Source organism: Dendropsophus ebraccatus, chromosome 1 (assembly GCF_027789765.1).
Source record: "Dendropsophus ebraccatus isolate aDenEbr1 chromosome 1, aDenEbr1.pat, whole genome shotgun sequence".
Lineage (NCBI taxonomy): Eukaryota > Metazoa > Chordata > Amphibia > Anura > Hylidae > Dendropsophus > Dendropsophus ebraccatus.
The window spans coordinates 203,646,020-203,750,330 of NC_091454.1; the positions used below are offsets into that span (position 1 = coordinate 203,646,020).

At 45.1% G+C, this 104,311-nt stretch overlaps 1 protein-coding gene across 4 annotated transcripts; it reads left to right on the forward strand.

Moving 5' to 3' along the window:
* Nucleotides 1-15,992: 15,992 nt before the first annotated feature.
* On the forward strand, nucleotides 15,993-103,765 carry NSD3 (nuclear receptor binding SET domain protein 3). 4 transcript variants are annotated; one of them, XM_069945085.1, is made up of 23 exons: nucleotides 15,993-16,529; nucleotides 29,684-30,453; nucleotides 43,316-43,478; nucleotides 43,592-43,746; nucleotides 47,639-48,193; nucleotides 54,360-54,489; nucleotides 59,404-59,504; nucleotides 69,402-69,447; nucleotides 69,742-69,872; nucleotides 72,461-72,580; nucleotides 73,514-73,640; nucleotides 74,327-74,524; nucleotides 76,757-76,930; nucleotides 83,487-83,630; nucleotides 89,378-89,537; nucleotides 90,141-90,343; nucleotides 90,434-90,546; nucleotides 91,437-91,706; nucleotides 92,021-92,137; nucleotides 93,296-93,437; nucleotides 95,317-95,423; nucleotides 96,909-97,113; nucleotides 99,532-103,765. In XM_069945085.1, the coding sequence occupies exons 2-23, from the start codon at nucleotides 29,728-29,730 to the stop codon at nucleotides 99,771-99,773; spliced, it is 4,329 nt and encodes a 1,442-aa protein (XP_069801186.1). In that variant the 5' UTR covers nucleotides 15,993-16,529; nucleotides 29,684-29,727; the 3' UTR covers nucleotides 99,774-103,765. The 4 variants fall into 4 exon arrangements, with proteins under 4 accessions (XP_069801186.1, XP_069801195.1, XP_069801205.1 ...); XM_069945094.1 differs by having other exon boundaries at nucleotides 89,381-89,537; XM_069945104.1 differs by lacking the exon at nucleotides 83,487-83,630 and having other exon boundaries at nucleotides 15,995-16,529; nucleotides 89,381-89,537.
* The last annotated feature ends 546 nt before the right edge of the window (nucleotides 103,766-104,311 follow it).

Below are 104,311 nucleotides of genomic sequence, written 5' to 3' on the forward strand. Positions count from 1 at the left end.
GAACCCGCCCTAGGATCTGCTTCTTTGCATTGACATGTCAATTCTTTGGGCGGATTCTGCTAGAGGAATCCTATAGAGGTCAATGGGGGCTTGAATTCTGCTTGAATTCCGCTTGCATTCTCCTTAAATTCTGCTCAATTTCTGCTCTAATTCTGCCAGAGCTGAATAGGCGAGGAATTCCAAGCAGAAAACTTTCCTCTACAATTCCTCGAGAATTCCTCAGTGTGCACATACCCTTTGGCTTCAAATCTTTGGTAGATAATCTTTCTGTGTAAATGGACCCTTATTAGCGCCTATATAGGCCCTATTCCACGGGCCGACTTGAGGAGCAAACAAGCGCTCTCATCGCACGTTTGCTCCTCGTTCCCCACTCGCTGCCGCCGCTATTACACACAGCAGCAGCGAGCGGGTAAGTCAGGGGAGGGCCGTCGGGGAGCTGCGGAGGGGCTGCCCGGGTGATCGCTGATCGTCCGGGCAGCCCATAGCTACAGCAGCGTCTGCTGCCGATGCTCCTATTCAACGGAGCGATGGCAGCAGATCATTGCTGTATCAGTCGTTTGTTTTTTTAACATGTTGAAAAACAAACGACTGCAACGATCAGCAGACATAAACAATGTCGGCTGATCGTTGCCTTCTATTCCACAGGACGATTATCGGCCGAATACAGCCGATAATCGTTCCGTGGAATAGGGCCTTTAGTCATGCAGGAAATGTTCTTTTATTTTCAGTCTGAGGGTATGTGCAGACTGCTGAAAAGTGCCGGAAACTCTGTTGCGTAATCCACCGCTCTCGCCCGTGTCTCTGCCCGTGTCATAGACTCCATTCTATGCACGGGCAGATTCCTTCCTCCATCCAAAGAATAAACTTGATCATTCTTTGGACGGAGGAAGGAATCCGCCCGTGCGGATTAGGCGACGGAATTTCCGTCACTTTTCATCAATGTGCACACACCCTAACACAGCGCTCCCTGCTATCCACAGCAGCAGCAATTCCCCATAGAAAAACCTCTCCTGCTCGGGACAGTTCCTGTCTCGGCCAGAGATGTCAGCAGAGAGCACTGTGTCAGACTGAAAATAAAACATTACCTGCAGGACATATAGCAGCTGATAAGTATGGGAAGACTTGAGATTTTTAAATAAAAGTAAATTACAAATCTATATAACTTTCTGAAATCAGTTGATTGTAAAGAAAATGATTGTTACTGGAGAACCCCTTAAAGGGACTATGTATCAGGGTGGATTGGGGATCTCCCGCTGGGAGGCACCCCTTGGAAACAGGTTTCCTTCTCAGGAGGGATATCTGGCTGTGTTTTAAGACTAGCAACTGTGGTCCTACGGACCCTTTTTTTTACATATTTTTTTTATAGATCCCCGCCCCCAATTACTCCATCAAATTCACTTAGAGGCGCACGCCACTGGTGGAGAATTCCTAAATCTACCCCAGTGTGTTCACTTTTCACATGCATTTGTCACAAGGATAGTGGTGTGCTTATGGGATGTCCCTCCTGGAGGTCTAGGGGAGGTATGTATGGCCTTACCTCCCGGCAACCCTGTATCCCTGTATCCCCCCGCCAGGGGTAAGTTGGGCTTTCCCTGAGCTTAGGTGAAGGGCGGCCATCGGTCCAGGAATCTTACAGTTGCCTCTTGACCTGGAGGGGAAGAGAATCCTTGTGCACTTTTAGTCTTTGTTTACACAACATCTTTTTAGGTTTATCTCTTTGTTTGATAATAACGACCATAAATAATGTTTATAATCATTACTGACGGCTGTTACTTTAAAAAGACGTTGTGTGAATATAGACTGAGGGCTGTGTTACCAGGCCCCATTACTAATGTGAGTGCTCGCTTGAGCCTATTACACAGCTCGATAATTGTGCAGCAAGGGCTGTATATATATATATACAGTGGTACCTTGGTTTAAGAGTGACTTGGATTGAGAGCATTTTTCAAGAAGAGCTCACAGTTTTTCAAAATTGTAACTTGGTGTAAGAGCATTGCTTTGCTTTAAGAGCTCTCTGTACTGGGTGGCAGCGCGAGTGGGGGAGGGGAATGGTCTGCATAGCGGGGTCTACAGCCCTATACTCTGACCCAGGAAGTCTCCCTCACCTTCCAGATCATAGCAGATCCACTTCAGGCTGGGGCTTGCATCAGGGGACAGGACTGTGGAGGTAATCTCTTCAAAGCTGTAATCTCTTTCTGCCTGGACAGAGAGTTCTGCTATACTGTGCCCACATCTGCCCTGCTAATTCCTTCATGCTCTCTGCAGTCTCTGTCAGTGCTTGGGTTTCCTATCGTATCTATTCCTGCTATAATGTGCCTGCCTGCACTCACACTCAGCTACACACACTGCTACTATAATGTGCCTGCACTTACATTCTCACTGATTGGTCCATGCTGAACACACTCCCCTCCCTATTGCTGTCATGTGACCACACAGACCTCTGACAGCAGCCCTGCTTCTCTATTCTAGCCTGTTGTACTACACTACTGCATTATGGGGATCTGCAGCTCCATCCTGTATCTAAAAAACGCTGCTGTATTTTTAGGTTTATGCACTTACTATACATTATACTCCACATGCTGATTGTTATACTGTACGGTAACTTATAATATCACATATTCTGCTGTTTCTAAATGTTTGTATCATTTGTTTTACATGTTATTCAGAATTAAAAAAATCATTAGTTTTGGGGGTGTGGAACCAATTGTCTGCATTTCTATGATTTATTATGGGAAAATTTGCTTTGGTTTAAGAGTAGATTTGGATTACAAGCGCGGTCCCGGAACTAATTATGCTCGTAATCCAAGGCACCACTGTATATATATATCATTAGCGATGTCCATGCAGCCCTTGTTTTAAAGTGTAAAATAATAAACTGAATACATACCTTTCCACTCCCGGTGTTCTCCTCACTTCTGCCCAGTCCCTGTAGCCCTGTCCCGCTGAAACTTCAGAGCTGGTCCCTGAAGTGACAGGCCGCTCATCCAATCGCGGCCGCGTCATCAGCCGCTCAGCCGCGATTGGCTGAGCATAACTGTGCTGAGCACAGTTATGACGCGGCGGAGCGGGGACGGCAGCAGCGATTCGGCCGTGCATCCGAAGATGACGTTTGGCACAAGCTGGCGGAAGGCCTCGACACGGATCAGGTAATGTATAATGCACCACACACTTCCGGGTACACGGGCGGGGGTGGTGGGACACGGGGAAGGGGGCGATTCCCAGACATAACATACATTACAAAGTTGTATAAGTTTGTAATGTTATTCTGTGAATAATTTTTTAGCGCCGCACTACCCCTTTAAGCCCATCTCACACATAGGGTGAATCTTTGAAAGACTGTTTACGCGAAGCAATCTGCGAATTTTCAGCGAACGACCAACGACGATTTGAGAACATGTTGAATGATCAAAATGAACGATTTCTCGCTTGTCGCTTGATCTGTTCGCTGTGTTTACACGGAACGATTATCATTAAACTGCCATTATTGTGAAAATTCGAACGGTAATCGTTCCGTGTAAAAGCAGCATTACAAAACCTGCACCCAAACTGGAGACAAGAGTGGGGCTGTCTCTAGAAGGAAGGGGCCATGTTTTTGTAGCACTGGATAACCCCTTTAACCCCTTATTGACCAGGGATGTACATTTACGCAGCCTGGGCCTTGGCGCAGCAGCTGGGCCCTCACTCTCAATGGCAAGCTGCCACTTCAATGAAATACAATTAGCTCAGAAAACAAACAATCCTCATACTCAGGACACTCTTTTATTTAAGAAGTGGAAGAGAATAGGACATATCTGAATACCCCAGCAAGTCAGGAACATGGCCACCATCTTCAAAGAAAACATACAAGATCAAGGGCAAGTTTCTCAAGTAGGAAGATGGTGATGTGGCGTGATATGTCAAAGAAGACCAGAAATGTCTCCAAAATAGAATGTCACAATCAGATTTGCTATCAACACAACAACAACCAGAACCCTTCCTTGTGATGTACAGTTATTTGACATGTTTAATGTGTTGTCCATGGTGCTGAACATAGAGCTGAAGCTGAGTAGCAGAGGGGCTGCCCGGTCATCTAGCTCAGTGCTTCCCAACCTTTTCCACCTCGGGGCACACCTTGGAAAAAAAAATTAACTCGGGGCGCCCCTACTAAATAATGTTCTACAAAATAAGAAAACCGTCACAGGTGACTCACAGGTGACGTCTTCTTTGATCTGAGAAGTCACTTTCCCTTTTCCTCTCCATCCGGCCCAGACCTCCATGATGATTTCTTCCAACTACTTTTCATCTCTTCAGAACCTGCGACACAAACAATTTAGGCTCCGCACATTTCTAGCAACTTCCTTTCCTTTCTCCCTCCTGTCGGCTCCCATAGTAACTGCACTGTTTGGTGTAATGTGCAGTAAAGCGAGTAGGAATGTGGGATGCCCCCTGTATGTAGGATCCCCTGCTGTGATGAACTAATAATGCCCCCAGAGGTGCCCCTATGAGCTAATAATGCCCCCAGAGGTGCCCCCATGAGCTAATAATGCCCCCTGAGGTGCCCCCATGAGCTAATAATGCCCCCAGAGGTGCCCCCATAAGCTAATAATGCCCCCAGAGGTGCCCCCATATACTAATAATGCCCCCGAGGTGCCCCCCATGAACTAATAATGCCCCTGAGGTGCCCCCCATGAACTAATAATGCCCCCTGCTCTGCCCCTAAAAAAAACAAACATCCTACTCACCTAATCCGCGCTGTGGCTGCAGGCAGCAGCTCTTCTCCTCTTCGGGCTCCATCTTGCGAGTCGCAGGGACGGGACGTCCGGCAGGCGTGATGACGTCACATCATCACGCCTGCCGGAGAGGTCATGTCCCGGCCTCCCATAGGCTGCTGGCATGAAGTGCGGGCAGCCTATGGGAGTTAATGTAGGAGCAGGACGCTGACACTTCCTGCTCCTACATTATGCTCACTTTAATGTTCCGCCCGCTCACTGGGATGCTTAAAGTGACAGCGCACATTTCCCACCGGGATCCCGCGGCACCCCTGGTGGGTTCTCCCGGCACCCCAGTTGGGAAACGCTGGTCTAGCTGACCCATAGAAGAGAGCAGTGGTCTGCAGACCGTCACTGTCGTTATCGGGATTTCAGAATATGCTGAAAGACTACGATCAGCTGACATTGTGCATTGTTGACTGATCGTTGCATTACATCTATTATAGCTATTACATCGAACAATTAACGGCCTTAACAGCTGATAATCGGCCAAGTATGGTGTAATCGGGCATTTGGTGTAAAAGGACCCTTAGAGTGTTATTACAAAGGGCGATGGGGGCCCAATAATAACTGTAAACGAGCGATGATCTGCAAAATTGTCACTCGTTTACTGGGCCTATTACACGACCCGATAATCATTTAACAAGGGCTGCAGGGACCTCGTTACCGATGTCCTTGCAGCCCTTGTTTAAACTTTATACATTACCTATCCAGGCTGCAGGGCTCTTCTTGTGGTCTTCTTCTCCCCGTGTCCCACGTGCTCCAGCTTCCAAGCGGCCTGTCTCAGCTGACAGGCTGCTCAGACAATCACTGGCCGCGGAGGTCCCAGACAGTGATTGGCTGAGCGGCCTATCAGCTGAGACAGGCCGCTCTGGAGCACGTGGGACCCGGGGAGAAGAAGACTGCAAGAGGAGCCCTGCAGCCTAGATAGGTAATGTAAATCGTCAGCCACCGGTCGCGCACCGCTATTACACGTAGCGATGCACGGTCGGCCAACAATTTAAACCTATATCAACGATCAGCCGATGATCGTTGTCATCGGCTGATCGTTATATTTATTATACAGAGCGATAAACGGCCGAATCAGGCCAATTCGGACAATTATCACTCCGTGGAATAGGCCCCTTAGGCACATTGTGGAGGGCAATGCTTTTCGCTCACTGGCGACTTTTCAAAAGTGAATGTCTTGGGGCGCTTGGATGCAATACTCTAGTCTGTCTAGTTATTTATATAAGTTTGGTCCCCGACCTTCTACTCTTTAGGCAACTTAAGTCGCTTTTACACGGGCCGATAATCGCTAAGAAGCGTCCCTAGGAACACTCACACACCCGATAATCAGCCGTGTAAAAGTGCCAGAGATCAACCAATGAATGAAGAAACAGTTGTCGGCTGATTTCATCTTTTGTAAAGTCACAGCTATCAGCCGCATATATGTCTGTGTGAACGGTGGATGTGCAGCTGATAATAATGTATATAAATAATACAGCGTCTTTCTAGCTGCTGCCATTCCTGAGTTACAAGTTTTTCTAAAAGCCGATCTGTATCCAAGATGGCGCCGGCCAGGAAACCACATTTCCCATCATGCATCTCCCTGATTGGTCTGTTTGCACACTCTCCCCCTTAGCTCTTTTTCCTGCCCATTGCTGTCATTACTAGGACAGTTTTTTCACTGATTTTGCATCACATCACCCCAATATATATTCCATACTAGCTGGTGATGTAGCAGAGCTGACACACACACATGGTGAAGCTGTGTGCTGCATAACGGGCATCTGTTTACCGGGAGGTGGGGGGTGTAGTGCAGGTTCAGATCTCTGCTTGCTGACTGTGAATGAAAATATTTTAGTTCCATCCAGACTCTAAGAACATCTATAATACTTACAATATACAGAGCTGTGACACAAAGTATGGCATAGGTATGGCAAGGGCAGTCAAACAGATATAGACAGACAGTGAGCCCTGGCTGTTCCCACCCTCTGTCCCTGCCTACTTGCCTCGAGCAGCCCTAAGCATCTGCGGACAACCACGAAGACGGTCCCTGCACTGGTGTAAGTGGAACACAGAACACAGACAGACAAACAAACACAATAAATCGGGGTGAACAGTCTGGGTCAGTTACAAAGGTACGAAAACGGAGGCAGTCGGATGGTCAAGGCAATACGATTAAGGCAGGCGCTGAAACTGGGAAGTCATAAAACGGGCAAAAGGTTAGAGTACTATAAGTCACAGCAAGCTAGCCTAGCAAAGAACACTATTTATGGAGGATCAGGAACTCAGTCCAGCAGCTGATTGGACCGGCCCCTGATCCTCCACACAGCTCACCTGCACAGCAGCAGGTTAATCCTGAAGCTGCCAAGGCATAACAAGCAAGACGGGTGGGACTGAACAAACCTAAAATAAACCTGTGTACAGACAGGGTCCTGAAACTGCACCAACTCAGTGTCTTCTCGGCCGCACAGCCATAACCGAGGAACGCCAGTGCACAGTCCTGACAGAAAGGGTGCAAGATAGGTTATACATGTATATTAGACATAGGGTGGTATTAGGAAGGGGGATGTTTTAGAATATTGTTTTTGTTACCCGGAAAACCCCATTAAAAGTACATTGTCCAGTGTATGTGCATATACTCACCCTGGAGAACAGATATGGACCTTCCACCGTGTTAAATGAGAACTGTATTGGTACACTGAGGGTGATAGCCCTGTCCACAATGCACCAAACCGCCCTATTTCCATATTGAACAAAGTGGAGATTTAAAGTATCACTGTTGTTTTATTTTTTTTGCAGAAATCAATAGTCCAGCCAATTTTAAGAAACTTTGTAATTGGGTTTATTAGGCAAATATGCCATTATCTGCATTCAAAAAGATTTTCCCCAGGTCCCTCCCTCCCTCTCTCATTCACTGCTCATTAGGAAATCTCGACTCTTTTACACAGTTGGATCCTGTCTGTTCTATGAAGAGGGGAGGAGGGAGATTAGTCGCCAGAAGAGAGCAGAGAACAAAGAATTACACAATGAGAGCTGTATGAAAGGCGGCATTCAGAGGTCAGAGAGGTCAGTGCTGACTGTCAGAGGAGATAGCCGGTGATGTAGCTGTAAATTAACTCTTTGCTGTCCTGTTTTGGTGCCTCATCTCCCTTCACCCCTCCCCATAGAGAACAAACTGCTTTTCCATGATAAAAATGCATTTTTCAGCTAATGAACCCAATTACAAAGTTTCTCAAACTTGCCTGTACTATTGATTTTTGCGAAAAAAAATTTAAACGACAGTGACACTTTAAGGCTATGTTCACACAGCGTAAAAGTACGGCTGTTGTTGCCATCAGCAACAACGGCCGTACTTTGCACGCCTAGGCAAGCTGCCATATCTTCTATGGGATCCCGGACGGAGCGTAAAGACATTATATACGTTCTGGTCGGGATCCCTCGCAGCGGAGCAAAGAACTGACATGTCAGTTTTCTGCGGCCGTAATCAATTGCGGCCGTAGAAAACCCTGTCGGTTCACAAAATAAAGCAAGCGGCTCCAGCCGCTTGCTTCATTGTGTGCTATGGGGAGTTCTGATGCGGGCGCGCAGGGATGCGCCCGCATCAGAACTCTGCGGCCGGAATGATCATCCGGCCGGTACTGGGATGGTCTTTGTAGAGACCGGCCGTTCCGTGACCCAGCTGGGTCACCGAACGGCCGGTCTCTCACGACGTGTGAACATAGCCTAAGGATGTATACTTTTCATGAAGAGAATCCGCTACATTGATGATAATCTTATTATTATATGGCGGTCACATGTGCTAGCCTAAATGGGGTAGCTTAATAATAATCCTTTAGGTTTACAACCTATCCAATGTGTCACCAAAGATGCAATACATTTCTTTGACTTCCTGGGAAATACCGCATACGGTACAATCAGTATACCAGAAGAGATCCCGGACTGTCAGATATGCCTCCTGTGGGCTGGATCCGCGCACACAGTTTGGATACCATATTGGAAGTATGGTCAGTCCCCAAAAGGCCCCTGCCTTTTGTTCTCCCAGCTCCCTGGGAGAATAAAGGAATGCGGGGGTACTGCGCCAGGCCAGGTGAGTATGTGTATGGTGAGTACAGGATTCATGGGGCATCGTACAGTTTTTTTCCACAGCCAATCCATACCAAAAGCTGCAGCATAAGTGGACAGGTTGTGGACTTTTTAACAGGATAATGTTACACAGAGGTTACAGCTGGGCCTGTAGATCCTGCACACATGTAGGTTGCAGTAGCTTCCATCTAGCTTGTCCCATTATGGCTGTAGTACACTGTATTATGGCTGTAGTACGCTAAGTTATGGCTGTAGCGCACTGTGTTATGGCTGTACTGCACTGTATTATGGCTGTAGTACAATTCATTATGGCTGTAGTACGCTGTGGTATGGCTGTAGTATGCTGTATTATGGCTGTAGTACGCTGCTTTATGGCTGTAGTACACTCCGTTACGGCTGTAGTGCACTGTATTATGGCTGTAGTACACTGTATTATGGCTGTAGTGCACTGTGTTATGGCTGTAGTACGCTGTATTATAGCTGTAGTACGCTGTATTATGGTTGTAGAACACTGTGTTATGGCTGTAGTATGCTGCGTTATGGCTGTAGTATGCTGCGTTATGGCTGTAGTACGCTGTATTATGGCTGTAGTACACTGTTATCTTTGTAGTGTACTGTATTCTGGCTGTAGTACGCTCCGTTATGGCTGTAGTGCACTGTATTATGGCTGTAGTGCACTGTATTATGGTGGTAGTATGCTGTATTATGGCTGTAGGACGCTGTGTTATGGCTGTAGTGCACTGTATTATGGCTGTAGTGCATTGTATTATGGCTGTAGTGCACTGTATTATGGCTGTAGCGCACTGTATTATGGTTGTAGTACACTGTATTATGGCTGTAGTGCACTGTATTATGGTTGTAGTACGCTGTATTATGGCTGTAGTGCACTGTATTTTGGCTGTAGCGCACTGTATTATGGTTGAAGTACACTGCATTATGGCTGTAGTGCACTTAATAATGGCTGTAGTGCACTGTATTATGGCTGTAGTACACTGTATTATGGCTGTAGTGCGCTTTATTATGGCTGTAGTGCACTATTATGGCTGTAGTATGCTGTTTTATGGCTGTAGTACACTGTATTATGGCTGTAGTGCACTGTATTATGGCTGTAGTACACTGTATTATGGTTGTAGTACGCTGTATTATGGCTGTAGTATGCTGCGTTATGGCTGTAGTGCACTGTATTATAGCTGTAGTACAGTGTATTATGGCTGTAGTACACTCCGTTACAGCTGTAGTACGCTGCGTTATGGCTGTAGTGCACTGTATTATGGCTGTAGTACACTGTATTATGGCTGTAGTGCACTGTGTTATGGCTGTAGAACACTCCGTTATTGCTGTAGTACAGTGTATTATGTCTGTAGTACGCTGCGTTATGGCTGTAGTATGCTGCGTAATGGCTGTAGTACAGTGTATTATGGCTACAGTACGCTGTATTTTGGCTGTAGTTCACTGTATTATGGCTGTAGTAAGCTGTGTTATGGCTGTAGTACACTGTGTTATAGCTGTAGTGCACTGTATTATGGCTGGAATATGCTGCCTTGTGGCTGTAGTACACTGTATTATGGCTGTAGTACACTCCGTTACGGCTGTAGTACGCTGCGTTATGGCTGTAGTGCACTGTATTATGGCTGTAGTACACTGTATTATGGCTGTAGTGCACTGTATTATGGCTGTAGTACACTGTATAATGGCTGTAGTGCACTATGTTATGGCTGTAGTACGCTGTATTATGGCTGTAGTACACTGTATTATGGCTGTAGTACGCTGCGTTATGGCTGTAGTACACTGTATTATGGCTGTAGTACACTGTATTATGGCTGTAGTGCACTGTATTATGGCTGTAGTACACTGTATAATGGCTGTAGTGCACTATGTTATGGCTGTAGTACGCTGTATTATGGCTGTAGTTCACTGTATTATGGCTGTAGTGCACTGCGTTATGGCTGTAGTACACTGTATTATGGCTGTAGTACACTGTATTATGGCTGTAGTACACTCCGTTACGGCTGTAGTACGCTGCGTTATGGCTGTAGTGCACTGTGTTATGGCTGTAGTGCACTGTATTATGGCTGTAGTAAACTGTATTATGGCTGTAGTACACTCCGTTACAGCTGTAGTACGCTGCGTTATGGCTGTAGTGCACTGTATTATGGCTGTAGTACACTGTATTATGGTTGTAGTACACTGTATTATGGCTGTAGTGCACTGTGTTATGGCTGTAGAACACTCCGTTATCGCTATAGTACAGTGTATTATGGCTGTAGTACGCTGCGTTATGGCTGTAGTACACTCCGTTACGGCTGTAGTATGCTGTGTTATGGCTGTAGTATGCTGCGTTATGGCTGTAGTACACTCCGTTACGGCTGTAGTACGGTGTGTTATGGCTGTAGTATGCTGCGTTATGGCTGTAGTACAGTGTATTATGGCTACAGTACGCTGTATTTTGGCTGTAGTTCACTGTATTATGGCTGTAGTAAGCTGTGTTATGGCTGTAGTACACTGTGTTATAGCTGTAGTGCACTGTATTATGGCTGGAATATGCTGCCTTGTGGCTGTAGTACACTGTATTATGGCTGTAGTACACTCCGTTACGGCTGTAGTACGCTGCGTTATGGCTGTAGTGCACTGTATTATGGCTGTAGTACACTGTATTATGGCTGTAGTACACTGTATTATGGCTGTAGTGCACTATGTTATGGCTGTAGTACGCTGTATTATGGCGGTAGTACACTGTATTATGGCTGTAGTGCACTGCGTTATGGCTGTAGTACACTGTATTATGGCTGTAGTACACTGTATTATGGCTGTAGTACACTCCGTTACGGCTGTAGTACGCTGCGTTATGGCTGTAGTGCACTGTATTATGGCTGTAGTGCACTGTATTATGGCTGTAGTAAACTGTATTATGGCTGTAGTACATTCCGTTACAGCTGTAGTACGCTGCGTTATGGCTGTAGTGCACTGTATTATGGCTGTAGTACACTGTATTATGGTTGTAGTACACTGTATTATGGCTGTAGTGCACTGTGTTATGGCTGTAGAACACTCCGTTATCGCTGTAGTACAGTGTATTATGGCTGTAGTACGCTGCGTTATGGCTGTAGTACACTCCGTTACGGCTGTAGTACGCTGTGTTATGGCTGTAGTATGCTGCGTTATGGCTGTAGTACAGTGTATTATGGCTACAGTACGCTGTATTTTGGCTGTAGTTCACTGTATTATGGCTGTAGTAAGCTGTGTTATGGCTGTAGTACACTGTGTTATAGCTGTAGTGCACTGTATTATGGCTGGAATATGCTGCCTTGTGGCTGTAGTACACTGAATTATGGCTGTAGTACACTCCGTTACGGCTGTAGTACGCTGCGTTATGGCTGTAGTGCACTGTATTATGGCTGTAGTACACTGTATTATGGCTGTAGTACGCTGCGTTATGGCTGTAGTACACTGTATTATGGCTGTAGTACACTGTATTATGGCTGTAGTGCACTGTGTTATGGCTGTAGTACACTGTATTATGGCTGTAGTACACTGTATTATGGCTGTAGTGCACTATGTTATGGCTGTAGTACACTGTATTATGGCTGTAGTACACTGTATTATGGCTGTAGTGCACTGCGTTATGGCTGTAGTACACTGTATTATGGCTGTAGTACACTGTATTATGGCTGTAGTACACTCCGTTACGGCTGTAGTACGCTGCGTTATGGCTGTAGTGCACTGTATAATGGCTGTAGTGCACTGTATTATGGCTGTAGTAAACTGTATTATGGCTGTAGTACACTCCGTTACAGCTGTAGTACGCTGCGTTATGGCTGTAGTGCACTGTATTATGGCTGTAGTACACTGTATTATGGTTGTAGTACACTGTATTATGGCTGTAGTGCACTGTGTTATGGCTGTAGAACACTCCGTTATCGCTGTAGTACAGTGTATTATGGCTGTAGTACGCTGCGTTATGGCTGTAGTACACTCCGTTACGGCTGTAGTACGCTGTGTTATGGCTGTAGTATGCTGCGTTATGGCTGTAGTACAGTGTATTATGGCTACAGTACGCTGTATTTTGGCTGTAGTTCACTGTATTATGGCTGTAGTAAGCTGTGTTATGGCTGTAGTACACTGTGTTATAGCTGTAGTGCACTGTATTATGGCTGGAATATGCTGCCTTGTGGCTGTAGTACACTGTATTATGGCTGTAGTACACTCCGTTACGGCTGTAGTATGCTGCGTTATGGCTGTAGTGCACTGTATTATGGCTGTAGTACACTGTATTATGGCTGTAGTACGCTGCGTTATGGCTGTAGTACACTGTATTATGGCTGTAGTACACTGTATTATGGCTGTAGTGCACTGTGTTATGGCTGTAGTACACTGTATTATGGCTGTAGTACACTGTATTATGGCTGTAGTGCACTATGTTATGGCTGTAGTACACTGTATTATGGCTGTAGTACACTGTATTATGGCTGTAGTGCACTGCGTTATGGCTGTAGTACACTGTATTATGGCTGTAGTACACTCCGTTACGGCTGTAGTACGCTGCGTTATGGCTGTAGTGCACTGTATTATGGCTGTAGTGCACTGTATTATGGCTGGAATATGCTGCCTTGTGACTGTAGTACACTGTATTATGGCTGTAGTACACTCCGTTACGGCTGTAGTACGCTGCGTTATGGCTGTAGTGCACTGTATTATAGCTGTAGTACGCTGCGTTATGGCTGTAGTACACTGTATTATGGCTGTAGTAAACTGTATTATGGCTGTAGTACACTCCGTTACAGCTGTAGTACGCTGCGTTATGGCTGTAGTGCACTGTATTATGGCTGTTGTACACTGTATTATGGTTGTAGTACACTGTATTATGGCTGTAGTGCACTGTGTTATGGCTGTAGAACACTCCGTTATCGCTGTAGTACAGTGTATTATATCTGTAGTACGCTGCGTTATGGCTGTAGTACACTCCGTTACGGCTGTAGTACGCTGTGTTATGGCTGTAGTATGCTGCGTTATGGCTGTAGTACAGTGTATTATGGCTACAGTACGCTGTATTTTGGCTGTAGTTCACTGTATTATGGCTGTAGTAAGCTGTGTTATGGCTGTAGTACACTGTGTTATAGCTGTAGTGCACTGTATTATGGCTGGAATATGCTGCCTTGTGGCTGTAGTACACTGTATTATGGCTGTAGTACACTCCGTTACGGCTGTAGTACGCTGCGTTATGGCTGTAGTGCACTGTATTATGGCTGTAGTACACTGTATTATGGCTGTAGTACGCTGCGTTATGGCTGTAGTACACTGTATTATGGCTGTAGTACACTGTATTATGGCTGTAGTGCACTGTGTTATGGCTGTAGTACACTGTATTATGGCTGTAGTACACTGTATTATGGCTGTAGTGCACTATGTTATGGCTGTAGTACACTGTATTATGGCTGTAGTACACTGTATTATGGCTGTAGTGCACTCCGTTATGGCTGTAGTACACTGTATTATGGCTGTAGTACACTGTATTATGGCTGTAGTACACTCCGTTACGGCTGTAGTACGCTGCGTTATGGCTGTAGTGCACTGTATTATGGCTGTAGTGCACTGTATTATGGCTGTAGTAAACTGTATTATAGCTGTAGTACACTCCGTTACAGCTGTAGTACGCTGCGTTATGGCTGTAGTGCACTGTATTATGGCTGTAGTACACTGTATTATGGTTGTAGTACACTGTATTATGGCTGTAGTGCACTGTGTTATGGCTGTAGAACACTCCGTTATCGCTGTAGTACAGTGTATTATGGCTGTAGTACGCTGCGTTATGGCTGTAGTACACTCCGTTATGGCTGTAGTACGCTGTGTTATGGCTGTAGTATGCTGCGTTATGGCTGTAGTACAGTGTATTATGGCTACAGTACGCTGTATTTTGGCTGTAGTTCACTGTATTATGGCTGTAGTAAGCTGTGTTATGGCTGTAGTACACTGTGTTATAGCTGTAGTGCACTGTATTATGGCTGGAATATGCTGCCTTGTGACTGTAGTACACTGTATTATGGCTGTAGTACACTCCGTTACGGCTGTAGTACGCTGCGTTATGGCTGTAGTGCACTGTATTATAGCTGTAGTACGCTGCGTTATGGCTGTAGTACACTGTATTATGGCTGTAGTACACTGTATTATGGCTGTAGTGCACTGTGTTATGGCTGTAGTACACTGTATTATGGCTGTAGTACACTGTATTATGGCTGTAGTGCACTGCGTTATGGCTGTAGTACACTGTATTATGGCTGTAGTACACTGTATTATGGCTGTAGTACGCTGTATTATGGCTGTAGTACACTCCATTACGGCTGTAGTATGCTGCGTTATGGCTGTAGTGCACTGTATTATGGCTGTAGTACACTGTATTATGGCTGTAGTACGCTGCGTTATGGCTGTAGTACACTGTATTATGGCTGTAGTAGGCTGTATTATGACTGTAGTACAGTGTATTATGGCTGTAGTACACTGTATTATGCCTGTAGTACACTGTATTATGGCTGTAGTAGGCTGTATTTTGACTGTAGTACAGTGTATTATGGCTGTAGTATGCTGTGTTATGGCTGTAGTGCACTGTATTATGGCTGTAGTACACTGCGTTATGGCTGTAGTGCACTGTATTATGCCTGTAGTACACTGTATTATGGCTGTAGTATGCTGTGTTATGGCTGTAGTACACTGTGTTATAGCTGTAGTGCACTGTATTATGGCTGGAATATGCTGCCTTGTGGCTGTAGTAGGGTACAAACACACACACCGTATATGCAGCAGATACACAGCAAATACGCAGCAGATTTGCAGCAGATTTGATGGTGCAGATTTGATGCTGTGTTCAGTTATTTAGATCTAATCTGCTGCGTATCGCAGCAGTAAATACGCTGCGTATACGGTGTGTGTGTTTGTACCCGTACGCTGTATTATGGCTGTAATATGCTGCGTTGTGGCTGTAGTACGCTGTATTATGGCTGTAGTACACTCCGTTACGGCTATAGTACGCTGCGTTATGGCTGTAGTGCACTTCATCCTCCAGACGCTAGATGTCGCACTAAACCTCCGCCTTTACCTCATCTCCGTTTTCAAGCTTTAATGACAGCAATTCTTCCTGACACCTTAAAGGGAAACTACACTTCCCGGCATCCTCCGCGAGAATTTCCAGCCAATCGGTGCATAAGGATTTTTTTTTTCACTGGCGCTGCCGGGGCGCGCGGGCGGCTTTTGTGTGAGGAGGAAGCGGGCGGTGGTGACCCGGACACACCCGGAAAAAAACTGAAACGTACCGGGGGGGAGGGAGGGGGTATCTAGTCACCCGGGAGCCGACATCCGGAAGCCTCACACGACGCCAGGGAGCTCCCTGGGCAATAAAACACCCGTCACCCCCCCCGCAACGCCCGAAACTGAGGCCCCGCTTAGTCAGCGCGCACACGCCCCCTACCGGGCGTCCCCCTGCCAGGAGCGGCACCGCCGGGAGGCCCACACCGCAGGGACACCCGGAGAAAAGAACAGACGCCATTTTATGTCGCCCCTCCAGACACCGCTCACCCGAAAAATCCCCCCCGGAGCCGCATAGACGCCCGGATTCTTCTTCTCCTCCGCCCGGATATTACGTCAGACACCCGCTTCACCTCCTCCTCCTTACGGTCATCCGCGAGTCCGAGACACCGGGATCTAGAATGGAACAAACTGAAGGTGATGGCGGCTGGGCCGAGGAGCTGACACTCTAACGGGGGAGGGGCGGGGGGCACCGGGCACAGGAGCTGACACTCTAACGGGGGAGGGGCGGGGGGCACCGGGCACAGGAGCTGACACTCTAACGGGGGGAGGGGCACACAATGGCCCTGCTGTATATACTGTATTTCTGTGTGTACATATGCAGAGCTGACACTCCAGGGGGATGGTCCTGTATACAGGGGGAGTATATGGGTATAAGGTCCTGTATACAGGGGGACTATATGGGTATAAGGTCCTGTTTACAGGGGGGAGTATATGGGTATAAGGTCCTGTATACAGGGGGACTATATGGGTATAAGGTCCTGTATACAGGGGGAGTATATGGGTATAAGGTCCTGTATACAGGGGGGAGTATATGGGTATAAGGTCCTGTATACAGGGGGGAGTATATGGGTATAAGGTCCTGTATACAGGGGGGAGTATATGGGTATAAGGTCCTGTATACAGGGGGAGTATATGGGTATAAGGTCCTGTATACAGGGGGAGTATATGGGTATAAGGTCCTGTATACAGGGGGGACTATATGGGTATAAGGTCCTGTATACAGGGGGGACTATATGGGTATAAGGTCCTGTATACAGGGGGAGTATATGGGTATAAGGTCCTGTATACAGGGGGAGTATATGGGTATAAGGTCCTGTATACAGGGGGAGTATATGGGTATAAGGTCCTGTATACAGGGGGAGTATATGGGTATAAGGTCCTGTATACAGGGGGGACTATATGGGTATAAGGTCCTGTATACAGGGGGAGTATATGGGTATAAGGTCCTGTATACAGGGGGAGTATATGGGTATAAGGTCCTGTATACAGGGGGACTATATGGGTATAAGGTCCTGTATACAGGGGGACTATATGGGTATAAGGTCCTGTATACAGGGGGACTATATGGGTATAAGGTCCTGTATACAGGGGGACTATATGGGTATAAGGTCCTGTATACAGGGGGACTATATGGGTATAAGGTCCTGTATACAGGGGGGAGTATATGGACTGTAAATAGGGGGATTATATGGGTCTGTGTATAGTGGATCATATGGACTGTATATATGGGGATGATATAGATATAAGGTCCTGTATGTAGGTTGATAATATGGATATAAGGTCCTGTATGTAGGTTGATAATATGGGTATATGATCCTGTATATAGGGGGACCATATAGACCAGGGATGTCAAACTCAGGCCCTCCAGCTGTTGAAAAACTAAAAGTCCCATCATGCCTGGAAAGCCAAAGCTTTAGCTGCTGTCCAGGCATGATGGGAATTGTAGTTTTAAAACAGCGTGAGGGCCTGAGTTTGACACGTCTGATATAGACTGTATAAGGTCCTGTATATAGGGGATCATATGGACTGTATATGCTCCTGTATATAGGGGATCATATGGGCTGTATATGCTCCTGTATATAGGGGGATCATATGGACTGTATATGCTCCTGTAAATAGGGGATCATATGGACTGTATATGCTCCTGTATATAGGGGGATCATATGGACTGTATATGCTCCTGTATATAGGGGGATCATATGGACTGTATATGCTCCTGTATATAGGGGATCATATGGACTGTATATGCTCCTGTATATAGGGGATCATATGGACTGTATATGCTCCTGTATGTAGGGGATCATATGGACTGTATATGCTCCTGTATATAGGGGATCATATGGACTGTATATGCTCCTGTATATAGGGGGATCACATGGACTGTATATGCTCCTGTATATAGGGGATCATATGGACTGTATATGCTCCTGTATATAGGGGATCATATGGACTGTATATGCTCCTGTATATAGGGGATCATATGGGCTGTATATGCTCCTGTATATAGGGGGATCATATGGACTGTATATGCTCCTGTATATAGGGGGATCATATGGACTGTATATGCTCCTGTATATAGGGGGATCATATGGACTGTATATGCTCCTGTATATAGGGGATCATATGGACTGTATATGCTCCTGTATATAGGGGGATCATATGGACTGTATATGCTCCTGTATATAGGGGATCATATGGACTGTATATGCTCCTGTATGTAGGGGATCATATGGACTGTATATGCTCCTGTATATAGGGGATCATATGGACTGTATATGCTCCTGTATATAGGGGGATCACATGGACTGTATATGCTCCTGTATATAGGGGATCATATGGACTGTATATGCTCCTGTATATAGGGGATCATATGGACTGTATATGCTCCTGTATATAGGGGATCATATGGACTGTATATGCTCCTGTATATAGGGGGATCATATGGACTGTATATGCTCCTGTATATAGGGGGATCATATGGGATGTATATGCTCCTGCATATAGGGGGATCATATGGACTGTATATGGTCTGTGTATACCAGTGATTGGGGGAGGGGAGATCAGCATTCTGCTCCTTGTCATAGGAGCTTACAATCTATTTGGTGCTAGGGGGAAGAGCACACAGTGGTTCTGTATAGATAGCTGGTATACACATATATACACTAAACAATCTGTGCACAAAACTCCAGGGGGTGGGTGGGATATATGGATATATATATATATATATATATATATATATATATATATATATATATATATATATATTATATTAGAGCTGAGCCAGTGTGGCATGTGATGTGTGGGGGAGGGGAGGTGTTGATGTCTGGTCCCGGTTACAGGAGCTGATACTCTACTAGATGGGGGAGAGGCCACACAATGAGCCTGTATAGGGGGATGTATACTGAGGATGGGGTTATTACTATAAGGTCTGATTACTATGGATGCTTGTCTGAGGAGCTGACACTCTACTAGATGCACACAATGAGTATGTATACATAGGGGGTGTGTATGTGTATATATGTGTATGTTTATGATGTTTCCATCTGGAAGGGGTTAATAATATAACGTCTGATTACTATAGACAGGCATGGACTCTTGTCTGAGGAGCTTGCACTCTGCTGGGTGGGGGGCATGTATGAGTGGGGTGGTATATATTGTATACTGGGATGTTTACATGTGGATGGGGTTAATGGTAAGAAGACAATCTGATTGGATGAGCAGCTGGTGGGGGATGGGGCAGTATTGTAGACCAGGTGAAGGTATATAAAGTTCTTTACGCTGGTATATAGATGTGAGCCGGTGTGTCTGGGGGAGACATTATATAAGATTGTATAGATAGGGGAATAGTTACATATAACAATAATCTGGTTACTATGCATGCTGCTCTGTGGAGCTAACACTCCAGTGGGGGATGGGGGAGGTCTGTATATCGTGTGTGTGTGTGTGTGTGTGTATATATTATGGTAATGCTCTCTTGCACAGTCCTTGTCCTCAGAGCTGACACTCTCCCTGCTTGGTGGTGATGGGGGTTGTAGTACACAATGAGCATGTATATCTCTATAAGGGTGTGTGTATATGTATATAATACTGGCAGAGATGACACTGGTGGGGGATGGGGTCGGCCTGTATGAAGGGTAGTGGTGTGTGTGCCATTCTGGTTCTTGTCCCGGGAGCTGACGCTCTACTAGATGGAGGAGAACTATGTATAGATGGGAGTGTATAGATGTGTACCGGGATGTTTACATACAGAGGCTGCTGATCAGATGCTTTTCCATTGCCGTCTGTGGGATCTACTATTGTTTATGTGTTTACTGTCTGGTTGGCGTCGTAGCTGTCTCTGAGCAGTACAATGCTTCCGTATGTCACCTGCCGCCTGGCTGTACCGCTGATGTGTCCTTACTCTGTATGTAGCATCATGTGCTTGGCTCTAGTGTATAGATACAGAAGCTCCTGGCCTTGTGTTATAGAGGTGGCAAGCTCTCCCCCTCCCCCCTCCTCATTTATCATCTCATCTGGATCTGGCCATAGGAATGGGGAACCTTGGCCTTCCAGCTGTTGCAAAACTAAAACTCCCATCATGCCTGGACAGCCAAAGCTTTAGCTTTGGCTGTCCATGCATGATGTGAGTTGTAGTTTTGCAACAGCTGAAAAGCCAAGTTTCCCTCCCCCTGCTATAGATCATAGTGTCGGGGAGCAGATGAATGAGGAGGGGTGACATGATGCTACCTCCCTCCCCCTTCCCTATGTGTGCTCCCTACGGCTCTTTAGCTGTTGCAGAACTACAACTCCCATCATGCAGTGCTCTTCCCCAGCCTATGGCTTTGCAGCTATTGCGGGAGGTATCATTAGAGATACAGCAACATTGTGGGGGGTGGGGCAGCTCCTTTTTTTTCCCCCATGGAGCATTGCTTTCTTCAGTACTTGTCCAGGATGTAAACAATAATCTAATAGGAATGAGTTTGGTGGATGTTTATTACTCAATTACCAGGTGTAATTGTGACTACTGTGACCTCCATAGTGACACTAGTGAGAAGAGTGGGTTGTTTATTAGGAGACAAGGAGTGGGCATGCTCTGTTGCTCTCAGGTGGCAGTTGTGGGCATGCTTTATAACCCCTCCCCACTCTGCCTGAGTAGTATACAGATCTACAGTCTAAGCAGGAGATGAAGCAATGTTCCTTATTGCGGCTGCATGGGATGACCCATTGGGGGAGTGGGATAAGTAGTGGGCATGCTGTGTTGTTTCCAGGCTGTGGGCATGCCCCTATCTCACAGTATGAGGACTGGGCGCTCTTGCAGCAGCGGGGCCTTCCTCTGTGTGTTTTCCAGTGACCGTGAACCTGCGAGAACCTGATAAGTGCGGAGGTGGATGTTGTAACACTGAGCAGTGCAGGCAGGCCTCTGTTAAAGGGAAACTCCAGGGAGAATCTCTCCCTGTCCTCGCTGGTTGCCTAGTAACTGGCTCAGTGGGGTTGGGTGACACCTTGGTCTCTGTGATGATCAGGGGGGCTACGACTGCTTTACCATCCAGACCAGGGGGGTTTCTTTAACCCCTTAGTGACTGTGATAGCCTAGTGTGTAGTAGTGGTCTCCAACTACAACCCCCAGTATGCCGCCGTACATGGGAGCTGTAGTTTTGCCACAGCAGGGAAGCCTCAGGTTTCAGGTGATCACATGACAGGTCACATGGTCATTAGCCCAGTGCCTGATCAGTCTCATTAGGCCGTGACTGTGATTGTTCCCATGTCTGTCCGGTCTATGGCAGCCACAGAAAAGAAGTCTATAGGGGAGGGCCGGGCTCCTTACTAACCGTGTGGGATAGAAATCCCTCCCCCCGTGCACAATAACCCCCCCCCCAGCTTCTTTGTCTGTCACTCAGAACACCCCCACAGTGAGAATAGTCTGGTCTAGACAATGATGTGTGAGCTCCAATATGTTAGAGTGTTACAATGTGTATGATGTATCCAGCTTACAGGGCGTTCCACAGATGGGATACAAATGTGTCTGCTTCTCAGGGGTATATAGGATGTACATAGTGCTGCTGCTGTATCCAGCTCAGGGGTATATAATATATACACAGTGCTGCTGCTGTATCCAGCTCAGGGGTATATAGTATATACACAGTGCTGCTGCTGTATCCAGCTCAGGGGTATATAGTATATACACAGTGCTGCTGTATCCAGCTCAGGGGTATATAGTATATACACAGTGCTGCTGTATCCAGATCAGGGGTATATAGTATATATACAGTGCTGCCGCTGTATCCAGATCAGGGGTATATAGTATATACACAGTGCTGTCTCTGAATCTAGCTCAGGGGTATATAGTATATACACAGTGCTGCTGTATACAGATCAGGGGTATATGGTATATATACAGTGCTGCCGCTGTATCCAGCTCAGGGGTATATAGTATATACACAGTGCTGCTCCTGTATCCAGCTCAGGGGTATATAGTATATATATATATACACAGTGCTGCTGTTGTATCGAGCTCAGGGGTATATAGTGTATATATACTACAATAAAATGAAGCAGGTAGACGGCACTCCAGTAAAGTAAATAGGTGCAGGTTTATTCACCCGTGTACGTATACGGGTGAATAAACCTGCACCTATTTACTTTACTGGAGTGCCGTCTACCTGCTTCATTTTATTGTATTATCTGTGGAGTCGGGGGTCGACTGCCAAGGACGTGCACCCATCGGCTGGAAGCCATTTGACTTTAAGTCTGAACAGTGCCGTTCAACCCAATTATTTTTTCTAGTGTATATATACAGTGCTGCCGCTGTATCTAGCTCAGGGGTATATAGTGTATATATAGTGCTGCCGCTGTATCTAGCTCAGGGGTATATAGTATATATACAGTGCTGCTGTATCCAGCTCAGGGGTATATAGTATATATACACAGTGCTGCTGCTGTATCCAGCTCAGGGGTATATAGTATATACACAGTGCTGCCGCTGTATCCAGCTCAGGGGTATATAGTATATACACAGTGCTGCCGCTGTATCTAGCTCAGGGGTATATAGTATATATACAGTGCTGCTGTATCCAGCTCAGGGGTATATAGTATATATACACAGTGCTGCTGCTGTATCCAGCTTAGGGGTATATAGTATATATACAGTGCTGCTGTATCCAGCTCAGGGGTATATAGTATATACACAGTGCTGCTGCTGTATCCAGCTCAGGGGTATATAGTATATATACACAGTGCTGCTGCTGTATCCAGCTCAGGGGTATATAGTATATATACACAGTGCTGCTGCTGTATCCAGCTCAGGGGTATATAGTATATACACAGTGCTGCTGCTGTATCCAGCTCAGGGGTATATAGTATATACACAGTGCTGCTGCTGTATCCAGCTCAGGGGTATATAGTATATACACAGTGCTGCTGCTGTATACAGATCAGGGGTATATAGTATATACACAGTGCTGCTGCTGTATCCAGCTCAGATGTATATAGTATATACACAGTGCTGCTGCTGTATCCAGCTCAGGGGTATATAGTGTATACACAGTGCTGCTCATGTATCCAGCTCAGGGGTATATAGTGTATACACAGTGCTGCTCCTGTATCCAGCTCAGGGGTATATAGTATATACACTGTGCTGCTGTTGTATCCAGCTTAGGGGTATATAGTATATACACAGTGCTGCTCCTGTATCCAGATCAGGGGTATATAGTATATACACAGTGCTGCTGTTGTATCCAGCTTAGGGGTATATAGTATATACACAGTGCTGCTCCTGTATCCAGATCAGGGGTATATAGTATATACACAGTGCTGCTGCTGTATCCAGCTCAGGGGTATATAGTGTATACACAGTGCTGCTCCTGTATCCAGCTCAGGGGTATATAGTGTATACACAGTGCTGCTGCTGTATCCAGCTCAGGGGTATATAGTGTATACACAGTGCTGCTGTATCCAGATCAGGGGTATATAGTATATACACAGTGCTGCTGCTGTATCCAGCTCAGGGGTATATAGTGTATACACAGTGCTGCTGCTGTATCCAGCTCAGGGGTATATAGTGTATACACAGTGCTGCTCCTGTATCCAGCTCAGGGATATATAGGATGAACACACATTAGATGACTCCATCACTAGGGGGTCTGACTCCTGGAATAGAAGGGGCTGCTGTGCCCTGTGGCCTCTTCATCTGCGACAAGCTGTCGGCTCTACCTGATTTTTTCGTTTTTCTCTTTCACTTCAATGAGATGACGGCAATAGCAGGTAGAGCGGCCTCACTACTGTGCCTGGTAGGAAGGGATGAGGCCTTGGGCTGTCCAGGCATGATGGGATTTGTAGTTTGTAGCAGCTGGGGGGTTTCCCATCCCTGGTGTATACTGCACAGCACTACTTCTTACTGGATGCCTCTGTAGAGTAGTGACGTCTACTGTGCAATTGAGAGGAAGGCAGGATGTGTAGGAAGCCGTAACACTGTGTCAGATAGTGGGGGGTATGGATATGTTTAGCGTATACCCCAGGAGCCGCCTTACCATATGGGGTTAACTTATATTGCACACTTGGGGTGAATTCATACATTGGTGGTGGAGTAAAAACCGCTCCGTGTATGACAGAAAATATATACTGTGGACCCCCCAAGTATATAGATGTAACAGACAGCAGATCCTGCGGATTCAGCCATTGAGGTTTCCATTCACTGTCAGCAATCGAAGGTTCACATGACTGAGGTGCAATATACATCATCATACCTGGCCTTACATGACTTGTCCTGCAGTGATGTCTTATCGGCATCAGGCATTGCAGCATTCAGTGACATGAGGAGTTTTCTATGTATTCGGACAGATGCCGCCCTCACATTTGTTTGTCCCTGTACTGGGCAGAGCTGGGACTTATGTTAGTAAAGGACTGGGGAAGTTTGGACTATAAGTCATATCCAGGGGAATTTCTTCTAGATGGTCAGGATGACTGATCAGGGGGGAGTCCCACACACCACCCAGTCATCCCTCCATAGAAGTGACTCAGTACAGGGGGGCTAGGCTCCTGACACTGATCTGGTGTCCCTAGTATTATCTGTATCATATCTAATAATAATAGTAATAGTAATAATAGTAATAATAATGAAAGTAATAATAATAATTTGAAATAATAGAAAATAATTTAAAATAATTAATAATAAAAAGTTTTTAACAATAATAATAAAAATAAAAAAGAAAATCCTACTAAACCCTAGACATCTGGGACAATGAATACCGCCCTGTACCTTAAGGCCATGTTCACACAACGTAAGGGAAATTATTAATCCCAGCCGTTGTTAATTTGCAACACAGCCGTGATTAATCCTTTACCCACATTGTGCTGCAGCTAGAGGGAATCCTGGCTGGAGTGTATACACATAGGGGGACATGTATCAAGCAGTGTACCTTGTGCTCCTTAGTATTTTTTGGCGTAAGTGTAATGTGCACAGACCTTCGTCAGATTTACTAAACAGTGTAGCTCGGTGTATGTGTGAATATGACAGCTTACTCCAGTTTTTTGCCTTCTTGACATTTGTGGGCGTGGTTATCCGTAAGAATATTCTCAGCCGGGATTTATCATGTGAGAATTTTGAAATTTTCGCATTTTCGTTCGCATCTGTACTCCAGTCCCAGGGTAGCGGAACTTTTTTAACCAGGGTCAATTCATGAATACCTGCAGTAAAATGCACAGTGCCAGGGAAGCTATAGCAGGTGATTTATGAACCAACATGTGAATGTTCATAAATACCTTACTAGGCTGCAAACATATAAGCCAGTGCACAGTGCTAAAAATATTCGCAAAAAAAGGTGCAAATGATAAATGTCACCCATAGTATATGGGACCACCAGCAGCGCTGCAAAAAACTGACAATGAATAGCGGACGCAGAAAACTTGTCACTGCACACAATGGAGCGAGCGGGAGGCGCCCGCATCCGTATTCAGCTGCAGTGAAGATCATCCGGCCGGTACTGCAGGGAAGATCACGGCCATTTTGTGACCTGACCGGGTCACGGAACTGCCGGTGTTTTACAGAATGTGAACATGGCCTAACACAATATTGCTTGAGGGTTTTTGTGTTCGCAAAGAAAAAATTGCCTAAAAATTTGATCTGAGTTTGGCTAAAAGTTGAATCCAAGTAGAAAAGTCATGGTGAAAAGGCAGCAGCGTTATTATGTATCACTTATGTCCTTGTCCGCATATGTTCATAAAAACTCCACCAAAAGTCTGGAAATAAAGTAAGAATTTAGAGGAGAAAAATCATGTTTACCTTCACAAACAGGAATTATTGTTAAAAAAAAAAAAAAAAAAAGCTATTAAATCTTACATTTGCAAATAAAGCTGGGGCAAAAGGAAAGGATTCAGCATAAAAACCTTCTAAAGATAAAAGCTCCAGGTGTGCACATCCCTCCCAGGCTTCTCCATCAGCGGGGGCTATATACAATACATAAGAGAAACAGCTCGCTGATCTCAGGGAGACCAGCCAAACGATCACACTGCCGGCTGCTAGAGAAGGCGCTCAATGCAGTGATATCCTAGGTGCATTGCCCCCTGGGAAACACAGGACTAGCCAGATATCCCCCCCCGGGAAGGACCCAGCAAAGGGGTGGCTCCTTAGCTGGCTCCTGGGTCCTTCCTGGAGGGATATCTGGCTAGTCCTTTGTTTCAAGACTCTTCAATGAGGCTCCACGGGCTCCTCTTTTGCATACACAATACATGGCCTTCATTGTGGCCTCGGTATATAGACTGCTGCATGGCACAGACCAGCATGCCGCATAGAGAAATACAAGTTAAAGGGACACTCCAGCCAAAAGCTTTTCCCCTCCTGGTAGTTAGTCTGAGGGGATATAGCTGCCCTGCTCCCCTCCTTATGGCAGCATCACACTGTTATAGCAGAATATCACTGGCCAGGAAAGGTGTATACAGTCATGTACCTCAGCAGTGTGAGTGCAGGCGTCTAGTGACAGTGTTTGGGCTGATTCCCTTTAATTTATAGTGTAATATACTACGCTATTGTTACCTTGGCATATAGCAGGCACTGGCAGGAACCTAGTCACTTGGTGACTGTTCACACCATTGAAATGAATGCAGTACGCCACAGCTTATGTCAGATGCCTGAGACGTACTCCTATATTACTCCTATAACGCAGTTTGTTTCTAGCCATTTCTGTTTTTATTAAAGGGCACCCCTTCCCGTGTGACCAGTCGCTTCACAACCCCTTTAAGGCCTCTTTATCCCACTTTGTTTGCTGTATGTACTTGGAAAGCTCCTGCCGTATACGTCACATGTATCCATAGGCCCCCATTCCTCCACAGAGCCCCCTTTGTTCTCTGTCAGACGTGTATACATCAGTATATGTTTTTCCCCTGTCTGGAGTAGTGGATACTGTACTTCTGTGCTATACAGCTGAATAGTTACTGATAATGGGAGCATATGGGTGATGTATGCCACTACATGCCTGTCTATATCCTGATGTATACCATGGACCTGCGCTGTAGGCTAGACACTAGTGTGAATGAGGCCGCCATTCATGTTCCCCAGTAGCGTCTGTTGGTTCTGCCGTATACTCACAGGATATCGGCCCGCTGCGGTTTGGAGATCTATCCACAGGATAGGTGGTAAGAACCCCAAACAGAGCAGGGGTCTCTTGCCTCCCACCATTTGAATGGAAGCAGGGTCAGACATGTACGCCGCCATTCCTTTTTATTCTATAGTCCTGGCGGAGATGGTTGAGTCTTATGTATACATTACCTATGTATTATGGTGACCAGATATTGAATAGGTTACAATTTGGTGGCCAATTACTTAACAGTATTCCTAGGGCTATGCTATGGCCCCGCGGAGTCCACCATCGATAAGTGACATGTCTATAAAGGCCTATAGACCAGGTGGTGGCCTCCCTGCAGCATCCTGGGCTGGGTGTGTATACAGTGTAGGGTTATGTCACTGTATAGGAAACCACAGCTGCTTAGGCTTCCTGCAGAGCGTTTCATAATGCACAAGGCTGTCCGGGCATGCTGGGAGATGTAGTTTTGCAACTGCTGGTGTATATTAGTGTACAGTAGTAATGCCCGCACTTTATATTTATGTAGCACAGTGGTGAAGTGGTGTCAGCTATGCCCTACAGCGGACACCCTGCTTCTATGGCCAGGATGAGAACTGTATTGCAGATGCCAGCACTTATAGTTAACCCTTAGAGGACCGGACCAATTTAAATTTTTGCGTTTTCGGTTTTTCCTCCTTGTGCTTAAAAGGCCATAGCACTTGCATTTTTTCACCTAGAAACCCACGTGAGCCATTATTTTTTGCGTCACTAATTGTACTTTGCAATGACAGGCTGAATTTTTTCATAAAGTACACTGCGAAACCAGAAAAAATTATATGTGTGGTGAAATTGGAAAAAAACGCATTTTGTTTATTTGGGGGGTATTTGTTTTTACGCCATTCGCCCTGGGGTAAAACTGACTTGTTATATATGTTCCACAAGTCGTTACGATTACAACGATATGTAACATGTATAACTTATATTGTATCGGATGGCCTGTAAAAAATTCAAATCATTAACAAATATATGTTCCTTAAAATCGCTCCATTCCCAGGCTTATAGCGCTTTTATCCTTTGGTCTATGGCGCTGTGTGAGGTGTCATATTTTGCGCCATGATGTGTTCTTTCTATCGGTACCTTGATTGCGCATATGCGACTTTTTGATCGCTTTTTATTACAATTTTTCTGGATTTGATGCGTCCAAAAATACGTAATTTTGCAATTTGGGATTTTTTGGCGCTTACGCCGTTTACCGTGCGAGATCAGGAATGTGATTAATTAATAGATTGGGCGATTACTGTGGGGTGACACAGATAAAGGGATATATCTTTGAATATATATATATATATATATATATATATATATATATATATATATATATATATACCCGTAGCTGTGGGTTGCTCTATGGGTGACAGATAAAGGGATATACCTTCTTTGTATATATACCCGAGGGTTGCTGTATGGGTGACACAGATAAAGGGCTATACCCCCTCTGTATATACCCGTTGAGTATGGGTCACACAGATAAAGGGCTTGTTGCTGCCAGAAGTGATAACACAGCCCGAGAACAGAAGAGAAGTAACAGCGCACATGGTCACATGGCTCCTGGTTCCATCATATGAGGCCGTGCTGTGGATGATGCGGTCATGTGACATCACTCAGGACTAATAATAATTGTCTCTTTATTAGCATGGACTGTGAGGATCTGTCCGCTCTCCTCTGCTCTAGTAATCTCTCTCCTTACTGTATTTCCCATGTGGTTTCTGGTAACGGACAACTGGGTGTTACCATTCCTGCTCATCAAAGTTGTATCCCTACACAACACTGGCTGCTCCGATTTGGTCAATTTACTGTCAGCTGTGTAGCGCTGCCCCCTGTACACCCATAACACACACATGTGGTGACTAGTGGGGGAGTGGAGGGAGCCCTGTGGTGACTAGTGGGGGGGGGGGGGCGGCTGTGGTGATTTGCGGGGACAAGTAGAAAAGGGGAAGATATGACTTCTCTTGGAATCGCAGGGCTGCATGCTGATCTGGGAAGGTGGGGGGAGAAAGACATGGGTAACTGCTATGTAAGTTTCTTTCTCTGTGGTTCTCTTATACACCAGACACTGCTGTCCTCATGAAATAGTCAGGTATCCCCCCCATAGTAATCTCCCCCTATAGTAGACATAACCTAATAGTATCTTATGCATAAATGACACCCTTAATAGAAAATGATGAATTGTACATTAATGTCTCCTTTCATTTTCAGGCCCTATGAGAGAAAGGGAAAGCTGATGATGCCTGAGCACGACAATGGATTTCTCCTTCTCTTTCATGCAAGGGATCATGGGAAACACAATCCAGCAACCCCCTCAACTCATCGACTCCGCCAACAACCGGCAGGATGATGCCAATAGCAGTGATCAGGCCGATGAGGGTGGGCATACACCCTACGATTCTGGCCTCCAGACGGACTTCCAGTACCCCACTCCCACCACCGAGGACCTGCCGCCTCTCACTAATGGCTATCAGTCCTCGCTGGGGTATGACTCACAGGTCAAATACGCAGCATTTTCGCAGTATCCCAATGGCTCTGCCAATGGGTACGGCACAAGGAGCTACAGCACTCTGGAGTATTACCACCACCTGGAAACGGCAGCCATGCGCCCTCACGAGGGAGTGCTGAAGTCCTCGCCCCCTCAACCCACATCACCGCCCAACCTTCTCCAACCGCCCCCATCCTCCACAATCATTACCCAAAAGAAGACCGGTTCCCCCGAGATCAAGTTAAGAATCACAAAGACTATTCAGAACGGTCGGGAGATGTTTGAGTCCTCGCTGTGTGGGGATCTCCTTCATGAAGTCCAGGCCAACGAGTTTAGGAGAAAGCACGAGAGGAGGAAAGAGAGAAAGGAGAAAAGAAAGAAGAGCCGGCATCACCACCACCACCATCACCACCACCACCATCGGGAAGAGCTGAAGGCGGACGAGCCACCGCCACACGACATACAAAAGTTGGAACCTCCCGAGGAGGAAATTGTGAGTTCTGCTGCACTTCTACTTTAAGGGGGAATCCACATGGGACAGGACGGCTGCCGATTTTACCTGCACATTTGTGTAGGTAAAGTCCGCAGCGCATCAGGCAAGGGGGATGAGAGGTTACAGATCCCCCTCCTCATGCTGTACATGCTTTCTGCCCCCAAATATGAGCTGTGTTACAACTCTTTATGTTACTCCTCAGCAAAATCTGTGTAGTTTTTTTTTTTTTTTTTTTTGCTCCTTGTAGATTTGCATAGAAATGTGTGGACCCGACCTAAGTATTAAAAGACTAGTCTGATTTTGCCAGCCCGTTTCCATATGGACCTGTAGGCACATGGATTCTGTAGCGAGGGGGTCTAGGATTCTTCCATACATTGCATGGTGGCCATTCATTTGTGTGGGTGTTGCAGAGGGGGGATCTGTGAAGGGACAGATCCTTCAGCTATAGATAGGAAGTTATGGCGGTGACCTGTGTTTTGGATTATATACCTATTCCTGTGATGCTTGTGATATGGAAGTTCAGACTCTGTTGTATTACTCGATGTTAATTTTTATTTTCCACTTTTTTTTTTTTCCTATCTTTTAAATAAAGCCAAGCTAGACGCTTCTTCTGTCTTTTTGATTTGCACTTCCTTTATTTTGTGTTTTATTCTCCTTTGTTTGATTTGGCTCTGACCTACCTGTCATGGCTCCTTCTTGAACGGATACCATCAAGGTAGCCTGAGCAAAGCCTATGGCTGTGTTCACATAACGTGACCCCAAGACGGAAAGCCAGTGGGACCCTGTTAGGGAAGTTTATCCTATTAAAACGTGAATTCAAATATCCCAATCCTCAGTGGGAAGAATCCTTCCTGCATCAAGAATGACGTGGGGTTTTATTCTTTTTCCCACTGACATCAATTTCATGTAGATTTTGACTGTGACCCAGGTCAGCAGCAGTCATTGGGGTCCTACTGGTGCCATTGGCTTCAGTCACGTGGCAGATCTATCTCCGCCATCGGTTTCCTTGTTCAGCTTTTATAATGGAGCAGAGCAACGAGATTGAACAGTGCAGATGTGAACATAGCCTATAGGAACCAAACATGCATGACTTAGATCCTAGTCTCCCGCTACGTTCTTTGTCAAAATTCTAAACTATATATATCACGCTTAGCTGTTCCTTGTAAACAGTGGAGGACACACAGTGCTGATGGGTGGGGGTGCTGGGAGTCAGACCCCCACCGATCCTATTCCTCACAGCCTCTCCTAAGGATGCTTTACAGAATTGGATAAACCAGTCCTTGTGTGAACACGGCCTTATTAAACGCTCCCTGACTAACCTTCATCCATTGTTGTCTGGTGTCCTTTTCTGTTTCTTGCTTTGCCCCTTGTGTTCTGCTTTTTTATTTCTCCTATGTACGGCATGTTTGTACTTATCATTGCATCTAAGATTATTATATACGTCAAAGCAATATACAGTCCAGGGGCGGATAGGAACATTCTATTGTATACTTCAAATAAGCCGCATGCATGAAGCTGACAATCGCTTTAACATAGCCCCACTTCACGACCAACAATTTTGACCACTTATAAAGAAACTATGTCTTAAGTTCTGTCCTCAGGGTGGGTTTCCTTAAAGCAGGGATGGGGAACCTTGGTCCTACAATTCCCATCATGCCTGGACAGCTAAAGCATTGGCTCTCCATACATGCTCACCATCATGCTTCACAAATTTTTATTGTAGAAAAAAGTCCATCACAAAAATATATAACTGCAACAGGACGTTTCGGCGTCAAGCCTTCCTCAACAGTTGAGGAAGGCTTGACGCCGAAACGTCCATTTTTGTGATGGACTTTTTTCTACAATAAAAATTTGTGAAGCATGATGGTGAGTGCCGAGAAGGAACTTTTATAATGCTACTGGATTTTTTTCTTACTGCGAGCACCACCCTAGACACTTTTTTCTGCTTTAAAGGGTTTATCCTGGCTTAAAAAAAACATGTCCGCTTTCAGTTTTTTTGCAGCTCGGTTCCATTGAAGTGAATGGAGCTGAATTGTAATACCACAAGCAACCTGAGGACAGGGGCAGCACTGTCCTTTTTTTTTTTGCAAGCAAGCTGTGCTTTTCCTAATCCTAGATATCCCCTTTAAAATGTCCTGCTCATTAGAAAAACTTTTGACATGTTGCTGAGACATGACAAAAGTTTTGATGATTCTGGGTCTAAGAATTTCCTACAGCATCTAAAATGAGCGGAAGAAGCATCCGGTTATGTGCTCCAACCCTGGCTTAGGCTGGGTTCACACTACGTTTTTGCAATCTGTTTTTTTCTTCCGTTTTGAAAAACGGATGCATATTTGTGCATCCGTTTTGATCCATTTTTCCATTATTTAAAAAAGCGGATCAAAACGGTTCAATTTTTTTTTACATTAAGTTTTTGTGTTCGTAAAAAAAAAAAGGATCCGTTTTGATGAAATTTAATGGAAAAACGGATGCACACACGCATCTGTTTTTTCCATCCGTTTTTTTCAAAAAATGGATGAAAAAAATGGATGGAAAAAACGTAGTGTGAACCCAACCTTACTGCATGAGATGAACTCCGTAGACTTATAGTAGACATTGCAGCGAGCCAGGTAGTAAAGCGCATAACGAAATCCGATGAGGCCTTAATACCCACAACCCAAATAATCAAAAGTTTTCGAAGGTCTCTGCAACATGTCATGTTTTTTTTCTCTCTCTAATGACAGAGACACTTTAAAAAGGACCAATAAGCTTTCATGGTGTGTTTGAGTAAATACATGCTTCATGTATAGAGGGCACTTAAGGTGCCTTTACACAGAGATTTATCTGACCGCTTTTTGAAGCCAAAGCCAGCAATGGATTTGAAAAGAGGAGATATCTCAGTCTTTCCTTTATGACCTGTTCTCTGTTGATAGTCTGTTCCTGGCTTTGGTTGCAAAGATCTGTCAGATAAATCTCTGTGTAAAGGCACCCTTAAACATTTATTTTCTTAGAACAACGCAACTCTTAGAGGGCATTCACATGTTCTGTGATTATAGTCTGTGCATGGGCAAAGCTTTGGCTGTTTAGGCATGATGGGAGTTGTAGTTTTGCAACAGTTGTCGAGCCATGGAGGAACGGCACAAAATATTAGAAAAGAACCATTCAACGTAAAAGAAAAACATGTTCATTGAATCTGATCAGACACATCAGGAGAACTGGTGGGTTACCATTAGAGATGAGCGAACCTGGAGCATACTCGAGTCCAGCCGAACCTGAACGATCGGCATTTGATTAGCGGTGGCTGCTGAACTTGGATAAAGCCCTAAGGCTATGTGGAAATCATGGATATAGTCATTGGCTGTATCCATGTTTACCAGACAACCTTAGAGCTTTATCCAAGTTCAGCAACCCCAGCTAATCAAATACCGAACGTTCAGGTTCGGCTGGACTCGGAACCCGAACCCGGTTCGCTCATCTCTAGTTACCATCATAGAGACATCTCAAAAGTTAACTTTTTGGTTTAGGGTGTTCAGACCCCAACGGATTGGTTGAACAAGCCGTGGAAAGTGTGCGGCCGAGCACTAGGTCTATGGACTTACCATGGCGCTCTTACACAATGATGCAGCCGCAGGCTTTTTTAGGCTTGTTCAAGCAATCGGCGGGGACTGAACACTTAGGGGGACACCTAGCATTATGCGCCCCTGGTGTACACCACGGAAAAGGGGATTCGCCTCTTTCGTGGCGCACACCAGCCGTATCCCCCGCCTGTCTCCTGCCACGCCTGATTTATCATGATTTCTGCCTGGGATGTGCGACAGATAGTGACGAGTTTGAACGCACAAATGATTACGTAATTTGTGCTGATTGATTCACTGAGCCATCCAAGGTTTTTTTTTTTGTTTTTTTTTTTTTATTATGAATTTTTGCCACAATTTTGGTGCCATTTTTTCTGTGAGGCCCCAATTGCTGTAGAATATCGCCATGTTTGCTGCAATTTTGACAGAAAAGAAGCATCAAAATAGTGACAAAAACGCATCATTAAAGCGTATGTGTTATTACAGGCACAATCCAGAGGTTCAGATATCAATGGATACAGAGACTCAGTCCGTAATGCGTGCAACCCCCTTTAAATCCAATGGAAGTTGTGTGTATTATTGGCTGTTTGCCTCTCCGTATCCAATGAAACCCAAACTTCTGGATTAGCAGAGGATTTGACTGTTAATCCAGAAGCGCCTGTCTTGACAGGTACACCTTGACCCACAATAAACACCATGGGGGACGTCTACTAAGGAGTCTTGGGGTCCATTTACACAGAACGATTATCTGCCAGAGATTTGAAGCCAAACCCTATGTGTGAGATGGGTTTAAGTGATCTTAAACGATCGCAATAACGATTTTTCGAATGATTTATTCGTCTAAACGCTGATCGTTATAAAAACCTATTGAATCGTTAAACGATCGAATGGGCGAATTATCGCTCTATGTAAATGTAGCATAAGGCCAAAAATGGGTGAAAAATCCCATTATTCACCCGTAAAAAATTGCAAAACCCTTAATAAATTTCCCCCCATGTGTGAACATAGTCTAAAAGCTCATTAAACGAGGGCCAATCACAGCGCTTGTTAGCGGGAGGTTATTGCCTTGTGTAAAAGAGCCTTAAGGGTAGCTTCACACGTACCGTATCGCAGCTGATTTTCTGCTGCAGATGCGCAGCAGATTTTACAGTGCGGATTTAATGCTGTGTTCATTCATATAGTTGTGTGTAGTATTAAAATTAGAGATGAGCGAAACGGGTTTGGGTTCGAGTCGATCCGAACCCGAACGTTCGGTATTTGATTAGCGGGGGCTGCTGAACTTTGATAAAGCTCTAAGGTTGTCTGGAAAACATGGATACAGCCAATGACTATATCCATGATTTCCACATAGCCTTAGGGCTTTATCCAAGTTCAGCAGCCACCGCTAATCAAATGCCGAACGATCGGGTTCGGATGGGGTCGAGCATGCTCCAGGTTCGCTCATCTCTTAATTAAAATGAATCTCAGTGGAACTGAGCTGCAAAACTGAAACTGAGGACAATAGTGGCGTTTCTGGAAGAAAGCAGCCATGTTTTTCTAAGCCCTGATAACCTTTTTTAAGGTAGCTTCACACATAACGTATCCACAGTGGATTTCTTGCTGCCGATACTTGCCCATTTACTTCAAGGGGCTGACAAACTCAGTGCCATTAACCCCCGCGGCCCGGGAACATACTATAACGGGTCCCTGCTCTGGCTTGCTTCAGGGGCCCTGGCGTCTTCCGGTGGTCAGCCAATAGGTGCGCAGGGGTTAATGGCGCTGAGTTTGACGTACTTGCAGCAGATTGACAATCCTGCTGCAAGTATTTCAGCCCATTGAAGTAAATGGGCAAGTATCCACTGCAAATTTGCTGGACAGCCCCTGAGGGTGACTTGGTGCTGAAATTTCTTTTGAGTGAAACCTCCATGGACAATCGAAGGAAATTCTGCAAGAGTTCACTGTGAGGCTGTGTGCACATAGTGTGTGTGTGTGTGTGTGTGTGTATATATATATATATATATATATATATATATATATATATATATATATATATATATATATATATATAAAAATTTAGTTATAGATATTAGGCTGACCTGGATAGCCAGCTGTCTGTGTTCTTTCAACCTGAGTGTTTGGTGCCTTCTCGTAGTTGTCGGTGTGAATGTGCGCAGTGGTGTCCACTGAATTGTGGCTCATATTTTTTTTTTATTGCTTCCTTCTTCACATACACAGGAATAATGCTGCGTTTACACTGAATAATTATCGTTCAAATTTTCGCAATAACTATCGCATTTGAGCGATAATCGTTCCGTGTAAACACAGCGAACGATCAAGCGACAAATCGATCATTTTGATCTTTCAACATGTTCTCAAATAGTCGTTGGTCGTTCGCTAAAAATTCGCAGATGGCTTAGTGTAAACAGTCTTTCAAAGATTCTCCCTATGTGTAAGATGGGCTTAAGCGATCTTAAAACGATCGCAATAACGATTTTTCTTACAAATTTTCTAACAATTTTTCTAACTTTTTATTCGTCTAAACGCTGATCGTTATAAAAACCAAATTGTTGCTTCAAAATCGTTAAACGATCGATTGGGCGAATTATCGCTTTGTGTAAAGGCAGCATAAGAGATGTCGCCTATTGGGAGTGTATCAGTAGGGGGATGTCCAGCAGGAATTCAGGTTGTAGGTTGACCCCCAGACAAATGAGGATCGTGTGTGTCAAAATACATTGCAATAATTGGAGGCTACCCTCTCCATTTTTGTATTTTGCAGCACATGCTGTAGGGCAGGGCCCTCCAGCTGTTGCAGAACTACAATTCCCACCATGTCTGGACAGCCAAAGCTTTAACTTTAGCTGTCCAGGCTTGATGGGAATTGTAGTTTTGCAACAGCTGAAGGGTCACAGGCTATTAGTGGCCTCTCTGCCTGTCAATCATCCTAGCACAGCGCCCTGATAGGCAGAGAGTAATGACTAGCTATGGACAGCTCTCCACCCACATGGCTAGTTGTCATCCCTCTCCCGGCCTTATGCGCCGGAATAAACTCTTTTTTTTTTTTTTTTTTTTTTTTTTTTTTTTTTGCTGCAAGCTGTGCTGATATGGTAGGGGAGCTGCTATAGCGATCTATTATATGCAGCTGGGAGCTATATCAGCTCACTTGCGCGGATTGGGTCCCTTTTAAAGTGTCACTGTCGTTTACATTTTTTTGCAGAAATCGATAGTTTTGTAATTGGGTTTATTAGCTGAAAAATGCATTTTTATCATGAAAAATCAGTTTGAAGCTCTCCCCCTGTCTTCATGGTTGTCTATGGAGAAGGGAGGGGTGGAGGGAGATGAGGCACCAAAACAGGACAACAAAGAGTTAATTTACAGCTACATCACCAGGCTATTTCCTCTGAAGTCAGCAATGACCTCGCTGACCTCTGAATAGCGGCTTTCACTCAGCTCCCATTGTGTAATCCTTTGTTCTCAGCTGGTGACTAATCTCCCCCCTCCCTCTCCATAGATTACACAGGCCCCGACTGATGTAAAAGAGTCGAGATTTCCTGATAATGAGCAGTGAATGAGAGGGGGGGGGGGGGCTGGGGAAAGTCTTTTTGAATGCAGATAATGGCATATTTGCCTAATAAACCAAATTACAAACTTTCTTAAAATCGCCTGGACTATTGATCTGTGCAAAAAAAATAATAAAATACGACAGTGACACTTTAAATCAGCCCCCAGCCACACATTCCCACATATTACGCAGGAAGATGTGAATGAATTTTTAAACATGTCTCAATTGCACGATCATCCATCGAGCGAACTGATCGCTGGCCCTAATACCCAGGGAGACGACGACCTGATTTGACGTATAATCTGCCCATCTAATCTTAACCCATCTAATAAATTGGCTGACAATTCATTCCGTCTTATAAAAGTCTTCTGATTCCATGGAGAAGCAATGACACGGTCCTAGGAGACTTCAGTCTATTACCAGACTTCTCCAGGGAATCGGAAAGCTGAATGACTTGTGCCAGACTAAATCAATCAATGGCCGATTCATTAGATTTGGGTTTGGAGAGTCTTAGGGCCCTATTCCACCGGACGATTATCGTTAGCATAATCGTTAACGATTAACGATCTCAAACGACCGCTATTGCGAAAGACCTGAAAACGTTCACTCATTTCCATGGAACGATAATCGTTACTTATGATCGTAATTGCGATCGTTTCTTCTTCCGTATTTCTTCGCTATTGCGTTCGTATCTATTGCGAACGACCGAACGATGTCTTATTCAATGCGAACGATTTGCGAACGTTTTGCGAACGAGCAACGATAAAAATAGGTCCAGGTCTTATAAAGCGATCAACGATTTCTCGTTCGGTCGTTAATCGTTAACTGCATTTCAACCGAACGATTATCGTTTAGATTCGAACGATTTAACGATAATCTGAACGATAATCGTCCGGTGGAATAGGGCCCTTACTGTAGCTAGACTTCTGTAGGGCAGGATATCTGGGCACACTTATAATGTCAGTGTGCAGCTACCTGATCTGTGAGGTATAGCATAGAGCCATGCTGTATACACAGTGTAATAGATGAGATGTCGCAGTGACGCGCCTGTCCCGCCAATAGTCGCCCAACTTGTTTTGTCTTTCATTGATCGAGCCGCACTTGCGTGACTCAATGTGTGTAGGCCCAGAATAAACAATGAAAGTAAAGGAAACTTTCTATTAAGACATTGCTGAAAAGGTGAAGGGATGAGGGAACAGGGTTTGACAGGATCCTCAGGGAATTAAAGGGTTATTCCACCCAAACATAAATTTTGATATGTTGCTGCCCATGATGAGACTAACAATTCATTACTTAATAGAGATGAGCGAACCTTGAGCATGCTTGAGTACATCCGAACCCGAACGTTCGGCATTTGATTAGCGGTGGCTGCTGAAGTTGGATAAAGCCCTAAGGCTATGTGGAAAACATGGATATAGTCATTGGCTGTATCCATGTTTTCCAGACAACCTTAGAGCTTTATCCAAGTTCAGCAGCCCCAGCTAATCAAATGCCGATCGTTTGGGTTCGAATGAACCCGAACCCGGTTCGCTCATCTCTATTACTTATGTATCTGTTCAGACTCCTTCCCCCAGTTCTAAGCTGCTGCTTTCTACTCAAGACACAAAAATCTGTGTGTGAGCTCTTCTCTCTGTCTCCCCCTCCCCCCCTCCCTTCTGAGACAGATGATGTAAACAAGTCCCTGGGTGGCTGTACCTGCAGCATTGTAGCTTCTTTGTAATGCTGGGGGGGGGGGATAATCACAGCGAGTTCAGTAGCAACTTGACTTGAGATTAACCCTCCCAGCATTACAAAGAAGCCACAGTATTGCAGATACAGCCACCCAGAGACTTGTTTACATCAGCTGTCTCAGAAGGGAGGGGGAGACAGAGAAGAGCTCACACACAGATTTTTATGTCTTTAGCAGAAAGCAGCAGCTAAAAACTGGGGGAAGGAGACTGAATAGATTACAATTATAGAAGAAATTGTTAGTGTCACCATGGGCAGCAACATATCAAAACTTATGTGTGAGCGGAATACCCCTTTAAGGTGTTCATACACATTAGATAGACTATTCCTCTCTGGCATCCCCATACACCTGCATGCTTTGGAGAATGAGTGGCTGGCCAGACACCTCTGGTGGCAGCTTATTTCTTCTTTATCTCCAGCATTGCTGATCTCTTTCCTAACATCTTCTGTCAGTAGTGAAGCAGCCCCATACACGCAAGATCAGTGGTGTCAAACCCATGCTGTTCCAGCAGTTGCAGAACTACAACCCCCATTGTGGGTGGACAACCAAAGCAGCTAGAAGGCCGCAGGTTTGACGCTTGTGCACTAGATGGTCAGCAGCTCCGTTAATAAATTTGGCCTTTTGTGGTCTTTTGCTGGTATGATATGACGGATCTGACCTTCAGCCCCCCCATCATACATCATGATGGGAATTGTAGTTTTGCTGCAGTTTGACACCCATGAAGTAGAAGGAAAAAGCTGCAGTACCTGGCACAGCCACCCATAGAGAAGAGGCAGTCATGGCAATCCCCTTCTTTACTGAAACATGCATGGTGCCTCTTCTCAGTGGGTGGCTGTGCCAGGTACTGCAGCTTTTTCCCTCTTCTATATGGGTGTCAAACTGCGGCCCTCCAGCTGTTGCAAAACTACAATTCCCATCATGCCTGGACTGCTGAAGCTTTAGCATCACGACACTCATCCTCTTCATAGATTGAACACTGTGCTTTATCCTGGCTCCTGAATTGTTGTGTTTTAAAGGAGTTATCCAGCTCTACAAAAACATGGCCACTTTCCCCCCCCCCTCTCTTGTCTCCAGATTGGGTGGGGTTTCAAACCAAGCTCCATTGAAGTAAATGGAGCTTAATTGCAAACCCCACCTGATCTGGAGACACGAGGGGGGAAAGTGGCCATGTTTTTGTAGCGCTGGATAACTCCTTTAACACCTCACGCTTTGTCAGTGATCTTGTTTTTTACCTTTCCTCGGACTCCTCCTTAAAAGTTTAACCCATAAAAATCTTCTCCTGCTCGGACACGTTTGTCTCAACATTTCATCATAGTTAACAAAAAGTTGGGCTTTCTGCCCGTAATCCGGCATGACTCTACGTGTAGATTACTGCTGACCCATCACTTCTAAGAAGCAAGCCAGCCAGTCAGCCAAGTCTGTGCCGATGCCACATAAAGTATCCTCTCCCCGTACAGCTCCTGCTATTCCTCATCACCTGGCTTTTTCTTTTCTACTCTTTGTATAGTGCTGTAAATACATATGTAATAGTTCTTGTTCATGTATGGGTTGTCTGTAGAGATGAGCGAACCTGGAGCATGCTGGAGTCAATCCGAACCTGAACTTTCGGCATTTGATTAGCGGCGGCTGCTGAAGTTGGATAAAGCCCTAAGGGCCCTATTCCACCGGACGATTATCGTTTGCATAATCGTTAACGATTAACGATCTCAAACGACCGCTATTGCGAAAGACCTGAAAACGTTCGGTCATTTCCATGGAACGATAATCGTTACTTATGATCGTAATTGCGATCGTTTCTCTTCGCTATTTATTCGCTATTGCGTTCGTATCTATTGCGAACGACCGAACGATGTCTTATTCAATGCGAACGATTTGCGAACGAGCAACGATAAAAATAGGTCCAGGTCTTATAAAGCGATCAACGATTTCTCGTTCGGTCGTTAATCGTTAACTGCATTTTAACCGAACGATTATCGTTCAGATTCGAACGATTTAACGATAATCTGAACGATAATCGTCCGGTGGAATAGGGCCCTAAGGCTATGTGGAAATCATGGATATAGTCATTGGCTGTATCCATGTTTTCCAGACAACCTTAGAGCTTTATCCAAGTTCTGCAGCCCCAGCTAATCAAATGCCGAACATTCGGGTTCAGATCGACTCGAACCCGAACCCAGTTCGCTCATCTCTAGTTGTCTGACATCTTGATTCTTTCTTCCCCTTGGATATAATTTCCTAATGCAGCCTACATTCCCCATAGGCATAGGATCTCATCACTGCGCATCCTCTAAGCCACGGATGGGGAACCTTTGGCCCCACAGCTGTTGCAAAACTACAATTCCCATAATGACAGCCGACTGTCCAGGCATGATGGGAATTGTAGTTTTGCAACAGCTGGAGGGCCGAAGGTTCCTCATCCCTTCTCTAAGCCCTTACACGTGCCAGCAGCGCGGGGTGGGGTGGGGGGGAGAGCCCATAGTAGATAGTGGCGGTCTGCTGCTGCTGCTGTTATTACACAGTGTGATGGCAGCAGGTCGCTTCTCTTTTAACATGTGGAAAGAAAACAATCCGCCGACGTCGTGCATGTCAGCTGATTGTTGTCTTCTAACACACAGCGATTATCGTCCGTAACCGCCGATTAATCGATTTGTGTAACAGGGCCTTAACTCCATTCCTTAAGGACCACCAAGTCATTATGTTTGGATATTCCATACAAAGGGCAACTGTGCCTATACATGATGTACCGACTATAATGTTATCACCTGTGGAATACCAAGGAGATCCTTAAAACACAACCTGTTGGTGGTCCTTAAAGGGGTTATCCAGTGCTACAAAAACATGACCACTTTTTTTTAAAAAAAAAACAACACGACTCTTGTCTCCAGTTCAGGTGCGTTTGCAATTAAGCTCCATTCACTTCAATGAAACTAAGCAGCAAAACCCAGAGTGGGGCTGTCTCTGGAGGAAAGTGGCCATGTTTTTGTAGCGCTGGATAACTCCTTTAAGGACTGGTGTTTTTTGGGAACACTGCCCTAACAAAATAGGGTATTACATGAGATGCAGCTTCAGTCTGCCTGTCATCTCTTACACACAGGAGAGCAGCCCCAGGCTGTATTACACAGGACACACTACAGCAGTGTTTCTCAACTCCAGTCCTCAAGTTTCCCCAGCAGGTCATGTTTTGAGGATTTCCTTAGTATTTCACAGGTAATGTAACTATACTCATCAGGTATTATCACAGGTGTTCTTTTTTATATGGGATATCCTCAAAACATGACCTGTTGGGGAAGACTGCACTAGAGAATCTGCACGTTGAAGAGACAGGCAGTGCGAGTCGGGAAAGGTGTATAATTATGTATAATCCGTGTATAGACTCATCTACTATATCACCACTGTCCTGGTCTCTGAGATAGGGCAGACATATTGAGGAACATAGAGCTGTAAGGGAGGGATCTGTCTGGTGACCACATGACCCTGCTGAATTAATGTATGGGTGCAACTATGCTGGGATGAAACAGATGGGCATGGGGGTGGATAACATTATGATGTCACTTCCTGGATAACATGGTGATGTCACTTCCTGGATAACATGGTGATGTCACGCCCCGACTCCCAGAGCTGTGCGGGCTCTGGCTGCTGGAGAGGATGATGGCAGAGGGACACAGGGCACTGGAGGGACACTGAGCATCCCTCTGCCATCATCCTCTCCAGCAGCCACAGCCCGCACAGCTCTGGGAGTCGGGGCGTGACATCACCATGTTATCCAGGAAGTGACATCACCATGTTATCCAGGAAGTGAAGCCTTGGTGCAGTGGTCGGTGCAGGGAAAAAAGCACTTTATAAGCATTTCCCGTAATAATTGTATATTGGGGATTTGTATAACTTTTTTTTTGGGGGGGGGGGGGTAATACAATACTTAAATAAAAATTTTTGCTGGACTTCTCCTTTAAGCTTACTATCTACACGTACTAATGTCAGACGAAGTTTCTTATAATCTAATAGATATGGTGTTCACCTATCTCACTGTGTTCTCTTCTCTAGGCTCAGCACTTGCCCATCTCTCCGCTCCCCTCAGAGGTCAGAACTGGTGTTTGGTTCCATGTGGGTGATCTGGTTTGGTCTAAAGTAGGGACGTACCCCTGGTGGCCCTGTATGGTGTCCTGCGACCCACAGCTTCATGTACACAGCAAGATCAACACCAGAGGTAAGAGAATGCCTGGGGGAACTCTGACATACAGGGGTAACCCCTTGCACTATGTATTGTGGTGGACCTCGGAGTGACCTGTACTGCAGACACAACCATCTCCTCCCCTCCAGGTGCTCGGGAATACCACGTACAGTTTTTCAGCAATGAACCGGAGCGAGCCTGGGTACACGAGAAACGGATGCGGGAATATCGGGGCCAGAAGCAGTACGAGCAGCTGGTGGCTGAAGACTCCGCTAAGGTTGTCAACCAGTCCGAGAGACTTAAGGTGCTTCTACTAATCTCTTCTAAAGACATCAGAAAAGAAATATTAATGTTTTTGTTATATTATGTCACAGTGCCATTATAGAGATTCCTCATGACAGCAGTATTGTGGCCGTATGCTAATTTAAAGGGGTAAATCCAGGCTTAGAAAAACATGGCCGCTTTCTTCCAGAAACAGCAGATCTCCTGTCCTTAGTTTAGGTGTGGGGTTTTGTAGCTCAGTTCTATTAAAGTGAATGGAGCTGGTGTGTAATACCACACACAACCTGAGGACAGGGGTGGCGCTGTTTTTGGACCCCCTTTACCCCTTTAAAGGGATACGGGGCGCCACGATCCGGTACCCGGCGCTGGAACCGGGGAGGTAAGTGACCTCCGGCATCCATAACCACCCCCTCCCTGGCCAGGCTGGAGAACCCATTTAAGGATGTGTTATCTCTAGAGATGAGCGCAATGGAAGCATGCTCGAGTCCGATTGTTCGGCATTTGATTACTGGTGGCTGAAGAAGTTGGATGCAGCTCCTAAAAACATGGATATGGCCTATGGCTAATGGTCCATTTACACAGAAAGATTATCTGACAGATTATCTGCCAAAGATTTGAAGCCAAAGCCAGGAATTGACTATAAGCAGAGATCTGGTCATAAAGGAAAGACTGAGATTTCTCCTCTTTTCAAATCCATTCCTGACTTTGGCTATGTGCACACTGAGGAAAAGGCGAGGAATTCAGCTTGAAATTCAGCTCGAAATTCAGCTTGAAATTCCTTCCGTAAAAAATGTGCAGAGCAAAGTCCCATTGTGTTCAATGGGTTTTCTGCTCTGTTGTTCACACTGCAGAATTTCCGAGCAGAATTTTCTGCTGTAGATCTGCTAGAGGAATCCTATAGAAGTCAATGGGGAGCTTAAATTCTGCTTGAATTCTGCCTGAAAACTTTCAGCTACAATTCCTCGAGAATTGCTCAGTGTGCACATAGCCTTTGGCTTCACATCTTTGGCAGATAATCTGTCAGCTAATCTTTCTGTGTAAATGGACCCTAGAGCTGCATTTACACATTACGCATTTGGCAAATGAAAGGTGGAATCTGATTGGTTGCTAGGGGCAACTGAGCCAGTTTGATAAATCTCCCCCATTTTGTCTTCTCTCCTGTGCTCTGCAGTTTACTGGGAAGCTGCGGAGCACAGGAGAGAACTCCGGGAGTGGGGAGAGGTAAAGTGTCAGGTGTTTGGGCAATCATCAGCCGTCAGTCACGCATCGCTATTACACTTAGCGATGTGCGGTCGGCGCCTGATGATTTTAGGTCCAAACCTAAACCAACAATCAGCCGATAAAATTTTGTCATCTGCTGACCGTTGTCTCTATAAGGGTCCATTTACACAGAAAGATTATCTGACTGATTATCTGCCAAAGATTTGAAGCCAAAGCCAGAAACAGACTATAAACAGAGATCAGCTCATAAAGGAAAGCCTGAGATGTCTCCTCTTTTCATATCTATTCCTGGCTTTGGCTTCAAATCTTTGGCAGATAATCTGTCAGCTAATCTTTCTGTGTAAATGGACCCATAATCCTTGTTTTCCCAAACTCCCAAGGGCTGCATGCAGATGTCCCACCATATTTATTAAGGGTTTTCCTACAAATTTTGGTGCTTTTACTTAGCACTTTTCTGGCCGACTCACATTAAATGTAGGTTCACACTATGGAACCCGAGCTGAAAATTTCTGTCGGATTCTGTAGCTCGTACCCGTTCACGGCCGCACACTTCTCCGCCCGTGCCATAGACACCATTCTATGGGTGGCCCGATTCCGCTATCCGCCGAAAGAATTGACATGTCCATTCTGTCGTCGGAATGCAGAATCCGCCCGTGCATAGAATGGTGTCTATGGCACGGGCGGAGAAGTGTGCGGCCGTGAACGGGTACGAGCTACAGAATCCGACGGAAATTCTCAGCTCGTGTTCCGTAGTGTGAACCTACCCTAACACCATGAGTGGCGTAGTTTTGTGCAAAATAGTGCACAGAGTCACATGCAAAAAAACACTGATGAAATCCTAACAATCTTAGTAAATCTTAGGCCAATGTCTGCATTGCCATTTTTTTTCCATTAAACTAATAACGTACAGTGCTGTGAGTTTAGGTTAAAGGGGTTATCTGGAGCTACAAAAAGCATGGCTACTTTCTTGCAAAACCAGCACCACCCCTGTCCTCAGGTTGTGTGTGGTACTACAATTCAGCTCCATTTACTTCACTAGAATGGAGCTGCGAAATCCCCACCCTAACTGGGGACAGGAGTGGTGCTGTTAGGCCCTCTTTACACGTCTGTGGCCGTTTTTACTGTCGGGGAACACTGATCAGGAAGCCTTTCAGGAGGCTTCAGAAAACCATCAGTGTTTCCAAACCGTGAAAACGGAGCATTTAACTATATGCACTTACAATTAAAGGGCTAGAGTCAGCCCCCGGAGGCCTTCATCTGGGTCCTGGGAACAAGCTGCCATGCAGGACATCAGGTACTCCGGACAGTTTCCAGATGAGCATCCAGAGCTCTCCGGAATTATGCACAGGTTCTATGGGGCATCTGTGCTGGGATTCTGAACTATTATAGGACTGGGCCTATGTTCCAGCACGGACACCCTTCAGGAAATGGATCAGAATTTTTTTTTAATTTTTTAAATTATGAAAGGGGCCTGGATACCCCCATGCTACTTGTCTATTTCATAGAGGAAGTGTTGGCTTAGTGACGTCCAACCAATGATCCTCCTTGATTTGTTATAAAAGGGCACTCTCCTGCTGCATGACCGTGGTGGCCTGGAGGAGCTGGAGTCATGTATGCACGCTGCTGCACCATTATTACTCTGGGAGTGTCAGGCACAGCTGAGCGCAAATTCAGCATTTTTCTTTTGCATTGGATTTTTATTTTGTCCCGGTACCTTATGGTTGCCTCAGAAACTGTATCGCCCAAAGTGCAGTTGCGTTCCTCCACACCCGGAACAGTATGCCCGGAGGGACACCTTATGCTCATTCCATTGCTATGAATACCTACAATTATGTGACTAATTCCATAAATATAAAATAGCAGTAAGTAAAGGCCTCTGTATACATCTAGGGCGTGTTCACACGGACAGCTAGCGTGCAAAACCACATGGGATTTACTATGAATTATCACCGATTCGCAGTGCAGTTTTTTACTTTATTCACTTCATTGTGTGTTACCTGTTTAACTTGTTCAGTCCATGAGTATGTCACCTAACAGCGCCACCTAGTGGTCATCAATGGAACTTCTGTTGATTTACATTGATGACACATCGAAAGTTTTGAATAATTTTATTACTTTTTTTTAAGTCCCTCTAGGGTACTTGACTATGTGGTTGCCTGATAACTTGTGCTGTACACTGCAATACATATATATTGCAGTAAACTGTCACAATGTCTCCTATTACAATCATCACAGGTGGGGATTAGTATGCAGAGACATAACAGGAGCAGCACCAGTCGTCTAACTACCTAGATGCTGCAGTTACTATTGACTGCAGCATCCGTGGGGTTAAAATGGTTATCCAGGATTAGAAAAACACGGCCAATTTGTTTTACAACTCAGTTCCATTGAAGTGAATGGAGCTTAATTGCTAAATTACACCCAAACTGGAGACAAGAGTTTCTGGAAGAAAGCGGCCATGTTTTTCTAATCCTGGATAACCCCTTTAATTGACCACACCTAGGTATGAATCCTGCCCCATACTTTATTTACCCCTGACATAAAAACGTGTGGTTTTGACTGGGCTTATCAATATTCAATACAAATATTGAATATTGATATTCATTAATCAATTAAATCGATATAAAAGTCTATAAAATGAAAAGAGGAGTGCATGAGTTCCTGGAGGTCTCACTGTCATTTCTGTTCCTTAGATGCGGAAACCTCGCCCTCAGAAGGAGCGGATCCAGTGGGATATCGGCATTGCCCATGCGGAGAAAGCCCTGCGGATGACCCGGGAGGAGAGGATAGAACAGTACACCTTCATTTATGTAGACCCAGAGACATCTCCCGAACCCAAAAAAGCAGCAGCAGCGGCCAGTAACAAAAGGAGTCGGAGGTCGACGTCTAGTAGTGAGGCAGAGCCCGCCCGTCCTAAAGAAGTCTCCTCTCCTCCTTCCAAGCACTCTGCCCCTGTACAGTCCCCTCCATCCAAGACAGACAATAAAGACTCAGTACCTGAAACTCGCAGGCAGAGCCAGAGGAAACAGGTTCAAGAAGAGGAGCCAACGCCGCCCCAGCCCCCTCCAGCAAAGATACCATGGAAGACGGCAGCCGCCCGCAAGTCTCTTCCTGCCTCAGTCCTATTACACAAGGGCACAATCGACCTTCAGAAGTGCAACATGTCACCCGTGGTGAAAATCGAAAACGTCCTCGCTCTCCACAATGCATCTCCTGATGGTTTTGAACAGTTCATATACACAACCAAGGTAAAGGATCACATCTCGGTTATCCTTAATGGTTAAGACAGGATGTACGGACTGAGCACAATAGGGGTTCTAGCTTTTGTTCTGTTAAGGTCCTCATACACTTTATACTTTTATCATCTCTCTGTTGGTTTGGCTGTCAGTATAAGGTGCATAGGCTCTCTTGACTGTCCACTGACATCAGATGTGATGGAAAGCCATTGCCCGACCCCTTCGTTTTCTGAGAGATAAGCCTCAGTCAGAGTTCTCTGGCTGAGGCTTAGGGTACAAACACACACACCGTATACGTAGCGTATTTACTGCTGCGATACGCAGCAGATTAGATCTAAATAACTGGACACAGCATCAAGTCTTCACCATCAAATCTGCTGCAGATCTGCTGCGTATCTGCTGCATATATACGGTGTGTGTGTTTGTACCCTTAAAGCAAATGTACCATCAGTTACATCGCTTTGTTTTCTTTTACATTAACAGACCGACGTCTGCGGGGGGTTGCTGGTGGCTTGGTCCTCTTTTTGAACCGCCGCACGATACTCATGCACGGCATCGGTCTATTCCCAAGCACCGGCTTGGTATGGAGCACTGACAGTCTCCCCTCCATTAGAATCAATGGAGTGGCATCACAGAGGAAAGGGGGCTTCATCACTCAGGGGACCAGCGGGACTGACCCCAGTGCTTCATGCCCAGCTGATGATCGGGAATAGACTGGTGTGCACGAGAACTGGGCGGTGGTTCAAAAAGAGGACCGAGACACTGGCATCCCCGCCCTGGCGCTGATCCATTCATGTAAAAAACCTAAAGTGATGTGCCTGAGGGTACATCCACTTTAACCCTTCCCTCACCATAGAAAACACAGGAACACTCAGCCATGCTTAATGTTTCTGTGTATGGGAAAGTCAGGAGGAGGACTGCAGTGATAGCTGATGGCGTAATGGTTGTTCTGCCGTCAGGTATCGAAGGTGTATGGCCAGCTTAAGTGTCTTGTAGTTAGCTTTATCTTTATTGTTTGCAAAGTTAAAAGTGGTTTTCCAAACATAGAAAAACCCTTTCAGAAAGGGTGCCACCCATGTCCACAGGTTGCGTCTGGTATTGCATCTTGGCTCGATTGAATAGGGCTGAGCAGCCGTACTATACACTGTACTTTTTACAGGAGAAAGTAGGCAAGTTTTCCTATTCTTGCACAACACCTTTAAAGGGGTTATCCTGGATTAGAAAGGCACAGCTACTTCCTTGCAAGAACAGCTCCATCCCTGTCCTCAGGTTGTGTGTGGTATTACAATTCAGCTCCATTCACTTCAATCGAACTGAGCTGCAAAACCCACACCCAAACTAAGGACAAAAGTGGTGCTGTTTCTTGAAGAAAGCGGACATGTTTTTCTAATCCTGGATAACCCCTTTAAGTGTATGTTCACACATCATAGAAATATGTGTGAAATATACTACTTATTGTACGACTCCCTTGGACGTACCCCGGCAGGAGCTGCGGTGTTCATTCTACTATGCCTGATATAGAGTTGTGCCTATAATCTAGCACAACTCTTCTAGGTGAGTGCTACACATTCCCCTCTGTGTTAGATACTCTTGCCATCTTTTATTGCACCAGGAGGCGCCCCCGCTCTCTTCTTTTTTTCTCTCTTTTACATCATAGAAATGTGTCATGCATTTCTAAAGAGGTCACGTAGCAGAAATCGGAAGTTGTTGCAGATGAGCATGAGGTTTAGCTCTGTAAAGTGACGCTAATCTGCCACTGCGACAATGTTGGTGTGGACCACCAGAGGTTTTTTATGTTTTTTTTATGGCTTTTTGTCAAACTTTATATGTAACAAATATATTTCTAAACACATATATAAGAAGAAAAAAGTACACATGCGGCCGGCTTTGAGGCCCAATAAATTCAATAAATAACGTCCGTTGTTGCACTTTGCATTAACAAACGCTTTTTATTGAAAGTGTCAAATGACATTGTTTTCTATGGAATCCCAGCCGCATTGTAGACACTCTGTATACACTCCGGCTGGGATTACATGCCACCGCGCAGAAAACTGACATGTCATTAAATAGCGGCTGCACAAAGTGACAGTGCAGACAATGTAAAGTGCGGCTCCGGACGTAGTTTACATTGTCTCCTATGGGTAATTAGAAATGCGGGCACATTTGGGTCCAATTCCAAAAAGTGATGTTCATTCGGCTGGTACTGGGGTTAACTTCACAGACAGTGGCCATTCTGTGACACGGCCGTGTCACAGAACGGCCTCTGAGATACAAAGTGTGAACGGGGTCTTAATCCGTTTTTGCCAGAAAAATTGAAGCGTTTGTGTGCATCCATTTTGTTCCATTTTTCCATTGACTTCCATTATAAAAAAGGGATCAAAACGCATCTTTTTTTTTTTTTTTTTTTTAACTTACCCTAAAACGTGGTCGACCACGTTTTTGTGTGCGCCTAAAAAAACAAAAAAAACTTTTGCTCCATTTTTTTATTATGGAAAAATGAATCAAAAAGTATGCACACAAATGCATGTTTTTTTCATCCGTTTATTTTTTGCAAAAACGGAAGAAAAAACTTATCGTGAACAGAAATTAAACGTCCATGCCATGTAAATCGCGTATCAAAAAGCATGAAACAGAATTGTAATGGCCCAGTTAATACTTAGGGTAGTATTACACGGAACGATTATCGTTTGAAAATTTTTTAAATCGTTCGGATTTGAATGATAATCGTTTAGTGTAATAGCAGACAACGATTAAACGACCAACCTTAAATCTTTGGTCGTTTAATAGAATTTAGACCTATTTTTATTGTTGATTGTTTGCAAATCGTTCGCACATAATAAGACGACGTTCGGTCGTTCGCAGTAGCAACGACAGGACGACCGCCATAACGATCATAAGTAACGATCATCGTTCTGTGTAATTGGGTGAACGATTTCAGGTCGTTTGAGTTTGTTTATCGTTAATCGTTGATGAATCGCTTTGTGTAATAGTACCCTTAGAATTATTATGGCAGCCCAAGAAATAAAAAAAAAAAAAGAAGTTAGGGCTGTTAAACCATCTCTGTATCTAAACTTGCTGACAAGAGTCTGGATGTTTAGAACCATAGGGGGTTAACAAACTGCTGGGCCCATGACATCACAACAGGACTTGCACGCCTCAGGAGACATCTGCAGATCCTGGTCATCCTGTGCCAAGAAGAGTTGTCACTGGGATCCTCCCGGCAGCTTCCTGTCTCCTGTACATAACATACGGCCATTATCATATACTGATCTATTTCCCTAGCTGAAGGCGGCCGTCCCTCCCTGCCCTCACACTGTGGCTGGTGATAAGTAATGGCCCCTCTGTCTGTTTAGATGACCTTTGTCTTGTGTTTATGTAGGACAGGCGTGTAGGCCTTATGGCAGTGTGTTATGGTGCGTTTCATTGCACAGCTGCTGTATGCCTGTGCCCTTTACATACCATTACATTGTGCTATAAAAGTGAGTTCCCTAAAAAGACAAAAAAAAATAATTAATTACTTAATCATCATTTTAATAGTGGGAAAAAAGTCAGAAAACTTTTTTTTTTTCACCCCCACCCATATAAATATTTTTTATACAAATATGTTTCTATATAAATAATTCTTCTATGAAAACAAAGACTGAAATGAAATAAATGACGGCTGATGAGGTTGACAAAAATTAAAGGAATTTTCTCGGCCCTTATGGACATAATTTCCCCGGAATTGAAGCAAATTGAAAACCCCCGAGGCTCTTATACACAGGCCGCTTATCGGAAATGAGTCTTTCTAGGAACGTTCGTGTTTGTTCACACATTCAGAGTTTTTTTTAATTACAATTTGTCTTTGGTTTCAATATTTGCAATTAAAAACATGACAGTGTGAACAAAGCCTTAAAGAGAAGCTGTCACTAAGACAATGCTTTGTAATCTATCACCATCATGTTATAGGGCAGTAAGAACTGAGCAGATTGATATATAATAGGGATGGTCCAAACGTGCCGAAGATCGGGTTAGTACGAACCTGGACTCTCGGCAATGATTCCCGCTGTCGTAAACCTTCGTGGAGAGGGTGGATACAGCGGGAGGACCACCTGGAAAGCCGGGATACAGCCACAGCCATAGGCTGTATCCCAGTTTTCCAGGCGGTCCTCCCGCTGTATCCACCCTCTCCACGGAGGTGGAAGACAGTGGGAATCATCGCCGAGAGTCCGGGTTCGTACGAACCCAAACCTCGGCAGGTTCGGACAATCGCTAATATATAACTTTGTGGGGAAAGAGTCAGTATAACTTGTAATTTATTGATTGAAATCCCTAATCATTCTGTGATAAGGAGTCCAGTGGGCGGAGTCACTCAATGGACTGGACTCTTTAGCATGGAAACATTAGATTTCAATCAATAAATTGAGGGTATACTGAATCTTTTCCCATAAAGTTATACATCAATCTGCTCAGCTTCTCCTGCTCTTTAACATGATGCCGCTAGATTAGAAATCATTTTCATGGTGACAGGCTCCCTTTAAAGGGCCAGCGATTTTTCGGCTGATTTGAATCTTTTGTGTGGCCCTATAGATTATTGTTAGAAGGTGCACGTCTCCTTGTCTTAACAACCTTGAGCGCTGATTTAGAGTTATGGTCATGTTAGACGGCCGGATGTACAGTGCAAGGGAGCGCCGATCATTGGCGCTCACTTACTGGCTCAGTAATAAAGCAGCCTTTTCTTAAACCAGCCGTCCAGCCTGCTTCACCTGATATGCGACCTATGATTTTTTTGACATGTTCACCTGATTTGGCAGATAATCGCTCCGTGTAATAGGACCTTTACCCTAGGGCTATTGTATCTCTCTCTGGCGTCTTCCATTATTGTTATAACATTTGTCTCAGACTCCAATCACTAATCCTCTGTCAGTGGACACATCAGCAAAGTGAACAGGTGAGAAAGAGGGCGAAACCGTCTCCTTTTTTTTTTCTTTACAAGTACAGCTTCCTCCAACACTGACCTGTAATGAGCTCTAAGAGGAGTAATGATAATGCCGACCAAGGGGGATTATGTCTCTAAATTCAGGTGGACATTGAAGGGGTATTTCACTCAAACTTAACTTTTGATATGTTGCTAGCCATGGTGAGACAATTCTTTCCATACTTGTTGCAGATAAAGCCTGTCAGGGACTTGTTTACATAATCTGTCTCAGAAAGGAGGGGGAGAAGGGGGAGACAGAGAAAAAAGCTCACACACAGATTTTTGTGTCTTCAGCAGACAGCAGCTGTTCAGAACTGGGGAAAGGAGACAGAATAGATAATAACAAGTATGAAAAGAATTGTTAGCCTCACCATGGGCAGCAACATGTTATGTTTGAGTGGAACACCCCTTTAAGTTCATTGATTCTAATGGATTGTAGGTGATGTAATTGGTCAGCACATTGTAACTGGAGCTGGACTCGTATGACATTTATTGTGAAAGACCTAGGCCAGGGCTGGAGCAGGATTGGTGGGGCCCCTATCACAGTGACCTATAGATGACCGCACGTGCACCTGGTGATTACTTACCAGTGACATGTATGGGAGCTATGGAGACAGCCAAGCCAGCAAGTCCCGTAGACTATGAAAGATCAAGCCATATGCATGCATGGCCACTTCACATCCTTCTGGACAGATAGGATCATTGAATTACTATTGGGAATTCCTCTAAACCTTAAAGGGGAACTCCAGAGAAAAAATATGTTTTAAATGAACTGGTGTCAGAAGGTTATATAGATTTGTAAATTACTTACATTTATAAATCTCAAGTACTATCAGCTGCTGTATGTCCTGCAGGAAGTGGTGTATTCCTTCCAGTATGACACAGTGCTCTCTGCTGCCACCTCTGTCTATGTCAGGAACGGTCCAGAGCTGTAGCAAATCCCCACAGAAAACCTCTCCTGCTATGGAAAGTTCCTGACATGGACAGAGATGGCAGCAGAGAGCACTGTGTTAGACTGGAAAAAATATGGCAGGACATACAGCAGCTGATAAGTACTGGAAGACTGGGGATTTTTAAATAGAAGCATTTCACAAGTCTGTATAACTTTCTGACACCAGTTTTTGTTTTTCTGGAGTACCCCTTTAAGCGTCCCACCCAGTCAGCTAGAGATGCGGTGGTATGTCGGCTTCTATTCTAATCTCATATATGTTTGTTTTCAAGGGTGTTGGTAACAAGACAGAAATCACAGTCAAAGCTCCGGAAAAGACGTCTGTACCCTCCCCCAATTTGAAGGCGGAGAAAATGTCAGCACAACACACGCCTGCTCCTGAAACCTCATCGGGGGCCACAGGTAGGCAAACTGCACGTGTCTGCCCCTAACACTCACCTCCCTACTGCCAAAGTGAAAGGGGGAGGGGGGAAGAGACTGTTGAGCCCGCCGCCAAGATCTATAAACGTAATTATACGGAGAGAGGACATCCCCCCAGAATCAGTATTCTCTCAGAACTGCGCTGTCACCCCTTTCATATTTTTTGTTATATGCTGCTTTTTGTGCAATAAACGATACAAAGATAACATGACGTCTGCATTGTTCAGTGGGTTTTCTGTTGTAAGTGTTTTACTTTGTGCAGATGAGATGGGGCTGGCTTGCAGGGCTTTTCCACGCTGCTATGCTAGGCCTGGCTGACAACAGCTGACTCCATAGCAATAGCTTGTATAGCAGGGATGGAATATATCTGCATCACAGCTTTGTATAGAAAGATTTTTAGACAACACTATGGGAGCCAGAGATATTGATCAGAGAAACATCAACGTGATCCCCCTACCGTATCAAAAGAGATGGTTCTATGTTTTTGTCAGTCTGCTTAAAGGGATTATCCAGGCTTAGAAAAACATGGCCGCCTTCACCCAGAAACATCACCTCTGCTGTCCTCCGTGTCGGTGTGGTATTGCAGCTCAGTTCCCTTAAAGTGTATCTGTCGTTTACATTTTTTTTTTTTTTTTGCAGAAAACGATAGTACAGATGATTTTAAGAAACTTTGTAATTGGGTTTATTAGCCGAAAAATGCATTTTTATCATGAAAAGGCAGTTTAAAGCTCTCCCCCCTGTTTTCATGGTTGTCTATAGAGAGGGGAGGGGGGGATGGGTGGAGGGAGATGAGGCATCAGGACGACAAAGAGTTAATTTACAGCTACATCACCGGCTATCTGCTCTGAAGTCAGCACTGGCCTCTCTGGCATCTGAACACCGGCTTTCACACAGGTCCCACTGTGTAATCCTTTATTCTCTGCTGGTGACTAGTCTCCCTCCTCCCCCCTCCCCTCTCCATAGATTACACAGGGCTCGTCTGATGTAAAAGAGTCGAGATTTCCTGATAATGAGCAGTGGATGAGAGAGAGGGGGGGGTGGCCTGGGGAAAGGCTTTTTGAATGCAGATAATGGCATATTTGCCTAATAAACCCAATTACAACTTTTTTCGAAATCACCTGGACTATTGATTTTTGCAAAAGAAAAAACAAAAAAAACAACACGACACTGACACTTTTTAATGTTTCCAATAAATATTACAGAACATGTCCAGAACATGAGCCCCTTTAATTGTTGATCTTAGTATAACCTCCATCCATTACTGCTGCCCATTGAGACATTAACATTAGCGTTCAGAGATCCTATGGTTAGACACCTCGCACATTTATGAACGTGAACCATGTATACATTAGTGTTACAGTTTTTGCTAATATAATTAAAATAAAGTGTGATCCATACCTGAAGCTGCCTCTCCCCCCCCCCCCCCCCCCCCCCCAAGCGACTACAACTGAGCTTGTGTTCACACATTGCACTTACCTCTTATCCCTCTTACCACTGTAGATACTGCTTGCATAACATAGTGCAGAGGCTGCTGTGATCACATGGCTCTCTTAGGTAACTCCCTTTGCAGACACATACAGCTTGCAGTTCCCGGTCTGTTATGTTCAAACAAGTTCATGTGTATGAGGAGGACAGGAGATAACCTTTCGTCTGAAAGTTATGGAATGTGTATAAACACCTTAAAGTGTCACTGTAGTATTTTTTGTTTTTATTTTTTTCAGTAATCAATAGTCCAGGTCATTTTAAGAAACTTTGCAATTGGGTTTATCAGGCAAATATGCCATTATCTGCATTCAAAAAGCCTTTCCCAAGGTCCCCCCTCCCTCCTCTCTCTCATTCACTGCTCATTATCAGGAAATCTCGACTCTTTTACATCAGTCCCCCCCATAGATCAGTAATCTATGGAGAGGGGAGGGGGGAGGAGGGAGATTAGTCGCCAGCAGAGAACAAAGGATTACACAGCAGGAGCTGTGTAAAAGCCGGTATTCAGAGGTCAGTGCTTGACTGTCAGAGGAGATAGCTGGTGATGTAGCTGTAAATTAACTCTTTGTTGTCCTGTTTGGTGCCTCATCTCCCTACACCCCTCCACTCTCCATAGAGAACAATGAAGACAGGGGGGAGAGCTTCAAACTGCTTTTTCATGATAAAAATGCATTTTTCGGCTAATAAACCTAATTACAAAGTTTCTTAAAATCGCCTGTACTATTGATTTCTGTAAGAAAAAAAAAAAGTAACAACACTTAAAGGCACACAGGACTTTGATACTTATGGATTTCATAGAGAGTATCCGCAACTCAAGACATCTATATGCCAGAACGGGGCTTTGTATCACATGAATTGGAGATCTCCCTCCTGGCTAAGTGCAAAGGTTCCTAATGGCTGAGAGCTGAAACCTGTGAAGGAGGGACCTGAAAGGCTGACAAGCAGAAAGAGACCATCCCTCCCCATGTTTCCTATACCTGGTATGAAAGGTTACTACAGTGCAATAGTAAGGAAGGTTTCACACTTCGCTGTTTTTAGAAAAAGTCCTTGCAGTTCTGAACTGGCAGGATATTTCTCTGGCTTTTTTTTTATCCCCAAAAATGGCAATGTGTGAATCCACCCTAAAGAATACGTCCTGACGTGTTCCACTGACATCACACATTACAAGTGCCACATCTACCATGGACCCCTGGCCTACTGCATCTATTCTGTGTCATTCACCATATAGGACTGTATGTATCCATTGCCCTCAGGACAGGCTTCTCTATGGTAACAGCAGAGGTATACTTATTGCTACAACACACATTGACTTTTTCCCACTTTTTTTTAGTTCATCCTGGTAAGTTCCTAGTTAGGTGGTCATCTGTAAGGTGTAAGCTGCGCTTGCCAATAGTGCCCCCTTCAGGGATGGTTGATATTTGGAGGGGTTGCAGATTTGGCAAAATGTGACAAAAAGTCTTGTGGAAAACATGTCACGCTTCTTATAGCCCCATGACAGTATTTGGGATATGTCACCAATATAGCAGCCATTCATATACCTCCTTATACCTTCAATATCAAAGCATTTATTCAGGTGAGGCTAGAATGCTTTAAGGCAGCACATAGAGTTCCTACAGGTCCATATCACAGTCCATACACCATATTATGGGTCTTATTGTGGGAGTCTAAAGCTTTTTATACTTCAGCAGTATCTCCCATTGGCAGAATCCAGGATCAGCTATCATATGCAGGATTCTGCTTAAAGTGTCACTGTCGTTTATATTTTTTATTTTTTTTTGCAGAAATCAATAGTACAGGCGATTTCAAGAAACTTTGTAATTGAGTTTATTAGCCAAAAAATGCATTTTTTTCATGAAAAAACCAGTTTGAAGCTCTCCCCCTTTTTCATGGTTCTCACCAAAACAGGACAACAAAGAGTTAATTTACAGCTACATCACCGGGCTATCTCCTCTGAAGTCAGCACTGACCTTTCTGACCACTGAATACTGGATTTTACACAGGTCCCGCTGTGTAATCCTTTGTTCCCTGCTCTCCGCTGGTGACTAATCCCCCTCCTCCCCTCTCCAAAGGTTACACAGGGCCCGACTGATGTAAAAGAGTCAAGATTTCCTGATAATGAGCAGTGGATGAGAGAGAGGAGGGGGAGCCTGGGAAAAGGCTTTTTGAATGCAGATAATGGCATATTTGCCTAATAAACCCAATTACAACGTTTCTTAAAATCGCCTGAACTATTGATTTCTGCAAAAAAATGAAAAATAAATAAATGACAGTGACACTTAAAAGAATAAAGCATTACTGTCGTTACCAGTATTTTTTGACAAGTCTGATACTGAAGTTACTGGTGGCTCTGGGTCTCACTCCTAAGATCCACTGTGATCCTGAGGTATATCTGGGAGAAGTGCTCGGCAGCACGCTTCACCCCCCAGCTGTTAATCAAAACCGGCTCGTTTGCTCCACTAGAATGTATGGAGTGAGGGGGTTGGAAGTTTCTGCTGGTGGGGGAATGGACAGTCTTGCCGGCTGGATCTCTGGATTTTGGTATTGGGACCCAGTGTGATCAGTATTTTTTAACATGTCTGGAGAAATAGGAAAATTTAATGAAAATGCCAGTAATGCTGTAAAGCGTACCAGTTGCAGACATTTTTTAAAAAAGAAATCAACAGGGGTTGTGACCACGAGCAGTTTTGCAATATACTTTTTTCTATGTTTAAAACAATGTTATACTATTTGGCCAAACTGTGCTGCATGCTTCCTCCGTGCCGATATTTGGTCTTTTCTATGTTCAGAAAGAGAGACCAAACACAGGACGTTCCCCGTCCTTTTCCGCTCACACAAGGAAAGACACTTCCTTATCATGCTGGGCAATTAAAGAGGTACGTACTCTGGGCTGCTGCTTCCTGGTCTGAGCTGCGACTTGAGATGTGAGGCGGGACTCCGCTACGACCTGAATGTCTCATGCCGCAGCTCAGACCAGGAAACGGCAGCCGGACGGGAGAATGGGGTGGCGCGATCCAGGACCCGGCACTTGATCCGGGGAGGTAAGTGAATGGCAGCTTCTATATCCACCCCCTCCCCAGCCGGGAACATGGGAACCCACAAAATAAGCATTAAGGCTCATAAAAGGGGCAGGCTGTATTTTAACCACACAAGCCAATGCTGTAAGGACACCCACCATCGTCTATTTTTAGAGCACCATTCCCAGAACACATGGCTATAGCATATGAATCGTAGACATCTTGAAGATCAGGATGTTCTGGGTAGGGCGAGTTCTGGTTAGTCCTCAGCAATAAGGGGAAGGTTCTAGGTAACAGTTACCGCTTCTTGGTTCTCTCTACCAAAGGTGGGTCCTTTTACAGTCCTTACAGGCACTGACCCAATGATGGATTAATGCACAACACAGTTTCTTTTTACTAGGAACCTCTGAGAAGAAACACCAGAGAAGGTCCAATCGGACTCGTTCAGAATCTGAGAAGTCCTTGGACTCCGTGCCAAAGAAGAAGGTGAAAAAAGAGCAGGTGGGTTGCATGAGCCGTTTGCTTTCTCTTCTCATCCGGTTGTAAGATCAGTGGTGTCCATGGATTGTGGTTACTTGTCACATTAACCTTACAGCTCATCCCTGCCTAAATGTGTGCCGCCATGACTTGTATCTAATCTGTACTATTAAAGCCTACAACACATCTGCCTTGCATTTTTTTTCTTTATTATTTTCTATTGTTTTGTCATGATGTACCGATTCTATTCAGACAGCCAGTCATGGCTTCTCGTATAGGAGTTTATGGGGCAATGCACACAGGTGGGAACCAGAATCTATAGGGAAATCCATTCATGCAGAATTGTTTGTGGATTTCTCCATTTATTTGCTGGTTTAGTTTTACACCAAAAGAAAAAAAAAAATCGACAAAAATTTAAAAGGGACTTGTCACCACTCCTGACCTGTCTGCGATGTCTATGAAACAACAGTTCTGGATCAGCTATTTTTTATAGGTCTGTGTTGTGTTGTTGCTAAAACACAGGCAGGAGTGGTGACAGGTCCCCTTTAAGTCCGGCCCCTTTCCTGTGAAATCACACCTGCCTTCCGGTAAGTCACACTCTTTGTCTAAAACATATTGGGGAAGATTTATTATGTTCTTTGCTGTTCATTTCTGTAATTCTCATTTTTTTGGTGCACTCTTTTTGTGCCCTTTTTGTTTGCACCAAAAAATACATTTGATTGTGCCTTGCCCACCCCATTAGTTGTTGTGAAAATGCCTATGGATTTGTCTAGCCAAGTTAAGTCCTGCAAACATTTTATTAAAGTATTGTATTACCCCCAAAAAGTTATACACTTACCAATGCATCAAGGCTTCACTTCCTGGATAAAATGGTGATGTCACTTCCTGCATAACATGGTGATGTCACTTCCTGCATAACATGGTGATGTCACTTCCTGCATAACATGGTGATGTCACTTCCTGCATAACGTGGTGATGTCACTTCCTGGATAACGTGGTGATGTCACTTCCTGGATAACGTGGTGATGTCACTTCCTGGATAACGTGGTGATGTCACTTCCTGGATAACATGGTGATGTCACGCCCGACTCCCAAAGCTGTGCGGGCTGTGGCTGCTGGAGAGGATGATGGCAGGGGGACACTGAGGGACACAGGGAACTGGAGGGACACTGAGCATCCCTCCGCCATCATCCTCTCCAGCAGCCACAGCCCGCACAGCTCTGGGAGTCGGGCGTGACATCACCATGTTATCCAGGAAGTGACATCACCACGTTATCCAGGAAGTGACATCACCACGTTATCCAGGAAGTGACATCACCATGTTATCCAGGAAGTGAAGCCTTGACGCAGTAGTAAGTGCAGGGAAAAAAAGCACTTTATAAGCATTTCCTGTAAGAAGTCTATATTGGGGATTTGTATAACTTTTTCACCGGATTTCTCCTTTAATTGATAAATTCCATTCTCTATAGCAGCTCACATGCCATATAAACTTGTACGGGGCTATGTATCATTAGCGCAGGGTCTGACTGGAGTAGTACTAAAGAATATTTTTGGCGCAAAATAAAAAAAAATTGCATATGATTAATCAGGCTAAAAAAGTATCTAATATAAACTATGCCTCCTCTGAGGCCTTATATTAGGCATTAACGCCGATACAAACCGCTCAAATATAGCTCAAAAAGCTTGATAAATGCTGCACAAAAATATAAGCTGTGTGCAAGAGCACCCTTTTCCGCTAAAATAATGGCGCAAAAAGAATGATACATATGCCCCTTAGTCTGAAAGTTCTTTGTTTTGCATGCATAGTGGAACAGATTGAAACAAGGCAGGCACACACACGTATCTATCTCTATCTCTCATATATATATATATATATATATATATATATATATATATATACCAGAACCCACTTCCCAGGCACCCCTTGCAGAGCATACAGAAAAGAGTGAGGTATTACAGACATACAAAGCATGTGCACTTCTCGTTCCATGTTTCTCCGAAACCCCATAAATAAGACCTAGCTTTATTTTCCAGGCTTTTTGGAGTAGGATTGAAATAATCTGCACAGTTACAGTCAGCTGACCAGATCCCTCAGGGTACTATTACACAAAACAATTATCGCCCGGACGTGGATGATTACCGGCCGTTCCGGCCAATAATCGTTTTGTATAATAGGTCATACTTAAGGCCCTATTCCACGGGCCGACAGTGAGGAGCAAACGAGCGCTATTAGTGCTTGTTTGCTCCTCGTTCGCGACTCACTGCCGCCGCTATTCCGCGGGGAGGTGCGGGGGGGGGGGGGGGGGCTGCCCATGTAATCACTAGATCCTCCGGGCAGCCCATAGAGGATAGCAGCGATCTGCTGCCACCGCTCCTATTCCACGGAGCGACGGCAGCAGATCGCTGCTATCACAGTCATTTGTCTTTCAACATGGTTGAAAGACAAACGACGCAACGATCGTTGCCTTCTATTCCACGGGACGATTATCGGCCGCATCGAATAGGGCCTTTAGGGTCCATTTACACAGAAAGATTATTTGACAGATTATCTGCCAAAGATTTGAAGCCAAAGCCAGAAATGGATTTGAAAAATGGAGAAATCTCAGGCTTTCCTTTATGATCTTTGTTTTTAAAGATCATAAAGGAAAGCCTGAGATTTCTCCATTTTTCAAATCCATTTCTGGCTTTGGCTTCAAATCTTTGGCAGATAATCTGTCAAATAATCTATCTGTGTAAATAGATCCTGAAAGACAACAATCAGCCAACATGAACAATATTGGCTGATCGTTGTCGTTCAGCAAGAATACGACAACAATGGCAACTGCCGCCAGGGAGAAAAAAAAATCCTGGACTAAGATCAAGTGGAATCATATGAGCAGGGGCCCCACACAGACTCCTAGATACTTTACATTGATCATATATATACTACGCTCCGGAGACATAGTCTGGAGAAAGCAACTTGGTATATGATAGAGCTGTCCGGATCTTATTCCAGTTGCGTCGTGACATATACATAGGGCGTTTATGAAGTACAAATAATAAACATCACTGTCAGTGAAGAGTTGGGAGGCCTCCCTTGGACTATTTGCCACTTTTTCCAATTTGGTTAGCTAAAGATTGGGGACATAGAACTGCTATTCCTACTTGGTATTCTCAGTGTATTCCTATGAGATGCAGCTTCAGCATACTTAGCCCTGTCAGTTCTTACAAACACGAGGAAGGTAAGAACATTGTGAAACTTTATCTCATAGGTCACACTAGGAATACTGCAGATAGCGGTGATGCATGGTGTAAGTATGGTCTAACTCTGCAGGTAATCATGGTTGGGACTCACCCTCTATATCACTGCTCTCCTGGTCTCCATACATAGGGTACAAATTATATCTTCAGCAGCACTCTATGCATAGGGGGGCATAAAGATGAACAAAGAAGGCAAGGCTTTGTGGTGAGAGGAGGTATGTCAGGAGGAAGGACGTCAGCCACACAGGGAAGACTGACATCCTGTCTATACAGTACAGCATGCACTGAACTGGTGGTCTGAGAGGTGATCACATGACCCAGATATAATAATTGTGTATGGATGCACCTGAGCTGGATGAAACAAGTGACACTGCAGGAATATGCTGCTGAATTACTATTACATGTACAGGGTATTGAAACGTACCTACCTGGCCCCTTGCAGCCCCCGTTCCATGGACTTCTAGTCCCCCCCCCCAGCTCATCCGTTGGAGGGGAACGGAAGGGGCAGATCAGTGCCAGTAATATATAACCAAACAGAATCCCGGAATACCACATAAAGGCCTAAGGTAACAACAACAACTTGTCTAAAGCCCCTTGAAGGAGAAAATACAAACTATTAAACAGGTTTTTTCCAACCCACATGATAGGGGATAATGGGGATGGGTGGGACCCCCACCAGGAAAATTGTCCCCTAAGGTAAATAGGGAATAACTTTTGCTGTTGGGGGAAAAAAATAAGTAAAAGTACAGTATACCAGTAAAAGAGTAGTGTACATATAGTGTGCATGTGTAGTACATAGAGGCTGTGGACCTCTATGTAAGAGTTAGGCCCCTTCACACGTCCGTGTCAGTTCTTACCGTCAGGAGACTTCAGGAAACAATAAGTAGTCCTCTCCATTATGAGCCCAGTAGTCCTGGATATTCATGAGCTCCAGCAAACTCTTCCCTCAAGCTGCTGATTGGCAGTTATCTATCCATGCTGTGTATAGGCAGCCAACTGTCAATTAGCAGGTGTTAGGGAGGGGTGTGGCAAGAATGCTATTCTCCTGCATATTAGGAGAACGGCTGAACAGAATCATGTAAACAATACATTGTTCTGTCTTTTCTGGCACTAGTTTATTCTGCCCTCATTTACTGACAGATTCCCTTTAAATGTGTGTGCTTCTGCTCAATACGAGCACATACAGGCAGGGCCAGGCAGAATTCCTGTTGTTTCCATAGGGTTCTATGGGGCATCTCTGCTGGAATTCCTGATGAAGATAGGACAGGATCTATCATTTCCTGACCTATTTTCAGGCAGGGACACCCTTTAGTAAAAAATCCTCACGTGTGCCCATGTCTAATACAACCCTATGGGTTCAGAAATCTATCCTATTTCCTGACAAGAAATCTGGATATATTTTCCTGACATATGCACTAGACCTTAAAACACAGTTGCTGGCAAAGAAACAAAAAAAACGGCCAAATAGTAGCGTCGGATTGCTGCAAAGTCCGTCCTGCATTTATATCTCAGGCAGACATGTAATGATTATAGGTGAGACACTGGGTCTTACCACAAGAGGGCGTAAAAGTGCCTCTCCTACTGCCCTAAAAAAGGCTCTCAAAGGCTACTTTTGGACAGTGTACATCTTGACTGGTATAAATGCATCTACGGTATGCTCAGAAACATTTTGCCCAGTTGACAGACTATGGGAGGAGACATCACTGGACTGAGATAAACACTATTGTATTTGATCCCCTGGTACAAGCAGCTCCTACAGTTTCCCCTGTCCACCATCCAGGCATAGGTGGCTCCTTCATTACCACTTCACCCCATCTCTACCCTACTACTAGGTGCTTAGCTGATCTGATGTGATAGTTTGGTTCTAGTTTGGAGGCCTCACGGTGAGTGCTAGAGATTAGTGCGACTTGAGGGGACAGTGTCCTCCCCACATCATCACACCAGCAGGCGACAGTGTGTCCTCCCCACATCATCACACCAGCAGGGGGCAGTGTGTCCTCCCCACATCATCACACCAGCAGGGGACAGTGTGTCCTCCCCACATCATCACACCAGCAAGGAGCAGTGTGTCCTCCCCACATCATCACACCAGCAGGGGGCAGTGTGTCCTCCCCACATCATCACACCAGCAGGGAGCAGTGTGTCCTCCCGACATCATCACACCAGCAGGGGGCAGTGTGTCCTCCCCACATCATCACACCAGCAGGGGGCAGTGTGTCCTTCCCGCATCATCACACCAGCAGGGGACAGTGTGTCCTCCCCACATCATCACACCAGCAGAGGGAAGTGTCCTCAACATCATCACACCAACAGGGGCAGTGTGTCCTCCTCACATCATCATACCAGCAGGGGGAAGTGTGTCCTTCCCACATCATTACACCAGCAGGGGGAAGTGTCCTCCACATCATCACACCAGCAGGGGGCAGTGTGTCCTCCCCACATCATCACACCAGCAAGGAGCAGTGTGTCCTCCCGACATCATCACACCAGCAGGGGGCAGTGTGTCCTCCCCACATCATCACACCAGCAGGGAGCAGTGTGTCCTTCCAACATCATCACACCAGCAGGGGGCAGTGTGTCCTCCCCACATCATCACACCAGCAGGGGGCAGTGTGTCCTTCCCACATCATCACACCAGCAGGGGACAGTGTGTCCTCCCCACATCATCACACCAGCAGGGGACAGTGTGTCCTCCCCACATCATCACACCAGCAGGGGGAAGTGTCCTCAACATCATCACACCAACAGGGGCAGTGTGTCCTCCTCACATCATCATACCAGCAGGGGGAAGTGTGTCCTTCCCACATCATTACACCAGCAGGGGGAAGTGTCCTCCACATCATCACACCAACGGGGGCAGTGTGTCCTCCCAACATCATACCAGCAGGGGGAAGTGTCCTCCATATCATCACACCAGCAAGGGGCAGTGTGTCCTCCCCACATCATCACATCAACAGGGGGCCATGTGGCGCTTCACAGTACAGTCAGGATTGAAGCGATCACTAGAGATTAGCGCAACTTGTGCATGCTTGAGTCTGATCACTCAGCATTTGAATACCGGTGGATGAAGAAGTTGGATGCAGCACTAGGAATTCCTGGAAAACATGGAAAAATCCATATGAAATGTATCCATGTTTTCCAGGACTCCCTAGGGCTGCCTCCAATTTCTTCAGCCACCAATAATTAAATGGCGAGCGATCCGAGTTGAACTCCTCTCTAGTGATTGCTTCAATCTTGACTGTACTGTAAAGCGACAAACTTCCCCCTTGCTGGTGTGATGATATGGGGAGGACACACTGCCCCCTGCTGGTGTGATGATGTGGAGGACATTTCCCCCTGCTGGTGTGATGATGGAGTCTATGGCACAGGTGGAGAGTGAAGCAGGAGCACGTGGGGACGAGTGGTGGAGTCCGCCGCAAGTCCTCCACGTGTTTTCCTCAGTGTGCACATACCCTAAGCAAGCGCCATAAATCTTTCCCATAATACACTGCAGAACACTGAGCTTTTCTGATTGCACACCCCTTTAAGTTGGTTTTATGTATACCGCATGGTCTGTTTTTTTTTTTCTACACTGGATCCAGCTCAGTGGAATAGTGTAGAGGTCCGCACTCTTCCATCCAGCAAACTCTGCCGCACATGCTCCAAATGGAGGCCATAGGCTTTATCCATAATTTCCAGGACTCCCTAAGAGGGCATCTAACTTCTCCAGAAGGCAGGAGTCAAATGCTGAACATTTGGGTTCCGAGAACGTTGCTGAACCCGAAATTTTTGACCGGTCCACTTGACACAACTACGCGTCTGTGTAACATGGGCTCCGGGACCGAATGTGGACCTGTTGTTTTCTATGCGGCTAGTGTCACATCTGTAGCAAAAAAAAATAGGACCGCTCAATATACATCCTGTATTTGCAGGACAGATAGGCCAATACAAATCAATGGGTATGTGCTAGAACCCCGATGAGAGCTCCTCCTGGCAGATCTACAAAGTACGGATGCAATGCGGAAGATGGATGAAAAAATTGTGTACAGCGAACCTGGACAGAAGACTGGAAAGAAGATTCCTACTATAAGACTGCTTGATAAATCTCCTCCATAGTCTTTATTTTCTCCTGTACATAGAATAAGCCATTAATATCTGATCAGTGGGAACTAGCCATTGTCTGTATGCTCCTATATATAGAGCAGACAGCGCCATACATTGTGTAGTGGCCATGCTGGGTTACTGCAGCGAGGCATCCATTCACTACCATAGGATTTGAGCTGCAGTATCCCAGCACTGCCACTACACAATGTATGGCGCTGTTTGCTGTGGCTCTGTATATGGGAGCACATTGATATATTGGTATCTACCCCCATTTATCAGATTTTAGTGGCCTGGAAAGTCCCCTGGTTGGCATGCCAATCCTGTGCCCAGTCCTTATGCCAGTTATAGCCTCCATGCTAACACACCTACTGCCTATGGAGGATCCCCAAGCTTCCTGCTCCCCTTTACAATTGCATGAAAATTGGTGAATGCAAGAAACCACCACTAGGGGGAGCACACACTGTACTGAACTGAATCCCAGCTGTAGAAATATAAAATGCAAGGTGCTCCCCCTAGAGGTGGCTGCTGCAAATGCCTGACAGGAAGTAGCCCCACCCTGTGCTGCACCACACACTGCCTGTAGGGGGCCCTGTCACAGTCCTGGCTGGGGTTAAGCAGGAGCTTCTATGATGGTGAGTACAGCTGGGTAAGCTGCCATGGGAGGGAGGAATAAGTAAATAAAACTGGTTGTTCATAGTAACCAATCACAGCACAGCTTTCATTTTCAATCAGCTGTATATAAACTGAAAGCTGTGCAGTGATTGGTTGCTATGGACCACCTGATCCATCCAGTCTGCCCTTATAGTATTTCCATTCTTATTATCCTAGGATAGATATATCTTTATCCCAGATAGGTTTACATTCACTTACTATAGATTTACCTACCACCTCTGCTGGAAGGTTGTTCCAAGCATCTACTACTCTTTCAGTAAAGTAGTACTTTCTCATGTTGCTTCCGATCTTTCCCCCAATAACCTCAGATTGATCCGCAACGAATTTCCATGAGGTTTCAGAGTGAAACTCCGTCTCCCATTGACTTTAATGGGAGTGTATACACAATGCTGACTGTATATATAATGCTGACAAACATCCACATGATTTTTAACCCATTAATGTCCTTACAGGAGCCATAACCCTATTACTTTTCTGCCTACTAAGAGTAGTCTTGATTCTTCAGGTCACTACAATTACAATAATACCCAATTCATATTTTTATATATTTTTAAAGTTAGATGTTTTCTGTTGAAGCAAATGTACCACCGGTTTGTGTGATCAAAACGGATCCGTTTTTTTTTTGACGGACACAAAAAACGTTGCTGACACTATTTTTTTTGTCCGTTAAAAAAAATGGATCCGTTAAACGTATGCTAAAAACGCAGTGTGAACCCAGCCTTAGGGGGCATTCACCTGTCTATAGAATGTGGTCGGTACATAATAGGATGTAGGATACAGCTGGCACCCACCATACACTGACCGGACGCAGCTCCTGCAGTGACCACCCAGCTGCACGGCATCTTCATGTGCTGGAAAGAAGAAAAAAAACACGCCACAAAAAACTGCAAGCAGCTCGGCGTTTTCTGCCAGTTTTGGCATTTTCTCATTTTAGTGTCAATTATTATAGGTGTATTAGGCCGTGTACAGGTGGGCAGGGGAGTAGTTGCCTATAGCAACCCATCAGAGTGCAGCTTTCACTCTCACTCGAAGAAGAAAGCTGCAATCTGATTGGTTGCTATAAACAACTGCTCCTCTGCACAGGGTTTGATATCTCTCCTCCCATATGTTAATTCTTGTGTGGAGTCCATCATACATCATACTATTCATGTGTAATCTACGCCAAATTCACATGTATCATATATGGATCTTGCCATTCAACAGCAGAGGTGTTCAGTTGTGTACCTCATCTTTCCCGCATCCATTCTTCTTTCCTTAGTCTCTCCTGATGGTTTTGATATTTTTATATCGGGACCGACTTACGAAAGAAGACCAGTGCCGGAAAGATGAGGTATGGGACTGCAGGTGCACAAACTTGCTGACTTGCCTTAAAGTAGAGCAGCATAAACCACTGACAGAAATGCTGATCAGATCGGTGTATTACCTACATCATTCTGTTTAGCAGTTCTCCTAATATGCAGGTGAATAGGATTACGGTCACATCCCTCCCCCACCATCCAGATGCTGATTGACAGGTGACTTCCTATACCCAGCATGGATAGATAACTGCCAATTGGCAGCTGGTGGGTGGAGTTTTCTGCTTCTCATGAATATCCAGCACTACTGAGCACATGCACATAATGTAGAGGACTACTTATTGTCCATGTTATTTAGGAGGATATCTCCAAATCAGCTGCACAGAGCACTGTAAGTGATACATCATTCTGTTCAGCTTCTCTGTCACTAGTTTATGCTGCCCTGAGATAAGACAGCCTAACCCTACTGACAGAGTCTTTTTAAAAACAAACAAAAGTTTTTCTATGTCACATGTCAAGAGCCAATATTTAATAACTTTTCCATCGGTGTAGTTATATGGGGGATGGTTTTTTGCAGGATGAGGCCTCGTCTTATTGTTTCCATTGATTCTGTTCTTCTGTCCTCCTGCAGGTGGATGTCACTCCATTAACAGCAGTGCAGACTGGATTGCAGAAGGGTGAGTGTTTTTGACTGGTAAAGGACGGGTGTCCGAGCCTGTACACTTATATTACACTGGAGACTTCTCATTTCCAAGCTCTTCAGATTCCTTTGACCATTTTGTTTGTTGGGCATCCACATTACAAACCAAGTCCTGTTCTGGGCACGGCATACGCCTTGGCTTGGCCACGTCTGTATTAGACGCAGTAACTTCATATCTTAACCGTTACCCCACATCCACGTTCGTTTTCATTGAAACTAATGGAAGTTACCACATGGTGTGTTAGTGAATCCTGACGCTCCTTGTTTCAAGGGGCCAGTGAGATATCAGACGCATGCAAGCCCTTGAAGAAGAGAAGCCGGGCCTCTACTGACGTGGAACTTGCCAACTCCTCTTACCGGGATGCTTCTGACTCTGACTCACGGGGCCTGAATGATGCACAGGTGGGATTGGCATGCTGCATGTTACCTTTAAGTTACATATGTGTAAGCGAGTGTGAGTTAAAGGAGGCTGTGGGCAAGATGGACACTGTACTGTATGTATTACAACCATCAGAAGGAGGACCCTGACATGGGAATTATCTTTGGTGGTCACAGTAAGGGTTCGCTCACACGTACCGGATCCGCAGCCGATTTCTCGTGGCGTATTTCCAGCGAGATCCACTGTGGATCCCTGCCCTGTACACTCAGAGCAGTGGGATGGATGTCCCGCTGTAAGTATGTCAGCAGCCTGCCCTGTTAACCCTCCCACTACCGCAGCCTATACGTCACCTGGTCCCTACTCCGGCTTGTTTCGGGCTCCCGACACGTCCCGCTCGGCCAATCAGTGCACTGCCCTGCCGCAGTGCACTGATTGGCTGACCGGGACGTGAAGACGCCAGGAGCCCCGAAGCAAGCCGGAGCGGGGAGCAGGTGAAGTATACGCTCCGGTGGCGGGGGGGTAATGAGGTGGGCTGCTGACATACTTACAGCGGGATATCCATCCCACTGCGAGTTTGTCTGCCCATAGAGTGTACAGGGCAGGAATCCGCAGTGGATCTCGCTGCGAATTCGCAGTGTGAAATCCACTGCGGATCCGTTACGTGTGATAGCACCCTAAAGAAGATTCTTTGGGAGAATTTTATCAAACATGGTGTAAAGTGAAACTGGCTCAGTTGCCCCTAGCAACCAATCAGATTCCACCTTTCATTTTCCAAAGAGTCTGTAAGGAATGAAAGGTGGAATCTGATTGGTTGCTAGGGGCAACTGAGCCAGTTTCACTTTACACCATGTTTGATAAATCTCCCCCAATACATCAACCGTCTCAGAGCTACTGACTGGATGAAAGGGATAATACTCCATTCTCTCTTACTTTTCCAACTTTACTTCCCCCCCCGATTCCCTTCTACACCAGTTTGATAAATCTCCCCCACACACTGTTTAAATTGAATGGATGGCCGTCATTTAATGACAAATAATTGCTGTTATTTCAAAACAACGGCCATTGTTTTAAAGCAATGATAGTTATTTGCTGTTAAATGGCGGCCATCCACTCAATTTCAATGGTGTGTGAACATAGACTTTCTGTGTTTTCAGTCCACTCCTGGTTTTGGTTACAAAATACTGACCAGAATACTGAGCAAAGATACTGTGTAGGAACAAAGCCTGAGGCTGGGTTCACGCTGCGTTTTTGCTGTCTTTTTAATGTATCCGTTTTTAAATGGTTACTTTTAATTTACATAGAAACATGGTCAACCGTGTTTTTGTGTATGCTAAAAAAAGGAAAAAAAAAATGCATCCGTTTTGATCATATTTTTTTTTTAACAATGGAAAAACGGATCGAAACAGATTGCACATGATTGCATCCATTTCTTTTACCATTAAACGTATATGTTAAACAGAACCCATCCTTATTCCCTTTTAACCTCCACTGTATGTTTCACCCTGCCCACTTCATCCAGAGTTAGGTGGAGGCAAAGCAAACCCTATATAGATCCCAAAATAAGACACATCTGTCGGTCAAAACAAATCAAGTGAATAATACCTGATGACCTGTATGTAGTATATGTTTTTTTCAGAAGCCTAATGATCTCAATATGTTAAAGGGGTATTCCTCCCAAACATAACTGTTGGTGACGCTAACAATTCATTCCATCTTTAATCTGAGGTAAAGTTTCTGATGAACTCACTGTGATTTACCATTACAAAGAAGCTACAACATTGCAGATACAGCTGGCCAGGAACATGTTTACATCAGCTGTCTCAGAAGGGAGGGGGAGGAGGGGGAGACGAGGAGAAAAACTCACACACAGATTTTTGTGTCTTCAGCAGAAAGCAGCACCTCAAAACTGGGGGAAGGAGACTGAATAGATAATAACAAATATGGAATGACCCGTTAGTCTCACCATTGGCAGCAACATATCAAAAGTTATGTTTGAGCGGAATACCCCTTAAATTATTATTATTATGCCTCGTGTGGTACCTCTATACAGGGTTTACAGTGTCATCCACCCTCTTTTCCTATTCACTTTTCAACCTACCCTCCCCAATCTGTCCTTATGTACTCCCTAAGCGTATATTCACACTGAGGAAAACAGCCGGAAATTCTAAACGGAATGCCTGCCGCGGACTCTGCAAGGAATACCGCCTGCCTCACTGTCTATATGTTATGTATAAGGTGCCTATACATAACATTGAGCCAGTGAGGCAGGCGGTATTCCAAGAAGAGTCCACGGCAGGGATTCCGTTTAGAATTTCCGGCTGTTTTCCTCAGTGTGAACGGGCCTTTATTCCTTTCACATTCTCCCTTGCTCTTCCAACTTCTGACTTCACTTTGTCCCTGACTCTCTTCCATCTTCTACAATCTCTCTCACTCCCTTCCACTGTCCCCATCACTCCTTTCCTCCTTTACCTTCTCATTCATTTATCTTTATTGGGCATTTGTGAGATTCACAGCTATTATATAGAATAAGAGAAATGTCTTTTTTTTTCTTGGTGATTTGCATGTTATTATACTGGAGTGTGTGACCTGGAACCTTTAATTTTCACCACAGATTAGCTTCGAGAAGCAGGCGGACAGTCCATCTGCCGCTGGTGATGCTGACGCTTCTGACGTCCAGTCTGTGGATTCCAGTGTGTCTCGGAAATCAAACAAGAGAGACACTGTGTGTCAGGTAAGTGAGCATTAAACAGAGTGTTCCCATCCCATAGTTATGGCATATCGCTAGCATTTGCCATCATTTCATGATTGGTGGATCCGACCTCTGAAATTCTGTGATAGCTGAGGCCACAGCGCTGATATACTCCTCTGTCTTCTTCGCCTTTATTTCTCTGTGCAGGAAAAACATGAAAACACAGGATTTTATCAGTCTTGTAGTCCTATCATTCCCAGGATCCACCATTCATAAAGTGAGGGTGTATCCTAACCATATTCCATAACACAGGAATAGCCTTCTAAACTAGTTGCACCATGTATGCATGCAAAAAGCAGTTTCAAGCAAGGAGCTTAAGCTGACGTTAAAGGGGTATTCCACTTAAACGTAACTTTTGATATGTTGCTGCCCATGGTGAGACTAACAATTAATTTCATACTTGTTATTATCTATTCAGTCTCCTTCTCCTAGTTCTCAGCTGCTGCTTTCTGCTAAAGACACGCAAATCTGTGTGTGAGCGTTTCTCTCTGTCTCCTCCTCCTCCCCCCTCCTTTCTGAGACTGCTGATGTAAACAAGTCCCTGACAGGCTTTATCTGTAACATTGTAGCTTCTTTGTAATGCTGGAAGGGATAATCACAGTGAGTTTATTAGCAACTTAACCTCAGAATAACCCTCCCGACATTACAAAGAAGCTACAATGTTGCAGGTAAAGCCTGTCAGGGACTTGTTTACATCAGCTGTCTCAGAAGGGAGGGGGAGGAGGGGAGACAGGGAAAAGTTCACACACAGATTTTTGTGTCTTCAGCAGAAAGCAGCAGCGGGGAACTGGGGGAAGGAGACTGAGTAGATAATATGGAATGACCTGTTAGTCTCATCATGGGCAGCAACATAGTGATGTTTGAGCGGAATACCCCTTTAAGCTAATATCACTTTTATGAAACATTTCTTTTTAGATCTGTGAAAATTTTGGGGAGACGCTGGTGTCCTGTGATGGAGATTGCTCTCGACTCTTCCATCTTGAATGTCTTGGGATGGATGCACTACCAGAAGGAAAATTTATCTGCATGGAGTGTAAAACCGGTACGTTTTTATACTTCCTTAAATGAATGCAGCATAAACTAGTGACAGAAATGCTGAACAGATCAGTGTATTACTTACACCATTCCCTTCAGTCGTTCTCCTGATATGCTTGAGAATTGTCTTTGTGCTGCACCCTCCGGCTGATTGACAGCTGTCTGCCTATACACTGTATACATATTTATATATATATATATATATATATATATATATATACACAGTATAGATAGACAACTGCCAATCAACAGCCGGTGGACAGAGGAAGCTGGTGCTCATGAATATCGAGGACTACCGATCACACGCACATAATGGAGAGGACTAGTGTGCTGTGCTCAGATACTGGCAGCGGAATGAAAATTCTGCTGTGGGTATGTGACCTATTCAACTTCACACTACCAGGATCCGCACCGGATTTCGCTGCAAACTCGCAGAGTGAAATCAGCTGCGAATCCAGTACGCGTGAAGCTACCCAAAGTGTGGAAACAAATGCAGAACCAGCGTAGGAAGCGTGTATAGGGCTATTGTGCTAGTTGTAGATCTAGTATTTGTAGCTAGTTGGGGGGAACACTCCTACAATCATTCGTATACCTTGTGTTTTCCCTCTGTACAGGGTTTGTAGTGTGATACACAATCCATGATTCTTGGTTAGAAATAAAGAATGGCTCTATAACTTTTATTGTTTTTTATAGGACTTCACACCTGCTTCTCCTGCAAAATCCCCAGCACCAGTGTAAAGCGCTGCGTTGTCCCTTCCTGTGGCAAGTTCTACCACGAGGCCTGTGCCCGGCAGTATGGGGCCACCATCTTAGATTCCAGGGGCTTCCGCTGCCCTCACCACTGCTGTAGCTCTTGCACCGCTGAAAAGGACATATACAGATCCTGCAAAGGTGATTCATGTGGCAAATGGGGGTCATAGGAGAGAACTGGAAGTGTTGAGGCTCAGACATAACTATAAAAATGAAGACAAAAATATGTTCGATGCTCTTTTGCCCTAGTTCACTCCTCTACTCTTAGGGCCCTATTACACGGAGCGATAATCCGAAAAATAAGACCAATTTGGCAGATTATCGCCCCGTGTAATAAAGACAACAATCAGATAATGAAACAACGTTTATTCCAACCTAAAAATCATTGTCCACTGGGCGTGCATCACTAAGTAATAGCAATGTGCAGCTGAGGGCTGATGAGTGTAAAAAAAAAAAAATTATACATACAGTACCTGTCCACGATCCGCGGTGTCTTCAGAATCTCAGAGCCGGTCTTAGAAGTGACAGGCCGCTCAGCCAATCACTGGCCGAGACGGGACTGCAGCGCCCAGTGATTGGCTGAGCGTCCTGTCACTTCACAGACTGGCTCAAAAGTTCCACCAGCGGCTGCGATGAGAAGCCAGGAAGATACCGGCTAGCGGACAGAAGCATGAGAACATCAGGAGCTATGTATAAACTTTATTATTTTACACTTTTAAAGCAAGGGCTGCATGAGTGAGCCGTGTAATAGGCTCAGGAAGCGAGCGCAGATCTAGCAGATCAGTGATTGGGTCGTCCAATACAGGCCCTATTACACGGGATGATTATGGACAGAACAGGCTGATTTTGCCCGGAGCAGTAGGGCCAACAAACAGCCAATGAGTGAGTGGACCCACATTCATAAACTGATGTAATCATTGGCTGCACATTCTCCATGTAATAGGGGATGGCAGCTAAGGGTCACACAAACAATGCAGCGATTGTTCATGCAGCCCTTCATGCCTGATGCTAGAGCTGTGTAACTAAGCACCAATCTATAAGATCAGCACCCATTTGTATAGAGCATTGGGCGGTGTAATAGGGCTCTTTGAAACCAAGGCCACGTACTTAAATCCGTAGCCACGGACACCCACAACTGTTCGTAGCCTGTACACGGTTGCATAGACCCCCTTCATTCACTATAGGTGATTTGTGCAAATACAGGCTGCACCATAGGAATGAATGGGTCCATATTCTATCCATATTCACTGATCTGCAAATATGGACAGTTATTGGTGATGTGTAAACAGGGCCTTAGGGGAGTTGTGCGGCTGATGGCCATAGATTTTACTGCCCACACAAAAGATCCAATCAGGAGGTTTTCACACTCCCAGGCTGATCTCTGATACCTGTGCCCGATTATTAGAAAGGAGCTTTAGGCAAGAGACCTCAGTGCTTGCTTGTTGGTGACTGATAAGAGGGGAAGCCTCACCACATAAGATAAGAGGATGAAGCAACCTGGGCTGGGCCACATCTCTCTGGGGGCCCCATAGGAGCTGCACAGGCCGCCTCTATATTACTTAATGGTTTGTTTTTCATTTTACCCCAGAACATCTCCAGTAGTATATAATATCAGAACACTGCCTGTTGTGGGAGGGTGGTTTTCAAAACTTTAAATTGTCACTGTCGTTTAAAAAAATTTTTTTGGCAGAAATGAATAGTACAGGCAAATTTAAGAAACTTTGTAATTGGGTTTATTAGCCAAAAAATGCATTTTATCATTAAAAAGCAGTTTGAAGCTCTCCCCCCTGTCTTCAAGGTTTTCTATGGAGCGGTGGAGGGAGATGAGGCACCAAAACAGGACAACAAAAAGTTAATTTACAGCTACATCATAGGGCTATCTCCTCTGAAGTCAGCACTGACCTCTCTGACCTCTGAATAGCGGCTTTCACACAGGTCCAGCTGTGCAATCCTTTGTTCTGTGCTCTCTGCTGACGACTAATCTCCCTCCTCCCCCATCCCTCCTCCCCTCTCCATAGGTTAGACAGGGCCGACTGATGTAAAAGAGTAGAGATTTCCTAATAATGAGCGGTGAATGAGAGAGAGGGGGGGGGCTGACCTGGGGAAAATCTTTTTGAATGCAGATAGTGGCAGATTTGCCTAATAACCCCAATTACAAAGTTTCTTAAAATCGCCTGGACTATTGATTTCTGCAAAAAAAAAAAAAAAAGAAATGACAGTGACACTTTAAGGATAGGACCATTATGCTGTGAGGACCACATGAATGATCAGCCAATAAACCCCCCTATGTAATCCGGCCCTTTGTAGCTTGCCATGTATACTGGTGTAGTGATCTTTCCTTTGTTACTTAGGAGCTGGTCTTCTCTTTTGCAGGTCGCATGTTACGCTGCGTGCGGTGCCCTGTGGCGTATCACAGCGTGGACGGCTGTGTGGCTGCAGGCAGCCTTATCCTGTCTCCAGGCCTCATGATTTGCAGCAACCATTCCAAGCGCAGCAGTCATTCGTCCTGTGCAGTCAACGTGAGCTTCTGCTTCGTGTGTGCACGAGGTAAGTGAGGGGACCATGGGCCATCTGTGTTGGAGGGTAGATGACTATAGTGCAGCGCCCATCACTCCTATGGGAGGTAGTGTGTGCTCATACCCCACAGGCTTGTCCACTTACACTCAAGGTAGAGAAACTAATAAAAGGGAAGCAGTCGTGAATGGAGAAAGCCTGAGACTTACAATAAGAGGGATTTTACCATGTTTCTTTTGGGTATAGAATAGACTTGTTTTACCTTTGGCATATGGGACTGACCAGGAGTAGCCCATTTATTTCCTCCTTTTATTCTTTATGAGTAATAGAAGTGCATTGATGTCACTATTGTGGAGTCTGAGACAGTCTGGTTGCTTGGGGCTTGATGCCTCTTAACATCTATTAGAGGGGTTGTCCAGCGAAAATCTTTTTCTTTCAAATCAACTGGTGTCAAAAAGTTATATAGATTTGTAATTTACTTGTAATAAAAAATCTCAAGTCTTCCCATACTTATTAGCTGCTGTATGTCATGCAGGAAATGTTTTATTTTCAGTCTGACACAGTGCTCTCTGCTGACATCTCTGGCCGAGACAGGAACTTTGTCTCGGTTTTCTATAGGTTTTCCATAGAAAACCTCTGCCGCTCTGGACAGTTCCTGTCTCGGCCAGAGATGTCAGTAGAGAGCACTTTGTCAGACTGAAAATAAAACACTTCCTGCAGGACATACAGCAGCTAATAAGTATGGGAAGACTTGAGATTTTTTAATAGAAGTAAATTACAAATCTATATAACTTTCTGACACCAGTTGATTTGAAAGAAAAAGATTTTCGCTGGACAACCCCTTTAAAGGGACACTTTTCATATGCTGTAGTGTCCCTACAAACTTATCTGTCTCAAAGAGTTACATTGTGTTACTTTGGAGTTATGCATCAGGGGTCTTCCTTGACGTATACCTTCAACGTATGGCAGTGAATGACCATACACAATGGAGTGACTTCAGCAATCCACAAGATGTCTTACATTGCTTTTACCGATTAAAGGGGTTATCCAGCCCTACAAAAACATGGTCACTTTCTTCCAAGGACAGCACCACTCTTGTCTACTGTTCAGATGGGGTTTGTAATTAAGCTCCATTCACTTCAATGGAATTGAAACTGGAGACAAGAGGGGTGCTGTCTCTGGGAGAAAGTGGCCATGTTTTTCTAATGCTGGAGAATCCCTTTAAGCCACAGAAGAGAGCACAGTATGAAACTTGTGGGGTGCAGTGCTCGACGGCAGGGGGGGATGAGGTTGTCTGTGGTTTCCTATACTGAGCTATGGTATACAGCGCTATCATACTGTGCATGTAAGCTATGATCACAGATGAAGATGATGTTTATGTGTTATGTATCCAGCCCTCCTATTGGTTAGACTACCATAGACCCCACAACTGTATGAAAGCCCCTGACCAGATGAAGCCTGTAGAGTCTTTTATTCTTATTTATTCACATTTCCTCTGTTCTTTTGGTTTTTATCTTCATTTATATATATATTTTGTTTTCCCTCATTGTTCATAACCTGCTTTACTAATGGCAACTACACTTGGTAACTGCGGGATCAGCCTGGCCTACGTGTAATTTAAGTGTGAGGTGAGACTGCTCTTGTCTCTTAGAGGAAGCAATGGGGCCATTCATCATTATGGGCCCCCGGTGTAGGTCATGGCAAAGGCGCGTCAAGGCAAAGAGGAGATGGCCTCCTCCCGCTCCTAAGTTATCTGGGTTTAGTTCCTGCAAACAAGTGTAAACCATATACAAATGTTCTGGAGCAGGTGTAGATTTCTGGATTTTCTGGCTCAGGTCCTGCTCCAAGCCCTTTGATACGTTCAGGCCCTGCTGCAAGCCCTGTGATTGGCTCAGGTCCTGCTCCAAGCCCTGGGATAGGCTCAGGCCCTGCTCCAAGCCCTGTGATAGGCTCAGGTCCTGCTCCAAGCCCTGTGATACGTTCAGGCCCTGCTGCAAGCCCTGTGATAGGCTCAGGCCCTGCTCCAAGCCCTGTGATAGGCTCAGGTCCTGCTCCAAGCCCTGTGATAGGCTCAGGCCCTGCTCCAAGCCCTGTGATAGGTTCAGGCCCTGCTCCAAGCCCTGTGATAGGCTCAGGCCCTGCTCCAAGCCCTGTGATAGGCTCAGGTCCTGCTCCAAGCCCTGTGATAGGCTCAGGCCCTGCTCCAAGCCCTGTGATAGGCTCAGGCCCTGCTCCAAGCCCTGTGATAGGCTCAGGTCCTGCTCCAAGCCCTGTGATAGGCTCAGGTCCTGCTCCAAGCCCTGTGATAGGCTCAGGCCCTGCTCCAAGCCCTGTGATAGGCTCAGGCCCTGCTCCAAGCCCTGTGATAGGCTCAGGCCCTGCTCCAAGCCCTGTGATAGGCTCGGGTCCTGCTCCAAGCCCTGTGATAGGTTTGGGTCCTGCTCTAAGCCCTGTGATAGGCTCAGGCCCTGCTCCAAGCCCTGTGATAGGCTCGGGTCCTGCTCCAAGCCCTGTGATAGGTTTGGGTCCTGCTCTAAGCCCTGTGATAGGCTCAGGCCCTGCTCCAAGCCCTGTGATAGGCTCAGGCCCTGCTCCAAGCCCTGTGATAGGCTCAGGTCCTGCTCCAAGCCCTGTGATAGGCTCAGGCCCTGCTCCAAGCCCTGTGATAGGCTCAGCTCCCTCTGCAAGCCCTGTGATAGGTTCAGGTCCCGCTCCAAGCCCTGTGATAGGCTCAGGTCCTGCTCCAAGCCCTGTGATAGGCTCAGGTCCTGCTCCAAGCCCTGTGATAGGCTCAGGCCCTGCTCCAAGCCCTGTGATAGGCTCAGGCCCTGCTCCAAGCCCTGTTATAGGCTCAGGTCCCGCTGGTGCAGCAGTGGTTCACTGTACACTTTGCTGTAAAATCTAGATCCGCTGGGGGATACCAGAAGGGCATTATTGTGGCATCCATTGCATCTATGGGAAGCCGTGCAAGCTCTACTGCACAAATACCAAGGTGGTATTAGAGAGGTCGGGGGGCTTCCTCCGCACTCCATTGCCACCCCCTTGACATAGAATTCTGATGGTTTGTATAACCTGTTCCTCCAAAAAAGTTTGGGATCTAGTAATACGTAACATTTCCATAGAAGTTTGGTGCCACCTTAAGTCACAAGTCAATCAGCTAAGAGGGTGAGTCCATGGTCGGAATGGTATATGCTGTAGTCGTATCAGGGAAGCTAATACAATCAATGGCTCCTGCAGCTTCCAGATCTGGTAGATCTGCTCCATGTGGCTGTAGACAATAAGGGAAGGGTCAGGACCGCTCCTCTACTAGCTCAGGATCTGGTGTAATCCTGAGGATGGTGTTATCAAGTGTATCGCCTGGTTTACTGTGATGGCAAATCTATTGGTTATCCTTCAGCATGTCCACGTGGCTCTCAGTTACCCCCTACAGCAGGCGCAGTGTACGCCATATGGCAGAATAGCCACTACTGTAGACTAAAGCCCATATCCTTGAATTCATATAATAGACTGACTTATCATCGGGGAAGAAACTCATATTCTTGTAGCTTCTTTATAACAGTGTCACATATTGTGTATGGAATATAGTTATATATGTTGCAGTGAAATGATAGAATTAAGGATTTCCCTAGGGAATTGATCAAATCACTGATCCTTTTTAGGAAAATGATGGAACGAACTCTATCTTTTCCCTTGTTACACGCCTCCTGCTCCCCCGGCCGCTCCTCGTACGGCCCCGCTGCCATGCGCCTGGCGGGAGGTGTGCCGTCTGACTCTGGTCCCGTCCGCCCCAGCCTGCGACATTCCTCCTGCTCCCCGGCCTGTCCGCTCTGCTCCCCGGCCTCCCAAATGCTGCATGCCGGCTTGGCGGTGTGTCGCTCAGCTCCCCGTCCGCCTCCTGTCCCGCCCACCCCGCCCTGCGACATGCCTCCTGCTCCCCGGCCTGTCCACTCTACTCCCCGACCGCCCCAACGCCGTATGCCTGCCGGGAGGTGTGCTGCTCTGCTCCCCATCCGCCCCTGGTCCCATCTGCCCTACCGCCATATGCCTGCCGGGGAGGTGTGCCGCTCTGCTCCCCTCGTCCGCCTCTGCCGCCATATGCCTGCTGGGGAGGTGTGGCGCTCTGCTCCCTCTGTCCGCTGCCGTTTGCCTACCGGGAGTTTCCGTCCGCCCCCCCGCCACCATATGCCTTCCGGGAGGTGTGCCGCTCTGCTCCCCGTCTGCCTTGCCCCAATATACCTGCCGGGGAGGTGTGCCGCTCTGCTCCCCATCTGCCCTGCCCCAATATGCCTGCCGGGGAGGTGTGCCGCTCTGCTCCCCGTCTGCCCTGCCCCAATATGCCTGCCGGGGAGGTGTGCTGCTCTGCTCCCCGTCTGCCCCGCCCCAATATGCCTGCCGGGAGGTGTGCTGCTCCTCTCGCCATCCGCCCCTGGTCCCATCCACCATATGCCTGCTGGCGAGGTGTGCCGCTCTGCTCCCCTCGTCCGCCTCTGCCTCCATATGCCTGCCAGGAGGCGTGCTGCTCTGCTCCTCCGTCCGCCCCACCGCCATATGCCTGCCGGGGAGGTGTGCCGCTCTGTCCCCCGTCTGCCCCCACCGCCAAACATAGAGTCGGGCAACTCCTTGATCGTTCATTCCATCATTTCCCTGAAAGGTGTCAGGCATTTGATCAAATCCCTAAGGAAATGATGAAACGGCGCGTTCATTCCATCATTTCCTGGGATTTGATCAAATCCCTGGATTCTATCATTTCACTGCAACGTATACACTGATGAGCCATAACATTAAAACACTGATCGACGCCATGTCTGTAATGTTCATGTAGGCAACCTTACATTAAATGGAGAGATGTAAGATGGGATGACATAGCGGGTGACATGTGCTCACATAACAGAGAAGCCTTGTCATCCTGTATAACAGACACAATGGCCTGGATAATATCACACAGTCTCCATTTATTTACTGGGTACCAATACATGTTATAGTAAAGCCTGTTTTATAGCGCTGAATCTTGGCCAAAAGGACACTTCTGTCCAGTGGGATCTATAGATTCCCATGACGCTGGGAAAGCTGCTGGCACAGACATCACAAAGGTCAGTAAGATGCCTTAGGTAAATGGTGGGGTCAGGGCCAAGGCCGCCATTGACTGCCCCTGTGTTAGTTACATCACTACTAATGGGGTCATATACATATGATATACATCACCTGCCAGTTCCCCCCATACTTGTGCACACTCCTCTTTGGTATCCGGTCTCATTCGCTGATATATGGATGACCTGAAGAAGGGATTCACAGTATATCTATGAATTTCACTCATTGAACCAGAAAACACTTCTGGTGTTTTTCTCTTTCTTCTATCTTTTTTATCTTTACTGGGTCAGGATCTTGAGGTGACCCATCACTAACCCCTCTATGGCTCACCGTTCTTTTCCATTGTTATCTGGCCCATCCTGGTGTTGTGGGGCTTAATGGGGTATTCTGGCAAAAATACTTTACTTTCAAATCCATTGGTGTCGGAAAGTTATATAGATTTGTAAATTTACATCTATTTAAAAATGTCAAGACTTCCAGTACTTATCAGCTGCTGTAGGAAGTGATGCATTCTTTCCAGTTTGACACAGTGCACTCTGCTGACACCTCTGTCCATGATAGGAACTTCCAGAGCAATATAGGTTTCCTAAAGGGATTTTACGGCTTTGGGCAGTTCCAGACATGGGCAGACTGGAAAGAATACACCACTTCCTGCAGGACATACAGCAGCTGATAAGTACTGGAAGACTTGAGATTTTTAAACAGAATTACAAATTAGCTTTCTGAAACTGGTTGATGTGAAATAATTGTTTTTCCCCCTGGAGTACCCCTTTAAGGCCTTATTACACAGAGTGTTTATCTGCTGAGTCAGGCAGATAATTGCCCCGCCAGCTGAGGAGTAAGCAATTGTTTGCTTGTCAGCTGATCACTGCCTTCCAAGTATAAAAATCATCGGCCACCTGCCGCGCATTGCTCTGTGTAATAGGTAATGCGCGGTCGACGGCTGATTGAGGGGGTACTTGGCGTCAGTATATAGAAAATGATAAAGAAGCTATGCTTACCTCCCCACACTCCCCTATTCTCCTGCACATTAGGAGAACGGCTGATCAGAATGAAGTAAGTAATACACCGACCTGTTCAGCATTTTTGTCACTAGTTTATGCTGCGCTCATTTAAGGCGGCATAAACCTAGTGACAGATTCCCTTTAAGTTTCCCCTGCACAATGGTAAGGGCTCAACAGGCACTGTAGCCCCTTCATTTTTCAGGATAGACTGGGGTCACAGAGGCTGGAATCCTGTCCGACCCTTATAACCGTCCTGTCTTAGTATAATCCAGAGCCACGTGCTTATGCTGATATCATCATTTTCTTCATGTCATTCTTTTGAGTCATGTTTTCTTTCCATTTGCTCATTGTCTTTTTTTTTTATTTTTGTTTCCCCCTCCTCCTCCCCCTCCTCTCCCCCGAGCCTCTTCCACCCTCCTCCTCCTTCCACCCTGTGTTGATCCTTGTGGAATCATGGGTGCTTTCATTGACCGCATCTCTCTGTTTGTTTTGTATAGGGCTGATAGTTCAGGATTATACCCTGGTCAGTTCTATGTCCTTTAAGTCCCACTATCTTCTGAATGACTCAAAGCGTGCAGAGTTGATGAAAATACCTATGATTCCTTCCTCCTCGCCAGCTTTCCTAAAGAAATCTGAGAAAGGTAACTGTAAAATAGCTTTTGCCCCCCTATTGAATCCCCTTATATCTGCATTTCATCTTTTACGTTCTAAAAGCCATTAAAACTCTCTCCCTGCCTGGCACTCGGCTGTGCCCGCTCTGCCTCTCTGCTTTGCACGCCACGTGAACCTGTAATGAATGGCGTTACGTTTTGGGTGTGTTGTGTGTGTGGGTTTTTTTTCCCCCTTTTTGCGTAAATCTTGAACAGCTTTAAAGGGCTTAAAATAATCCAATAATCCTACCCGGTCCATCCCAAATCTTAGTGCGACATCATCTTTTCTAAATTTCCACACAGTTTTTACAGATTTACTTAAAGGACAGCTGTATTAGTGTTCTCCATGTTTAGACATTGATGAACGGAAATAGCTTAGGGTAAGGAGTGTGTGTATGTGTATATATATATATATATATATATATATATATATATATATATATATATATATATATATATACATATGGGAATAGAAAAATGCATTAAAGGGGTTGTCCAGGTTTAAAAAAAAACAACAATATTTTTTTTATATTTTATTTTATTTGTATAGCAAATAATGGTCACAGAATGGTCACAGAAACAGCACCTCCCCCCTCCCCAGTTTGGATGTGGTATTGCAGCTCAGTTCTATTGAAGTGAATGGAGCTAAATTGTTATACCATACACAACCTGAGGACAGGGGTGGTGCTGTTTTTGCAAGAAAGTAGCTGTGCTTTTTCCTGTATTACCCCTTTAATATATACATATTTATGTGGGTGCAAGTATACATTGGTGCATACATGCATAGGCATGTACTTGGATATATGTATATATTTGCACTTAGACTGATCAATATATATATATACATTGTCGCAAACACAGACATGTATATTCTTGCTTTAGAGGGAACCTGTCTCCACTTTTATACCGCCTAACCAGGAGTCATTGTGGCGGTTCTTGGCAGCGTCTCCCTTCCCCACCAGCCTGGATTGACAGATCTCTTGTTGTTTGGTTATAGTTAGAGATCTATCAGCCTAGGCGGGCAGAAGCCGCAGCGGATTGCCTCATTGACTTGTGGATCAGGCAGTATGAAAGGTTGACAGGTTCCTTTAAATAAATCTATGCATGCATAGACAGATATGTACCTGTACACATATATTTTTGTGGGTATGTGCATTGGTATAAATGGGTGGAGGGGGAGAGAGAAAAGAGAGGAAGAGAAATAAGTTGGGGAGGGTGAAGAGGGGTCAAGAGAGAGAGAAAAGAAGGGAGATCTGGAGTGGGAAAGAAAGGAAGAAGAGAGGTGGAGAGAGAGGAAGAAGAGGAGTGGAGTGAGAGAATAGAGAGAGAAGCCAGGGAGATTGATGAGGGGTTGAGAGAGAGAGAGAGAGAGAGAGAGAGAGCGGAAAGAAGGGAGCTCTGGAGTGGGAAAGAAACGAAAAGGGGTGGAGTGAGAGGAAGAGGGGTGGAGGGAGAGAGAGGAAGAAAAGGGGTAGCTAGAAAAAGGGAGCTCAGGAGTGGGAAGAATGGAAAAAGAAGGGTGATGAGAGAGAGAGAGAGAGAGAGAAGAAGAAGGGAGCTTTTGAGTGAAAAAGAAACAAAGAGGGGTGGAGTGAGAGGAAAAAGAGGGGTGGAGGGAGAGAGAGAGAGAGAGAGAGAGGAAGAAAAGGGGTAGAGAGAACAGGGAGCTCTGGAGTGGGAAGGAAGAAAGGAAGAAGAGGGGGGGAGGGTTAGAGAGGAAGAAGAGGGGTGATGGGAGAAAGAGGAAGAAGGGAGCTCTGGAGTGGGAAAGAAAGGAAGAAGAGTGGTGAAGGGAGATAGAGGAAGAAGAGGAGTGGAGAGAGAGAGAGAGAGAGAGAAGAGGGGTGGAAAGAGAGAAGAAGGGAGCACTGGAGTGGGATACAAAGCAAGAAGAAGGGTGCAGGGAGAGGAAGAAGAGGGACAGAGGTAGGGAGAGAGGAAGAAGAGCGGTTGAGAAAAGGAGAGGAAGAAGAGGGGTGGAGAGAGAGAGAGAGAGAGAGAGAGAGAGAGAGAGAAGAGGGGCAGAGAGAAAAAGGGAGCTCTGGAGTGGGAAGAAAGAAAGAAGAGGGGCGAAGGGTGAGAGAGGAAGAAGAGGGGTGGAGGGAGAGAGAGAGGAAGAAGAGGGGTGGAGGGGGAGAGAGAGAGGAAGAAGAGGGGTGGAGGGGGAGAGAGAGAGAGAGAGGAAGAAGAGGGGTGGAAGAAGAGAGAAAGGGATGAAGACATAGAAAAGTTGGGGCAAAGAGGGGAGGGTGGGCGGACAAATGGATGGAGAAAAAAAGAAAAAGAGGGGGAGGAAGGGGGAAAGAGAACGGTGGAGGGGAAGGAAGGGGGAGAGAAAGTAGTGAATAAAATAAGAGCGAGAGAGAGTAGAGTGGTGAAGGAAGAGAGTAGGGATGCAGGAGTGAGGAAGAAAAGGTTTGGAGCGTGGGAGAAAAAGAAGTGGAGTGGAGTGAAACGGGTGAAGGACAAGGAGGGTTGAAGAGGAAATGTGAGAAAGGGTAGTGGGTAGAGATGAGCGAACCGGGTTTGGGTACGAGTCCATCCGAACCCGATCGTTCGGCATTTGATTAGTGGCGGCTGCTGAACTTGGATAAAGCTCTAAGGTTGTCTGGAAAACATGGATACAGCCAATGACTATATCCATGATTTCCACATAGCCTTAGGGCTTTATCCAAGTTCAGCAGCCACCGCTAATCAAATGCCGAAGGTTCGGGTTCGGATGGACTCGAGCATGCTCGAAGTTCGCTCATCTCTAGTAGTGGGTGGGGAGAAAGAGGAAGGGAAGAAGGCAGAGAGAGAGAGGGGGGAAAGGTTGAAGGGGGAGAGGAGGAGGGGGAAAACAGGTGGGGAAGAGAGCGAGCAGGTGTGTGTGTGGGGGGGGGAGGGGTGAGAGAGAGAATTTTTTTTGACAATTGACTATGAGGGTGTACTAAACAGTATGTGGGGTAGGTGCAAACAGTACATGCTACTTATTACAGAGTCCTCATATATAATACATAAATGTAAAATATTTCCAGATGTCTAACTACAGCTTCCCCTTATCCCAGTCCATTCACTCCAAGGCTGGCCTATTCCTACATTAGTCAGGCATTAGTAGCCATTGCTTCCTTCCAGTTTAGTGATGGGGAAGTCTCCCCTGTAGATTACAGCAGTATTATGTGATCACTCAGTATTCCTATACTGTTCCCCTATCGCCATCCTGGCATGTTGGCAGACCCAGTTATTATTTTCAGCCCTCTGCTTGCGCTCCCTGCACCCGGCTTGGCGCTGTAATCGGTGTGATGTTCATTATATGGCTTAATCTCTATATTTCCTCTGGATTACGCGGTTGCGTGGGTGGAGAACCTGTATCATCCGAAAGCATTGAGAGGAAATATAAGATGGCTGGTTTTGGATGTTTGCATTTGCTTATAAAGTTATTGGAGATTTTATATCTGTGTGTCGGGGGAGGTGGTGACGGCATCTGATGTGGTGTGGCACCCCGTGATGGTGGTCAGATGGCCGAGTGAAGCGTACCAATATGATGCCTGGTGAGGAGATGGTATTACACTATACAAGTCAATCACAACAAAGATAGATAAAGGGGTTATCAAGGATTAGAATTGCAAGAGTAGCGCCACACCTATCATCAGGTTGTGTGTGGTATTACAAGTCAGCTCCATTCACTCCAATGGAACTGAGCTGCAATATGACACTAAGACTGAGAACTGGGTTGGCGCTGTTTCTTGAAGAAAGCAGCCATGTTTTTCTAAGCCTGGATAACCCCTTTAATCCCTAGTCATATGGTATGTCTATGGCAGGGTGGCCAGCCTGAAAAAAGTGATGGCCTATCCTATTGGTGGTGTAAGGAACCACAGCATTGCCTCATTTACTTAAATGGGACATGCCCACCACCAGTGGTCTAACATTTATCTGGAGGGTAGACGGTCAGTTTTTACAGACTGGATAATCCCTTTAATCCACAGTTACTATTCACAGACATCCTCAACTTTTTATTATAGATGGCAGAATGCTTCTTAAAGGTGAATTCACACGCAGCTATTCTCTCCGCAGAAATACCCCATTCAACTGAATGGAACTCTGAAGTAACTCTTCAGCCTATTTTTTTTTTTTTTTTTTACATATCCTTGAAAAATTGCAATGCTTCACTACTCACGCCATGGCATCATATAATGTTAAAGGGGTGTTCCGATCTCACGCAGTGATGACATATGTGACGGATATGCCATGGTTTATGATCAGTGGGGATCTGATCTCTGGGATCCGGAGTGTGCAGGCACCCTAGTCGGCTGCCGTTCCCCTGTATGGCCAGGTATCTAGAATCGGCACTAAAGTCTTTAGATCTCAGGATCGATGCCGGTGCCAGAGGTCGGACCTCCTCCGATCATAAGGCATTTGTGTATCCTAGCGCCATGCCGTCACCTTATAAGATGGGAACAATCCTTTAACATCCCATTTGTTGTCACAGCTCTTCCGAATTGGCTTCCTGTTTAGTGCAGGTGTTTTTTTTTTTTTGCTTGTGTGTATTTTATCGTTGTGTTAGTCTTGTATCCTCCAATAAAAGGCAAAAATACTTATTTATCAATGTCGCAATCTCATCCGCGTCTGTGACGGGCAGCCAGATGCTCCTCACAAATGCCTATGGGTTTGCGGCTAAACTCGTCTCCCTTTAACACCATTTTACTGTACAAATATCAACTGCATTAAAGCTCAAGTAGGTTTCTGAATTCTGTACTAACCTCCACCGATCCCGTGTTCATTCTCAGTACTGAGCTCACACGCCCCTGCTGGTTCAGTGTCTGCTCGGTGAAATTGCATTCTGTGTTTTATGAATGTCCCAGGATGCAGAGGACAATGACCTATCCATACAATTGCAACCAAAGAGCACAGTACGAGCCAAGTAATTTATCCATTCTGGGCTATAGAGGATATAACTCGGTATCAGTACTAAAGTCAAGCTAAGAATTTGCAGAGTTACTTGACTTTTGATGCAGATTTGTAACTAGATGTCAGGTGTAAAATGATGTTAGAGGTGAGCCCCCTACTCTGACCACAGCATAAAACACCTGTAGGAACAGGTGGGAAGAAAAAAAAATCCAGAACACTATACGCAGGAGATCTGAGATGTTCTCCGGGCGGCCGTTACTGAATCATTTTGAAATTTAGCAGTAAACTTAAAGGGGTACTCTGGAGGGAAAAAAATATCAAATCAACTGGTGTCAAAGAGTTATACAGATTTATAATTTACTTCTATTTTTAAAAAAAACCTCAAGTCTTCCAGTACTTATCAGCTGCTATATGTTGTGCAGGAAGTGGTGTATTCTCTCCAGTTTGACACAGTGCTCTCTGCTGCCACCTCTGTCCATGTCAGGAACTGTCCAGAGCAATATCGAATACGGTAGAAAATCTTTCCTGCTCAAGACAGTTCCTGACATGGACAGAGGTGGCAGCAGAGAGCACTGTGTCAGACTGGAAAGAATACACCACTTCCTGCAGGACATACAGCAGCTGATAAGTATTGGAAGACTGGAGATTTTTAAATAGAAGTAATTTACAAATCTCTATAACTTTTTGACCAGTTCAATTAAAGAAAAGAAAAAAAACTGTCTGGACAGAGTACCCCTTTAATCTTTATTCTGTGCAATTCTTTTGCTTGCACCAAAAGAATTTGCCGTTGCAAAAGAGGTTGCCGTTGCACCTCGCTCAGAGGTCTTAATAAAGTTGTCTGTTTATCCGAGGAGGCGGCAAACTCCTGTGCTGCGAGTCATGTCCAGCCGCCTTCCACCCATCCTGTCTCAACATGGAGATGCCACAAGGGTCCTGGAGCTGCAACGACTGCAGGACTGGGAAGAAGCTGCACTACAAGCAGATCGTATGGGTTAAGCTGGGAAATTACAGGTGAGTGCTGAGTATATGAAGACAACGAGCTGACCACTGAGCTCACATCTGTCACAAGCCCTGCTGGTTCAGTGTCTGCTTTGCTGATCAGCAGTGTGATGGTCAGTGGCTGCTTGCATGACACCTCCAAATATTGGGGGAGATTTATCAAACATGGTGTAAGGTGAAACTGGCTCAGTTGCCCCTAGCAACCAATCAGATTCCACCTTTCATTTTCCAAAGAGTCTGTGAGGAATGAAAAGTGGAATCTGATTGGTTGCTAGGGGCAACTGAGCCAGTTTCACTTTAGACCTTGTTTGATAAATCTCCCCCACCGTGTGTCTCTCGAATAAAGACAGTTCCTTATATTCATTTTTGCTCCTTAAGAGGCACATAGGGGGAGATTTATCAAACATGGTGTAAAGTGAAACTGGCTCAGTTGCCCCTAGCAACCAATCAGATTCCACTTTTCATTCCTCACAGACTCTTTGGAAAATGAAAGGTGGAATCTGATTGGTTGCTAGGGGCAACTGGGACAATTTCACTTGACACCATGTTTGATAAATCTCCGCCATTGTTTCCTTCATATCTTTCCATGTTAAATACTTCTTCTACTACTCCCAGGTGGTGGCCAGCGGAGATCTGCAATCCAAAGACTGTTCCACCGAATATCCAGGGACTGAAGCATGTCATAGGAGACTTCCCAGTTTTCTTCTTTGGCTCCCATGATTACTACTGGGTGCACCAGGGTCGTGTTTTTCCCTACGTAGAAGGGGATAAAAGCTTTGCCGAGGGCCAGACCAGTATTAACAAAACTTTCAAGAAAGGTGAGCACGGGAGCTGTGTGAGTCCGCAACATCGGCGTCATCCTCTCCTCCTGTTCTTTTACATGCCCCATTCTTTCTGTTCTTCCTTAGCTCTTGAAGAAGCTGCTAAAAGATTCCAGGAGTTGAAGGCACAGCGAGAGAGTAAGGAAGCTCTGGAGATAGAACGCAACTCCAGAAAACCTCCTCCTTACAAGCACATAAAGGTGGGCCCTCACTTTATATTGTGTTATAGGGGTTATCCAGGAGTAGAAAAACATGGCTGCTTTCTTCCAGAAATGGCACCACTCTCGTCCTCAGTTTAGGGGTTGATATTGCAGCTCAGTTCCATTGAAGTGAATAGAGCTGAGTTGTAATACCACACACAACCTGAGGACAGGAGTAACTCTGTTTTCGAAGAAATTGTCCAGATTGAGAATACCCATTTAAAGGGGTCATCCGGGTTCATAAAATTTTCTACATTCTACATCTAAAATAGAAAATAAGGGTACATTTACACAGAACAATAATCTGCCAAATCGGTCCTACCCGGCCGATTATCGTTCCGTGTAATAAATCGGCTGATCGTTGATATAGGTTCTGACCTATAAACGTCGGGCGCCGACCGCTACATATAATAGCGCTGTGCGTCCGGCGCTGCTTGATATGCAAAGAGGAATACATTACCTATCCAGGCTGCAGTTCTTCTCTTCCTCTGTGCTTCTCCCTGGGTCCCGCGCGCTGCAGCTTCAGAGCGTCTCAGCTGGCAGGCCGCTCAGCCAATCACAGGCCGGGACCGCCGCGGCCAGTGATTGGCTAAGCGGCCTTTCAGCTAAGACAGGCCACTCTTAAGCTGGAGCACGCAGACCAGGGGAGAAGCACAGAGGAAGAGGAGCCCTGCCACCTGGACAGGTAATGTATACAGTTTAAACAAGGGTAACGATGTCCCTGCAGCCCTTGTTAAACGATTATCGGGCCGTGTAATAGGCCCAGTAAACAAGCGCCGATCTAGCAGGTATTATCAGGCCCCCATGGGCCCGTGTAATACCACCCTTAGTTATACTTTCTCTGTGAGGGTAATAGTCTTATAGTGTCTTCTATTGTGTCCTTTCCACAGACCAATAAAGCTGTAGGAAAAGTTCAGATCCAGGTGGCCGATATCTCTGAAATACCTCGTTGTAATTGTCGTCCCAATGATGAAGCCCCTTGTGGCCTGGACTCCCAGTGTCTGAACCGCATGTTGCTGTACGAGTGTCATCCTCAGGTGTGCCCGGCTGGTGAATACTGCCAGAATCAGGGATTTACCAAACGGCTCTACCCAGAAACTGAGATCTTCCGTACAGAAAGGAGAGGCTGGGGTCTAAGGTGCAAAAGAGACATCCGCAAGGTATAGTCATGTAAAGAAAAGTAAATTAAACTGTGTTGTTGTTTTTTGTTTTTTTTTTTGTCCTATTTGATGTAATTAATTTAAACTCAAAGGGGCGTTTATCACTTATCCACACAATACAGTAGATGAATGTCTGGTCCCTGGGGCCCTACTGATAACTAAAACTGGGGTCCCGACTCCCATTGTCCTTATAGCATAACCACAGTGTGGAGGAGTTTGAGTAGAGCCCTGCCGTTTTATGCCTCTGGGGTAACCGTTTTACTTAGAAATGTTCCTAAAGTCTACTAGAAACCGAACTCATCTGTTGTTTATAGGGTGAACTAGTCAATGAGTACGTTGGGGAGCTGATCGATGAGGAGGAGTGCAGACTACGCCTGAAACGAGCCCACGAAAACGGAGTCACCAACTTCTACCTGTTGACAGTCACAAAGGTGAGAGCATAAGATATAGCCTGAAGTGAAAGGAATAGTTCCCATGTAGAGTTGATCCAGCACTTAAAGAGACTCTGTCAGTAGGTTTAGGCTGTCCTATGCAGCATAAACCAGTGACTGAAAAGATGAACAGAATGATGTATCACTTACATTGTTCTGTGCAGCTGATCCAGAGATATCCTCCTGAATAACATGGACAATGAGTAGTCCTCTCCATTATGTGCGTGAGCCCAGTAGTCCTGGATATTCATGAGAAGCAGAAAACTCCGCCCACCAGCTGCTGATTGTCAGTTATCTATCCATGCAGTATAGGCAGTCAACTGTCAATCAGCAGCTGGAGGGCTGGGGGAGGGGTGTGGCAAGAATTCTATTCTCCTGCATATTAGGAGAACGGCTGAACAGAATGATGTAAGTAATACACCGATCTGTTCAGCATTTCTGTCACTAATTTATGCTGCCCTCATTTAAGGCGTGCTTGTTACTTGTCGAGCCAAGGATTTTTCAGTGGTTGAGTGCTCGACTCGAGTAACAAGCCCCATTGAAAACAATAGGGGATTTGAGTATTTAACCAGGTGACCCCCACTCAGTAGCCTTTCTACAAACTTTTTGTAGCCTGAGCACCACGAGTAAAGCACACTGATGTTTGATCCAGTACCATGCTCAACCGAGCGCGCTCATTCATCTCTTTTCCTTTGCACATTTAATAGCTATTGATGTCCAGCTGTCTCACCCGATCCCTCCCTAAACATGAACAAATGCTCAGCCAAGGGTTTATTTCTTCTAACTGGAGAGATGATGGGTACACCGCTGCTATCTCTTCAAAAACATGTGATCAGGCAGTCGAAATCTCACATGCCCGATCGTTCTCTTCCTCAGCAATCATGAGGGTTCTAGTGAAAGTCTTTGAGCTCTTGAGAGGAGAGAGATGAGGATAGACATGACTGAGCGCTTCTCCCTATTAGTGTTAACAGTCGATGGTGGCTTCAGCACCCAGACCCCCACCAATCCACATTTTGACATGTTTCTATGACGTGCCAGAGTTTTTTTTTTATATGACATTAACATCCAGACGTACAGAGAACCTTTATCTGGATTTATTGCCATTCACTGTGTGGAAATCTTTTCTAACAAGATATTAATATGATTTTGTCATCTCAGGATCGCATCATAGATGCCGGCCCTAAAGGGAATTACTCGCGGTTTATGAACCACAGCTGTAACCCAAACTGTGAAACACAGAAGTGGACGGTTAACGGGGACATCCGAGTCGGCTTGTTTGCCCTCTGTGACATACCTCAAGGTACAATCCTGATACTGATAGCCAATATGTGTCATGTATTCTCGTAACCTTTATAGATGTTCAAACAATCCACTTATAGTATTAGCAGTCTGTAAGTGTCATTTTCTGTTTATTTGTTTCACTCACAATTGTTTTTAGTTTGGGGCAGAGAAGGAGAGGATTAAATTACTGCAGCCCATATTTCCTCCTTAAGGCTGGGTTCACACTATGTATATTTGAGGCTGTATTTGGTCCTCATGTCAGGTCCTCATAGCAACCAAAACCAGGAGTGGATTGAAAACACAGAAAGGATCTGTTCACACAATGTTGAAATTGAGTGGATGGCCGCCATATAACAGTAAATAACGGCCATTATTTCAATACCACAGCCGTTGTTTTAAAATAACAGCAAATATTTGCCATTAAATGGCGGCCATCCACTCAATTACAACATTATGTGAACAGAGCCTTTCTGTGTTTTCAATCCACTCCTGGTTTTGGTTGCTATACAGCCTCACAAATACAGCCTCAAATATACATAGTGTGAACCCAGCCTAATGGTGCGTTCACACCTACAGGATCTGCAGCTGATTTTCTGCAGCAGATTTCATTTAAATAACTGAACACAGCATCAAATCTGCTGCAGATCTGCTGCAGATCCTGTAGGTGTGAACGCACCCTAAAGGAGAACTATCATCAGGTTAGATGAATCTAACCTGCTGTTAGCCCGCTATTGCACAAGAGTTGCTGAGGAGGAAGGTATGTCTCCTACCTTCCTCCTCAACGATGTTCCGGTCAGTGCAGTGCTCCTAACGCTCACACACACACACACCCCCTTCAGTGCTCCTCAATGTCGAGAAGAAGTAGAACTAGAGAAATAGCTACAATATCTTATACATACTGGGAACTATAGGCTGTCTATGTTTAGGGAATTTGACAATCAGTAGAGCCATGTGATTACAGCAGCCTCTGCATGCTTGTAGACAAAGTGGGGCTGATTTACTAAGATTCCCATTAAAGCTTGCTTTTCGTTCATTCGTGATTTTAGTAGTTTGTATGGGCACTGGACTTTTTGGTTAATGTTTAAGTTCAGACTTAGGGTACTATTACACGGAAAGATAATCGTCCGAATCGCGCCAATTCGGCCGATTATCGTTCCATGTAATAAATATAACGATCAGCCGATGACAACAATCATCGGCTGATCGTTGATATACGTTTGGACCTATTTTCGTTGGGCGCCGACCGCGCACCGCTACGTGTAATAGCGGTGCGCGGCCGGCGACTGACGATATACATTACCTATCCCCGCTCCAGGGCTGCTCCTGCGGTCTTCTCCCCAGGTCCCGCGCGCTCTAGCTTCAGAGTGGCCTGTCAGCTGACTGGCCGCCTGGCCAATCACAGGCCGCGGCGGTCCTGGCCTGTGATTGGCTGAGGGACCTGTCAGCTGACTGGCCACTCTGAAGTTAGAGTGCGCGGGACCTGGGGAGAAGAAGACCTCAGCAGCAGCCCTGGAACGTGGATAGGTATTGTATATAGTTAAGCAAGGTAACGATGTCTCTGCAGCCCTCGTTTGACGATTATCGGGCCGTGTAATAGGTCCAGTAAACGAGCGACGATCTTGCAGATCGCTGCTCGTTTACAGGTATTATCGGGCCCCCATCGGCCTGTGTAATACCACCCTTATAGCCATAGAAAGGTATAGTGTGTTTTTTCCATTATAAAAGGTTTTATTTATACATAGAAAAAGTGTGAACATTGCCCTGACCACCAGATGTGCAATGTATACAGAAACTTCTGGCAATAAACAAATGGCCACCCTCTGGGACTGTCATGTGCTTTCCTTATGTCCCTGATCTCTTGGTGTAACTGGATATTCTTTCTCATGTAACCTCTCTAGGAACGGAGTTAACATTTAACTACAACCTTGACTGTTTGGGGAATGGCCGGACGGAGTGTCACTGTGGGGCCGATAACTGCAGCGGCTTCTTGGGGGTACGACCTAAAGTAAGTGAATTAATCTGTTCTGATTAATTACGCGATGGTCGTTATGGACACTTCAGGACTGTATGGTTTTAGTTTTGACCAGAGAAAATCTGGTGGCACCTTCTCTTAGAAGGAATGTTTTTTTTTTTTTGTTTCTTATTTGCTGCTAAGAGCTGCCCCCTTTGGATAGATGTTAGGGTATGAACCTGTAGCGTCCATGGGGCTGATGGTGGTCAGCAAACTTATAAAATTGCCTTTATATTTCTTGGCCTAGTGTCATGGAGGAGGAGCTGACCTGCTCGAGTGCCACAGATTGGCTTAACTCAGCACTCACACACAACACAACACAGCCTCCACCTCCAGGACCCTCCTTCATTGACATACAGATCTCAGTATGTTAGTCATAAAAATGCTAGGAGATGAGTGGACAGGTGTGCCAGGCTGTGGCACTTAAAGGGGAACTATCAGCAGGTAAGACAAATCTAACCTGCTGATATGTCTCTATTGCACAGGAGAGGCAGAGGAGGAAGGTATGTCTCTTACCTTTCTCCTCGGCGCCATTCCGGTGCGGTTAGTCTTTTGCTCTACTGTCTGTGGAGACGGTCTGTGTGGTCTGCCCCATAGCACCGATCCTCCCTGGCCGCTTTAGGGGCGGGCACTGCTCCTAATGGTCTTACTGAACCATGGAGCACACGACTAACTGCACAGGAACGGCACTGAGGAGGAAGGTAAGAGACATACCTTCCTCCTTAGTGTCTCCTGTGCAGCAGGACATATCAGCAGGTTAAATTCGTTTAACTTGCTGATAGTTCCCCTTTAAGCAGCTTGACATTTTTTTTATAAATTTGGCAACCACCACCAAAGATACAGCTTGCTACTATGCCCCAACAGTTTTCCAACGGGGTCCGCAGCAACAAGTAGACCTAACAGGTTCCCTAGCAGCACAGAATACTGTTAGCATAGCGCCACCTGCTGTTTTATTTCAATAGCTTTACTGTGTCCACCTCAGTAAATATCAAAAGATATGCCATGTTAGGAAATGCTAAGGAATATTGCCGTCACCTCCTCTGCCAAGCAGAGATGATGCTGCTACTTCATACATATCTAACGTCCGTCCAATTTTGCTGGCAACCTCAGCAGCGTTGTCCTGCCTTTGGCCACCCTGGTTTAATTCACATCTAGTAGCCATGTTAGAACGTCTGTGTCACTGTAATGCACTAGTAATGTGCATTAACTGCATAGCAGCCGCAACACAATAGTGTTACGCTGGGAAGGGGTTAAGCCAGGCCAGCCGTCAGAAGCCAAGTTTCTATATACACTGTAAAGAATCCAGGATCACCACCACCCCTCCCCCACTGTATAGGATATTGGAGGAGGATACATGACGCACTTGCAGAAGGTGAATACACACCTGTACATTGTGCACTGTTTGTTTTTCCACGATGATCCTAAAATGCTGCGGTCGAGAGTTCATTGGGTTTCCTCACTCTTCTGTTGACGTTGCAGACAGCTTGTGCGACAGCAAATGAAGAAAAGGCCAAAAACGCTCGTCTGAAAGCAAAGAAGCGGAAGATCAAAACCGAGCAGAAGCAGATGCATGAAGATTTCTGTTTCCGCTGTGGAGATGGAGGAGAACTGGTGATGTGTGATAAGAGAGACTGTCCAAAAGCTTATCACCTCCTCTGCCTTAACCTGACACAGCCTCCCTATGGTAATGTATCACTTCCCGTGCATTGGGAGAACACCGTGGAGGCTTAGGGCCCTATTCCACGGGACGATTATCGTTCGCATAATCGATAACGATAAACGACCCAAACGACCGCTATTACGAAAGACCTGAAATCGTCCACCCATTTGCATGGAAAGATAATCGTTACTTATGATCGTTCTTGCGGTCGTCTTGTCGTCGCTATTGCGTTCGTCTCTACTGCGACCGACCGAACGATGTCTTATTCAATGCGAACGATTTGCGAACGAGCAAAGATAAAAATAGGTCCAGGTCTTATTGAACGATCAACGATTTCTCGTTCAGTCGTTAGTCGTTAACTACTATTCAAACGAACGATTATCGTTTAGATTCAAATGATTTAACGATAATCTGTATGATAATCGTCCGGTAGAATAGGGCTCTTAGTCCACATTTAACAAACCACTATATTAGCCTTACTGTCCCTTCAGAAACATGATCATGAGGGGTCTGGGTGCTGAGACCCCCACAGATGACTGAAACAATAAGAGAGAAGTGCTCAGCTGAGTTCTGCGTCTCCTCACTGCATGAGGCAGGCTCGTAGACTCTCTATAGAATCAGTCTCTCCACACAAGGGAAACCACACTCAGCTGAGTGCTTTGCCCGTTTGCTGTAGCGGTTGAGCACTTGGACCCCCACCATTTAAAATATTTGGAAAACCGAGTCACATTGTTTTTTTTTCTCACCCCTTTCTCTGCCCCTGTGAAATCTTTTAAAAAATCCAGAAATTCCCTTTAAAGAGTCAGATTAAAAATTATTTCTGACATGTTAAAGTGTCGCTGTTGTTTAAATTTATTTTGCAGAAATCAATAGTCCAGGCGATGTTAAGAAACTTTGTAAATAGGTTTATTAGCCAAAAAAAGCATTTTATCATGAAAAAGCAGTTTGAAGCTCTCCCCCCTGTCTTCATTGTTCTCTTATGGAGAGGGGAGGGGTGGAGTAGATGAGGCACCAAAACAGGACAACAAAGAGTTAATTTACAGCTACATCACCGGGCTATCTCCTCTGACAGTCAGCACTGACCTCTCTGACCTCTGAATAGCGGCTTTCACACAGGTCCCACGGTGACTAATCTCCCTCCTCCCCCCTCCCCTCTCCATAGATTACACAGGGCCCGACTGATGTAAAAGAGTCAAGATTTCCTGATAATGAGCAGTGGATGAGAGAGAGGAGGGGGGGACCTGGGGAAAGTCTTTTTGAATGCAGATAATGGCATATTTGCCTAATAAACCCAATTACAAAGTTTCTTAAAATATAACAGTGACACTTTAAGGGTACAAACACACACACCATATACCCAGCGTATTTACTGCTGTAATACGCAGCACATACGCAGCAGATACGCCAGCAGATTAGATCTAAATAACTGAACACAGCATCAAATCTGCACCATCAAATCTGCTGCAGATCTGCTGCGTATTTGCTGCATATACGGTGTGTGTGTTTGTACCCTAAGGGTACAAACACACATCGTATATGCAGTAGATACGCAGCAGATCTGCAGCAGATTTGATGCTGTGTTCAGTTATCTAGATCTGATCTGCTGCATATCGCAGCAGAAAATACGCTGCGTATACGGCGTGTGTGTTTGTACCCTCAGGGTATAAACACACACACCGTATACGCAGCGTATTTACTGCTGCGATACGCGGCAAATACGCAACAAATACGCAGCAGATTAGATCTAAATAACTGAACACAGCATCGAATCTGCACCATCAAATCTGCTGCAGATCTGCTGCATATCTGCTGCGTATACGGTGTGTGTGTGTGTACCCTAAGGGTATGTTCACACTTACTGGATCCGCAGCGTATTTTCTGCAGCGGATCCGCAGCAGATTTCATTTAAATAACTGAACACAGCATCAAATCTGCACCATCAAATCTGTGTCAGAATTAGCGAGCGGATGGGGAGTGGATCGCAGTTGCACTCTAGTTATGATCGTTACTACAATCGTTATTGAGATCGTTACTATGATCGTTTATTCCTTCTGATCCCAGCAAAACAATGAACAATGTGCAATTACACTGATCGATTAGTGAACAAATGCAGAACTTGAGCGAACGAATGTGGAATTACAGCGAACGATTAACGATAACTTTAGGTTCAGATCTAAATCAACGATCGACATACGAACGATTTTTCGATCGTTGCCTGCAATTACACAGGATTGTCGTTTAAATTCGAACGATATAACGATTTTTCGCACGATAATCGTCCCGTGTAAAAGGGCCCATAGACTTGGAAGAGGGGAAAAGTGGTGACAAATGCCATATACAGGTTATGTTATGTAATGGTCAGAAATCCATCACATTAAACAACCTCTATACTTCACTTTCATGCACATGCTGACTTCTTATTCTTCTCTTCTATTTATAAAGGAAAATGGGATTGTCCGTGGCACCAGTGTGACCGGTGCGGAGCTGCTTCTTCATTCTTCTGTGACTTCTGTCCGTCATCTTTTTGCAAAGAGCATGAGATAGGAGCCCTGACCGCCTCAGCCCAGGATGGGAGACTGTACTGCTCGGAGCATGACCCCAAGCACTTGTTGCCCTATGGAGATGAGAAGAAATTCAAGTGTAAAACAGAGAGCGAGGACTCCTCATTTCCATCCGATTTTTAAAGGAGACAATGCACTTAGAACAGAAAACTAGTCCTGTCAGTACCCCGTACACCCCCTCTCCTCCTCTTCCTCTTCCTCAGTGTGTAGTGGGGGCTTATAACGCACACATCCAAGTGTTTTGATGCCAGGATTAGATTGTACATGTCCTTTCTAATGTCATTTTGTTGTTCCTGGGAACTTCTTTAACTTTTTTTTTTTTTTTATCGTGAAACCAGTCTCTCTCTTTCCTCCACATTTGTGGTAAGCAAAGTTGTATTTATTATATTTATTATTATTATTTTTTATTATTATTATTATTACTATTGGGTTTTATTTTTTCGGGATTATGAAAAAAACAAACAAACAAAAAAAAAAGCAGCTCCGGGCAACCAGTTTGGTCGAAGTATTGAAGAATCGGCAAGTTTAAAAAGTTTGCAGCTCAGATGCGTTCACAGACAGATGAAAAAAAATCAGCATTCTATTCCCGGATGTCTTCTCGAGTATTCCTTTCGGTAGATTTCGGTAGGATTCAACGGCAGCTGTTCTCTTAAAGGATGTATGTTGAAATTCAACAAATCGATAACTCCTAGTATGCCGATTTTAAAGGGGATAAATGAAGAAGAAGGAACTTTCTATGGCTGACCCCTGCGGCATACTGGGCTGACTATATCGTGTAAGGTGCTTCAAATCTGTCACACTCTTCTAAGGCACCTCAAGGGGAACCTATAGCGTCTACCACATGCCATCAATGTATATGTCATATCTCCTGGAAAACAAAGGAACATGGAAAACAACAATTGACAATGGTGTCATTTCGCATGTCCCTAAAATTTAGTGACTTGATACAAACTGTTGTGCCTGTCTTGTAAATCAGCAAACCTCTTTCTTGAATAACCAATGTTTTATTGAAGGTTCCCAAGAGAATGCAATGTGCCGACCATGGATACCCATACATAAGGGCAGCTTCAGTTGCATCCTGCCATGCTCTCCTAGATAGATGGTCAGCACCTCTGCGTTTGCTTGGTAGGCCATGAGACACTTAAGAAGTAGTGTTACTCACTATGTCAACTTCACCAGATCCTTGACTATATTTGCTTTACAATACACTATGTACACCATAGAAAGCAATAGATAACATTATAACTGGGCCCTTACCAAAGACGTGAAGTCCTTTCTTGAGAGTGCACAAAAGGAGAGGTTATCGAAAGGGGGGCCGCAAGAGTGCAACCAAAGTGTTAGCTTATTTTCTGGCCGGCATGGGCGCCTGATCCATTTTCTTCGGGTTCGATCATTCGGCATTGGATTACCGGTGGCTAGAGAAGCTGGATGCAGCCTTAGGTAGTCACTGAAAACATGGACACATTCTACGGCTATCTCCATGTTTTCCAGGACTCCCTAGGGTGGCATCCAACTTTTTCAGCTCATGGTAATCAATTGCCGAACGATCAGCCTCGAGACCTCTAATCTCCTCTTTTTAGATAGGTGTTTCCATGAGCGATCAGTGATCAGACAACTGGAACCCCTTAGTGTTCCTGCTTTTCTATACATGATACATTGTGTGTATAGTAATCGAAAATCTAGTCCGGATCCCGGTGACAGGTACAATTTAAGCAGGTTCTATTTTCCAGTTAAACCAATCTCTCTTCCCCAACATACTAAGTTTCTCCACTTGGACACCAAGGGTTTTAAGTGGTCTTCACGTTGCAGATCCTATGATTGCATCTCATAAGGGAGTATTCAGATCATTGATATTTAGGGGGATTACCTGTAGGATATATACAAGATTTCTCTTACTTGTTGGGAAGAACGTGAGTCCTTGTTGTGTCATGCACGATGGCCATGGTAGCAAAGAAGGAGAAAGCTCTTCTTCTTGTTCGCCATTGGCTGTTTTGCTTGAGACAATGTTGGTTATTAGAGGTGGGAATGGTGGAGTTGAATTGTTCGGCATTTGATTACCAGTGACTGAAGTTGAAGTCCTGGAAAACAGCCTATGGCCTGTGGCTGCATCCATGTCTTCCAGGACTCCTTATTTTGATCGTGGCTTACCGGAGGCTGAAGAAGTTGGATGCATCCTACATCTTCGGCCATCAGTAAACCGCGATCCAACTTGAGTGGCACTCATCTCTGTGTCATCTGTTCTTCAAATGGGTTAAGGTCCGAGAGGTGGAACCGTCACCTTCCTACATAAGTCAATGCTCAATCTCTAGTAGTGTCATTTCCAATCTGCTCCAGTCCATTGCAGTATTTGCAAGAAACACCATAGAATTTCCTTGCATTTAAGTTTGCCCAGCCTGTGACGCACATGCATGCAGAAGTATGCACACCTTATATACGAGCGAGGCACTGTCCTGTTTTCTGGGCTTTAGATATACATTCCAAAAACGTGTGTGTAGCATTCGCTTCACTATTTTCGCCTGGACAGATTCCTATGTGCATTTTGACATCTTTAAAGTGGTTCTTCTCTTACAGAATGTGCATTGACATGTAACAATGGCGTTCGCAATGTACCCGCCACCAGATCAGTATGGCACGTGTCGTGTTTTTGGCATCCAATAAATTCCAGGTTGTTTTGCTAATCGGATTTTCACCGTTTGGGTGTGTTCGCACCTTTATGTTGTTTCGATGCAGTTTTCTAAGCCAAAGCCAGGAATGGATCATAGATGGGGGATGTTTTTGAAGGAATTACTGAGACTTCTCCTCTTGTCTTTGGCTTTAAAACTGTAATGTAAATCCTGTAAAACGCTATGGGGGGAATTTATGATCATTGTGCAAATTTTCACAGTGCATGTTTGCACAAAAAATATAATTTAAAAAAAAAATAGTTTTAGACCATACATCAGATTTTTAAAAGGACTCTGTCAGCTTTATTTCATAAATGGAGCTCAAGTGTCATGGACGCGGTGCTTATGCCCTCACTGCTTAGCATCTACAGTCTTGTATATGATTTAGTCCAGGGAGGGGTGGAGGAGTGAGGAGGCATGCATGCTGCAGCTCAGCAGTATCTCTTTGACACTTGAGCTCTAAACATCATATAGAGCTGACATATTCCCTGGCATAAATCATTGCTGAGATCTATGTCAGCTTGTACTTGCGTCTTGCTCCAGTGTACTTACCCTTGAAGGGAACCTGTCACCAAGACAATGCTATCTAAACTATCGGCACTATGTTATAGAGCATGAAAAGCTTAGAAGATTGATATATATCTTTGTGGGGGAGAAATTTGTTTCAATTCTAAAATCCCTGATCGTTCTGTGTTGAGGAGTCCAGTGGGCGGTGTCTCTCAATGGACTGGACTCCTCAGCATGGATTTCAACCAACAAATTACAAGTTTTGATGAATCTTTTACCATAAAGATATATATTAATCCGCTTAGCTCCTTCTCCTCTCTAACATGATGCTGTTAGTTTAGTTAGCATTTTCTTGGTGACAGATTCCCTTTAAGACCATATGATCCTTAATAAATTACCCCTATATGTTCTTCAAGGGCCATCAGATTAAAAAGGTTATCAAAGTGTAGGGAAAAAAAACAGGGTCTACCTTTTTTTTCTAGAAACAGCGCCCCCCTGCCTACAGGCCATGTATGGTATTGTTGACCAACTTTATTCACTTTAATAATATCGGCTACAATACCATACACGGCCCGGAATAAAAGAGTGGCGCTGTTTTTGGGTGGTATGTGTCAGTGATTTATGTTAAATCTCTCTTTCTGGGACTGAACCACAACTTGTTCCCTTGTTGTGCCAAACGCAGCAGTTTATTTGTTCATTTTGTTATTTCACACAGGGCATGAAGACGACAATAATAATCCTGTTGCTCAGTTTGTGTGCCAATGAAGCTTTGTATTAACTGTATGTTTTTTTTTTGTTTTTTACATACACGGTTTTGATTACTTTGTGATGTTTTTTTAGCAGTGTTGTTCTTTTTCCCACTTCCTGTATGGCTTTATCGGTATCCTGTTCATCATCTGAAAACCAGTAGGTGCTGCTATTTCAAAGCTACTGCCAATCGTCTTTAGTTTTTAGGATTTTTTTTTTTTTTTTTACACGCTTCAATATGAGAACACAAATCCGCTCTTTGGTACGGGCTAGACTATATGTTAAGGCAATGTACACGTTGCGCGTTTACTTCGTAGAGCAGCTGTCACATGAGGCTATCGTACAGCAGAACGTTAGTGTTGAGCCGAGTTGCCAAACTGACTGGGTTGGGCAACGTTTTCTGAACCCTAGGGCTGCATCCAACTTCAGTTTGACAACTACGCCAACTCTCGAGAACATTGCGGTGCTAGGTTATGGGAGGCAACACCACAAGCTATGTATAGCCAAACCCTCTGTATTACAAAAATGTTAGTTTTTCTAGGTGAATAAATAAAAATAGAAAATATATATATATATATATTTTTTTTCCATATAGAGGTAATCCAACAAAAAAAGTTGAGCCCAGTTATCTGGTCCAGATCCACACAATAACTAGCTGATCAGTGGGGGTCCACACTCTGGGATCTTCACCCATAACGAGAACTAAGGCTAATTGTCTTCTAAATGAATGCAGCCGCAGTGCGT

Bases quoted from the DNA above. Each gene is read 5' to 3' on its own strand.
- NSD3 (XM_069945085.1), top strand. From the start codon at position 29,728: ATGGATTTCTCCTTCTCTTTCATGCAAGGGATCATGGGAAACACAATC. The intron at 48,194-54,359 runs GTAAAGGATCAC...TTTGTTTTCAAG, and splicing joins AGTTCATATACACAACCAAG to GGTGTTGGTAACAAGACAGA. The intron at 93,438-95,316 runs GTACAATCCTGA...TAACCTCTCTAG, and splicing joins CCTCTGTGACATACCTCAAG to GAACGGAGTTAACATTTAAC.